The sequence below is a fragment of the Manis javanica genome, chromosome 3 (assembly GCF_040802235.1).
Source record: "Manis javanica isolate MJ-LG chromosome 3, MJ_LKY, whole genome shotgun sequence".
In the NCBI taxonomy this organism is placed as follows: Eukaryota; Metazoa; Chordata; class Mammalia; order Pholidota; family Manidae; genus Manis; species Manis javanica.
The window spans coordinates 97,935,035-98,079,213 of record NC_133158.1 but is presented as its reverse complement, the minus strand read 5'-3'; the positions used below and the strand labels follow the sequence as shown (position 1 = coordinate 98,079,213).

The window sequence follows — 144,179 nt, the reverse complement described above, 5'->3', positions numbered from 1 at the left end:
TATTCTGAAAACTGTAAGTAAATTATTATAGTTATTTAAACATTTTCTTATCAAATTTGTCAGTGTAGAGATACTATGTTAATGCCAACATTGTGGAAAGATGACTATAATACAAAGGAATTATAAAAGCAAAGCAAGTAATGCAACATTGTGTGACACATGTTCCAGTTTTTTAAAAATATTGATGCTTTACACATAAAACAGTTTGTAAAGCTAGACACAAAATCAGCAGTAGTAGTTTTAGCTAAGGCTAATGAAAAAATGGCTGAAGAGGAAGCAATTAGGTGCTATTCAGATAATATTTCAGGGGAAGAATGTGATAAACTGGGTTAGGTCATTTGTTGAAGATAAATCCAGTAATATGGGGATTTAGAAGATAATTGGATTTAATAGTGTAATTATCTTTGGTGGCATTGATAAAAGAACTTTCAATGGAACAGAAGGAATTAATGCAGACTTGAAATACGGGTTCCACAGAACCACAGCAAAAGAAACAGAGGTGTGTGTGGAGATAAAACTTTAAAGAAATGTAGATGTAGGAGAGCCCTGGGTAAGTAACTGGAGAAGAATAAAAGAATGAGTGAGATTTATTTTTTAAGTGTGTGAAGATTAGATAGAGAGATAGATAAAATAGATAATAGCTTTGCATATTCAGTTGTATGCTAACTCTCTTATCCATCAGAGAAGAAAAGAAAGGGAGAATGTTAGAACAATTTTCTTGAGCAGGTATAAGGGAACAGGATGCAAGAACCAAGTTAAGATAGGTATAGAGAGACTACGAATAAGGTTGAAATCCATGAGACTGGGTAAATTCATCCAGTAATTTCCTATAAATGGAGAATAGTTCTGAGAACAGGTTGAACAGTCTAATCTAATGGGAACATATTGAAATTCTCTTCTGAAATGTAATTTTTATAGTTATTAATGAAGACTGAGAATATAATATGTGTGAAAATGCTTTGCCTACTACATCCAAAATAATATGGGAATTTTCTGTGTCTCTTTTCTCCCTTTAACTTCCATAACCACTTCATCTTATGAGACCTAATATCCTAAATTCAAACTATGATCATTAGCACGTATCTTTTACTTTGTCTTAAGCTTTGGAGGCTATACATTATTTTTTGTTAAATTTCTAACTGCTTCTAATGTAGAAATTTTGTGAAGATTGATGATATCTTCAATCCAATATTCAGAATGTGTGACATTTACCTGTCTTGATTGAAAAGCTTTTTTTCTCACATTGTCGAGAAATTCTATTTTTTAAGTATTAAGGAGAAACTTAGAAAAGGCTAAAAATACGCCAATACAAAAATTAAAATTAATAAAAATCAATGTGATATATTTTTATAGGCTTTTGTAATATTTAGAGTAGATAGTTTTACATTACCAGTAGCCAGATGAAAAGTTGTATCTGTTGAAATCTTTTCTTTAAAAATCTCCAAATGACATAGGACAAAGGCCTTTGTCATCATGGACTTAAGATTTTATGAAGAAAGTACTTATATTTCTCTTTTAAAGTGAAATCTCAGAATCCTAAAATATATAAACTTTCAGGGTTCCCCTTCCCACTTCTGTCTTTAGAACAATGTTACTCCTTAAAAAAAGAAAGTACTTAAATATCTTCAGGGTGTCCAGATCCACTTATTGTTATTTATTACATTAACCACCGTTAAAAGGTTTGTTGAGAATTTTTAAATCTGATATTCAGTAGGAGCTAAATGTATATGACTTTAAATATTTTTCTTACTCAGTATGCGTTGTCATACTTGAACTTACAAACACAAATAAGAGTGGATTAAAGAAGTTTTATCTCGGATCTTCCTTAGGTGTATTTTTGATTATATTCCAAACATCAATACCGATGGCTGTAGAAGTGGTAGTGGTTTATTTTCACATGAAATATGGTGAGTTTCTCTATTCAAAGATATACAATGCTGGACTGTACCTTACTATTAAAATGGATTATATATGCATATTTATAATGATAAACTAGAAGCTGTTTACTAAAAGTCAAATTGAATCTGGGTGAACATATACATTGATGACTTAGAAAAAGTCCTAGTGTTCATATAGATATTTTTATTGACTCTCCTTTATTTCCTACCAATAACTGTTCCCCTCCTGCTTCTCTCACTATTTTAAGAAAGGTAACGTTTTATTTTATGTTTGTAAGGACAAACATTATTAAGAAGATAGGAAATTATAAACTTATGGGATATTCATTGATATGAAAATATGTTAAACTAATAATATTTTTCATTTTATGTGAAAATTTTACAACTATGTTCCCTATGTATTGAAATAAAATGTTACTTTGTGCAATAAAGTGTTTAATACTTTTGATATAATAACATTAAACCAGCTCAAATATTAACCAAACATTTCAAGCTGAATATCAAAAATTAATGAGTAGATTATATTTGCTGTAACGTAGCATTGTTTTCAGTAGAATGTAAAATCAGTGAACACATAGGCCCATATATTTCAGCACCATTTCTCAGAGGTTCAGCCTCTCAGAGTGGTGAAATACTTGGGCAAAGGAATCACACAATTGGATTTGGTATAAATTAATTAACTCCTCTGTTTCTCAGTTTTCCCATTTGTAAAGAGAGAACACCTACATACTAAATGCTATGTTTATATCATAGAGTTGTTGCAAAGATTAAAATATGATACTCATAAAGCATAAAAGACTGCTGGTTTCATATATTCAACAAATGTTATTTTGTTGTTATTAACAAAAAATAATTCATTAGACTCTATTGAAAGCCTAATAGGGTGTGAGAGGCTTGGGCTATGCTTTATAAAAATAATTTATTTTCATTATTAGATATTAATACCTATATTTATATAAACAAACACTATAATAATTATCATGTAAAATAAGTTTATTTTTTAAATATTTAAAATGCAAATCTTTCAGTGCTAGATTATAGGTCCCAGGATTTTACTATCTTACCTTTATAGTTTCAACCATACCTTGTATTATGCATAATAAATTGCTGGTATTGTTGTCTGCTTTCTAGGATAAATGCAAAAGTTTGATCTCACTTTTGACTCTTGACTGTAGAGTTTGCTGCTCACCACTTTTCAACCTTGCCAGCAAATCCAATCAGTTTAAGAGCATTTTAATGTACCTATGTAAGTACTCAGAATTTAAGATTGGTAGAGAAAAGCAGATCTTATGACCTTCATAAGTAGTATTCAGCAGTTACTCTGGAGATGATAGAATTAGTTTAATTTAAGCTGCAGTTTGATTGAAATGTTTTCCTGCTTCAAAACAGATACTGAACTAGCACCTACAATGTGAAAAAGGTTATATGCAGTGCACTTCTAATGTAACAGAAATGCCATCGAGTGAAACAAAATCATTTTGTCATCTGTAATCAGAAAGAGGTTGCCCTATATGTTTTAGATTCCGATTTTTAATTTAACAAGAAAGCTTAAGTGTATAGTAGTGTAGAGTATATACGACTCAGCTCTTTTTACTTAGATAAAAAGTGCAATATTTTACTTGACTTTGACCTCGAGTCAAAGCTTTGTGAAGAATTTGATCTGAGTGGATTGGGGTAAAATGAAATGAAAAAGTGGAAGAGCTGCTTTTAACATGACCAGATGGTAATTTTTACTGGTTGGCAGTGTACTGAAACACATTTTCTGAAAGGAAAGTATACATTATAGACTGGCACAACTAAATGTGTAAAAGCATCCCAAAAATAGATTAAAATATTCTTTAGCTTTGAAATAAAGTTATAATAAGCTTATATAAGTATATGGTTATCTGTAGGGTAAAGATAGCAATGAAGAGTAAGTTTATAATCAGACGTTCTAAAGGAATTTGGACTGAGTTGACAGTATCTAAACTCTGACATTCTATTCTCAAAACTTGAATTGCGTTCCCTATATAAAACCAGGTATAATAATTTAACATTACCTGCTTTTGCTGTACTGAAACCCTGAGCAGTCTCACTAATGCACACCTTATATTTCCCAACCAAATTTTTGAAATCAACTCAGTTCTAATTATCACAGGATTAGACATATTAAAGTCTATTAAATTATTCATTAAAAAGCTTATTTCAGTTCTTTATTCATATCAAGAGAGTTACAATGATATACCTGAGAACCATTAAAACTGATTTGCTAAAAGTCCAGGAAGCACAAATATTTAATTATTTATTACTAATTACCCTATAGTTTCATCTGTCTTATTTTTAGCATGAATTCTCTGATTAGCTATGATCATTGATATGGTTGATTTGGTAAATTCTTTAAACACATTACTACTTTTTTAATCTCTCTAGTAATGGAGCATCTAAATATTTCCCTGGAAATGACTAAAACACAATTTCAGCACACCATTGCAAGTGAAAATTAGAGCACTTCCCTCAAACAGCAAGCAGTATAGGCCTGGGCCCTGTCCTGCTGCCCTGCCAGGACAGGGGAGTCAAATCATAGGAGCCCCATCTACTGCTGACTATAGTACACAGTCCCAACCATCTAGTAAACCTGATTTGGAGAATCCAGGGAACTTTGGCGCCCATCCTCCAGCCTGTATAGGGAACCAAACCTGGAGTCCTATCCAACTGTTCTCAGCTAATGGCACCCCTTCATGCTGTCCCTGTCTTCAGAACTTGAACAGTTGCCTCACTCCAAAATAGACAATAACAGCACCTGCTCAAGAATACTACCAGGAGACACACCCAGAAGCCCAAATGAAGCTGCCTAGTGAAGAACTCTCTCTCAAAAAAAATCCTGTGAAGTCTAGAAGAGGAGCCCAATTACTCAAATGTTCAGATGCTAACATAAGGAAACAAGGATCAAGAAAACTCAGGTAAATGTTATATTACTAAAGGAAATGAATAAAGCTACAATAACTGACCCTAAAGAAATCTAGTTCTGTAAATTGTCAAAGAACTATGAATAATCCTCTCAAGAATATTTAATGAACTACAAAAAAAACACAGTCAACTAAATGAAATTAGGAAAATAATGCATGAACAAGATGAGAAGTTTGACAAAGAAATAGCCACCATGAAAAAAAAAACAAGCCGAAATCCTAGAGTATACAAATATAATCTTGAATGGAAGAATTCAATAAAAAATTTCAAAAATAAACTTGACCATGCAGAAGAATCAATGACTGGACATATAGGACCTTGGAAATTGTCTAGTCAGAAGAACAAAAAGAAAAAATAATGAGAAGGAGTGAATGAAGCCTGTGGGAATTGTGGGACACAATGAGAAGAAACAATATTCACATTATCGGAATTCCAAAAAGGGGAAAAAAAGAATAGAAATTATATTTAAAGCAGTGATGGCTGAAAATTTGCTGAATCTGGGGAGAGATATGGCCATTCAGATTCACAACACCCAAAGAATTCCAAATAGGTTCAATCTGAATAGGGCTACACCAAGACATAATTAAATTGTCAAAAGTCAAAGACAAAGAATCTTAAAAGAAGCAAAAGATAAAAGATATTTATGTATTTCCTACAAAGAAGGGAATTCCCATAAGACAATTGATGTATTTTTCAACAGAAACTTTTCAGGCCGGAGCAAAATGGGATCACATATTCAAAATGTTTAAGGAAAATAACTGTCAATCAAGAATTCTATACTTGTGGAGATGTCCTTCATAAACAAAGTAGGGATAAAGACTTTCCTAAGTAAAGAAAAGCTGACCAAGTTTATTACTACCAGACCTGCCTTACAAGGAATGCTAACAGGAATTCTTTGACTAGCAGTATAATATTGCTAATTAACAGCATCAAAACATTAAAAAGGTAGTATAGTCACTGGTAATAGTAAAAATATATACAAAGTTAGATTCTGAAAAATGGTAATGGTAGTGGTTAATTCATTTGCAAATCTATTTTAAAAGTTAGAAAAAGATAACATAGTGGAAATAACCACAACTACAATAATCTGTTATTAGTTACACAATGTAAAAAACATGTAAATTATAACAGCAGTAACCTAAAATACAAGGGGGAGGAAAAAATTCTATTGCAGATTTATTAAAGTCAAATCATCAGTTTGAATAAGTTATTATAAATTCAAGATATTTTATATTATTCTCATGGTAACCATAAGAAAAACTTTCAGTAATTATGCAAAAGAACACAATAAAGAAGTCAAAGCATACTGATACCAAAAGACATCAAAACACAAAAAAGGACATCAGAGTAAGAAACAAGGAACAACAGATCTACAAAACTATCAGAAAACAGGTAACAAAATGGCAAAAGTAAGCCCTTACCTACCAATAATTCTTTTAAATGTTTACTGACTAAATTCTCCAATTAGAAGATACAGAATGGCTGAATGGAGTACAAAACAAACCAAAAACCAAGATCCAGCAATATGCTGCCTACAAAGAATCGTTTTAGATACACCATAAATTGAGAGCAAAGGGATGGAAAAAGACATTTTAAGCAAATATTAAGCAAAAAAAGCCTGGGTTGCTATACTCTATCAGTCAAAATAGACTTTAAAAATGATAAGAAGGCCAAAGAAGGTCATCATGTATTGATAAAGGAGTCAAGACATCAAGAAGCTATAACAATTGTAAATATGTGTGGGTTCAACTCAGTATGTTAGCACCTAAATATATAAAGTCCAAACTAGCAGAGCTAAAGGAAGAAATGAACATTAATGGAATAATAATCTAGGGGTTTAATAACTCAGGTTCAGCAATTGATAGATATTACAGTCAGAAAATCAATAAGGAGACAATCAATAATCAATAATTAACACCAATGCTACTCAAACACTATAGACCCAAAACACTATAGACCAAATCTAACAGACATATACATAACATTCTATCCAACAGAATACACATTCTTCTCAAGTGCACATGGAACATTTTATAGGACAAATCATGTCCTATAAAACAAAGTCTTAGCACAAAAAAAAATTGCACAAAACAAGTCTTAGCAATTTTAAGAAGATTGAAATCGTATCAAGTATCTTCTCTGACCACAATAGCATTAAACTAAAAATCAGTAACAAGACAAAATGAAAAATGTATGAATACCTGGAAACTAAGCACAACACTCTTGAACAACCAATGGATGAAAGAAGAAATTAAAGGAAAGATAAAAAAGCTTCTTGAGACAAATGAAAATGGAAACACACATACCAGATTTGTGGGATGTGGCAAAAACAGTTCTAAGAGGGAAGTTCATAGCAATAAATACATGTAATAAAAAGCAAGAAAGATCCCAAATAAACTGCTTAACTCTATGCTCAAAGGAACTAGAAAAAAAAACTGCATCCAAAGTTAGCAGAAGAAAGGAAATAATAAAGATTAGATCAGAAATAAATGAAATACAGAACAGAAAAACATATAAAGTTTAACCAAACTAAGACTTGGTTCTTTGAAAAGATAAGCAAAATTGACAAACCCTTACCTAGAGTAACCTAGGGGAAAAAAAGGCCCAACGACAAAATTTTATACTGCAAAGGAGACATTATCACTGATATCACAGAAATTCAAAGGTTATAAGAAGGTACTCTGAACAACTATATGTCAACAAAGAGGAAAACCTAGGAGAGTTGGAAAAATTGTTAGAAACATACAATTACCAAAATTGAATTAGGAAGAAATAGAAAATCTGAATAGACTAATTACTAGTCAGGATATTCAATCAGTAATAAAAAATCTCCCAGCAAAGAAAATTATGGGAACAGATGGCTTCACTGGTGAATTTTACTAAACATTTAAAGAAGAATTGTCATCAATGCTACTCAAACTTTTTCAGAAAATCGAAGAGGAGAGAACTCCCAAATTCATTTTCTAAGGCCAGGATTATCCTGATATCAAAACTAAGAAAAGGATAGAAAACTACAGACCAATATCCCTGATTAACATAGATGTAAAAATTCTCATGCTAATCAAATTCAGCAGCACATTAAGAGGAACATACACCATGATCAACTGGGAATTATCTCTAGGATGCAAGGATGGTTCAACATATGGAAGTCAATCATTGTGAATCATCACATTAATAGAATGAAAGACCTAAGTTGTTTGATCATCTCAACAGATACAGAAAAAGCATTTGACAAAATGCAACATGCATTCATGATAAAAAATACAACTCTTAAATCAAGCATAGAAGGGACATATTTCAACATAATAAAGGCCATATGACAAGTCCATACCTAATATTATACTCAATGGTGAGAGGCTGAAAGCTTTCCCTCTAAGATCAACAAGACAAGGATGCCCAGTCATACCATTCCTATTCAATAGAGTACTAAAAGTCCTAACTAGAGCAATCAGACATGAAAAATAAAATGCATAAGAATTGGAAAATAAGAAGTAAAACATTGTTTGCAGATGACATGACTATTGATAGAAAATTCTGAAGACTAAGAGAAGAAACTGTCAGATTTAATCAATAAATTTAATAAAGTTGAAAGGTGTAATATTAATACAAAAATCAATAGCATTTCTATACGTTAACAACAAATTTTATGAAAGTGAAATAAATTGATGCCATTTACAATAGTATCAAAAAATTGAAAAAAGTTAAAGCACTGCCATCTTCATATGTCTTCCTGAGTCAGTAACATAAGTGCCTCCTGTGCCTGTGTTTGAAACTTTGGAATTTTCATTGGACTCCAACTTTTCCTTCTTGGCATGCATCCTGATCTGAATCTGAAGAGTTTATTTCTGTCTTTCTCTACTTGTATAAAGTGCCTGTTTTATTTCCTGTTGTTCTAGCATCCCAGATTTCAATACTCTTTAAAACTTATTTTCCTTACAGTCTTCACTAATTATTTTAGTTTATATCTTTAAACACACATCTTTAAACCTGTGTCACCTTTATAATAACTAATAGAATTTAGTATTTGACTTTTTTTCTTGTTTGTATGCATGGAGGAGGATATGGAAGCTGCATGGTGATAGAAATTAACATTACTTTAAAATACCTCCTTTAACTTTCCAAATATGTTATTTCAAATGTAATGTAATTAAGTATATAAATACTTAGGATATTTTCTCCCTCTTAAACATCATCTTTGCCTTGTAGGCCATCTGCTCAGAAATACATGTTCCTTATAAAAGCTATATTTTTGACTCTTATACTCCAACTGTTATCACAATAAGTGTACATTAAAAAGTAAGTAGATATAAAATAGTTGTTAGAAGGATTCTATTAAAACCCTGACCTATTAAAACTTTTGTAGATCACTACATTCTAAGGGGAGGGAAGAAAAAGTACATAAGTGATGGTGATGTAATTTGTGTTTGTTCTAATAAAAATAACACAGATATATTGCTTCATGGCAGTGGATTTCAAATTCAACAAAATATATTTAAAACAAAGTATAAAACATAAATGACATGAAATAAGAATTATAGCTGTTATTTTTCAGGTAATTAATATACACACATCATCTCATTACGAAAAATTGGCTGTTGTAGAAAATACAGTAGTATTTCTTACAAACATTTGTAGAAAAATAAAATCTTATGTAGATATAGAGGCATTAAAATTTGATTCCTGATAACTACAACCTAAAAATCTGTTTATAGGGTTTTCTCTTACCTTTGGTTAGATTATTATGAATTTGTAGAATTATTATCATTTCAATTCAAATGGAAGGACACCTTGGAAACACAAGGTACCAGGCATCAATATATATAATAGATAATTGACTTGAACAGGTAGTTTAATGCTTATACGTATTGGTCACTTGGGAGAGTTCAGTGACTGAAGTGAATACCAATAAGTATAATGTTCACCTCAGTCACTAAAGTATCTAAGTCAAAAGATACCACTGCTTAGAAAAATGAGCAAACAATACAAATAATATCTTTACTTCAGTTCATACTTCAGTCAGTCAGCACCAAATAAATCCAGCAATAAATTAAAGTTTGGAAGTAAAAAGATTAAGGCACAGCCTTTGTTCTTTAGTATATCCTACTTTTGAGACAAGAAATCATCAAACATATTAGCATCAGAGAAGACAGGGTCCTGGAATGACAAAAATGAAGTTTGATTCTAAGATTTATTATGGTGTTAACTAAGGCAAGTGACTTATTTTGTTTTAGCTTCTGTTTCTTCAATTTCTAAACTGTTAGATGTTTGTAAATTTTCTTCTGACTCACACTTTATTTGGGGTTGGTTTAGAGCAGTTTCTCTTTCAGCATTGACTAAATTTGTCTAGCTTTTTACTAGATCTTAGTTAAGAATATCAATATGCCATCAGATGTTATACAGACACAAGGCTCCTTGGAGGTGGTAAGATGGAGTGATCAGTCAAACAGGTTCTGAAAATGAATGACCTAAGTCGAAATCCCACATCCTCTACTTTTTAACATATATCAGGGCAAGCTAGTTGCCTCATTTTCCTCATCTGGGTTGCTTTGAAGACAAAAGGAGCTAAAATAAGAAATTAAGTTAGACATATGTAAAAATGTAAAGCTATATATTTCATTTATGTTTTGTAATATTTAAAAACTCTTGATTAACATTTAGACTTACAGAGATCCTAGCTTAAGATAACATTTGTTTTGAGAATCCATTTTGTAGTGACTTCACAGTAAATTGTCTTTAATTAAGTGAAATTAACTGTCCTCAACATTTATGTGAGGAATTTAAAGTGGAAAGTAGTCAAAGGATACCACTTCCAATATAGAATTCTGAATCAAAATTACCATGAATTAATCTTAACTTTTACAGCTCAAATTTCCCTTACATTATGGGAAGTGTTACAGGAAGTGATTTCCTATGATCTTTTTCCCATTCTCCATGAAGTACTCTATCTTGTCCTTCTTAGGGTCTTTGTGAGGTACTTCAAGCATTATGTGGCAGTTTGTAGACCATCACATAAGCCCAGCACTTTCCCAACTCTTTTGCTGCACTGGCCTTCCCCTGTCAGATACGTGCAATACTTACCAGTCAACAATTTTATTTCTGCTGACTACCACTCATGACACTTGACATTGTACTCTCTCTTTATCATGATAGTTCACAACTATCTAGGTAAATGAATACCAGTGGACAGACATAGCCACCAGTGTGCTGGAGTCAATATTTTATATTCTGTGCAAAAGTACAAAGAAGGGATCTCTCTATTCCATACTGTTGTAGTTTACATCAGACAGTAATCCAGGTAGTGCCATTGGTGCACCAGTGACTTGTAGAAATTTCAGTTTAATAAGATTACATTGTGAAGTCAGGCTCATAATCTTTGAGTTCCTGTCCTTTTTGGATTCATTTTTCTAAGAGATTCCTCAAAGACACAAAGAAAGCTTACCAGATATGTCAGTTACTTAGAAATGTCAATAATTGACAGAAATAGACTCAAAATATGACCTCCCTAAAATGTTACAGTGGCAAATAAGCATTGACTTTCATTAAAATCATTAGTCATTAGGAAAAATGCAAATTAAGCCACAATGAGATGCCACTATGTAGCTGCTAGAATAGTTAAAATGAAAAATACAAGATAGGGTGCTATTGAGGGCATGAAGAAATGTAAACCCTCAAGCATTGTTGATGGGAATGCAAAATGTTGTAGCTCTTTGTAAAACCACAGGGAAATATCTTCTTTTAATTTACTTATTTAGATATTTTTATTGAAGTATAGTTGATATATATTACATTGGTTTCAAGTATACAACATAGTGATTTGACAGTTACATACATTATTAAATGCTCACCCCAACTAGTGTAGTTACTGTCAACATAGAAACATGTTACAGAACTATTGACTATATTCTTTATGCTGTACTTTCATCCTTGTGGATAATTAATATTATGATTGAGATTTTGTGCCTCTTTATCCCCTTTACCTCTTTTACCCACTCACCCCAACCCCTTCCCCAAGGCAACCACCAGTCACTTCTCAGTGTCTATTATATTTTGCTATTTTGTTCATTTTGTTTGTTTTTGTTTTTAGATTCCACATAGAATTGAAATCATATGGTATTTGTCTTTCTCTACATAGCATATTTCACTTAGTGTAATACCCTCTAAGTCCATCCATGTTGTAACAAATGGAAGAATATCTTTACTTTTATGGCTGAACAATATTCTTTTGTATGTATGTGCCACATCTTATTTATCCATTCATCTATTGATACTTTGGTTGTTTCTGTATTTTGGCTGTTATAAATGATGCAGCTAACAGTAAACATAGGGGTGCATATATCTTTTTGAATCAGAGATTTTATTTTCTTCAGGTAAATTCCTGTAAGTGGAGTTACTGGGTTGTGTAGTATTTCTATTTTTAGTTTTTTGAGGAATTTCCATACTGTTTTCCATAGTGACTGCACCAATTTACATTCCCACCAACAGTGTATGAGGGTTCAATGGGTAGATCATCCAGACAGAAAGCAAATAGGGAAACAGAGGTGCTGAATGACACATTAGACCATATGGACTATATATATATATATATATATATATATATATAGAGAGAGAGAGAGAGAGAGAGAGAGAGAGAGAGAGAGAGAGAGAGAGAGAGAGAGAACATCCATCCCAAAAGCAGCAAGGTACACATTTTCTCAAGTGTGCCTAGAATGTTCTCCAGAATAGATCACATATTAGGATACAAAAGGAGCCTCAATAAATTCAGAAAGATTGACACTGTATCAAGCATCTTTTCAGACTACTGTGGTATGAAACTAGGAAAGAATTACATGAAGAAAACCAAAAACACCACAAACACGTGAAGGCTAACCAAAATGTTTCTAAGTAATCAATGGATCAGTGAACAAATCAAAGAGGAAATCTATACATGGAGACAAACGAACACAGAAACACAACCATTCAAAATATGTGGGATGCCACAAAAACAGTCCTTAGAGTATAATACATAGCAATATAGGCCTACCTTGAGAAACAAGAACAATCCCAAACAGTCTAAACTCACAACTGAAGGAACTATAAAATGAAGAACAAAGCCAGAAGTTAGCAGAGAGACATAATAAAAATCAGAGTAGAAATAAATTAGAGAATAAGAAAACAACAGGAAAAATCAATGAAACCAAGAACTGTTTCTTCCAGAAAATAAACAAAATAGACAAAGCACACTTATCAATAAAAAAGGAGAGGATACAAATAAATAAAATCAAAACAAAAAGAGCGGTAACCAACTAACACCACAGATATTCAAAGAATTATAAAAGAATTCTATAAAAAATTATGTCAATAAATTGGACAACCTAGAAGATATGGACAAATTCCTGGAAACATACAATCTTCTAAGACTGTCCCAGGAAGAAACAGAAAATATGAACTAACAGTAACAATTTAATTGGTAATCAAAAAACTCCAACAAAATCCAGAACCAGATGGTTTCACAGGTGAATTCTACCAAATATTTAAGATGAGCTCATATCCGTTCTTTGTAAAGTATTCCAAAAAATGGAAGAGGAGGAAATACTTCTAACCTCATTCCATGAGGGAAGTTTCTTTTAAAATTAAATATACACTTACTGTATGACTCAACTATTCCATTCCTAAGAATTTACCCAAGAGAAATGTAAATGTAAATATGTCATACAAAGACCTGTTTGCAAATGTTTATAACATCTTTTTTCATATAACCAAAACCTGGGAATAAGCCAGATGTCCATCCATTGGATTTTTGCAGAGTAAATAAATGGAACACTATTCATTAATAAAAAGGAATAACTGTAAATATATGCAACAACATATATGAATCTCCAAAGTATTACGTTAAGTCCTAATAAACACAACTATAGGAACAAATTGGATCAGAATTGGCCAGGGACTTGGGGGTGGTGTGGGGATGAGGATTGATTACCAGGGACACAAGGGAACTTTTTATAGTGATGCCAACTCTTAATCTCCATTGAGTGAATTTTTACACTTGTAAAACATACATCAAAGGTCATCAAACTGAATATTTAAAAGAAGAAAATTTTGTTATGTATATTTTACTTAAAAAAATAGAAATAAAAATTGAGCTTTCACCACAGTAAAATGATCTTTTAATATATCCTGAATCCCTCTGATCAAGGAGATGGACTGATCTTATGATGACAGGTAGAACCGGATTAGTGCCTTAAAAGCAGAATGTATCAGATATTCAAAGCTTAATGCTCCTATGATGGTAGCAGTAGGAACTGAAAATTCCTATGCTTTTGTTGTTTTAGCCAGGGCATGGGACTTTTCTAATGGAGGCAGTTAAAACAAGAGCAATAATTTATTTTGTACAGGTAATTATATAAACAATATACCAATTTATCTAGAAAAAAATAAATTGGAGAGAGCCTAAAATCCGATCCATCTTTTAAGAAATGTATCATGGATAGAATGACCTGGAGGATTTTTGCAGAGTTTTGAGAAGCCGTTAATTTCCTCTCTATACAGATACCCCTAATTCAGGATTTAGGGATTAGCAGGTGTTTCTAAATCTGCAACAAAATGATCCATAATTGAATGCTGAAGAAATTAAGACAAGTGTGTGGTGTCATATGTAAATAAGGATATCCTATGAGTAAAAATGAAAATGTTTACTTCAAATATGAACTGTATTTCATATCTTGAAAAATTTGAAGTAATTTATCTCATAAGAAAAAGTAATGTTAAAAATAAATAAGGATAATCTCTAAAGGAAAATGTCTCTTAAAAAAATCTGTGCAAATGGCCTTCTTGATCTTCCTTTTGCTTAGAAGAATGCTTTAAAAGTCACAATAATACAATTAATTAGGAAATTAGAGGCAATTAAAAAGATAATACAATGTGTCAACAACTTTTAAAATTCTGCTAATTGCATTTCTGGTTATTACTAAATTCTTTTCATGTTTATCTAACCCATGCTTTTCTTTTTAATAGAGAATGGTACTTTTACAGGAAAGCACAGCTATATGGATGAGATGATTTGACATGGTATAATACACCTGGGATAAACTCCAAAGGCTTAGTACTTATAACGCCAATGCCACCTACTCATAGAGACCACAGTGTGACAGTGTGAAAAAAAAAAGACTTTTGTGCAGTGTCTTACAAATTCCTATTCTTTCTAGGAAAAGGCATTTGGAGCATGAACCCTCCTCTCCCTCAGTAGTCTTAATACAAAATTTTCAAGCATTTAGATTGTAAATTTCTAATTTTATACCAAAGATGACATCTCAAATCATACTGGATGCCTATGATAAGAAATCAGAATTTTCTCTCTGTATACTTACTTGTTAGCATATAAAATAATATATTTTCAGATACATTTAGTTCAGAAAGCTAATTTGTCTTCTTCCATATCAAGCTTCAGTTGTTTTCAATACTTTTAGGTATGCTTATTTTGTCTCTCACCTTTGATTTTTGGGAATAGGGCACAGTATGAAATTTCTTTTAGCTTGGAATGAGAAAGAGCAATTTAATTCAGGAAGTTTAATACTTGGTTTCCATTCCCTAGAATGTTATAGTTTACTCTTTTCATTTAACAGAAGGCATTTTACTTCTAACCCAGATGCTAATCATAGATTTATTACTGCCTACTGCCCTGAAAACATCCCTTTATTTATGTCTACTATAAAGTTGTCTTACATATTTCTAAATTTCCTGAATAGCAAAGAAAATTTCTGGATCAAAAGAATAGTGGTTTCTGTTTCTTTCAGAAAATAAGGTCTGGAAATCCTATACATAAAACATACGACCCTAATTTCATATGGTTTTCTGATTTTTTTTTATGGATAGTATTAAAAGAAATTCTCTCATATGTATATTATTTTGGAAAATGAAAGTGTGTAACAATGCCTGTTGCTGAAGCTTTTGTATTCCAGTAAAGCTCATGAATATTTTCTTAAAAGTCAAGTTCTTTATTGAAAATCGATGTGCTTATTTGCTGAAAAGAAGCTTTAATTTTTGTATTTTTCTTTTGCTTCTCAGTGATTACTAATTTCTCGTATATGTGTTGTAATTTTTCATTGAAATTCAAGAAACTATGAAAAATTCATTGAAAGTTGAATTATTTGAGCTGGACATCTGTAGACACATGTATGCTTGAAAAAAATTTCTACAAAAATGTCTTTTCAAATAATGAAATATCAACTTAGCTATCATGGCTGGAACCAAGTGAGTCCAGAGGAGAGAGGTTCCAGGTGAAGTCAAACAGGGAGACAATGGTAAGAGATTGGGAGTTTATAATTATGGTAAGGACCAGTGGGTTATTTAAGGAAGAATTTAACAGGACTTGAACATACAGTACTGCCTGCTCTTTAAATATAGCCATGGTAGCTCTGCCTGTCCCCTTGTCCGCAAATCAAAGCACAGGCTCAAAATGAGCAATTCCTTCTCTACTAATGAGGAGGTCTCACTCACTCATCTGAGGTATGGCTTCTCTTGACATTACTGCCAACTTCTTCTCGCTGTCCCAGAGGCATCGAGTTAATATTCATGACCTCCAAACAGCCTGATTTCCCTAGGGTCACTGAACAAAGTGAGTTGGCCCTACTAGGCTGAAAGCCAGATGATATAAATTGCAAATGTTTTGCTATTGTTCCTAAACATAGTATCTACCTAAATGACTTACTGTGTTGACTGGATACTCACCTTGAGTGTGACTATGTTCATAAAAAATATTAAAAACAGTTTAAAAAAAGCACAGTTTTATATTTATGATCAACTTTATCCTATCGAGATACTAAAAGAAGATGCTAAAGTCACTTCCCATTGTCCATTCATATCAATGTATAAAATCACTTTTTGGAGAAAAGTGTTGTAGTGAACTTAACTACACTGGCCATCTTATAGGTATGGACCTGTAGATTGTTGAAATTATTGTTTTGAAAATTTGCAGTGTAAAAATTTGATATAAATATCATCCAGGAAGTAACAGACATGGCACATCTTGAACTTTAAAGCTCATGCACTTTTTTTTAAGTATTAATGTAGTCCAAAATATTTCCCAAAATATATCCTAGAGCTTGGGTATGTTTGGAAGAGGAAGACCCCTAGAGCCCCAAATTATTATGTGGACTTTGTAAATGGACAAAGAAAATATAGGTTTGGAGGAAACACAGGGAGAGAACAAGAGGGAAATTACAACTGGGGAGAAATGAACATAGGATAACTAAAAAAAAAAGGTTGAGAAAATTCTGTCAGGAATCTCAAAAGTGACACAGGTGTGGGCATTGTATTCCTCAACCGAAACGCTACAAATGCAGTAGTTTCCAGTGATCTCCCTTTCAGCACTATGCCCAGTGACTTGGTATTATGACATCACCAGTTCTCTTTTGAGGAAATAGTTTTAGACTATTTGAAGTTCAGTTCAATTAGAAAGCAGTTTCTACCTAGGATTCTACAATTTCTATCTTAATTAATTAGTAGCAATACAGAATTATATTGACAAACAAGGAATCTGAATTCATCAAGATTGAATTTTATTTTATAACTACCTGTAGGTAGTGAAACACCCTTAGGGAAGTCATAAGTTAGGATGAGAGCCAACATCCATTCACTCTAAAGTAAATCATTTGTGTGTAGTGAATTATTTTTCATAATTCTAGCAAGTGGAATGTTTTAACAATTGTAAATACAAACTATGTCAAACTTGCAGAATAAAATATTAATCTATATCATTAAGGACAAACTATTTAAAGAAAAGCTATAACTATAGTCTCTAGTACATTAAAATGTGACTTATTACATAATATTTTATATACCAATCCCTGCAAGAGAAACAGTTTTTTAATACACAAGTATTCTTTGGCTCATGTACAATAAAACTTGATAAAATATATGATAATTTGATAGGATCAGTTTCCTTCAAATTAATTTTTAATTAGTAAACATTTATTGATGACCTACTACATACAATGCACTTTGCTGATACCAGATATATTTGATTTTGTTCTGAGTTCATGGATCATGATATCTTTGCCTGAGGAGGTGACTAGTAAATGTTTGAGTTATTTTATAAAAGCAAAATAAATAAGTGAATAAATGGATGTCTAAACTCCTAAAATAATATCCAAGTAGTATTTTGAGAATTATGTAACTTCTCCAATCACCAGTGTCTTCCATTGGAAAGAGTAACTAGCTCCCATTTAAATTAAATAATGAATATAAGGGCAACTGGTACATAGTAAATATTTAATTTGAGCTGATATCAGTGTCCTCATGCATTGCATTATTCTATATAGCTTTATAATTAAAAATTATAGTCTTGGGCTCCCTTTTCGGTGGCCTTGCACATTTCCTTTAGTTTAGAATAAAAATCGCACTATATGATTTTTTTTGCTTAACTGTTTCATCTTTATTTTCAGATTTACTTTCTGTGTTGACCAAATTATTTATAAATGACTACATATAAAAATGTACTTCTCTGGAATGTAGCTTTTAAAGGTTTAGAGGAACTTACATGCATTTGTGTAATTATGATTTAAGTGTGCGTATGTTCACATACCATATTTATTTAAAAGATATCTAATGACATTTAGAGTCTGCAGTTAGTTGTGTTGCACTCTCTCTCCTGAGGGTTTCAGCCTCTGGCAAGTTCACTCCGGATCAGCCTCAGACTTTGTCCACCCCCACCCCACCAGGCTCTGCAGTCCCCTACAGCCTCTGCTCTCCTCTAGGCTCTTTTGCTCTCCTCTACTTCTAGCACTGAATAGAACTGTTTATATAGCAACACTGGCAATACAAGTATGCACCTGAGTAGTAGGCTAAGTATTATGTCATTGCACATATACAATGGATACATTAGATTAGGATCAGGTGGGCATCCTGTCCATGGAACTTCCATATTTTCCCTACATACACAGATAGTTGAAGTTACAGATAGAAAAAGACAGACAACCAAAAATCAGGTTGAATTTCAACCTCAGAAATATTTGCAATCTCTCATTACTAGAATGACTGATTTCGTGATTTTTAAATTAGATTCTAATTTATGTTGTAACTACATTTTACACTATTCTAGTCATATGTAAGGCTAAATGAAGTCATACATCAGACCAAGAAGGATAGCAAATATCTTGTGTTCTGATGTGGGAAAAAAAAGTCATTTTTAGTATAAAATTTACTATGCAACACAAAATGGACAGATGGTGCACACAGTCCATTTGCTGAAAGCCTCCTTGTTCTGTGCATTGGAAGGAAACCAGGTGACAAGTTAGGCAGCAGTCTCTGTGTAAGACATTTTCAAATTGCACACAACCTGAGAATAAAGATCTAGAAGATGACTCCAAATTAAAACAAGCTGTTCTTTCTACATGAGAAAGAAAAAAAACAAGAAAGTCGTTCTTAAAATCACAAGATTTCACTGTTAATAATCACAAATATTTTGTCTTTTCAAGCTTAAAAATCTATTTTCTTCTCATACTTTCAGTTTTCAGGGAATTTCACACTCATAATCTTATTTTTTCCTCTTAAAATCAATGGATTGGCAACAAAGATGAGAGAATAACTCTTTGCAGTTGGTGATTTTCCCATGATCACAGAGCTGGTAAATACACTATGTGGTTAAAATAAAACATGAGAAAAGCCATTACTGGCTTCCTAAAAATTAGCAGCATTGCAACTATTAATAAAATTTTCCTCCATAATATTAGTTTGGCTGATTACTACAGTAAACATAGACTCATGCACTATACTAAAAGAGAATTAAAAGAAGAAAATTCTTTTTTTTTTATGGCATGCATCTGCTTGGGACAGACTGCTTTTTTAAATGAACAACTTTATCCTTCAGTAACTCCAGAGAAGTGTGATATCAGAACCCAGTTGATATTTAAAAATCTTTGTACTAAAATAGTGAATGTATTCATGAACAATATATGAATGTGGTTTGGCATAAAAACTGTAATCAGTGTATTTCAACATATTGATGCCTAGCTGTAGTAGTAAGTCACAAGAAAAATATTTGGTATTTTCCAAATATCAGACATTTAGTTAAAGTCTGTCTTTTTCATGAAACTACTTTAAATATGAAACCTGGTGAGTTTTGGTCCTATATTGGCTGAAAGAGGAAGACTACTATGAACATTCTTAAATGGATTATTTTGATTAGTATTGGTATTATCTCAATTTTATAGAAAAACAATAAAGTGGAATATGCAAACTCTTCATGTTGTGGGCCATAATGAAAGATAGTAAAAAATTGAAATGCCTTAATATTGATGGGACCCATCTGTGACTACCAGGATCTCAAGTTCACCTGAGTGCCCTTAGGCACTTGAATATGTTCCAGAAGGCAGTGATTTCCAGTACATGCTCACTTTTTCTATTACTAAAAATAATTTACCAGGGAAAGGGGGAAAATAAAGGCTGAATGTGTTTGAGAACCGGAATAGTGGATTAAATCAGGTAGGGAGTGGCAGTGCGTTAAAGCTCACTTAAAATACTGTAATTGTATATTAATGGTACCAAAAAAAAAATACTGTGAATGACATGAGGTTTCAGAACAAAAGAAAACAGCTTGAGTTCTGCATAAGCAACTGCTAGCCAGTAATAAATGTGTTGTAAAATGTGATGAGGAGTTAAGGAAAGAATATTCCTTTCTCTGATCCTCATCTTCCCTCTGGTTCTTAGCCAACTGCAACAATTTGTTTCATATTCTTGCTTAGGGCTCTCTCTATGGCAGCAGATCCTTGCTCATTTTGACAAATTTCACTTTCTTAACAATCATGATGTATAAAAAGGGGGCCAACGATGCTTCTAGCTGTGCAAAAAACAGGCAGTGACTGCTGGGAATTACCAACTTCATGGTAACTTATTATATTTTTTCACTATTAAAGCCAGCAGAGTATATATCTGACACATATTTTGCTTAAGGATAGGACCTGGTTTATTCCTACGGTCCATTATACTCCCCCAAATATCTTCATTTGTCAAACAGATTTTATGGTCTTCTTACCTAAGGCTCACCTGTCCCATACAAGGAATGTCAACATTATAATTTTTTTCGGCAAAGTAGGAAAAAACTTTGTAATGTAGACAAGTATGAAATATCTAAACACTACCTGTCACCTTGCACTTATGATACTGTTTGCTATGGCATTGGGTCCACATACTTTATCATATTTGTATGACCTGCGTGTAGTAGACTATTCATAGATATACCAGTCACATATACACACTCACACAATGTCATAACAACCCAATTAGGTATACAAGTTTCTAAAAGTCAAGCAAAGTGGAGAAAAACTATGATATCATCTCATTTAGGCTTTTAAGTCTTTTAAAGAGGTATGATTCAAAGTATTATGGAAATTATCCCAATTGAATAAAACATAAAACTCTGAATACTTCTCAACTCTTCATATTGTAGGGACACTAAAAAGCAATCCAGGGATGTTTTAAATGTGTGTGAAGAAAGATACTCTATCAGGTTTTCTTGAAGGGTGCCACTTACATAATTAATTTGTTATCATTTAGGGAAATTGGTATGTTTCTTCTCTATCAAGCTTGTAATTTCACTTCAGAATACCTCTAATGCAGAAGTACAGGAAAATCCTGGGATGGGCACTGAAATATTATTAGTAGATGGCAAACTGGGGATAGATTAATAAAATTTGGTCTGTAGACTACTGTGTGATATTTGAAAGGAATAAACTAGGCCTCTATATACATCAATCAATAGGTCTCAAAAATAATATTGACTATAAAAATTTAAAACAAGGTGAATGTCACAAAATATTGTGTGTAGATTTAAAAATGGAAAATATTTTATAAACATTTATAAACATTCTTCAAACAGAAAAAGGATTACATTTATTAGATTAAACACAATATAGTAAATATATGTGAATTAGCTTTTGAATTTGTTAACCTTTTGTATCTTTCTTTACTATTTTACTTATGTTTTATAAGTACTTGTGTTTTATAATTTTCCTTTCTTCTATATAGGTTTCTTCTTTCTTCAATACCTTAACTCTCTAGTTCATCCATTTTTTATATCTAATATTTTAAAATTCATCTATCAGTGTACTAATTTCTGGTGTGTTTCAAGTATGCTCCTGTATTTCCAAATCTGTAATTCTTTTAAATTTGTGATTTTTTTTCTGATTTTTTTACTTAATTGCAGTATCATTGGATAAAAGGGCTGCTTTATGGGCTCTCCACTTAGTTTTGCTTGAAGTTTCATGTGTATCTGATAACAATGTATATTCCTTAAATTTATGAATTTGTTGACATCTTATGTATCTATCATTTTGCTTTATGTATTTAAATGCAAGTAATCAAAGGAATCAAAGTTAAGAATCATTTCTATAAATTGAGTCATTTTTTATTTTGTGGTCTTTTCTATTCTACATAGTGCTTTATGGCTTAGAGAATATTCTGTCTGATATAGATGCATCGACTTTCTGTGGATATTTACCTTACCTATTTTTCTATCTTTTGTCTGTCAATTATCCCATGTCCTTGTTTTTAAGTGAGACTTTTATAAACAGCATAGTCCTGGATTTTATTTTTTAATATAGTTTTACCTTTAACTAGAGCATTAATACATTTGTATTTATTAGGATTGCTGTTATATTTCGATTAATTAACATATTGTTTCTTGTTTTGTTTATTTCTCCTCTGCTTCATTACTTCACCTTTTCTGCATCCTTTACATTAAGTTGCTTTTATTTTTAAACTGTATTTCTCCTCTCTAATATTTTAGTAGTTACTGTAAAACTTTAACAGGTGTATTTACCTTAAAATCTATGTAAATCACTCTTTACTCTCTTTTGTGTAACACATGGACTTTAGAATTTTAAAAATCAAATCACCATCTGTCTCATCTTACTGTTGTCCCACATTTTAATTCCATTCTTTCTCCCCAAGTTAGATATTTTTGTTGTTTCACATAGACTGTGTGTATTTGGATTTATCCACATGCTTACTACATTCTTTGCTCAACATTTCTTGTATTGTCAACTTTCCTTTTGCAGTTATTTTCTATCTTGTAAAAATAGATTCACTTACTTTTAGGTTACCTAAAAGGTGTTTTAGTTTTTCCTGTATTTTTATTTATATTTCACATGGAGTAATTTCAAATACAGAAAATTTGTAATAATACAAATAATTCCTATATTCTCTACACTTATATTCCCCACTTGTTTATATTTTATTAAATATACCTTATCATTCTCTCTCCCTCTCTCTCTTCATTTTTAGCATTCAGTTTATTACCATGTTGTTGCTATTATGTGAGCACTTTAAATAAGTCTTCTTATTACCAGTGCAGGTTCAAAGGAGAGGAAGAAGGGTGGTTATGTGAACCTCTTTATGGCTTCTTAGATAAATGGAGATACAGGTGTGGAAGATTACTTGATTGGAGGAAGCTCACAGAGAAAAAAGTGTGATCGTGTTACTATCCTAGCACCACTATGTTTCTTTTGTTTCCTTAGTTGTTTACATTTTTAAAAATCTTAAATTCAATGAACTTTTATAAAAGTTTTCTATGTCTTTTACCAATTAATGACAAGATAGAATAAATAATTCTCCCCAAGTGAGTAACTCATTTTAATGACAGTCAACTTCATGTCTAAGTGCTCAATATAAAATACACCATTAAATTTCTCCAATACCCACATTAGTAGTATAATTTTCCTCTTCTTATGTACATGAAGACATAATTGCCCCAAGTTACAGAACAAAAAAGTGGCTGAGATTAGATTCAAATCCAATCTCCTTGATGACAAAACCCATACTGACACTGCCTCCAGTACATTTTAGGTAATATATAATCTAGAGAGATCTTGCAGGTTTAATATTTTAAAAATCTATCATTAACATTGTCTCAATAATAATATGAATTGTTTTCACACAAAGTGGGAAACTTTACATATAGTCATAAAGGTTTGGTTAATTAAATACTAAATGTTGAGCAAAATCGGTTGTTAAAATGAACTACCTCTTGTATGAAACAAATCAATCTGTAATATGTATTTAGAAGTAGTATTGATAGCCTTAAAATAAGCCATGACTTTTTCTGGTACAGAGATAAGGACCTGTGGTACTATAAATACACTATAATTTGTAAAGAGAGATGCTCATTTGCTCTGTCTTTATAAGGGAGATGCAACTTGGCAAAATACTAGGAAAAACCAAGTTGAGGATATTAAAGGGAGCAAGTTAACTGAAGCTTATGCTTTATAACTGATTTTATTCTTTAAAAAGCTCTGAGTTAAGTTTCGTTTGTATATAAGGTATAATTTGTAAATGTTTTGGTTCATTTGCTTGTGGGTGGTTTCTGAATTTCAGCAGGAGTAATGTTGAAGAACTAATGAACTAATCCAGTATTAATTTAGTAATATTACTAGTTTAGTAATCTGTGGTATAACTGTTAAATAACGTAAACAAATGACTATTATATTTAATTATTTTTTAATTAAACAATATATTGTTTAATGTGGTGCCATATTTTGGGAGTTCAGTTGAAATGTGCATCTGAACTAGATTTCAGAGACATTGTTTTCCTATTTGCATTGGTGAAATGTTAACTGCCATGTCTTATTATGGCCACTTGATGGAACTCTTTGCTTTCAAAGTGACTACCTTAAATTCCTGGCAAGGCATGAAGAAATATCTCTTTTAAAAAAGAAGCCAGAGGAACTCATTATTTAATATGCTATAGAATTATGTTTCTTTATAGAATGTTAGCAAATCAGTATGTAGACAAAAAGAATAAAATTCTTTCTCTCAAATGAATTCTTGCTCCTTTGCTCCTAAGAAAACAAACAAAAAAGGAATTTTTACAGAAAATTAATTTTAAATTACCCTAAATATTTTAATATAATATTATTGAAAGTATTGTGCCTTATAATCAAAACGGAAACTTCTGAAATATCTTCAAATTAATATTCTATGTGATATCATGAGGAAGTTTTGCTAGAAGCACTCCCAAGGTCTGTCTGCTCAGAGAGTATTAGGTAGTTATGGGCAGTTCCTAGCAATTATCTCAGTTGTGGAAGATGGTTTGGGAAGGAGAGAGATTGATTATGAAGTAGTTTCCAATAAAGTCATGCAGAACAATTATAAATTACTAAAACTAATTTCTAGAAATTAGCAATAACTAGAAGTGAAGTGTGGAGAGAAAATTACATTATTTCATTTGAAAGTATTCACTATACATCATCCGAAAGGTGATGGATCGGGCATTAGTGACTTATCTGTGACTTTGTCACTTAAACTTGCTGAAGTTTTACATAAAGTAGAAATAATGATAAAGTCTCTTGAGAGGTGCTAATACAAAAATTTTACCACAATAATATATAAAATCTAAAAACATCATATAAATAATAGTTGTGGAGTATTACTCTGCTGTAGAGAAGGTCCACAGTAAGTGCATCAAGCTTATTTCAGAAGGAAGGTCATTTTCACTGAGTCTACACTGCACAATCTTTTCCATCTGGAGTACTCTGTAAAGCCAGCCTCCTGGTTGCAAGAATCTTAGTAAGTGTGGACTCTTTTCATTTTATCATTTAAGTTATCTCTGCCACTTTGTTTCATCTACTTTTAAGCTAATGATTGCCAAATGTATTTTGCTAATCCTGAGTCTCCACCCTAATTCTCCTATTCTATTGTATATTTTCCAGTTGTTCCAGTCACTTTAATTACATCGTGTCTCAAATTGAACTCACTGTGTTTATTCTGCAGAACTATTGTATCCATATGGCTAATATGCTTTTTGTTTTTCAAACTGGTAACTATAATTGTCCTTTTCTCCCTGGTACCTAGCCCATGGTGGTAGTAAGCAATTAAATAACCACTGAATGAATAAAGTATTTTAAAGCTCAAGACATAGCCTAGAACTAATGTTGATAATATCAAGCATTAACTTGTTTTATTGTTATTTTATTATATATTGTTTTTCATGATATTACTTTCCTTTTGGTAATTGTATTTATTTATTTCTGATCTACACAAGGTGTTGAAAATATAAGGCACTGAGTGTGCCTTTATTTTCAGGCTGCGTAGGAGAGATTCCATTGCTGTACTAATGACAAAAAAATAAAATTATTTTTCTTTTAGGGATATGTTATCAAATACTAGTAAGTCTTTTCTTGTATATATTCTCTTCTTGAATTATTGGAGAGAAAGAATTCATTAAGAGAAATATCTTTCATTGGGAGAAGCTGTAAAAATAAAGTCTGTGTTATCACCTCAAAGTGATGGTATAAGATCAAATACATTCACTGTACAAAAAATTACAAGTGATTAATGTAGGCCTGAAATGTGCCATGTGATTTTGAAGGCTTGGGGATAAAGTAATGAACAAAAATGCACACGTCCTTACCCTTGTGTAGCTTTAGAGGGAGGCCCAATATAAACAAATACTTACATTATATTGTATTTTATTTGAGGTCATGATGGCACTACAAAGAAATGTGAAAGAGAAGTAGGAATGGCTGCTTTACGTATTGTGTTGTCAGAGAAGATCTTTCCAAAGAAAAACTTCAGGTAGACACCTGAGTGAAATAAAGAGGCAGATCATTTAGGGAAGAGTCTCAGGCAGTAGGATTTGTACAGACCTTGCGATGAGGCTATTGTTGACATATTTGATGAAGAGCTTCAATGGACAGTGTCATCAGGCAGGAGGAGTGAGAAGTGATAGATGCAAAGCTAGAGACTGAGGCAAAGGCCAGGTCTCCTATAACATGGTAGGTCACTAAAAGGAATTTAGATTTTACTATTTTATGTGTAGAAAAGCCATTGAAAGGTTTTGATATAGAAAGTAGCTACACTTGAATTAAATAAATAAATTTTGATGTCACAACTATAAGGAGGATAGAGTTTAAAACTGTGTGATTAGAATCACTGGTTCTCATACTTTTTGGTCTCAGGACCCCTTTATACTCTTGAAAAACTATTCAAGATCCTGAAGAGCTTTTGCTTATGTGGCTCTTATCTGTTATATATATACATACTGATTCAAAATTAAAACAAATTCTCAAAACATTTGTGTATTAATTCATTTAAAAAGAAGAGTAATGAGCTCTTTAACATGAATAAGACTTTTATAAGCAGTAATTCTATTTTCCAAAACAAAACAAGAGAAAAAAAAGGGTTGCTTAGATTTGCACATATTTTTTTATTAGCTTCCTTAGTAAAAGACAGCTGAATTCCCATATCTGCTTCTAGTTCAATCTATTGAGCTATCATTCTCCATGTTACCTTTGGAAAACCCAAGTGTGTAACTGTGAGAGAATGAAATGGTTAAAAGGATATAACATCTTACTAATATTATAAAAGTTGTTTAGACCTTTTGGATACCCTCAAAGGGTCTCAGGGATCCCCAGGGCCCTCCAGGCCACAGTTAAGGATCTCTAACTAAGAGAATGATTATAGAGAAAAGACATCTGAGGACTGAGCTAGGACAGTGCAACATTTGGAATACTGAAGCAAAGAAAGTTCCAGAAAATGATATTTAGATCATTTCTATAGTTGCATTGAAATATATTTTGTGAAACTCAGTTTTTATTTCTTTGGCATATTTTTCTTCCTATGGTCACACTTACCTTTATGTTAACTGTAAAGAAATCTATATAAATATGTCCTAATTTTGTTATAGCATAAGTTGTATTTAATAATGAGAACATAATTTATAGATAAGAATGGTTCAATGAAAGGACACAGGTACAGGTACTAAAATCAATAAAAGGACACATTACTTCTGGAGATGAAACTAACTGTGTTTTCAGAAGATGCCTAATCAAGGTTTGGGACAAAAACTAAAAAGAGTTATCCCATTAGGATAGGGCTGCATGATAAATTATAGGATATCATTTAAATTAGAACATTAGGTAAACCACAAATAATTTGGGACATACATATACTAAAAAGTTATGTGCTGTTTATGTGAAATTTAAATTTAAGTGCACATCTTCTACTTTTATTTGCTAAATGCAGTAATCGTTTGTTAGGATTAATTTGGGCATGAGAGTAAGATGCATTTTGTACGAAACCTCCAGTGACCTACTTTTGTTAGTCCATCAATCACAGCAAAGGAACCAAGAGATAGATTAGTAAAGCTAAATGTTTTAGGCTGTTAACTAAAGAGTTTGGGTGGAATATTTTTTAAGAAAATGAAAGAAGGTAGTTTTAGAGTGATGGAATTTTCTGTTCCTAGTTATGATTTTATTAAAAATAGACTAGAAAAGTCTATCTTTTCTCATATGAGAAAAAAGCTAAGAATTAGCACAATAGATTATGTGAGAGAAAACACGTCTGTAGAATTAAACTGTTTTCAAATATACTCCTACAAAGCAAATATGAGAGAGGATAATAACACAGGAAACTAAAGTAGGTCCTCTTCTCTGAAAAAGGGTAGGCTCATATGTGGTAGGCTCTGAGATACTTGTAATGAGAAAAGATGCAGATGCAAATAAGAGTTACATGGTACTTTCAGCAGTCACATATGCAAGGAAAATCATTAAGCTTCTAAGTGAAGTAAAAAGTAACAGGATTATTCCCAAATATGTGATGAAGACATTAAAAAGTACCATGACTGACAGAACTTCAGGGTCATAAGAGACTCGTTAGGAGATTCTAAAGGAAGTTGTTAATGATAAGAAAAGCTGTTAAACAGACATTGCAACAGACTTTTAAAATCTCCAAAGAACTAGAACATACATTAAGGAAATGTTCAAATAGTGCAATATAGTAGAATTCAGACAAAACAGTTTAACTATTACAAGGTATAAAATCGCAGTGATATTTTATTATAGGGTATAAAATTTCAAGTAGATTAGGATTTTGAATATTTTTAAAAGAGATCAAAAAAACCTTTTCCACCAAAAGTTGCTGCTGTATCAAAACCTTAGTGTCTCTTGATAACATTAGCAGCTGACTGAATTCAAACTTGCATGAGAAAAATGCAATGATTATAAAATATGTTTTACATCAGAAAGGGGCCTGGGTTATTTGAATTTGGTATGTAACTGGATGTACACTTGGAATTAAAATCATATTGTGACATCTCTACTCTTATATGGTCATATTATCAGGGCTACTTCCTGGCAATGGCTGTGATGTTTACTTGCCAAATCATGTAACAACCACCTTTCTGGTTTTTCAAAATATCAGGTTATTAAAAAATGAATCATCCAGCTAGTACAGAAAATTCAGAGCAAGAGCATACAAAAGGAACTTATCATTCTGATGGTAGCTCAGCTGAAATAAGAGAAGGGGATTTTCTTTAGAGGACAAGGACGCTAATAAGTATTTTTTGCTAAAAATGAAGTTCTATTATTTTGAAACCAGAAAACAAAAATAGAAGTGACCATGGAAAATTAATAAAACTTTATCATTTCTGTTTGTTTTGGTTAACTGGATTTGGTACATGTTCAGAAGAACCATGACATTTTATTAGCATCTCATAAGTATTTGAAAATCTAATTTAGCACTTTAAAAATTTCCAATGTACAAACTTTTTTGAATGCCAAGGTATGCTGGATTAAATAATTGCATGTTGGGTGCTCCATAGACCATATGGTTTTCAAAAAGCAACATTCTTATCACACAGGTGAGTTCAGTGTGACACTACATGAAATTACTTGTTTAGGGAAGTTAGTGTTTTCTTTTATTATGACAATGTGTGATAAATTAAAAAACGTTTTTGCTGAAGCTTTAAAAAGGTGGAAAGAAGAGAAACTCAAACCCATTCTGATGGGTTTTCAAAATAAGAATAAACAATTCTTCCAAACATCATAAAATGTATAACAGCAAATAAATAAAATTGGGAAATTTTATTTATCTAGTTTTTATTTGCTTCCTCAAGGGAAAGAAAAAAACACAGCATTTTTATCATAGTTAGGACATAAAACACAAGTTTAGTGTTTTCAATGAATTTTTCTAATATCTTTCTCTAGCTAATATTCCTGCTTGGTCTGATGTGATTCGTCTTTGACATACATACATCACTGCCCAGGGAATGATGTGCTATAGTTTCTGCTTCTTGGTGTGAGTGTTGAAAAGGCCATGAGGTCATCCTGCTTTATTTGTACGTTGACTTCCTGTGTATCCTGCTGTGTACAGGGCCTGCTACTGTGGTTCTGCTTCTGTGTCCCACATGTGGTGACGTTTTTGTCCTAACTAATCTTCAGCCTGCAGACAGACTTCTGCATGGCAGCCTGGTTTGCCCCTGGGATTTTTCTCTGAAAAAGTAGCAGTAAGCACATTAACACTTGTGTTGTTTATCTGTCCCTACATAATGAACTACCTCAAATCTTAATGGTTTAAAGCCATAGCCATCTTATCGCTCATGATCCCACGGGATTGCAGTTTGGGTAGGACAAAGCAGGGCTCGCTCATCTGGGCTTGATGTAGTTTTGGATGGATTTCTGAACTGGGGCTGGTGAATCCAAAGTGGCCTCATTTACACATCTGGGATTTGGTGGCTTGCTGTCAGCGGGAGTGACATGGTTCTACTCCCCATGGACTCTATCTTTGGTCTCTTCTTGTTTCTTCATGTCCATTGTCACTTAGCAGGAGTCATGTCACTAATGACATGTCCATGTCCATTAGCAGGAGAACCTGAGTTTCTTTATGTGGAAATTGGATTTTCAAAACAGCAAGTAGAAGCTAGAGGACCTGAGCTCAAAAGTCCCCAAACATCATTTCTATCACATTCCATTGGCCAACACAAGCCAACTGGGCAACCTAGATGTAAGAGGTGAAAGAACAGACTTCACCTCTCGATGGGAGAAGTGGCAGGTACTTTAAAAGAGGTGTAGGCATGATCATTACTAGGTGGCTTTTGCAACTCTACTGCACAGCTTTTACAAATAACTTGCAACTATGAAAAAGGGCAATGCCTGATAGCATTTTCCTTTGCGGCAGCAGAAGCATGAACTTCATTTTTCTCTATGTGATTTCCTGGAAAAGAAGAATACCTGCTTGTTTGTGATTGCAATATTAAGTAAAAAGTAGTTTGAAATTCAATCTAATATACTTCTCAAATAGCTCAGCTGGTTAAAAACTAAATGCTTCTGTCTTTATTATTATATTTCTCTTGTGGATATAAGCGAGTCACTTGTACTGATTCTATATAATAACATGTAGAAATTTGGGTTATATTCCCTTGGAAATAGGCACAATTAGAACCGAAAGAGCAAAATTGAAAGTCTATTGTTGTAGTAAGGAACAGTATCTGATACTTAATAACTGAGACCATTTCTGTTTGCTTGATATTTTATTTTTTTGGTGGGGAGAGTACTTATTTTGTAGGTAAATTATGCAGTTCTACTTCCTAACTCATCTAATAAAGTAACTTCTTTTGTCTCACCAACTTGAATCTGTGTTTATGTGATGTGTCACTGTGGTGCTTAATGCCTTCTATTTCTTTCTGAGGCATGTAGAAAAAAAGTGAAAGCTCCTTGGTGTGACAACTGAGTGCCATGACCTGTTTCCAGATTTGATTAATCATGCCCCATCTCTCAACCTATGCCCCAGCCTATCATACTGCCTGTAAGTCTCCCAAATTACAAACATGGTCAAAACTGCTAGATTGTTGCTATTTCAACTCTCCTGATCTGTCCAGCATATTTCTTTGGTCCCTGTAGAATTCTTTTACATCCCTTCCTCACAAAATTTATGCCCCAAGGACATGGCCTCTCTTTCTAGCCTTAGCTCAAGTGTTGACTTAAGTGTATCTTCCTTAGAATGACTTCTTATGTTGAAGTGACTGTTGCATCTAATGTGTGCCAATTTCCAGACTTCCATTCATTTCTATCTTTGCAGCTATAGCATTTTACTTCATTTAATTATTTACTTTTCTTCCTCTTCTGGACAACATGCAATATACCTTCTTTTCAGAATGCTATCTTCTAAAGGCAATGCCTGGCATATATTTAATATTTAAAAAATGATGTTTCTTGAATTAATGAACCTATACGAAAATCCTTTCTGATATTAGCCTTTCCCTAGACAAGTCCCAAGGCAGATGCATATGTATTATCTCAGCATGGATTATCCCAACATGATTCAGAACAGATTATTCACATATGATGCTCTGTATTTTAATTGAAACTTGAAGCATGATTAGAAGCTGAATATGTTCAGCCTGAAGATGTGCTTGGCTACATTTTTTCTTCTATGCAATAAACTAATCAGCAGACTGTTTAAGAGCAACAAGAAAATCCCTTTTATCTTTCAGAAGTCTGTTAAGAAGCAGTGTTTGATGTACTTTCCAAGGCATACATTAGTTGAGTGCAATTAAATAAAGGAATGTTGACTCCACAAGCCATATTGCACAGAGTATGTTTCACAGAACTGTACCTTGATATGTCACATAATTCCCATATGCATTTGGAGGTCTGTGCTCATTATCCGTTGGAACTGATCTCATCCAAAAGTGACAGTCCTGAATTGAAATTTTCATTTGATCTTACAAGTTGTATCTTAGTGTTTCCTCCACCCTCACACAGATTTAGCTTCCCCTTTTCACAGAAAAATATGAAACCCCAAAATCAATTGTCTTTCATAGGATTGCTTTCTTCAAAGGTACTTTCCTATTCCTTTCCCTTCTGTTTAAATTTCTAAAGCTAGGAGTAGAATAGTTAATCCTGGTGCTGAAAAATAAATCAGTTGATTTTGATTATTACAAACTGCTAAACATTTCTTTGAGGTGGAATTGGTGTAGTAGAAATTATGCATTTGAGGATCAGAAACATATTAGTTCAAATTTTAACTATGTTACATTTTAGCCAACTGTTTTGGGGTAAATTCCTTCCCTTTTTATCTGCTTTCTTTTCTACAAAATATTCTTTATCCTTGCATACCTCCATTCATCCAGAAGATCAAGGTAGATCTTGATTCCATTTGCTTCACAGTATTTAGAAATTTTACCATGACAAATTTAGTCATGCTTGTTTTGTATCTTAGTTTTCTAAACCAATGCAGAGAAGCAAATTATTTTGCTATCCTCTGTTATCTGTTGATTTCTATTTCCTATTTTTCATTGAGATTTTCTTCTTTCAGGTGATTGGCATTCATTGTTCTCTGTTGTATCCCAATAGGCCTTTGAAACTAATCCTAGTTGTAAATTCTGCCATGACTCATTCTTTGGGTCATGCTGCTTTATTCAGAATATATTTAGCTTTTCCTGTGTGTCAAGTCTTATGTTCAGCACTGTGAAATAGACTGGAAAAAACACTACAAACTTTTTCCCTGTCCTCATGGAACTTACAGTCAGGCAGGAAAAAAGAAAACAAGTAGTTATATAAATTATTTTAATTACAATTTAAATAAACATAAAGGTTGAATCAGATTATACATAGACAAACATCCCTGGACTACTCTGGAAGTGAGAATTAAGTTTTACTTTTAAAAATGTCATATAACTGAGACTTTAAGAATAAAGAAAGATTAGTCTTGTGGAAGGGTTTAGGGAGAAAGCTTTAGTATATAAAATTAAATTGGATATGAAGTCAGGGAAGAAAAGTGGATCAAAATGTGAAGAGTTTTAGAAAAGTCATTTTAAGGACTTTTACTTTTTTCTAAAGGGAAGTGGGAAACCACAAAAAGGTTACAACAGGAGAGTAACAGTATCTTATTTTGTAAAGATATCATTATGGTTTCTGTATGTGAAACAAGTTGAAAAATATATATTGCTTGGGAAAAAGGAGGTAGAAGGAATTATGCATATTACAATATTTACAAGTAGATTTTGTAAATATATGTCTAGAGCTAGAAGACATATCAGGAATATATATAAATTTGAGTTATTAGAGCTTGTAATTATTAAAAGTAAGCATGGGAGTAGATGAGTTTGCCTTGAGAGAATGTGTTGTAAAAATGAGGGATGAAAAAGGAATCATGAAGTATGCTGACATTTAAAAGTTGGATAGAGAGTTAGGATCTGGTAAAAATCAATCTGGAAGCAGGGTCATGGAGATATGAAAAGCAGCCTGAGAATGGGGTTTCATTGTATGAAGGATGCTATGATAACAGCCCTCTTTGGGGGTTGCCTCAGCTGAAAACACCTGCCTTGTATAGGGTTTCATATTCTCTAGAGATGGCCTTCAACAGATGATGGGTTAATGTGGGGGTACTGAGGTCCAGTACTTGCCCCAATTTGGACTGGGCATTTATATAACTCTGACTGTTATCCCAACTCCAGATATCTCCTTTGGTTGAAATTGGATACAACCCAATTTCTTCCCTTTCCCTGTTATGCTCTCCTCTTCCTTTCCTGAATATGATCCCAAGAGAATTGCATGATAAGTATCCTTCTTGCTAATATCTATCTGGAATCTCCCAGGGAATCTTGGAATCCAGCCTGTAGCACATAGGAAACAGTATATATTTTAAGAAGAATGCTAAATTGTGTCTACTAATCTTACACAGTCAAGAAATGATGACTGGGATAGGAAGAAATTGGATGAGATCTTTGGTTCAGTAATGAATACAGCTATTTAAGTTGAGTCATGAAAGCAGGAAAGAGATCAGACTGTGTGGAGAAATAAATAAGCGATGAAGACTTCAGATCAGGAATATTGACAGTTCCTATAGAAAAGTCTAGCAGGAAAATATCAGGAAGGATAATGTGGGGATATGGATAATTTAAGATGGGGGAAACTAGATAATTGATTCTATAATATTCCTGAGAAGAAGGAGGAAGTGGTCATAGTACAGATTGGCTTAAGGTTGATTTAGAGAAGGATGCAACATAGTTTCCTGTTCATGGATCTGTTTGTCTCAAGGAAGAAAGAAGAGAAGAATAAGGGAAATAGTGGCAGGTCAGAGCATTGTGTATACGGGAAATATTGGAGTAGCTTTTTGATAATGATGGATTGAATTGAGAGAAATACAGTAATTTTTCTAGGCAACATTGGGAGTCTAGTTGAAAGCAATGGTAGTGAATATATACTCGTATAAATATAGGCAATCAGATATTGTTCTGTCTACTTTCTTGTCTAATACAGATGCCATTCATTTTGGGTTGCTTGGTAGATGGTGCTTGTGATGAAAACATCTGTTTGTTTTTTTATAGTTCCTTAAGAAAAGTCACTCAAAGAAACTTTCAATTACCTTTCATTAGAAGAGAGCATACTAATAGCTTACATAAACGTTTCTCTGTTGGAGAATCCTTCCTAATGAGTCTCATCCTCACTCCACAGCATCTATAGGGCAAAAGGAAGAAACATACTTGACTAGTAAGTGAAAAGGAGTTCTTGTGAATTTCTAATAGTATGCAATGTATATTTGTCACTCTAAATGTACCCTATTGAGACTCTAGTTAGAATGTGACTGAGGAGGAGAAGGAATATAATATACATGGCTTCAAGGAATTTATTTCTATAGAGAATGTAGGTAGATGGATGGCTCAGATTAATCAGTGTCACATGCACAGCTGATCAAAATCTGCCTCAGAGAATAAGCTATACAACATCTTGAAATTCCTTTGAAATCTACAAATTGCATGAAAGGTAATATATTAGTCCTCTGTTAAATAGTATTTTTAATTAAAATGAATGCAGCCTTACATGATTTTTTGCTGTCTCTTTTTTTGTGTGAATTTTTAATGTAACTTTTTATTTCTATTTTTTACATTGCTTTTTCCTCCCATATCTAAAAGTTTTTTCTTCTTCTATATATTTTTTTTGAGAGGGCATCTCTCATATTTATTGATCAAGTGGTTGTTAACAACAATAAAATTCTGTATAGGGTACTCAATGCACAGTCACTAATCAACCCCAAGCCTATTTCTCAACAGTCTCCAATCTTCTGAAGCATAACGAACATGTTCTTACATGGGGAACAAGTTCTTGCATGGTGAATAAGTTCTTACATGCTGAACAGTGCAAGGGCAGTCATATCACAGAAATTTTCGGTTTTGATCACGCATCATGAACTATAAACAGTCAAGTCAGATATGATTATTTGTTTGATTTTTATACTTGATTTATATGTGAATCCCACATTTCTCCCTTATTAATATAATAATTATTATTATTTTTTTAATAAAATGCTGAAGTGTTAGGTAGATGCAAGATAAAGGTAGAAAACAATTTAGTGCTGTAAGAGGGCAAATGTAGATGATCAGTGCTGTCTCTTTTTATGCAGAGAAAACTTTGGGAGCTTATTTTTGACACTTGCTATTCAGTATATTAAATTCATAGATTAGGAAACTACCCTTCCTTAGGATTTCATTACTAATCTTATTTATAAATCTATAAATAATTAGCACTTAGTTGAAAGGTTTTGAATAATATCTAATTTTTAACAAATGTAAACCACTTTTAATTATTTCAAAATTTATTAGTAAGTTTATATAACATTTTATTTTTAAATACTTCAGTTTTCTGACAGTAAAATTCCTTCTGAGCATCTCAAATAACTTTTATAAATCTAACAAATATAGTGAATCAAAATTTCTTCTAGTTATTCAAAAACAATATATAAACTGTAAGTATCAACTTACAACAATATGCCTAAATCAAGCAATTAATTGCATATTTTAAATTTAAAATCATTCTAATTCATAGCATTTCAAAATGTAATGTATTTTATTAAGTCCTTCAATCTTCTATATCAACAAACAAAATTTCCCTGATAATTTTATTTTTATAAGAATAACAGATATGCTAAACCTAAAAGTTTGCAAATATTCCAGTACTATTCATTATAATGGTAATAAATTTAAAATCAAATATCTTTGTCAAGGACTCAATCGCACATTTGATATTTTACTTTTAAACTATTACTCTCATAGCTAGTTTCTTTTAAACATCACAAGTAAATACATTTCCAAATACACAACAATTATTCCTTCTGAATGCAAAACCATCCTGCATGATTTTAAATCTTTTAACTATTTCTGTATTTAATTGTAACTACTCTTGAGTGGAGAAAAAACATATACCCATTAAGATGTGATCACCATCCTGTTAATTAAAGCTATTCAAAATATTCTGTATTTAATTTGAAATCTTTCTGCTGAGGAAGATAATGTCATGCTATATAATTGTGATTTATTATGACTAATGACTTTGGCCAGGATATTAACTCCCACCCCCCCAAAAAAAATTAGAGTTGATGTCAGAAACTCCTGGCCTTAAGGAGAGAGTGACATAGCCCACAGCCTCTGGTGACTCAATGGGCACAGATTTCCTGATTCTCCCATCTAATCACAGAGCTCTGCCCTCCCACCCACATTGTTCCTTATTCTGTGTATTGAATGCATTCGTTTAGCTCTTAATAATGTATACATATATTTTCCAACTAAAATTTGTTGGAATCTCAAAAAATGTCCTTTCCATCTTAAAGAACTTTGAATTAGACAGAATTTTGTATTCTTTCATATTCTCACAACAAAACACAGATGTTAAGACCATATGAATCAAAATGTGTATATATCTTACATTTTTGTCTGACTTAGGCTTAAAAATTACAGGGTCATTCTGTTGATATTTATTTATTTATTGCTTCTGACATTTTTCTATGGATTGATCTCTACATTATTGGTATTTGGAAGTAGAGAGTACTGTAATTTTGCATGTAATGACAAAACCTACTGCCATTCACTGACATATGAGCATACTGCAACTTTAAAAGATGTTTAGGTAATGGTGTTGTTTTTCTTGATCATCTGAAACCTTGGAGGTGTCAGCGCTAAGTGTGGTATGTATGTATTTGAAAGAAAGAGACAGAGAAAGAACAAGAACAAACCTGGATTATTCTGAAACTTTAAAACCCTAAGAAAACCAGAAAATCTTTGGCAGGCAACAATTGATGAATGTCTTCCAAAGTTAATTAGCCTTGAAGAAACACACACACACACACGCACACACACAGTGAAAAACCATCCCAGAATATACTAAAGTGCCAATAACAAATTAAAGATGAGTTAATTTCATCTAAACTAAATACTGTCATTTTGCATTTTTAAGAAAGTTGGGTAAAGATATCTAAAAAATCAGGTTGCAGAAAAGGTAGAATACCTTAGTATAGTTAACATGATTTTAAGGAAATGAAATGAGCAAAAGACTTGTTTTTTAATGTGTGATACGCAGGTGTGTATAAGAACTTTGATAAAAGTTTTCTTCTTTCCAGCAGTAGCAGATGTCTCCAGGTGTGTATGAATAGCAGATTAAAATAGAAACTGAACAGAAAAGCAGTGCTGCTATGGAAAACTTCTTTGTTTAAAGACTATGTTCTACCTAGGAAGCATTTTAATGCTGCATTGTATGTATACAGTTACTCACATCTACCTAAGTATTTTTACTTGACTTTCACAAAATTTAGATTTGATGCCATCCTATTTTTACCCTCTGAACCATAAGGTTTCTGAATCTTGAAAATGAAGAAGGATGAATATTCAAATATCTAAAATAACGTTTTTGACTTGTAAGAAATTATTTAACTCTTACACATGAAAGTATGTGAAGCACACAGATAATCCTAGTGTGCTAGGTCTGCCCAAACAGAATATACTCCCATAGATCTGTCCATTAATGTATAGCCCTTACATGTAAGGAAATGATGCTTTTGTGATTTTAGGGACCTTTTCCCCTTTTTTCCTATTGTTCCCTGGAATATTCCTTTCCTTTCCCCTAGTAAGTGTGTCAACCTGGCCCCTAGAGTCTTCTTTGTTCTCTTTCATTACTTCATGGTTCTTTACTTGGTGCTGGGCCATGGGGGTGGAGAGTCTGCTACAGGTAGGAAAGGAGAGAAGACACAGCTCTAAACTACTGGCATATGGGAGCTGAAAATTATCCTTCAGGTAATAGAATTTCTCTTAGTCCTTGTGAGATCGATCATCTACTCTCCAAAGACCATGGCTAGGGAAGCTGATATGCACTGCAGACTGCCTGAGTGGTTTAGCCTTTGATAATGGAAACCCTTGGATGCAGACCTTTTATCCTGGCCAGCTCTCCAATGGTAGAAAATACAATGCCTATTTCCAATCAGCTTTGGCTTCTACTCAGGCTTTCAAGAAGCAATTTACTTAATCAAAAATTCATACTGTGGTATCCTACTAAGCCTGGAGTAACTATCAGTGGGCAAATGTTCTCTCCCCTTTTGGAATCCATATTATGGTGGAACTGTGGGAAAACTGCCTTTAGATCCCTTGGCCCTACTGTGGTTCCCCTCCACCCTGTGCATTTTGTCTTTTCTATCTCCCTCCCAGTTGTTTCATAAAGATGCATCGTGTTGTGGAGTGCTGGTGCTTACAACATAATGCCCGTGTTGTGGAGTGGGCACTTACAACATAATGCCCTTAAGTAAATATTTTAATGTACCTCTACAGGTGAAGGTAGAAATGGCCATTTTATATGTGGTTATAAATGCCTGTGAAGCTGGGACAAAAAGGAACATTACTTTGTGTTCATCTAGGGTGGGAATGGACAGCATTAAACTCCTCTAACTCCTTGACTGCATTTCTGCCTGAACTAGGGTAAATGCAAGGCAAGGCAGCAAAAGTTGTTGGGTCTGAGAGCAAGAACTAAAAGCTGTAGCAAAGGTGTGATGAAGTGGACAAATACACCATTCTCCCTTCAGTGAGCTGCGTTCTTCCTAAGCCTGTGTCCCACCCCGTCTATAAAAGGACAGGTGTCTAAATAGAAGTAGTGTTTAATCACGAGTGTATCAGAACTATCGTTAACTGCTATCACTTCCAGATAAGTTCTTAGGTTTATTGGTTAGAAAATAATTGGTGACATCTACTACTGTTATTATTATTGTAAAGATTTATTTACCTGTATGTGTGGGGCTCCACTGAACTTGTGGGTGGGGGGAAAACAAGCCACAGTCTTAGAGATTCATTCATTCAAGAAAAAATTTTCGCTTCTGTTTTTGACCCTACTATACTAGGCTTTGGGGATTAAAGCGTGACCTAGAGAGATAGGGTTTTAGACTCATGGAGCTCAGAGCTTAATGGAGGAAAAAGACAAACTCAAATAAGAAAGGGCATACATAAAATACTTATAATTGAGAGAAGTTCCATAACTGAAATACATAGAAAAAAAAAGCTACATAAAAAGTTGCCTATTTTATTAGAGAAACTTGCTTTAGAAAAAGTGTCTAGGCAAGCTGTCCCTGAGGAAATTGTATTTAAACTGGAATTTCAAAGAATAGAGTGGGGCCAGGGGAGTGTCCTAGGCAGAGATAAACAGGATATGCAAAGTCCTTCTTTAAACTGGAAAATCGCTATGCTATTTGAAAAATTGATGAGGACTAGGTTAGAGGTGGAATAGATGTGAAAGAAAGTCAAACAAGCCTTTTCAGTTTTATTACAAACCACATATAGGGTCTGGAAATATTTAAGAAGTTAGATCCTTTGTCATTGAGATAACATAATACATCAAAATCTTGTTTTCATAAGCTCCTTTTACATTTTGTTTTCATGTAAGAAAGCTGGCCATCTACTGCCCCCGTGTGGTGTACTGCTGTATTACACACGTCGTGCTTTTATGGTGTGAAGTCTCTGAAGCAGGACTTTAGTAAAACTCTTGCACTCCTGTTTTGGTTAATCTGAGCACCTCTAGCTGCTATTAGTCAGACTCTAATACACTAAATACCTTCCGTCACTGGGTTTATGTTTCCTCACTTGCCCGTGTGCCACTGTGGAACAGACATGCTCAGGGAGAGAGCTTCAGGAGCCAGGCAGATTAAGAAGAATGAACAAAATCAGACTGGGTCTCATACCATAAAGTGAAGTAAGGACTCTGGAAAATTTGAAGACACAAGCTATAGGGAAAAATTCAATTTTATATTTATTTTATAAACAGGGAGTGATACAATAAATAGGCCTACAGGCCACTTATATTTTTCAGTCTCTGTCTGGAAAAAAAAAAACTCTTCTTTAAACCAGTGGACATGATTACTTTCTCAGTCAAAACAACAAATGCTTTGTATGGTTCACCTGACTCTTTCATAACTCTCCCCTTCAGATTATTTCATACATTAAATTGTCTAATTCTATTTCCATGTTCAACATTTTGTCACAAATTTATTTTGGAGAGTAGTTCAGGACGTTTTGTTGCTCAAAATTAGGTACTTTGTAGATGATCCTTTATTCCCTCCTCCCTCCCTCCTTTTCTCCTGTCCTTTTCCTTCAGGAAGGCATTTTTGCTGCAAGTGTTTTTTAGAAATTATTGCCTCCATGCTTTATGGAGTACAGCTGTTTATCTACCATTTCTCTGTGTATTGGAATAGGTCCAAAATTGTTTCCTGAGGAGACTCTAAGCTCTGACTGTAAGTATTGCCTGTGCACATTTTTAGTCAGAAATTGAGGGGTCCTCCATTGAGGCTCATCCTTATCCAGTTCCTTCTTTCCATATGAGGAGTTTTATTCCATACAATTTAGTTCACTTTTAGAGCGTACAGTTTTGTTTGTAAATGAAACAAAGAAGTATAGTTTTCCTGGTTTTGTCAGGGACCACAATCTCAAATTCACTATAGCTTGATACCTGTTAGACAATTGGCTGAGAGAAGTAATATTTGTGGAAGATGGTCTGAAGGAAATGCAGCCATCTGTTTTGCCAAATAATCTAAAATCTATTTCAGGATTAAGGAAGACCATCAGAGAGATGCCTAACTGGACCCCACGCTCAGTCCAGCACAATTGCTTCTGAGCTGTGTTTTGCTATCATGATGAAAGATTCTGTGAAGGCCCATAGTATAATGTTTTCTCTTATTTCATATTGGTGTTTCTCCCAAATAACATTATTTATTTTATGTATATCCATATTACTAGTTATATTTTCTGCTTTCTATGTATCAGTTACAAAGGTCAACATCAAATTTGTGTTCTACTTTGATTAATGCATGATTTTTCAAGGAATGCATTTGTTCATTAACCACATTCCTGGCACCATATTCCTTCCCTATTTTTATTTATATCCTTCAAAGAGTTTAAATATTTTATCTTGCCTTATGGTATGCATCTACAAAAGCATTTGGGACCAAAGTGATATGTAAATAACAATAGGTTCTTTATGATGCTATACTTATAAAAATTACATCCTGCCCAAACAGTCTTAACTTAAATAAGTAAAAATTAAAACAGTATACATTGTAAACCTCCCCGCAAATAACATGGATTTTAAAAACTATACTCATCCTATTTCTCAATGTAGTCTCACTTGTAGACTATTAGTACATTGATTTTGACCATGAAAAGGTTGGTAAATAGGCAGATAGAAGGTGAAGAGTAAATTGAAATGGGCCCAAAATACTATTTTAGGATAACGTATGAGCAGCACACTGAGTAGTTAAAGCTGATACCCCTCCTCTCCCTCTCTCTTTCATAGTGAAAGGATCCAGACTGCACTCAGTATATGTCTGTGACATCAGTACATGCTTGTGACATAGAACTTTCCATTAGTGAAGATTGGCACCCATGCCATGTATGTGGATGAAAATGAGTCTTGCCATGTAGAATATGGAACTATGGGCTTGTTCATTGTTGTACAACATTTGAGAATTTTGAGTGATGATGAGCTTCAGGAATAATTATATTAAATTGCTCGACTTTCATGTAACTGTGATTTAATAAGATATAGATATTTGTAATGTCCAACAATATGCCTATACATATAACATCTGGGAAGTATGTGCATTATTAGACCTCAGTTTATTACTACTAAGAGGTGTTTTTTTTTTCTTGTCCATGACCTAATAATCAAATCTGAAGATTTCTATACTCTTTTTACAGCAAAGAATTTCTGGTTTTTTCAATACCATTAAGGTTATCTTAACTAAAATACTATGACAAAATTTATGATTGGCACTAAGATTTATGTTGCCAAGTAGGCAACAAAAAAGTAGGTAAAAAAATTGAATTTGTACATAAATTACAAAAATTTCGCTTAATGTAGTTAACAGGGAATTAATGTTTTCAAGCATGAAAAAACCTGCAGCAGTTATGCTGGTAAAATTGTCAATTGTTATGTCTGGCTTGGAAAACAATTTAGAATTATAAAATAAGTTTGAAGAGGTTCATTCTCTGTGATCCAACAACTTCACTTCTGGATAGGTAGTGAGAAGACTCATACACATGTGCATCCGGACACACGTACATTGGGACACATGTATAAGAGTGATTGCAGCAGCTGTGGGACTCCAACTATGGACATGAGAATAAGTAAACAAATCAGTATATTTACAAAATGGAATACTACTCAGCAGTGTGAATGAGTGAACAAAACTACAAATGCCAGCAGGATGAATCTTAAGAATGTAATATTAAATGAAAATAACACATAAGAGAATATAAATTCCTTGAGTTTATTTGAATGATGTTCAAAAAAACAATACTAAATAACATATTAATTAGGGGTAGATATTATGGTAAAACTATTAGTAAGAAGAAGGAAATAAAAAAAGAGAAGATGCAGAATAATGGCAGCCTCTATGGGGGCAGGTGGCGTGCACATGGAGTCCCCTTAGGAAGCTTCATGGACTCTGGCCATTTCTTATCTTGAGTTAGATGATGTTTATATGGAAATTATTTTTCATTTTAATCTTAATATCTCACAATTTTATTGTAAGTGTCTATGTATTCAATACTCCAAAAGGAAAAAAAACGGGAAATATTTTGACCTTAAATATTTGAAAATCCCTTCCAGGGTTATTCTTTCTATATTTTTCTCTCTGACCTTAATTCATAGAAGTTACTGTCCAGCATCCTCTAATTTCTGTCACTTTTTCATCAAACGAGGAAGATATATGTGTCTCTCTGCATCCTGTCTGGCATCCTGTAAACATTTCCCTTCTGGAAGCACACAGTCCTTCCCTGGCCAACTGGCAGTGTCCTTTACCTTTGCTTCCAACCTTAGTCTATTAAAAGCTGTTGAAAAGATGTACCCCTTCTTCTTAGCTCTATAATACAACCAGGCATAGCAGATCACTGATGAAGTGGACACAGAATGGTGTCCTGACAGCAGTCTGTAGCTGATGCTTGCCGGTCCCTAGGTGGGAGGGACAGTCAGGGCTATAAATTTGTAAACAACCACAGACTGGTTCCTGTGGCTGCCGCAGATCTTGCAGTGTTTGTTTCTCCACCAGCTCCTGCAAAAGCTGTATCCAAGCTGTGCTCTCCCTAATCTCTACAGATGTTGGTGGCTCCAGTTTCTAGATCTTCTCTACCTTCATAGGTTCTTCCTTTTCTCCCAAAGCTGACATCTTCCACAGGGTTCATTAGGTGAAAGGGAATTTACGAAAGCCTTCCTAAGGATTGTGGCTATTATTTCTAATAAACTCTCTAGCATTCTTATAATTTTCATTTAACAGTGGAGACAGAACAAAGTCAACCATTCCTACAACAGAGCTCTTCCTTATAACACAATCATACTTTAAATGTGCGAACTTGGTAAGACTTATAACCTGTCAGCAGCTTACCCTACATCATGGGCTCGGTTTCCCTCTTCCCTTCTTTTTTTTTTTATTGTAGATAATTATTTTTTAGTGAAGGGTAGTTGACACACAGTATTACATTAGTTTCAGGTGTACAACACAGTGATTCAACATTTACATACATGATAATTCTAGGTACCAGCTATCACCATACCAAGTTGTTAAAATATTTTGACTATATTCCTTATGCTATACATTACATCCCGGTTACTTATTTATTTTACAATTGGAAGTGTGTACTTTTTTTTTTTTGTGAGGGCATCTCTCCTATTTATTGATCAAATGGTTGTTAACAACAATAAAATTCTGTATAGGGGACTCAATGCTTAATGCACAATCATTAATCCACCCCAAGCCTAATTTTCGTCAGTCTCCAATCTTCTGAAGCATAATGAACAAGTTCTTACATGGAGAACAAATTCTTACATAGTGAATAAGTTACATGGTGAACAGTACCGCTCTTTTTTCCTGCTTTATAATATGTATAACTTTTTTCTCCCTGGATGAATCTTGTACTATTTGTTATATTTACTTCTTCTTACAATTTTAGAAAGTAACTGAACAAACACAAGGTAAAAAATCATTCACTTGTTCAGTACCGAGTCTGAACAGTTTAAGTTCTTTGAAACTCTAACATATATTTTCCTGATACCTGTTTTCTTCATTTCACAATGGAATACTTTTCTATGTAGTTGGGGACATACCACTACAGTTATAAGAGGTTCCAATTCACAGTCATTCTAAAAGACCAACCTGCCTCACATATCCCAAGGAATTCAGCTGATGAAATACTTTCAACTAGTCAAGGAATGAAGTCCTACCCTCTGAATGCTTTATTTTCACATATTTGTTAAACAAAATTTGTTAATAAATATTTCAGGACAGACCTGGTTCACTTAACACTGTGTGTATTTTAGTATCCTTTTATACTATTAGGTGTATTGCACTTTAAATCTGTGACAAATCCCAACAAATTTGTAAAGGGGAAGTATTATTGTAAGATGGATTATGTATTTTAAAGGTGATATTGCTGTATATTTAATTGATAAAGCTCTGCTTAATTTAGAGCTTTGAAGAAATATTCTTTCTTCAATAAAGAAACTTTCATAATGGAATTATTTAAATTGAAATGATAAAGAGTATTAAAATGTTTAAAAATGTTTATATAAAAAAAGGCTACCTATAGGAAATCTCAGATCTGAAATATGATTTAGTTTTTGTTAGAAATAGGGATGTGAAAAATGACACATACACATACACACACACTTTCCTGTCTTAATCATTACCATAGACTGGATGGCTTAAAACAAATAGTTATTTCTCACAGCTCTGGAAGCTGGGACTTAGAAGATGAAGTTGTCTAATGAGGGGCCTCTGGTTTGCAGATGGCTAACTTCTTGCTGTATTCTCACATAGCTGAGAGCGAGGGAGGGCTCTGGTCTCTTCCTCTTCTTATAAGGACAATCATCCTGGCATGGAGGCCCCAAGGAGGCATGATCATGTTTCATTCCATCTATACCTAATTACCTCCTAAAGTTTTCATCTGCAAGTACCATCATATTTGAGATTATGACTTCAATGTGTGAATTTTTGGTTGAGAGGGTACAAACATTCAGTCTTTAACAGTTCCTAAACTTTAGAAGTTCTTATTTTATTTTAAAAACATATATAATAACAGCTCTCTCATCTGATATAGTAAGTGTTATAACATAAAAAAATAATTGACCTTACCCTTGAAAAGAAAAGGTAGGCTTTCAGGAACAGTTGACAGTTCTGTTCAAAGAGGTAGTGGAGTAATTTAAATCCTAATTTCACCCTTGAAATTGCAACATTTATTATCCTTCCAATTTCCAAATGTGTAAGCTGGGTCTGACTCATGCACATATTAATGAAGATGATTTTTACTCCATATTAATAATAAAGTTAATAGGTGAAATAAAATAATGGCAGGTCCAGGACTTAATCTCTACTGAACAAATGCTAAATTAATCTAGAGTAGTAAAGTCTGATTCTGCTGCATCATATTCCAAGTATTCTATATTGCTGTGCTGGAGATTTCTGAGTTAAACTGTCAGTATAAAATACATACTGTATTCAGTATTTTCAAAATTTAGGTTATCTCATTTTTGATATATCTCAGGGGTACTGTAGGGCCCATATTCATGCTGCATTTATTAAACAAAGCATTGGAACAAGAAGCCTGTTTAATTTTTCACAATCTTGACTTCTTTTTCATAAAATAATCTACTCTTATAATTGTTTTTGATTTTGAAACTGAAATCTGCCCTTGCCAAATCTGGCATTATATCTTCAAATCTGTTATGATGAACAGAGCTATCTCTTTGCAAGTGGTATTTTAGAAAGCTCATTCTATATTTGGTGACAAGTGAACAAAAAGTAATCACCTTCAAAGCAACTGATGGTCATATTTCATATTAAACTGATGGATATTTTAAGTATTGGAGGTGTTAATGTCTGGATTCTACTTCAAGAAAGAATCAAAATTAATTTTGTCTTAAATTAAAATTGAATTTTGGGATAATTATAGATTGATATGCATGCAAATTGTAAGAAATAATACAGAAAAATATCATTTACCCTTTACCTGTTTTCCCCAATGGTAGCATTTTCTAAAATTATAGTATAATATCACAAGCAGAATTTCGGGCAATACAATCCACCCAACTTATTTAGATTCAGTTTTATATTTTACACTGGAGTCAAGAATCCATTTAGTTTTTGTTTTTCTAAAAGAAAATATCAGGGAGCTAAATCTACCGACTTATTTTTTTAAATTAAATTTTACCTCTAATGCAAAGTTAAACTAGACTTACATAGCTTGAGCATAAGTTGTTGCTAAAGTGAAGTTGAAATAAAACTTTTAAAGGATAATCTAAAGGTGTTTTCTAGCTATTAAAAGGTGTAAAATTGAATTGTAGATATCCTCTTTCCTTTAATTTCAGGACCTAAATTATTTTCTATATTTGAAAGTGTATTAATTAATAAGCAAAAAGTTGACACAACTGTGATTAGAATAATGACATGCATATTATAGCATTTGGACACATTTCACATGAAACTTTTTATAATTAAATTATTTCATGGAAATAGAAGTTATAAAGATGTTATAGGATATTATGAAAACAATTTATCTTTTATAATGAAGGGTACATTAGAGTAATAGTAAATATACTATATTTGGCAGTGGACTTACTATACATTTAGATGAATGGTTTTGTTAAGCTTTCCCACTCATCTCCCCTATTTTGGAAATTTACTTTACATTTTACTAATAAGGGCAGATTGGAATCCTGGTTCACTGATGTTGTCTTTGTGTTTGTGTTCTTGTTGATTTAGATTGAATAGGCTAGCAGATACAGTACAACTTGTGAAATAGTTCTTTTTTAGAATTTCTTATAATTTAATAAACATTTGCCTATGTCCCCAAAACATATTGCAAGCATTCTAAATACAAAGTGGATAGCACGTATCTGACAAACCTATGTCATTTGTGTAACAATTTAATCTGTTCAAAACAAAACTAAGGATCTTAAAATACATCATGATGTCTTGCCAATGGTTTTCAGCACCGGGCGAGTTCGCTATGGATTCAGTGTGACCAAAAAAATTGACAGAAAAACGTTCATTGGGGTGAAAGGGTTTATTACTGGTCTTGTTCTCTGGTAGGTCGCTCACTAGCGTCTCTGCCTCCGCCCAGAGCACTGGGTCGAGCTCTCTATATAGCACAATAATAGCTTATTGCCTATGGGTATGGAAGCGGCAGTCCAGCAACAGGCTAGTTACATCATCAGGTGGTTTAACTTCAGTGAGGATCCTGGCCATAGGAACCCCAACTTCCCCACACATGATATGGAATTTTAAGTTTTATATCTTTATGAAAATGTGTTTTCAGCCATAACTTTCAGGAATTAACTGATATATTTCACTAGAATATTTGAACACTATACTTAATTAAAATAATGGGGCAACCCTCATAGTAAATGCATCCTGATTTGGGGAGGGTGAAATGTATTAGTTTAATTTAATTGATGTAAAGTACTTTGTTTGAAATAACTGAATAAGTTTTTATTGAAATATAGTTAAAATACAATATATTGGTTTCATATTCACAGCATTGTGATTAGGCAATTATATATATTAGTAAATACCATGATAATTATAGTTACCATCTGTCAGCATACAAAGAAATTACAGTGTTACTGGCTGTATCTGAATTTAGTTCTATAGGTCAGATAGAGAAAACATGGAAATAACTCTAGGTGATTCTTAACATTTGTGGGTAATTCCCAGATGTAGGTGACACTCAATGCAGATATATTCAGTCCAATTTACAGTCTGAGGTTATCTCTGCAGTGTAGACAGTGTGGCCCAGAAAACCCTAGCATTGACAGTGAGATCCACTGGGACTGACAGACTGGTATACTGACTTAATATATCAGTGTTACTGTAATCATATCCTCAAAATCAAATCCTTATTGCTGAACCAGAGGAGCAGTTAGTGGCTAAGACATGTCTGAAAGGAGGTTGTAAGGCAAGCTCTGATTTTTAAAGCATTTATTTTCCCTGAAACATTTCTAGAACTTTTTCCTAAAGGAAACATTGATTAAGGTGAGAGTCACCACAGTGGAAATAATGAGAAACATATTACAACAAATAGTTTACTATCAGCAATAGTTAGTTTCCAAATTGACACATAAGAGGTTGTCTTGAATCTTCAATTTGTAAAGTTGCATTTTTAAAATTTAACACAAAATTCCTCTGACTGCAACCACTGATAAAATTGCAATGAAATAGAATGTCATATTCACCATTATTAGAAGTAATCTTTTTTTTTTCAAAGACAGGATTTCTTCCAGGAAACGTATGCATAAGTGCTTTCCCAAAGCTATGAAACTTTCACCTCAGACATTCCAGTAAGTGTCCTATGTCTACCCCACCTCCAGTACTTGAAAAATCTTCATACCAACAAGTTGAGTCACTTCTCTTGAGGAATAAACTCCTGCAAGTAGTAGACACAAGAGTGATTTTAGATAGAAATTCAGAAATGGTTATCCCTGTCATTCACTGTTATCATTATAGCTTTCATTTTTCTATCAAAATTAGCATACTTCTAGTTGTTTTCTCTGTGAGATTAACGTCTTCTTATTTTTAGTTTACATCCTTAGGGGTCTGTGAGTTTAGATCCATAGTAATTATTTAGAAAATAATTTCAAACATTGACTCTTGAACTGCTTTTTTTTTTTGGTGCAAATTTCATGACAGAAAGTTGGGGACAGGAGCTTCAATTTCATCTGCAGGTGTTTTGGTATGCTTCCTTATGCATGAGCTTGCTACTTCTCATGTCCTGTGTCCTCAGTTTCTTGAGGTGAAGGTTAGGGAAGCAAAGAACCTAAGCATATGGCATATTCTTTAATCGATTATCAGTTTCAAAGGGCAGTTCTCATTTATTGTTACCACCAACTTTTTAAAGCAAACCTGACTGACTGCTTTCACTAGTGAGTTTCAGTTTTGGTGACTGATTCAACATTTTGTGATTAAAAATATGTATTTTGACAGTCTGAAGCAAAAAATATTGTTGGCAAATATCATCAGTCCATATAAATTAGTTCTAATACTAACCCTATATAATATAAAACCTATATTCTTTAAGTTATATGGTATTTTCTTTTAAAAATGGTGACAAGGGAGAATCATTTAGGTGTCTTATTTAATTTTAACTATATGTTATAAAAGAGTCTCTAAGAAAATTGAAAACGCATACACATTTTTAAAATAGTGGAGCTTTGTTACCACTTTATAGGTATGGTTAGAAAGAAAAAAGGAAGGTTAAAGAAAAGGAAAAGTCTTAAATGCATGTCTGGCATTGAAGCAATTCTCTTTAAAATATTTGGCATAGACTTAAGTTTGCTTTTCGTAGGATTCTGAAGGGCAGCTATTATGGTAGAGTTGGAGATACACATGATGACTTAGGAGGTAAAAATCCTAAACATATATAAACTAAATTATGAGTTAAGAGGCAGTAACTGGTTAACAGTTTAAATTCTGCAAATTGATTTATTAAAGACTAGCTTATAGTAGAATGTATAATGTCAAATGCAGAAAATAGCAATTCTTAGACATATAGTATAAGTGTAGAGTTTCTAACCCTCATTAGAACAAAACAGAAAAGATAAAAATTATGTCTTCGTGATTGTGTGTGCGCACATGTGTGTATGTTACTGACTTGAATATTCTGTCTATTTGTTTCTAGGTTTCCCCTAATGTTCTAAAGACCAATTAGAACTAAGATATGATCTTAAAATATTCCATCATGAGAACCTGGATTTCCTTTTATTATATTAAGGCTTTATTGTATATAAGGTTTTAAGTTATCATAATCTCTCTGCTTCTATAATCTTCTTTTCATCACATTTGCTTCCATCTGTTACTAGACCTATGCCGGCTTACTCATTTGTGTTTCCCCCAACACACTGTGCGGTGCCTGGGCATGACCCGAGTTCCTTAACTGCATGGGGATCCCCCACCCTCAGGTTTATGGCTACGTGTTTTTTGCTTCAGTAGCCCAATATATGTGATCTTCGAGCCCTCAGGAGGAACAAAGACTTGTCCTTAGAGACGTTAGCATTTGGAAGCTTTGGAAGTTAAAAACTTTTTGAAGCAGACAGATTTTATCCTTAAAATGCTTAAATATTTCTAATATTCACTTTATAAACATAATCTAGGTTAATATTAAGTCAGTGTTGGGTCACTGGAAAATGTCATGCTGCACTCCTCTGCCCTGGGAATAATCCTCCACCTACTTAGCTTTCAGGGTGACATTTAGATGGAACTTTTTGGAAATATATCACTTTCTTGGGAAAGGACTGCAGAGAACAGATTTATAGAGCTGGAAGCATATTATGCAGAGCTGTAGATCACTTCTGTCAGCCAATGAGATAGCTTTTTTTTTCTTTGCAAATATTCAACAAATGTCCTTTGTCTTGTCTTTTCTTGTTGAAGTAACAATTCAGTTTGATATTTTTATCTGAAAATTCAGATTGTTTCTTATTCTAAATCATTTTTCTTGATTTTTGTTCTCAATCTCATGTGTTGAACAAATGTTTTTGTTTAGTTGTATTTGTTAGGAATGATAGATTTAACAGCAATGCATACATGTAGACAGGTAGTTAAAAATCCAGTACAATAAATCACTTCATTCACCATGTGTTTGTGAAGGGATATGATTAAAAGGAAATATGTGTGAGGTAGAAAAATAAATCCAATAAGGTTATTGTAAGAGGGCAGCATTAGAAAGTTCAGAATTGTAATCATACAGAACATCTATTTTTAAAAAGAGAATAGATACTGAAGTTTTTGTTACTCAGTATACTTAAAGCTTCTAGTAGTTTATACTATAAATAATATTACCTTTTTTGCATAAAGTACATAGTTCTTAATTATAAAACTTACTACAACCTACTTCCTGAAGTAGAGTGACAATTCCCATTTGTTGGAGAGCATTATACATAAAATATCACAGATCAAAAAGCAGCAACTCTTTACTATTATATTGTATGTGATTAAAACATTACTTTACCAGATCAAAGTACCTTGGTCTGTTTCTAAAAGGAGAAGCTAGAAAACCAGTTTTTCTTGGAATACCATGTGATTTAAATAGTTGAATATTATTACTTGACCTTAAACTATAAATCATTTCCATGATCTTGCAATCTGAAAACTATCTGTGGGATGGTTATTAGTGACCACATCCATACTAAGTGTTTATTTATATATAAATTGAATAGTTTTTTCCATTTATAGTTGGTTACAGAGTCAAATGTATATTTTGTGTATATCAGAAATAGGAAAATGAAGCAATGTGGATGTTATATTAATGTACACACAGAGTCACAGGACAAATAAACATATTGATAGCTATAATCTTTTAATAAATATCTTTCTTTGTGGTAAATGATAAAACTCTTGTTACAGTTGTGTAAGGTTTATACAATCACAGTAAAGTGAGTTATTTTAATCAATACTGGACGTTCTGTTGTCTTCTGGAAAAAAATGCACTTTCTCAGAAGGTGGTCATTTTGAAGGCTGGCAGCTGTTTCTGGCTGCTGACTTCTGCTAAGGATTTTCATTTATAATAAGAGGAAGTGTACATAAAATGTAACTGCTACTGGCTAATTTGGGTCCCTTTACAACTGTAAATAACAACTCCAAGATTTTTCCTTGAAGTGTCACACTAACGGTATGACTATTTCAAATTTTTTTTCAAGTCAGATATAGGTATCTTTCTCTTGTTGTTGCTGTATGAAAAATAATTAAGAGATCTTGTCTGTGATTCCTAGCTTGGGAAATTGATTTATTATGGACAGAGAAATAACAGAGGATAAGAAATCTTGAACTTGGCTGTCTCATGGCCATTGCTCTCCCTACCACAGAATGTGATTTAATGCTTTTCCATCTTGGTTATCATTTAATGTTTCAATACTATAAGTTCTAGAAATCTGTTCTTGCTACAGTTTCACGCCAAGGACAGGATTATTGCAAAACTTTACTATATTTGAGAGTTTTATTTTCCTTAGTATGTTGTGTAGCCACTTAGAAAAGACCATTGTTATTTGCTGTGCTATTCTTTTTTACAAAGATTAGGAAAAAGTAAATGTCAAAGTGAATATACATGTGTAAACCCTCATCAACAAGTTAGTTTAATGTCAAACTTTTAAAATTTTGCAGTTACCAATTACTACTAAGACTAGTTTTAAACAAGGGATTATTTTATTTAATAAATCACATAAAGCATGTGTTTCCTTTTAACACCTGCATTCTGTCTCTTAGGGTCATCAACCAAGTTAATAATTAAGGAATATATTACATTTCAACTCAGTTGTTTGAATTTTCCATATTTCTTTAAATATAGCCTCATTCCTCATATTCTAATTTTTCTATAAAATGTATTATTTACTTTTTAAATGAATCTTTAATCATTGCTTGTTTGACTCTCATAGAAATAAAATGTGATATTGCTTGCCTGTAGTTTTCATGTTTAAGTTACAGATATTGTTTAGCAGAATCACTTAATAGGAGAGCTATATTCTTGTAAAATTTGTACAACTTACTTATGTATATGACATAACTGCATGGGCAATTACCTTCAATATATAATTTCAAGCACCAGAAAGTTTTTTCCTAGACAAAATAAAATCACAGTCAAGAATTCTATTAGTTCTCTATAGCTGCTTTAACAAATTACCGTTGATGGCTTGGTAGCTAAAAGACTCCAAAGATGTATGCTTTTACAGTTCTATAGGTTAGAAGTCCAACATGGGTTTTATGGGCTTCAGTAAAGGAATCAACAAGGCTGCATTCCTTTCTGGAGGTTCTAGGGGAGAGTCCAGTACCTTTCCTTTTCTAGTTACTAAACATCACTTAACATACCTTGGCCTGTTGCACAACACTTGACCTTACCAGGCACTCTTTTAAACTATGATTAGCAACATGAGTTTATACTGGCTGGCTCTGTGGCCTTCAGTTAGAGCCATAGGTTTGTGAACCTGGAATGGACTTTAGGTAATTTTTAGGCCATGCATTATACTGTAGACATGAAGAAAATGAAATAGACAAAGGTGAAGAGATTTGCCCATAAATGCTCATGTCGGTATAATAACTGGGGCTTAAATTAATTTCTAAATCCTTCAAATTCTTCCCCACCTATCATCTCATATACAGATTTGGCCCTAAAGAGAACACATTAATTGATATGCTGTTTTGAGCATGTTTTTTTTTGTTGTTGTTGTTTAAAAACGTGATTTTGACCATCTCACTGGGAGCTTATATTATTTGGGGTTCTCAGTTATCCTACCTAACTTCAGTTAGGTTAACTCTAGCTAATTTAGGCCCCCAAAAAGAAAAAGTATTAAAGGACATTAGGGGCTCCCATAAACTGTGTTTGGGGAAAAGAAGTGGGAGTGGAGCTTGTGCACCTAGAAACAGTGCCAGACCTCACTACGAGGCCACTTTCTTAGAGGAGCTACTACTGCTAATGCATAGGCCAAGGCACTCCTGCTTAGCTCTCACCTCCACGGTTTCTAACTGTTTCTTCTAGATGTTTACCCTCTGTGCTCTAATATGATCACCAAAATGGAGACTAAATACTACTACATTCTTCAAGAGTCTCTTCTCTAAATTGAAATCTCAAGCAAATTCATCTGTGTTCTAGAGGCATGGGAAAATGGGTTTGTGCTTTAAACTAACAGAATTTCTAAGCTGAAGCTTTTCCAAGACCCAGGTACAGCATTCAAGAAGTACAGATCAAAAAGCATGAATAATGTTAGCTTTTAAGTTGTCAAATCATCATTTCATGAACTGGCAAATCATAGTTTTTTTTTTCCCCAGATAGTGATTTTTCGCCCACAAGTTAATATTACTTTAGATGGTGAAAGAGTAGAGAAAATAATAGTAGAGATGCAAAATTATAAAAAGCATATATGTTGGAATTGGGGAAGGAAGGAGAAATTGATGCTAGATGTAATACTAATATGTATCTATGGCTTTTTAAATAATAGTCAGAATTCAATTAAGTGATTTTCCTGTCCTTAAGTTAGAAATCAACTGCCTTCAGCTTTTTAATTAGCATTAGATTTAATCATTCTAGAAGACTGGTTACATTTTGTCACATACCAGTTCACTTAAACAATTGAAAATCTAATCTCTGTTTATGCAAGTTCTAACTGTATTCTTCAGACAGAAAATGAATCACCTAATTTTGTTAACTATATAAAAATATTCAACTGTCAACCGTGAGCCTGAAGTAATCTTGTAGAGGGCTTGAGGCCTTTTGAGTTACTTTGGCAAAGTCTAAAAGTAACTACCACTCCCTGAGCCCTTAGCATTAGGCATTATTCTAAGAACTTTATATATGCTAACCTTTCTTCCTACCAAACTTTTGAGAGAGGCACAATGGTTATCCATATGTGGAAACTGAGGTATAACTTGACAAAGGTCTCTCAGTGTACTTGTGGCAGAGTAAGGAATTATATGCCAGCAATCTTGATTGTTGTATACATGTCCTGTATAATATCCTATCCTTGGTTGGGGTGTGTGTGAATATGATTAAGTCAGGTTATAAAGCAAGGGAAATGGGACATTTACTCCTGTGACAAATATATGTTATTCAAGACTGCTTTGTAGCAGGCTGAAGATTCCCCTGCTGGCTTTAGAGAAGCTAAGCTGCCACTTTTTGAGAGGGCCATATGCCTAGGAATCAGGGTGGCCTCTAAGAGTTGAGAGCAGCCTCTGCTGACAGCCCTCAAGGAAATGGAGACTTGTATTTCTCCAGCTTCAAGGATCTGAATTTTGTCAACAACCTGCATGAGCCTGGAAGAGCACCCCAAGCTCCAGCTGAGAACTGCATACTGGCCAGCACCTTAATTTCAGTCTTCTAAGCCTCTGAACAGAGGACCCAGTGGAGCCACACCTACATTCCTGACCCACAGAAATGGAGATAATACATTTGGGTTGTTTGAAACCTCTAATGTTGTGGGCATAATGTTCCACAGCAAGAGAAAACTAACACACATAATGAAGGTCACACAGCTGAGGGGTGACTGAGGAGAGAATTTTACCTCTGAAGTCTGACTGCAAAGCCTCTTGTCCTTCCCATTTAAATCATTGCCTCTAAGTTAGAGGAACCAGGAATAAAAAAGCCCAGGAGAACTGTCACTGGCTCCTCATATTCCGGGTCAGGCTATTGGGTGGTACCACTATCAACGAAGAACTGTAGCTTTGTTCTCTGATGACCAAATTTAAAGGTGAATTACTGATGATTGAGACTTTAACTGAATACTGAAGTGTGATTGTCATTATAACCTTTTAGAATAATAATAAAAGTAATAAAATTTCTATTACTTTAATTCTGTTAGCAAAAAAAGGCACATTTGAATCAAGTACTTGAATTTTAAGCAGATTTTCTTTTTATGCAAAATACAGTTTTCTGGCGTGAAATAATAATGCCAAAATTTCCCAAATTTTATGTCAAACATACCATTGCCATTTTCAGGTAAATATGTGTTTTTTGCTTTTCCTTGTCCCATGTTTTTATCACAAATGTACATATATATTTATATATACACACACCCTTATAAGATATATAGTCATTAATAAATTTGTATTCCAAATTAGTCTAATTACTTATATATAAATAAATTGAAATGGCAAGAAAGAAATGAAGGAAAATTAGTTACTGAGTATGATATGATGGGAAATTAGTACTAGAAACCAAAAAATATATAGCCTAGTGAAAATTTCATTAGTATGCTGACAGCCACAGACAATGTATCCCTTCTTGTCAATGTTAATTAAATTTCAAAAAGTGCTCTGAATGGATCATCTTAGAATTTCATCTTTACTCATCTTAGAAATATAAAATATATTCATTTTTTTCTAATTGTAAAATAGTCATTAAAGTTTATTCTTAGGATATTATAAATAATTTGAGACCAATTGACACTTTTGGGAATGACTACAGGACTAGTTTTTAAAATCTGTGTAGTAATGTATCATTTTTATTATTGTTTTTAAAGGTCTAAATTTTGTTGAATAATAGCATTCTTATTTCCAAATGTGTACAAAGATCATTAACCACTAACTTTGCCATATTCTTCACTGTAAAAAACAATATCTTTAGCTAATTCTTTGTATAAAAACTATCGGAAACCTAACAAGCATCCATTTAGGGAATAAAATTTCCCTAAATAATAAGCTTTTCTTCAAAATGATGTATTTCCCATAGTATGAAGGTATGAATAGAAATTGACAAAGTAACATTTTGAAACACATACAAATATGACCTGATGCTAATTTTCCTATGCATACTAACGTTTTAATTTAGTCCTATGTATATCTACATGTATAATGCACATTTGAAATTTTAGACATGTTGATTCATTTAAGGTGTTATTCCAAATGTTGTCTGTAAATATTATAGATTAGTATTCAAGGAATAGGCTTTACAATGTAAAACAGTCCATCATATGAGAACCCAGATGGTAATCATTCTAAATTCCTGTACTAGTCTGTTCTCTCAATAAGTGTTCTTAATAAGTCTTAGTTGAACCCTAAGTTGGACTCAGTTGTTTTTCTGCTTTGTACTCTGAGAATTCTCACTTTAGATTCTTCTAAGGTTATTGTAACAGCATCTATAGATGACACAATTTATCATACTGCTTTATACAAATGTGACATGATCTCATTATATTTCTGCCAAAAGATTTTATTGCTTTAATAATCCATTGCAATATTTATAGAATGGCATAATGAATCATGTAATATTTATCATATCATATAACAAATAGTATGACATACCAATGAATCACTCCATTTTACAGACTGTTGAAATTAGTTCTTCTAAACTTGCATCAAATAGTCTCTTAACTAAATATAGTGTTACACACATTTATACCTATGGTTAATGAATATGGAAACTCAAAATTATTTATTCTCTAATATTTTAATGAGTAGATTTAATTATTTAACAAAATATTAAATTCCAATATTTATTTCTTATGTGTTATTGTCTTAATACAGCTGAAATAAGACTAATATAACTTTGTACAAACTGATATGTTTGATGAACACTTTTCCTATTGGCAAGAATGGATTGAGGAGAAACGCTATTTTAATAATTAAAATATACAGAATATAAAGAATATAAAAATATGGTTTAACCTACCAATTATATAGACAAGAAAACAGGTTCACATATATTAAGGAATGTAGTCAGTTAGACTAAGAAGTGATATCAGAAATTGTGTTTTCAAACACTAATTTCAGTGTTAGTTTATCCTAAATTCTTTTTTCTCCTTTAAATTTATTTATTGAGTTTTAAGGATTTAACACTTTATGAAAGTATCAAATATAATCAGGCTGATACATACTGTCAATCAAGTTAGCCTAGATGGTGGCAGAATCTTTTAGAGTCCAACTCCTCTTATATTTGCTGTATATTTGAAGGCAACAACTTCTTTTCAAGTCTGTTTTTGCCCTAAAATGTATTATTTATAAGCTCTTTTTAAAATTGAAGTACAGTTGATATAGAATACTATATTGGTTTCAGTATAAAACATAGTGATTTGATAATTATATGCATTATAAAATGCTTATCATGATAAATGTAGTTATCACCTGTCAACTATACAATACTGTTACAATATTATTGACTATTTTCCCCATGTTGTACTTTTCATCCCCATAACATAAGTTTATAATTGGAAATTTGTATCTCTTTACCTATTCACCATTTTGCTTGTCCCTCCATCCCTTCCCCTATGGCAATCATTGATTCGTTCTTTGTATTTATGAGTCTATTTCTGTTTTGTTTGTTTTATTTTGTTTTGCTTGTTTCCACATATTAGTGAAATCATATGGCATTTGTTTTTCTCTGTCTGCCTTACTTTACTTAACATAATACCCTCTATGTCCATCCATGTTGTTGCAAATGGCAAGATTTCATTCTTTTTTGTGTCTGTGTATTATTCCATTTTTTGTATGAGCTATGTCTTTATCCACTACTCTGTTAATGAACACTTAGGTTGCTTCCACATTTTAGCTATAGCAAATAATGGTTCACTAAACAGGGGTACGTCTATCTTTTCAAATTATTGAATTTGTTTTCTTTGAGTAAATCCCAAGATGTGGAATTACTGAGTTATGTGGTATTTGTATTTTTAAGAATTTTTGTGAAACCTCCATACTGTTTTCTATAGTGGCTACAGCAGTTTACATTCCCTCTAACAGTGCACAGGAGTTTCCTTTTTTCCACATTCTCATGAACACATTTCTTGTCTTTTTGATACTAGCCATTTTGACTGGTGCAAGGTACCTCACTGTGGCTTTGATTTACATTTCCCTGATAATTAGTGATGTTGAGTATCTTTTCATGTTCCTGTTGGCCATATGCATGTCTTCTCTGGAAAAATGTCTTATAGGTTGTTTGTCCATTTTCTAATAGGGTTTTTTGTTTTTTAGTGTTAAGTTGTAGGAGCTCATCATGAGCTCTTTTGAAATAAAGGTAATTCCTGTATGGATGAATGTGTCCCCCCAAAATTCATATGTTGAAATCCTACTCACTAATTTGATAGCATTAGGAAGTGGAGCCTTTGTGAAGTAAAAAAAGAGTAATTAGGGCATGAGGTTGAATTCTCATGATTAGCGCCCTTATAAAGAGACCCCTGAGAGTTCTTTTTCCATATTTCTGCCGTGTGAGGAAACAGTGAGAAGTCAGCAGGCTGCAGCCCAGACAAGGGCTCTCACCAGACCCTGATTATACTGGTGTCCTGAACTTGCATACTCTAGAATTGTGAGAAATAAAACTTCTGTTGTTTATAAGCTTCTCAGTCCATGGTAATTTGTTAATTTGTTAAAGCAGCCCAAACTAAGACACTTCCCATGGGTATCTCCAACTTAAAATATCACTGATTCTAGGATACCCAAGGTGTGTGGCTGAACCAAGAGGCCCAAGGCAGTATCTGAATACAGCGGTTAAGGGCATGAATCTTGGAGTTAGCCTTGGTTTGAATCCCAGGTCTGCCATAAATCAGAATTGTGGTCACAGGCAAGTTACCTGAGTTACATAGTCCCATAATCAATTCCTTTCTATTAAAAATAAAGGTAATGGATAGTATAACACAGCTCATAGATCTGTTGGGAGATTAAATTAATTATTAGACATTAAGAACAGAGGGGAATGCTTGCGTAATAAGTATCAATAAATAACTGCTATTGTCCATAATAGCAATAGAGAATGAAAGGAATTTGTTTTGATCAAATGTTTGGAAAACATGGTAGAGTCTGACAACCAAATTTAAGCAGTTTAGGGAATGCCTTAGTTTCTTTGCTTTTCCTAGCAGTAGAGCAAAACAGAACCTTGGAAACTATGGTTTACCTTAAAAATCCATAAATATTTTGGCTACAAACAATTTACAAAAAAGATTTTTTCTTTACATTTTTCTTTATTTATAGTTTCTTCCAGTAATAAAGTATGAAATGTGTCTTTCTTTTGTAAAGCCTCACAAATGCTCTATGTACCAAGATTTATTTTAACTTTCTTTTCTTATCATATGAGAAATCTAACTGAAAAAAAAGTCTTCTAAAATACACACAATTTTATATTGTTTATTTTGTATACTGTTATTAGACATATAGTGTTTTTGGATTTTTATACTTAACTAAGTTCAGGATTTTCAAAGGAGGGAAAAGTCAGTGTTTGGGGTTGAGCCCTACCATTTCCTTTATTTAACAAACTTAATGAGCATCTAATATGTGACAGACAGTGATTTAACTACTGGAGACACAGCAGTGAACAAAATGCAAAAATCCTTGTCTTCTTAGAACCTACCTTCTAGCATGGTGAGACAATCACAATGAAAATAAAACACATAATATGACATATGGTGGTTAAGTGCTAAGGGGAAAAATTATATATATATATATATATGGGGGTAGGGAGATATATATACATTGCATTTTTAAATAGCATGGTCAGGGAAAGCCTCACTAAGCAGGTGACATTGAAGCTAAAACCCAAAGCAAAACACAGACCAAGCCAAGCAGTGTGCCATAGTGTTTATAAGCATAGCTTCTACAAGCAGAAAATTTGCCAGTGTCTGGTGTGAGAGGAAGGGCAAGGAGTTCTCTGTGACTGTGGTGTAGTGAGAAGAGGGGCAGTAGAGCCAAAGGAAGTGAGAGGCTGTGAGAGACCAAAGTGTGTGGTTCATTGGAAACAGCAAGGCCTGTACTTGTGGGCTAGACACTATCGCCCCTCACCCACCTCAGGGACATTATTCTACCAACTTTCCCCTTCCTTCTACATCATCAATTCTCTCCTTTCTAATTCATAATTTTCTTCATATACAAACATACTAGGTTATTCTTTTCTTAAAACAGAACACCTTTCCAGATCATACAACCCTTTCAAAGTATTGCTTCCTTTCTCTGATCCCAGAGAGAAACTGCAGTAGTAGCCTGCACCTATTGTTGCCACATCCTTTTTTTCATGGTTTTTGTAGAGTCCACCCAGTCTGTCCTTTCCTTTGCTACTTCACAAAATCTGTTTTTGCCAAGGATGACACTGACCTTCATGTCTTCAACTTTCAGTTAGTTTCCCAGCATCTGACATGGCTATCATTCACTCCTTGAAACATTTTCTTTGCTTGGTGTCCACAACACTGTACTTGGTTCTACCTTCCTAATGAACTGCTGCTTCATAGGTTGTTTTGTTCGTCCCCCATCTTCCTGATTTCTGAATTGTAGCACGACAGGGCTGAATTCTGGCACTTATTTCCTCTATGCAGATTCATTCCCTTGTTGAGCTCATGCTTGGACTCTCTGAAGGGAAGGGACCCAGATAGTTTGGACCATGTATATACCTCTACCTTCCAAGGTTTTAGCTCTAGCCTCCATTGCTCTGCTGAACTTCAGAATTGTATGCTCAAACCCCTGGTTGATATTTCCATTTGAAATCTAATAAGTAACTCAACAATTTTATTTGTAAAATTAAGCCCCTGATCTTCTTCAGAAAGCAAATACTCCCACAGTCTTGCCCATCTCAGTAAATAAATTCCATTCTTCACTTATTTGAACTAAAACCTATGGAGCCATCCTTAACTGGTATTTTTTCTTTTATTGCATACTCAATCCATCAGGCAATCCTGCATCTAGGATTAGGCAGGATTATATAAAAATCCTACTTTTGAATTGCATATAAAACAGGTATTTTACACTGATACTATACTTGTCTAAGACACCATCAACTCTCAATGGGATATTTTCATAGTCTCCTATCATTTGAGACTTTTAATACAGAGCACATGAAGTTAGATAGCAGGTTTTTTGCTGGTTCTCTCTTTCTGAAATGATGATTATTATAATTTGATGGGTCTTATGTAATTGAATTACAAATTATGCTACCTCATTAAGAATATCTGTAATATGTCCTTTATGGTCATTAAAAACATCCTAAACATCCTTTCCTAAAATCTTGAAAGAAATTTCTACTTGTGTTTGATTTTCAATGGTGAGCTCTTGCTCAAGAACAAGGGAAATATTCGGAGGTGTTAGGTGTTAACTAAGAGAAAGTCTAAGTTGCATTCAGAAAGAAGAGGGTTGCTGCTCTATTGGGGCTTGCAATTCTTTGATAGTCAGTGTCATGAGAACAAGTGGATTCTGCATAAAGCAGACCTTGTAAGTATCTCATTAGCTATCCAGTTTTTGTAATCCATCTAAATAAGTGTTGCATTCCCTGGTTGGTCAAAGGTAGTATCTTATGGTTCATAATTTTTACCTTGTTGAAGTTTTTAATTTAGTCTTAACATTTCACTGGTTTTAATTCATAATTGCATTTTTTAGGACATAGTTTACCTGAGTGAGTAATTTAATCCATTTAAAATCTTCAGATAAATACCAGCTGGTTCTTGTAATTCACTATTATTGTTTATCTCAAATTGCTCCATCATGAATGCTCCCTTAAGATCTCATGTTTGTCAAAAATTGTTCTTTAGGTCCTCATAAACACTTTTGTAATTGTAATTCCCCCATCATTTTCAAAGATGAATGGAAGGACTTAGAAATTAATTTGACCTCTTTGCTGCTTTGGTATCCTACTAAATTACTACTGAGTTTCCTATAAAAGACATTATCTCATTAGTAACTACCTCATTTATGTTATATTATATTACATATAAAATATTATGAACTAGTTAAGTTATCTGGCTCCATGCTATGTAATTGCCTTTTATAATTTACATTTCAACTGGGTTTATATGTCTTTTGTGACACTGAGGATATATACACATTTTTCAAGTATTTCCTATTTTAGTCAAGATTGGATGTTCTTCAACTATAAGTTATTGCTTTGATTTATATCAATCTTGTGGGCAATTTGTTCATTTTGTAGTGGAATACTGGAATTTTTTGAGATCATAGATAAATTAAGGAATGATGTTGTCATTTAAATTCTCTCTGAGAATTGGAAGATACTGACATTGACACCAGTAATGATTTACAAGTTGAGGAAAGAAAACAAAATACTTCAATGAAAATGCAACACAATTCGTTTTTTAATGATTTTATATTTTATTATTAATGAAAAGCTTATTTTTAAAAATAGGAACAAATGTAGACTTGTAGATTCTTAATGTCAAACTGATACCATTTGTGGTAGTTTAGTTTTGTCCATTTTCTCTTTCATGCAGGAAAAAAATACTGTTTTGGGTAACATGCTTCATTGTCAAAGAAGGCCTGTTAATAGTTGTCTCGACAGTGTATATTCTTAAATCTGTGTTATACCACATCCTTTCATACTTTATAAGCCAGTGGTTTAGGACGTAAAAAACAACAACAACAAAAAAAAAAACCCAAAATTGATGTTTCTCAAAGCACTTGTGATTTGTTTATGCAACATTGTATTTTAGCACTCTAGGGGTGTTTCGGTGGATTTAAATAAAGATTGGTTTACTCTGTAACACTGCAATCTAAGGAAGTTTTTCTTGGCTTTTAAATCTAATCTCTGAGGCTGTATAATAGTCTTTCTTTTCCAAAAATATCTTTCTTGGATTTTATTTTCCTTGAGTAACATCAAATATTTAGTTCTTTTAGGATATATAGATAAAGAGATACAATAGATTACATAGAAACTTTGTTATCTTTCCCTTTCTTTTTGTAGAGCAATATTTCAAAGAGTAGTTAATACTGCATTTCTCAGTTGAATTATTTTGTGTTAGGATGGATATAAAACAAAACTTAGAGTTGCATTAACGAGTTCATTCAATAAAATATTTCCTTTATTTACACCCCAGATCATTTTTATTAATGAAGGCAGAAAGACAATTTAGAACCTTGGAAAATAATCTAGGAGTTTTATAGAATTCCTGTAAGGTATGTACATGTAGTTCTAGACTAAATGAAAATTTGTGTTTTTAAAGACCTTTTGTCCAACTCTCCTTGTATTAGAGTCCGGTTTAAGCTGTTATTCAGAAATAATGCTCTTTAATATCATACACTATTCTTAAAATGAAAACAATATAATTTAACTGAATATTTATTAAGACTCTTACTGGTAAATGCTGAGAAAATATAAAAGATGACTGATACATGGCCAGTGGTCTCAAGCAGTGTTGCATGGAACATTGAGTAGGAATGGACAAGGCCTCATAGGCAACTGGAACCTTGGCTGGAATATAGTCAGACCTCAGTGGCAAAAGAACTAAGAAGTAGAGAATTGACAATTGTGTCTTTACATAACTAGATCTTAGTTTCCTCATTAGTCATTTGAAATCAATTAATAGAATCTACATCTTAAGACTAGTGGTGTGATATATAGAAAGCATTCTTATGCTTTGATACAGGAATTTTCAATCTTTTACTCTAGACTATTATTTTGTATTTTGTTTCATTTTGTTTTCCCTGTAATTTCTCCAGTCACTTATATTCATTTTTGGGACCAGGATGATAGGACTGATCAGCTTATTGCCCCCATACCTTTGCTCAAATGTGGAGGAGGTTGCTCTCTCTAATTATGTCTAGCATCTTTATTTCATATTCATGCACTGCTTTTTCCAAACATTTGAGATATTTAAAAAATTAAACCGAATTGTTTGTGAAACTTTTAGTTTATCTTATTAAAATACTAAATTTAAAATGTAACACACTAGAATGAAGACAATTATGTAAAAACTGAACATTATTCAATTAAATTGGAGCAGAGTCAGACATCTGAGATATTAGTTGCTAGAAGGAGTCTTAAATTAGTTAATTCAAGGTAGTTAGAAAATTAAGAGTCCCTGTATATTATCTTATAAAAACAAATTATATAGATTCAACTAGAGAGAGAAGCAGTGTGCTGACAAAAGTGAATAAAATTACCCTTTTTAAAAACATTCCTATTCGGCACATTGCCTTGAATTTGCACTCTAACGTGAAGCCAAGTGGACATGCAAAGGTGACGTTTGAGATCCACTGATAGGATATTTCTACCCTTCTATTTCTTCAAATAGTATGTCAGGGATTGTTGGGAGAAATCAGGCGCTGGTTCAACATTTCAACTTTGCTGAATTGAGGAAGGAAATAAGCCAAGGACTTCTTACTTCACACAGGGACTAAGAGAGAAGAAGATTCCAACCGCTGCCCATGATTTTCTAATGTACATTTAGCCTGTCACTAGTTAATGGAGTCCACGTATTGGTAATGTATTAACAAATTACATTAGAATTTCCTAACCTTTTAAGAGTGACTAAAGAAGTGGGAAAAGAGGTAAACAGAGATAGAGGGCCGTATTTCTCCCTTAATTCCTCAGCAGAGAAAAAGAGATGATTATGAGTAAACATGAGAGTAAAATGAAGTGAGCTATACTAATTTGTTAGGTTAAATATTTGTTATTAATCTAGAGGTTTTAGTAGAAAACAAAATGTGAGACTGTTCCTAATAAAATAGTCAATGTAAATAATACACAAAAGCAAATAGCCTGATGTAGTCCCATTTGTTCATTTTTTATTTTGTTTCCCTTGCCTGAGGAGATGTGTTCAGGAAAAAGTTGCTCATGTTTATATTCAAGAGATTTTTGCCTATATTTTCGTCTAAGAGTTTTATGGTTTCATGACTTACATTCAGGTCTTTGATCCATTTTGAGTTTACTTTTGTATATGGGGTTAGACAGTAATCCAGTTTCATTTTCTTGCATGTAGCTGTCCAGTTTGCCAACACCAGTTGTTGAGGAGGCTGTCATTTCCACATTGTATATCCATGGCTCCTTTTTCTTATGTTAATTGACCATATATGCTTGAGTTTATATCTGGGCTCTCTAGTCTGTTCCATTGGTGTGTGGGTCTGTTCTTGTGCCAGTACCAAATTGTTGTGGTTACTGTGGCTTTGTAGTAGAGCTTGAAGTTGGGAGCATAATCCCCCCAACTTTATTCTTCCTCCTCAGGATTGCTTTGGTTATTCGGGGACTTTTGTGGTTCCATATGAATTTTAGAATGATTTGCTCTAGTTCATTGAAGAATGTCATAGGTATTTTGATAGGGATTGCATTGAATCTGTAGATTGCTTTAGGCAGGATGGCCATTTTGACAATATTAATTCTTCCTATCCTTGAGCACGGGATGTGTTTCCATTTATTGGTATCTTCTTTTATATATCTTATGAGTGTCTTGTAGTTTTCAGAGTATAGGTCTTTCACCTCCTTGGTTAGGTTTATTCCTAGGTATTTTATTCCTTTGATGAATTGTGAATGGAATTGTTTTCCTGCTTTCTTTTTCTGCTAGTTCATTGTTAGTGTATAGGTATGCAACAGATTTCTGTGTATTAATTTTGTATCCATCAGCTTTGCTGAATTCAGATATTAGATGTAATAATTTTGGAGTGGATTCTTTAGGGTTTATTATGTACGACATCATTTCATCTGCAAACAGTGACACTTTGACTTTTTAGTTGCTAATCTGGATGCCTTTTATTTCTTTGTGTTGTCTGATTGCCATGGCTAGGACCTCTAGAACTATGTTGAATAAAAGTGGGGACAGTGGGCATCCATGTCGTGTTCCTGATTTTAAAGGAAAAGCTTTCAGGTTCTCGCTGTTAAGCATGATGTTGGCTGTGGGTTTGTCATATATGGCCTTTATTATGTTAAGGCACTTGCTCTCTATGCCCATTTTGTTGAGAGTTTTATCATGAACGGATGTTGAATTTTGTTGAATGCTTTTTCAGCATCTATGGAGATGATCATGGGGTTTTTGCTTCTTTTTGTTGATGTGGTGGGTGATGATGATGGCTTTTCAAATGTTGTACCATGCTTGCATCCATGTAATAAATCCTACTTTATCATGATGGATGATCTTTTTGATTTTGGTTTGCTAATATTTTGTTGAGTATTTTTGTGTCTATGTTCATCAGGGATTTTGAAATGTAATTTTCTTTTTTTGTGGTGTCTTTGCCTGGTTTTGGTATTAGAGTGATGCTGACCTCGTAGAATGAGTTTTGGAGTATTCTCTGCTCTTCTAGTTTTTGAAAAACTTTAAGAAAGATGGAAAGCTCCGTACAGTAAAGGACACCATCAGCAGAACAAAAAGCACCATTAGCAGAACAAAAAGGCACCCTACAGTATGGGAGAATATATTTGTAAATGACATATCCTACAAGGGGTTAACATCCAAAATACATAAAGAACTCACACACCTCAACATCCAAAAAAGCAAATAACCCTATTAAAAACTGGGCAGAGGATATGAACAGATACTTCTCCAAAGAAGAAATTCACATGGCCAACAGGCAAATGAAAGATGCTCCACATCACTGATTATCAGGGAAATGCAAATTAAAACCACAATGAGATATCATCTCACACTGCTTAGGATGGCCAACATTGAAAAGACTCGTAACAACAAATGCTGGTGAGGATGCAGAGAAAGGGGAACCATCCTATACTGCTGGTGGGAATGTAAAGTAGTTGTCATTGTGGAAAGGTATATGGAGGTTCCTCAGAAACCTAAAAATAGAAATACCTTTTGACCCCAGAATTCCAATCCCAGGAGTTACATAAATAAGTTACATAAATAAGTTGAAGATCAACAAAATGGTAAAATAACATCTGTAGATTTCCTAAAATAAATTGCTCCTTCAAGCAGGTTAATGAAGTGATACTAATTTTATATAAGTAAAAATAATATGTAACAATAGGGATATAATTTCCACAATATGTAATAATTGTGGAAAGGTATATGGAGGTTCCTCAGAAACCTAAAAATAGAAATACCTTTTGACCCCAGAATTCCAATCCCAGGAATTTACCCAAAGAAAACAACTTCTCAGATTCAAAAAGACATATGCACCCCTATGTTTATTGCAATACTATTTATAATAGCCAGAATATGGGAGCAACCTAAGTGTCCATCAGTATATAAATGGATATAGAAAAGGTGGTACATATACACAATGGAATACTATTCAGCCATAAGAAAGAAAGAAATCCTACCATTTGCAACAACATGGATGGAGCTGGAGGACATTATGCTGAGTGAAATAATCCAGGCAGTGACTGATGCTGCACTGATGGACAGTGACTGCATTGGGGCATGGGTGGGGACATGATAATATGGGTAAATGTAGTAACCACATTGTTTTCCTGTGAAACCTTCATACGAGTCTATGTCAATGATAACTTAATAAAAAAAGAATTGACTTAAGAGAAAAGCAAACAGCCCAAATTTGCTAGTTTTTAAAGGAAAAAATATTCTATTTTAGAAATGATTTTTAAGACATATGTAAACAAGTTACATAAATAAGTTGAAGATCAACAAAATGGTAAAATAACATCTGTAGATTTCCTAAAATAAATTGCTCCTTCAAGCAGGTTAATGAAGTGATACTAATTTTATATAAGTAAAAATAATATGTAACAATAGGAACTTTTTTTATATTCATTAAAAATATATATTTGGGAGGAAGGACCTAAACCAGAGGCAGTGAATCTGAACAAAAATAGAAGATACTCAGACACAAGTGTTAATTTATGAGCTTGGCCATGTTCATTCTACTGTACTTTTCATTGAAACTGCCTATCTTCCCTCTGCATTAAATTGCCTGAAGTCTGCAGGAATTATGTTCTGCTGGTGTGGAACTGTGTCATGCACGCTTTCATGCCACCTCCTGGTAGCTCCTCCAGTGTCAAAGATGAACAGCTTCAGTGCCTGGAATAGCCAGGAGGAAAAAAAGGAATGTCCATTTCTTATCAGAGAAACAGGGGAATATGGTCATATCTGCAGAGTGGGCACAGCAAGATTAGGGTAGAGAATATTTGAGCATCATTTGCACATCTAGGAAAACATTGCTAATTGGAAAACAAATTTATGATTTCTTAGTAGTAATGAATTAAATATAACATTTGTGTAATGTGAGGACATGTTTTAGGCAGGTACCATTTCCCTCGCCTCAGTTACTCTCTACATTAGTCAATTAATGTTGACACACAAAAGAACATCTAAAAGCTGATCATCTCTCTATTCTCAAAAGCTCCCCATGAGTCCATGGAAAGGGCATAAAATCAGAAGGAAAATTAATATTTATCTCATAACTATAAAGGCCAAACTTAATGTCTGGAACTTGGTACTGTAATTATGTTTAAGCATGATAATAGCATTGTGAGGTGGCTGTTCATTTTCTTACTTAAAGATGATAAAACAGGATCAGAATGGTTAAATAACTTGCACTAGATATTACATAACTAGTTGGTGTAAGAGCTGTTGTTTCAATTTCACAGCTGTCCAATTTTAAATTCTGTGCCAATTATAAATCCTTTACCATGTAGAAAATTGTTTTAAGAAATACCTCATATTGAAAACCTTTTATGAAACATAAAGGTTATTGAACTAGTGTTAGGTACATTTTACTAATAATATGTTATTCTTTTTATATGAAAAATTTACCTACATTGAGATATTTTGCCAATATTGGGTATAGTTGTGGTTTGCATCTCTTTTACTCTCATTCAGCTTCCATTTGAGATCACATGTGTCCATTTGCTGGATGATTTACTTGGGTATAGATAAATTGATACCCATGTATCATTATTTTTCTTGGTCTCAATTGCTGTCCAAAACTAATTGACCTATGATGGAAATTGCAGAGGCCTTTTATTGGCATGGCTGTTTTTAGTCTTGACATCCCAGCAATTAAATCCTCTGTCTTTGTGACCAAAAAAGGTCATATTAGGCTACAGTTAACTGTGCCTGGCATTCTGGCATAACACAAAGAATTGAAATCATAAAGAATCCTACTGACATTTTACAGTATATGCATTCTTTTTATGGGGGTGGAGGTGCTTCATTTATGCATTCTTAGGAGCAGAATTTAGCTAGTAATTAAAAGTATTTAACCCACATAAAGTCTTTATGCAGGCTATAAAATTAATTTTATTATAGAAATTGCATTACACGTAACAGCTGATAACCTTATCTTACTTCAGTAATGTATTTTTCATTAAAATGAAACATTGTGTTTCAGAAGCAGGAGCCAAGAATCAGGCCTTGAATTGGAAAGGGCCACATATATTACATACAATCCCTGTCTTCCAAAAGAGCATACAACCTGGTGTTTTTCAGTTTATTACTACATCAAGTGGGCAGACTGAAACTAATTAAAGAGATGCCATACATTGTCGTCTAACAACTTGGGTGACTTTAATGTTGTACTGTCAAACCAGCCTCAGTAAATTGTAACTGTTGTTTTGTTCTTTTATGTAAGCTCTGACATCTAGGTTGAATTTATCATGAAGTTAGAGTATTGGCTATATTTCCACTAGCCAATAATTCTCTAATCTGGCCATACTTCGATGCCACAGTATTTTATTGGTTGGCAGTGCAAAGTGAATTTTCTTTGTTTTTATTTCAGTTAGTGCTGATCGTCCAAAAGACATCATTTTCCGTACTACATGACACAGTATGAATGACAAGTTAAGTAATTATTTACGTTCATGAATGGAGAGATTGTATTTCAAATATTTTCCATTAGATACAGAAAAGCAAAACATGGTACTAGGGATTAGGGGATTTTGAAGTCTTATGTAAGTTTATAACCTATTTTAAAACCTGAATGAATTTTCAGTATTAGGATTCTTCTTAAAAAACTTAATCACCTAACTTCATATGTTTGGGTAGTATTTTTCCTGAGTAATTATTATAAAATTTTTTCCCCAATTTTTAGAAGCATTGTATCAATGATTAACAAGGAAACACATATGGTTATGAAACACTAAAATTTAAAGGCACTTTTAGATATAAGGACAAATAATGGATAAATGTTAAAAAAAACCTTAGATTTTCAGTTATAATTAAAAAAAAGATAGAATAAGAAATAATCAAGAAAGTGGACTGGCAGGGGAGAAAGTGTATTTTAAAAAGACATTCTATTTGAAATCAGAGACAAATACTAGTTTCCAATTTTCACTTGTAACCATAACCCCTTCCTATCAAAATAAAACAAAAGACTATAATTTCTCCATTTCCTGCAGTGAATGGTCAGTGCATAGTTACTGCTAATAACCCTGCCTTTCATCTCCACTCTACTATCTTGGAGCACTACTTAATTTTTTCAAAGTTAAACAATACTGGAAAACATTTTTCCTTAACAAAAATTAGAAAAGAGTAGAAAGTTAATAAAATATTCATATGATAGAGTTTAATAGTTATAATGTCATAACAACCCATATTTTGTTATTGGTTGTGAGGTCATTTTCTTTTGTTAATGGGTCTGACTTGATATTTTAAAATCATCCCATTACTTAAACTAAAAGTTATCCTACAGAAATAAATTTGGATGGTTTTAGAGGAATCAAGACATCTTTTACATGAAGGAATCCTAATGTTTGATTCATTGGTAATATTATAGGTTTGTATAATACTTTAATATATAATATAATATTTAGCATTAGGAGAGCAAAGTTATTAGAATATATAATTGAAGTAGATGATATATTCTAAATTAACTTCTAAACTACTTTATCTTATTTCAGAGTCAAATTAGAGTCTTATTCATTCTATTTAAAACAATTTTATCCTATGCATGAATTTTTCCCTTAGATTTATTTAGTGAAGCTCTACTGTGATTAGAAATTTAATCTTAATAATCACATTCAGTAAAATGAAGCCATGAAGAGTTTATGGTAAAATATTAGTTGATTGAAGTTCAGTGTTAAAGATTTGACCAAGAGTGCTCAAATTATAAAGAAGGGACTAACCAAAAAATAAAATTCTACAGAAAGTCCTGAAAATTTATTTCAGTAAAAACATTGTCATGATGGAAAATGAGAGACTGGAAATAGAACCAATATATGCCTGATTGTTGCTTTAGATAATTCACATCAGGAATGTACTAGAATGGCATAAAATAACTTGATCTTCATATAGACATAATGTATAGATGCCTTTTTTTCTGCATAGAAACCCAACATAGTTTGATTTCTCATGTTGAGTGTGAAAAAAAATCTAGCTAGAGGAAAGTGAATGACCCAGCTGTCATCTGACAAGAGATGTCATGAGAACCAGCCATTCGCTTTGGGTCTGTAGGCCTCGGCCAGTATGCTGATGAAAATACCCCTTTCTAGCCATCAAAACCATGCCCACTGTATACTGAGCATCAGACTAAAGGAGTCTATTTTTGATATCAACACTATTCCTGGTTACTACCAAATATCCTAAGGCAGAAAGACCTCAAAGGCTTTTACCCCTTAAGTACTGATCTAAAATTCATGCATGGTTGTTTGTAGTGCTTTCTAAAATCAGCTTGTGCAAGGCTTTCCAGTGGAAAGAAGACTTGGAGACCGGGTTGTATCATGAGATCAGTATCTCAGCCTTTGTAGTAGGGCTTATTTTTCTTGAGATTATATCATATTCTCTCTCTCCTTTTTTTTCTGCAGAGGATGCTGATTGCTGCCATTGTTGGGTTTTATATCTACCCTGTTTGCTAATCAAATTACCATAACATTGCTTTTGAGTAGTTCCTTCCAGAGATTTTTGTCATATATGTCTACTCACTGTCAATTCAGATGTCATGTTTATAAGTTAAAGTGTTTTAAGATGGAGTGTCAATCTTTATTGTTTTTTCTCTATTTGAGGGGCAAGTCATCTGTTAAATTTCAATTTTAACCTTCTAGAATAGATCTAAATATACCAAGGACATGTCGGTAAGATATATAACTCATTATGCAAACAAAGCGGAGAAAATAGGTCAGTTTCTTTCCTTTGGAGTACCCTTAGAGAATATTTATAATCCCTTGATGTTGTCAAAGTCACATGTAAATACATGGTGCTATTTTGTGCTATTAATATTCCTTTTTAAAAATATTCTCTAGCGCTGAAAAGACTGGTTTGTTTATGGAAAAAGTAAAAATTATTTGAAATTTACAGTTTTTATCTTAAAAAATCCTTTTTGGGACTTTGTGGCAGGAAAACAAGGTACATTCATAATCCTTTTCAAACCACTTTAAGTGCAAATTGATGAGAATTATTAAAAAGGTATTTTATACTTTTTATGAAATAGAAAATATACGTATATATACACACACTGTATAACATCTCTGCTTATAAAAGGACATATCCTTTCTTTGTATAAAACTCAGATGCTTTCTTGATGCAAATTAACAATCTGTGTTTCCAAAAGATAACATAGACACTTAAGTTTTATCCCAACTCTGCTTCTTAATAGATTCATGAATGGTCATGTAACTGAACCTATCTGAGCCTGTTTTCTCTGTAAATGGGGTGAATTGTACTTCAATAAAAAGATATTGGACAGAGTAATATTTGATACCATGAGCTTAGTTCAGCATCACAAAGTTGTGATCAATAAATGGTAATAAATAATAATAACACATAACTCATTGTTTTGGTATTTCCCTATACCTGCCTACCTACTATAGAGTTGAATGAACATGAAAATTCATCTACATTGCAGAGCAGAAATGAATTGAATACTTCAGGTATGCCTCCTTCCACTCAGTCCCTACAGAGACATTGCTGTCAGGAAACAACCTAATATGAGGAGGCTGGAGCTTTAGGTTCTCTTTTTTATATGTCTTACTCTCATCTCTCCCAACTTTGTTACCACAGGACAGAAAATAGTACACACATGTACACACACACCAGAAAAACTACAAGTTAAAGGTAAAAGAAAACCTCAAGAACAGAAATCTCAAATGCAAAGGAATACAATTGCATTTAGAGCACACTTTCTCTTCCTAATAAAATTACAATCAAGCCACAGATTTTTGTGACTGGTAAAAATAACAGCCTACCACCACTGGCTTCCTTTCTTCACCCCAATGTAATTAAGTCAACAAATGCATAGTAACAAACACTCTATCAAACACTATGCCATATGCTCAAACCAGTAAAAGTCAGTCTCTAAAAGTAGACAGATGTAAAAGATAAAGAATTCCAATTCATTGTGTTACATACCATGTAAAATTAGGTATAGACATAGTGTGACCGCTGTTATAACAGTTAGGGATGTTTGACCAGAGGAGTTGAGATGAGTCCTTAAATATTAAGCAGAAATTAATAGGCAGAGGAGTGGAAAGTTCCCTTTAGATAACAACAAAAAGCAAGGTAGCTTGTGTGAAAGCATGAAAGGACATACTGTACTCAGAGAACAATGAGAAGGTTAGATTATGAGACTATTGGATGCCCAGTGGGGAGGAAGGAACAGGAACAAGCAGGTAAACAGTCATGGTAAAGGAGAATGAGTTCCATGCTACAGAGCTTCTTAAACAGAAGAACTACCTGACTGAATCTTAACCCTATAAAAGATAAGCCCTGTGTTACTGTGGAAGAGATTGTTCAGGAGGGAGTGACAGGTTAGTAGACAGCAATTAGAGTGGGAGGGAGGAAAAGGCTTTTGTCCTTGCCTCCTTCTCTACTCAGTGTTCTCTGTTCAAATACTGCCACATTCTATAGGTGTACCCTTATTTATAAAACAGCCCCTGCAGCCATTTATCCTCATTTACTACTTTGTCTTGCTTTTTTAAAAAATTATCATTAAATGAAGTATGATATTATGAGTTGAAATATGATATTCCCTCTAGAATATAGGTTTTATATTTGTTGTGTTCATTGTCATAGCCTCAGTGACCAGAATATTGACTAGGAAATAGTAGCTATTATTCTGTAAATGCTTTTTTTGAATAAATGATTTCTCTAAATTTGAGCATATGAGGACCTGAACTAAGGTGATCGTTTCAGTCATGGAATAGTCACAGTTGACTCAATGGCTCAAGAAGCCTTTCTAAACTAAAACCAAGATGATGTATTTGGTGAGATAGTAGGTAAGGGAGAAAGGATAAAAAGAGGGGCCTCCTTTATTGTAAGCATGAGATAAGATGAATTATTATGATGAATAATGGTCTCCAAGATAGAATGTAATAGGAGGAACAGTTTGAGGATGGAGATAATGGATTTAGTTTTAGTCATGTTAACAATATTTGTATGTGGGCCGAGAGAATTATAGGTCTGGAACTTAGAAGATAGAACTGAGATAAAGGGAGAGATTTATAAATGATCAAAAATTGATGGAAGAAGACATAAATGCAAATGTCTTATACTGAACACAGTAAGATAATATAATCTATAAAGTTTAAAGCATTTGGGAAGATACTAAGACCAGGAAAAAAAGGTAATTTTTAAGTGAGTATTAAGGATAAAATTCTATCATTTACAGGCAAGGTTTTTGTAGATTTGGAATTGAAGGAAGCATTGGGAGTCTTTGAGGTTGACCAGTTCATCATGGGGACTTAGCAGATGGTTTTAAAAGCAAAGCCCCAGGGGTAAACCTAGTACTTAAAAAAATTGATATACAGTCTTATATTAGTTTCAAGTATATAGCACAGTGGTCCAACAATTACCCAGTTACTATCTGTCAATGTAGGAAGATGTTACAGAATCACTGGCTCTATTCTCAATGCTGTACTACTGTCCCTGTGACCAACCTACATTATGATTGAGAATTTTTGTGCCCCTTTATTCCCCTCAACTTCCCCACCACCCATCCCAAACCTGCCCCCATGGTAACCACCAGTCCCTTCTTAATGTCTATGAGTCTATAGCTGTTTTGTTCATTCTGTTTTGCTTTGTATTTATATTCCAAATAAGTGAAATCATATGGTATTTGTCTTTTTCCTCCTGACTTATTTCACTGAGCACAATAGCTTCTAGATCCATCCATGCTGTGGCAAATGGCTGGATTTCATTTTTTTTGGCTTAATAAAATTCCATTATAGATATGTACCATATGTTCTTTATCCATTCATCTTCTAATGGACGCTTAGGTTGCTTCCATATTTTGGCTATTGCAAATAGTGTGGTGATAAACATAGGGGTGCATATATATTTTTGAATCAGGGATTTTATTATTTGGGTATATTCCTAGAAGTGGAATTACTGGGTCAGATGGCATTTCAATTTTTAGTTTTTTTAAAGGAATATCCATATACTGCCTTCCACAGTGGCTGCACCAATTTACATTCTCATCGACAGTGTAGGAGGGTTCCCATTTCTCCACATCCTTGCCAACACCTATTATTTCTTGTCTTTTGGATAATGACCATCCTGACTGGTGTGAGGTGATATCTCATTGTGGTTTTGATTTGCATTTCCCTGATGATTAGTGATGTGGAGCATCTTTTCATGTGCTTGTTGGCCATTTGCATTTCTTCTTTGGAGAAATGTCTGTTCAGGTCCTCTACCCATTTTTTAATAGGGTTATTAAGGTGTGTTGAGGTCTGTGAGTTCTTTATATAGTTTGGATGTTAACCTCTTAAAGGATAAATCATTTATGTACTTATTCTCCCATACCATAGGTTGCCTTTTTGTTCTGCTGATGGTGTCCTTTGCTATACAGAAGCTTTTTAAATTAACACATTTTTTTTTGCCAGCATATTTTGTGGGTTTTTTTTTTCATTTTCAAGTGAGGAAAATTATTAAGCTTTTAGATCCCAAAAATGTGCAGGCTAATAACTGAACTCAGTCTTTTTGGAGGCCAAAGGCAATGGTATTATCTATGTAATGCTTGTCTGTCTCTCACCAGTTGACTGATAGGGCTAGCATCTGAAGGGGGTCCCCTCTGTTTCTAAAGCCTACACTTTCCATGTTATATCTATATCTATATCTATATCTATATCTATATCTATATCTATATCTATATCTATATCTATATCTATATCTATATCTATATCCACACTATTTCCTGTTTAAGGACTGCCTTTGGGTTTATATGTTTCAGAAAAGAAATAACTGAACCTCTAATAATTGAATCTTTCTTTAACTCATGTTAGCATGTAGCCTTTCTTAGGTACATATCCTTTAACTCTATACTAAATAGGCCACAAAAACTCCATTAACAGCAATCTTAATATCAACTTGGTGGTTACTACTCCTGAATACTTATTAAAGGAAGATTTGGAAGCCGTCCATATATTGATTAGCTTATGCCAACCTGCACTTGAGAAACTGTCCTTTCCCCACTCTCAGTCTATGTTTAGGGTCTGAGGGTGATTGCTGTAGTGATGAGGAAGAAAACCAAACCAAGCATAGTATGAAGCTAAATATCAGATTATGAATCTGAGAATCAAAAAGATATAAAATAATTGTTTAATAGGACCTTCATAAAACTATATGTAGACTTTTCAACTATATGAACTAAAAAGTTCCTATGTTACTTAAGACAGATAGTTTGGTGTTTCTTTTTCTCCACTGTCAACTGAGTCCTAATTAATACACATATTACATGTCATAATTAGGCAACACATTTTATAAGCATTATATTACTTAATCTTCACCACAATTTTTTGAAGCAGTTATCACCATTTTATAGACGAGGACACTGAGGAATAGAGAGATTAAGGAATTTACCCCAAATTCATTGTTAATTGGGGAGCACATGCAGAATTTGAACCCGAACCCTATTCTAAATCCTATACTATTTCACCTCTCTTATCCAGAGTTTGGATACACATTAGCATTTCCATTATAATGTCTGCTTAAATTTCCCTCCAAGCTCTGTCTGATACTTACCTACCTCTCCTTCTTATGTCACAGAACAGTTCAGAAGTATAAAGTTTGTATCTTCATCTGAATAAGGTACAGTAACTGAAGGATTTCTATCTTATTGAAAATAATCTCATTAATAATAGTCCTTGCTGCTCAAGAGGCAATTAGAATATTCTCCATGGATTTATCCAATCCCCAGTCTACATCTTACTCTGTGAAATGTGAGAACCTAGTTTAATCAATTTAATCCAGTGAAATGAAGTACATAAGGATTCAGAATATGTTCAAGTTAATACCTATGTCTCCCTCCACATATTACCACTATATGGTTAAAGACATACTATTGCAGTATACCATGTTTGCTTTTAACAAAAAATTATCAGCCTTATTACAAGTAAAATACACAATTTGAAGAAACTGAATAAGCATCAGAATCAGAGTCAGATATGGCAGAAATGTTGCAGTTATCAGAATGGGAATTTTTTAAAAGTATGGTCAATACATTGAGGAATTTAGTGGAAAAACCACACAAAAGGCAAAAACAGATGAGAAATGTAACCATAGAGATGAAAATTCTGAGACGTATTAAAAAACAAATGCTACAGATAAAAAAATACCTTACCAGGAATGAAGAATAACTTTGGTAAGCTCATTCAGAGACTGAGCAGAGCTACAGAAAGTATCTCTCAGATAGAGGAGATAACAATAGGTACTTCAAAACTGAAAAGTAAAGGGTAAAAACACTGAAAAAAAAACTAATAAAATATCCAAGAACTTTGGGACAACTACAAAATATATATAACATACATGTACTTGGAATACCAGAAGAAATAAAGAAACAAAAGCAATATTTGAAGCAATAATAACTGATAATTTCCCCAAATTAATGTCAGAGAACACCAATCATCATAAATGCCAAAGCAAATATACAAACACACAAAAAATGTACTCTATACCTAAGTATATCATTCAAATTTCAGAAAATCAATGATTAACAAAAAAATCCTGAATGAAGCTGAGGGAGGTGGGGAAACACCTATAGAGGAGTGAAGATTAGAATTGCACTTGATTTTTCTTCAGAAACCATGCAAACAAGGAGGATGAAATGAAGTATACAGTTATGAGAGGAGAGAAAGCCTACCAATCTATTCTGTACCTGTGAAATCATGCTTCAAAATAAAGAAGAAATAAACATTTTTCCAGGCAAAAATATTGAAGAAATTTTTTGCCAGTAAACCCATAATTTAAGAAATATTAAAATAAGTTTTTTAGAATGAAAGAATATGATATAGGTAACAAGCTTGGATCAACATGTAAAAAGGAAGAGCATTTGAAAAAGAATAGGTGAAAGTAAAGTAAAAATATGTTTCTTATTCTTAATTGATCTACTGGATAACAGATTGTTCAAAATAATATAGTAACAATGCATTAAATTATGCATTATGTCCACAAATTTGATTTCCTATGTTAAATGGACAAGTTTCTTAAAGACACAAACTGCTAAAATTCACACATGAAAAAATAGGCAGTCTTAAAAGTCCTACATCTATTAAAGAAATTGAATCAACAATTAATAACTTTCCAAAATATTAAGCACCAGGCCCAGGTTGGTTCATTGGTGAATTCCACCATTTTAGGAGGAAATTATACCAATTGTCTAAGTCTCTTTAGGAAGATAGAAATGAAGGTAATACTTCCTTATTCTCATATGCCAGTTTTACCTATTACCAAATTAGACAAAGCATAATAAGAAAAGTACAGTCCAGTATATCTAAGGAATATAGATGTAGAAATCTTCAGCAAAATTTAACAAATGAATCCAAAAAAAGTATAAAAAGAATTATACACTATGAATAAATGTGATTTATCACAGGTTGTCAAGGTTCATTGAACATTTGAAAATCAATTAATAGAAGAAGTAATCAGCAGGGATTAAAGAGGGTGGCATGAGAGGTGAGAAAGAGAATTCCTCCTAAAGCCATATATAATATGAAAATATAATTGATACAACTAATCCCTAAAGAGCAACAAGAAAGAAGGCTGTGCCAGACTGCATACACCTGGAGAAAGAACAGACCTCATGGAACAGGGTAATATACCAAAGCTGTGAACCGGTGGGAGCCAAGGCTTTCCCCCACCCTAGCTCACCAGTGGGAGGAAGAGAAGCAAACAGGGAGGGAGTGGAGGCTTGGGACTAGTGAACACCTAACCCTGGAGATCTGCTCTGGGAGCATGAACCTACATTGCATGGTGCTCTGATGATTAGTGGGGTTGGAAAGCTAAGACAGGCAGAATATGTGGAGAGACTGAGATTCCAGCTGCCTGTGGAAAACAGGGATCCATATCTGGCTCCTCTGGGTGGGCAGTGTGAGAGACTTCCTAACAGCGAGAGGGCTGCTAAAGGGACAAGGATTGTACAGAACTTACTGCTCATGAGAAAGGACAGGTAGACAAAATTGTCTGGGTGCACTTTGCCCAGCAGATTGGGAACTTTCAGAATCTTTAGGCACTCCATCCCATGGGCTGGCTATGCAGCTCCAAATCTCCCCACTGTGATACACAGCCTTCTGTGCCTTCCTCCAAGCCAGCCCACAACTGGCTGGTGAACAGGCAACCTCTGCCCTGGCATCAGGCTAGCCAGAGAGAAGCCCCACCTACAGCAGGTACAAACACAAAGAATAGAGGCTTACACCTGTGTGTTTGGCCCACTGGTTCTGGCAGTAGAGACAGGCATAGCAGCCAGGATGCAGGAAATAGCTCTTTCCTGGCCCCAGGCATGAGCACCACTCACCTGTGATCCCCGACATTGCTCCAGGGGCTAAGCAGCTCCAGAGAGTAGAGCTTTTGGGCACTAGAGGGCACCACATAAAAATAAGAAACATCAAAGGAAACTGGTTCAAACAAAAATACCACAAATGCCAGAAAGAGTCAAATGAAGCTGATCTCATCAATCTTCCTGAAAGACATTTCAAAATAAAAATCATAAACATGTACCTGGAGGTACACAAAAATATTCAGGAACTCAGGAATGAATTTAGGCTGGAGATCAATTGTTAAGGCACACAATGGAGGGTTTTAAAAGCAAGTTAGATATGGTGGAGGAGACAATAAATGAAATAGAAATTAGAGAAGAGGAATACCAAGAAACTGAGACATATAGAGAAAAAAGGATCTATAGGAATGAAAAAATATTGAGAGAACTGTGTGACCAATCCAAATGGAGCAATATTCTTATTATAGGGGTACCAGAAGAAGAAGAAGAGAGAAAAAGGGATAGAAAATGTCTTTGATGAGATAATTGCTGAAAACTTCCCCAGTCTGGAGGAAGATATAGTCTCTCAGGCCATGGAGGTGCACAGATCTCCCAACACAAGGGACCCAAGGAAAACAACACCAACGCATTTAATAATTAAAGTGGCAAAGTTCAAGGATAAGGACAGAATATTTAAAGTAGCCAGAGAGAGAAAGAAGACCACATACAAAGGAAAACCCATCAGGCAATCATCAGACTTCTCAGTAGAAACCTTACAGGCCAGAAAAGTGTGACATGGTATATTTAATGCAATAAAGCAGAAAGGCCTTGAACCAAGAATACTCTAAGCAGCAATATTACCATTTAAATTTGAAGGTGGTATTAAATAATTTCCAGGTAAGCAAAATCTGAGAGACTTTACCTCCCACAAACCATATCTACAGTGTATTTTGGAGGGACTGCTATAGCTAGGAAAAGTTCCTAAGGCTAAATGGCTGTAACCAGAGGTAATAAAACCACAGTAAAGAAAGTAGAACAGTTACTAAGCAAGTGCAAAATTAAATCAACTACCCCAAAAGTTAGTCAAGGGATAGACTGTGAGTACAGAATATGATACATAATATGTAAAGAATGGAGGAGGAAGAAAAAGGAGAAAAAGAAAGAAACTTTAGATTGTGCTTGTAATAGCATACTAAGTGAGTTAAGGTAGACTCTTAGATAGTAAGGAGGTTACCCTTGAACCTTTGGTAACCACAAATCAAAACCCTGCAATGGCAATAAGTACATACCTATCAGTAATCACCCTAAATGTAAATGGTTTGAATATATGACTCAAAAGAGAGTCTCTGAATGGATAAAAAAAACAAGACCCAACTATATGCTGACTATAAGAGACTCACTTCAAACCCAAAGACATACACAGACAAAAAGTGAAGGGATGGAAAAAGATATTTCATGCAATTAATAAGGAGAAAAATCAGGAGCTTAAGTACTTGTATCAGACAAAATAGATTTCAAAACAAAGAAAGTTACAAGAGACAAAGAAGAACATTGCATAATGATAAAGTGGTCAATCCAACAAGAGGATGTAACCATTATAAATATCCATGCACCCAACACAGGAGCACCTAGATATGTGAGACAATTGCAAACAGTATTAAAGGGGAAAAAAGAAAAGGCAATTCATTCATTACAGGAGACTTCAGCACTCCACTCACTCCAAAGGACAGACGAAAGGGACAGAAAATAAATAAGGAGACAGCAGCATTAAATAACACATTAGAGTAGATGGACCTAACAGACATCTATAGAACTCTACACCCAAAAGCAGCAGGATAAACATTCTTCTCCAGTGCACGTGGAACATTTTCAAGAATAGATCATATACTAGGCCACAAAAAGAGCCTCAGTAAATTAAAAATGATTGAAATTGTACCAACCATATTCTCAGACCACAAAGGTATGAAACTAAAAATAAATTATGTAAAGAAAGCAAAAAAGCCCACAAACACATGGAGGCTTAACAACATGCTCCTAAATAACCAATGGATCAATGACCAAATAAAAACAGATACCAAGCAATATATGGAGACAAATGCCAACAATAATTCAACACCAAAAAATATGTGGGATGCAGTGAAAGTCATGCTAAGAGGGAACTATATTGCAATACAGACCTACCTCAGGAAAGAACAATCCCATATGAACAGTATAAACTCACAATTAATGAAACTAGAAAAAGAACAACAAATGAGGCCCAAAGTTAGTAGAAGGAGGGATTTAATAAAGATTGGAGCATAAATAAATAAAATTGAGAAGAATTAAACAATAGAAAGAATCAATGAAAGCAGGAGCTGGTTCTTAGAGAAAATAAACAAAATAGATAAACCCCTAGCCAGACTTATCAAGAAAAAAAGAGAGTCTATACACATAAACAAAATCAGAAATGAGTGAGGAAAAATCACTACAGACACCACAGAGATGCTAAGAATTATTATGATAATACTATGATAAATAATATTATGATAATTTCAAGATAATACTATGAAAAATTATATGCTAACAAACTGGATAACCTAGAAGAAATGGACAGCTTTTTAGAAAAATATGACCTTTCAAGGCTGACCCAGAAAGAAACAGAAAATCTGAACAGAACAATCACTAGCAATGAAATTGAACTGGTAATGAAAAAACTACCTAGAACAAAACACCTGGACCATATGGCTTCACCGCTGAATTTGTCAAACATTTAATGAAGACCTAATACCCATTCACCTTAAAGTTATCCAAAAAGTACAGGAGGAGGAAATACTTCCAAACTCATTCTATGAGGCCAGCATCAGATTAATACCAAAACCAGGCAAAGAAACCACAAAAGAAGAAAATTACAGACCAATATCCCTGTTGAACATAGATGCAAAAATACTCAACAAAATATTAGCAAACCATTTTCAAAAATACATAAGAAAAATCATCCATCATGATCAAATAGGATTTATTTCAGGAATGCAAAGATGTTACAACATTCAAAAATCCATCAACATCATCCACCACATCAACAAAAAGAAGGCAAAAACCACACGATCATCTCTTTAGGTGCTGAAAAACCATTCAACAAAATTCAACATTCATTCATGATAAAAACTGTCAACAAAATGGGTATAGAGAGCAAGTACCTTAACATAATACAGGCCATATATGGCAAACCCACAGCCAACATCATGCTTAACAGTGAGAAGCTGAAAGCTTTTCCTTTAAAATTGGGAACAAGACAAGGATGCCCATTCTTCCCACTTTTATTCAGCATAGTTCAGGAGGTCCTAGCCATGTCAGTCAGACAACACAAAGAAATAAAAGGCATCCAGATTGGCAAGGAAGAAGTTAAACTGTCCCTGCTTGCAGATGACATGATATTGTACATAAAAAGCCCTAAAGAATCCACTCCAATACTACTAGATCTAATACCTGAATTCAGCAAGGTTGTAGGATACAAAATTAATACACAGAAATCTGTTGAGTTCCTTTACACTAACAATGAATTAGCAGAAAGAGAAATCAGGAAAACAATTCCATTCATAATTGCATTAAAAGAAGAAAGAAAATACCTAGGAATATACCTAACCAAGGAAGTGAAGACCTGTACTTTGAAAACTACAAGACACTCATGAGAGAAACTAAAGAAGATATCAATAAATGGAAACACATCCCATGCTCACGGATAGGAAGAATTAATGTCAAAATGGCCATCCTGCCTAAAGCAGTCTACAGTTCCAAAGCAATGCCTATCAAAATACCAACAACATTCTTCAACAAACTAGGGCAAATAGTTCTAAAATTCATATGGAATCACAAAAGACCCCGAATATCCAAAGCAGTCCTCAGAAGGAAGAATAAAGCTGGGGGATTACACTCCCCGACTTCAAGCTGTACTATAATACCATGGTAATCAAGACAATTTGGTACTGGCACAAGAAGAAACCCATAGACCAAAGGAACAGACTAGAGAGTCCAGATATAAACCCAAGCATATATGGTCAATTAATATACTATAAAGTCACCATGGATATACAATGGGGAAATAACAGCCTCTTCAACAACTGGCATTGGCAAAACTGGACAGCTACATGCAAGAGAATGAAACTGGATTATTGTCTAACTCCATACACCAGAGTAAAGTCAAAATAGATCAAAGTCCTGGATGTAAGTCATGAAACCATAAAACTCCTAGAAGACAACATAGGCAAAAATCTCCTGAATATAAACATGAGAAACTTTTTCCTGAATGCCTCTCCTCGAGCAAAGGAAACAAAAGCAAAAATGAGCACATGGGACTACATCAAACTAAAAAGCTTCTCTACAGCAAAGGAAACCATCAACAGAGCAAAAAGGCATTCTACAGTATGGGAGAATATATTTGTAGCGACATATCTGACAATTGTTTAGCATCCAAAATATATAAAGAACTCACACTCCTCAATAACCAAAATACAAATAACCCAATTAAAAAATAGGCAGAGGATATAAACAGACACTTCTCCAAAGAAGAAATTCAGATGGCCAATAGGCACATGAAAAGATGCTCCACATCACTAATTATCAGGAAAATGCAAATTAAAACCACAATGAGATAACACTTCACACCAGTTAGGATGGCCTGTATCAAAAAGACTAAGAACAACAAATGTTGACAAGGATGCGGAGAAGGGGAACCCTCCTACTTTGCTGTTGGGAATGTAAGCTAGCTCAACCATTGTGGAAAGAAGTATGGAGGTTCCTCAGAAAACTAAAAATAGAAATATCATTTGTCTCAGGAATTCCACTCCTAGGAATTAACCCAAAGAATATAATTTCTCAGATTCAAAAAGACATATACATCCCTATGTTTATTGCAGCCCTATTACAGTAGGCAAGATATGGAAGCAACCTAAGTGTCCATCAGTAGATGAGTGGATAAAGAAGATTGGGTACATATGCACAATGGAGTACTATTCAGCCATAAGAAAGAAACAAATCCTACCATTTTCAACAACATGGAAGGAGCTGGAGGATACTATGCTCAGTGAAATATACCAGGTGGAGAAAGAGAAGTATTAAATGATTTCCCTCATTTGTGGAGTATAACAACAAAGCAAAACTGAAGGAACAAAACAGCAACTGACTCACAGACTCTAAGAAGGGACTAGTGATTACCAAAGGAGAGGTATGGGGAAGTGTAGGTGGGGAGGGAGGAAGAAGGGCATTGAGAGGTAATATGATTGGTACATATGTTTTGAGGGGGGATCATGGGGACAACAGTGTGGCACAGAGAAGGCAAATGGTGAATCAGCGTCATCTTACTACAGGGATGGGCAGTTACTGCAATGGGGTAGGGGAGTTTACGATAATATGAGTGAATGTAATAACCACATTTTTTCATGTGAAACCTTCATAAGAATGTATATCAATAACACCTTAATAAAAATAATTAAAATCAATTAGTATACTCCATTATGTCAATAGGCTAAAAAAGAAATAAATGATTCCATGATTGTATCAATATATGCCAGAAAAATGTCTGAAAAAATCCAACACCATTCATCATACAACTCTCAGTAAACTAGAAATGGAGTGGACTTATCTTAATTGGATAAATCATATCTACATAAAACCTATAGCTAACATATTTAATGGTGAAAATTTCAAAGCCTAAGATTAGGAAGAAAGCAAGTATGTCCATTTTCACCATTGCTATTCAACACTGTACTGGAATCCCAAACTAACTGAATAAGACAAGAAAAGGAAATAAGAGATTTACATATTGGGAATGAAAAGGTAACCCTGTCTTTGTTTGTTTTGAAGACACCATTACTATGTAGAGAAAGTGAAAAAATCAACAACAGAAACCTTCCTGGAACTATTAGTGATTATAGCAAAGTTGCAGGATACAAAGTTAACATACAAAATACAAAACAGAAGTCAATTTCTTTTCTATATACTAGCAATGAACAAGTGGGATTTGAAATTAAAAACACATTAGCATTTATATTAGTACCCCCCAAAATACCCAGAATAGGCAACAGTATGTTCAAAAATAACAAAGAGAACTAACAGTGCCTGACTTCAAGATTTGCTATGATACTACATTAATCAAGAGCATTACTGAAAGAGTATATCAATGGAACAGAATAGAGAGCCCATACATAGACCCCTACGATTATAGTCTACCGGTCTTTGTCACAGAAGTCAGTGCAATACAATGGAGCATAGATAATCTTTTTAGCAAATGATGCTGGAATAATTAGACATCTACATGTAAAAAAAATAAAACTATACACAGGCCTTCTATCCTTCCCCCAAATTGACTCAAGTGAATAGACCTAAGTGTGAAATGTAAAACTCCTAGAAAGATAGCATAGGAGAAAACCTAGGTGACCTTGATTATGGTGATGACTTTTTAGATAACATGCCGAAGACATGAGACATGAAAGCAATAATTGATATGCTGGACTTCATTAGAATTAAAAATTTCTGCAAAAGATAATGTCAGGAGAATGAAAAGACAAACGACAGGCTGGAAGAAAATATTTTCAAAGGACAGATATGATAAAGGACTAAAATATAGTTGTCTAAAATACACAAACTCTTAAAATTTAGCAATAAGAAAATGAACAGTATGATTTAAAAATAATCAAAAGATGCCTCACAAACTATACAAATGGCAAATAAGTATATGTGAAGATGTTCAACATCATGTATTGTTAGGGAATTAAAAATAAAAAAAACAGTAAAACACCACTACATACATATTAGAATGGCCAAAATCTGGAATACTGACAACACCAAAAGATGATGGTGATATGGAGCAACAGGAACTCTCATTCATTGTGGGTGATGAAGCAAAATAATATAGCAACGTTGGAAGCCTGTTTGGCATTTTCTTAACAAAACTAACCATTTTCTTACTTCCTCCCTACCTTACCTATAATCCAGTAATCATGTTCCTTAGAATTTACCCAAAGGAGTTGAAAATTTACATACATTCAAACACTTTCACATGGATGTTTATTATAGCTTTATTTATAATTGCCATAACTTGGAAGCAACTAAGATATCCTTCAGTAGGTGAATGGATTAATAAACTGTGGTATATCCAGGCAATGGGATATTTTTCATCAGTCAAAAGAAATTAGCTATCAAGCTGTGAAAAGACATGGAGGAAACTTAACTCAATATTACTAAGTAAAAACGTCAATCTGAAAAGGCTGCATACTGAATAATTCTAACTATATTAATTCTGGAAAGGACAAAACAGTGGAAATTGTAAAAAGATCAGTAGTTGTCAAGGGTCAACATAGAAGAGATGAATAGATGGAGCACAGGATTTTTAGCTCAATGAAATTAGTCTGTATATACTGCAATAGTAGATATATGTCACTATGCATCTGTCAAAACTCAAAGAATGCACACCACCTAGAGTGAATCCTAATATAAATATGGTCTTTGGGTGATAATAAGGTGTCAGTATAGGTTCATCAACTTTAACAAGTATACCATGCTCATTGGGGATGTTGATATTGGGAGAGTTTATGTGTGTGTGTGGTATATGAGGGGGGGAGTGCATATATGTGAAGTGTATTTTCTATGCAATTTTACTGTGAACCTCAAATTTCTCTAAGAGATAAAGTTTATTAAATAGGAATAATATATATACTTTAAATTGTTAGAATTTACTTTGAGTTATCTAAACTCAATCACTGCTAGCTTGACTATAGAAATGAGATACGTAAAAAAATTCAACTACTACTTTGTAATTCTATCATTGATTCTAAGTATCTAGCCAATTATTATGGAGTCTCATAAACTTTTTTCTCTTGAATAGCTGTGTGATTTGATGTTTCAGATCAAAAGTAATGGCTAATGTCATAGCTTCTACCCACTAAATTAAAGAATGAGGTAACATGTGATTTGTACCCCAACAATGTATTCATCTTCTGTCCACTAGGATCTACCAGGTGTGCTATCTGTATATGTGTCCTTTGAACTTGTTTCTGTTGGGACCATTCTTTTCACCCATAACAGATACAAGCTCTTCAGCTACCTACTTTATAAAATTTCATCTTAGTGGTACATCGTTTGCTTAGCAATGGCTATCAGGTCATATTTAATCTGTGAGAACATTTCCTAAAGAATTGATAAAAGTTCTTTGCCAATTTTGAAAATCAGTAGAAAAATGCAAACATATTCAGTGACTCAAGCAACCTTAACAAAAGAGCAATTTAAAGTATTTTCTTGGTAGAAATCACTGTAGACTTTCATTTTTTTGCATTCAGAAAAACGTCTTCCTCAAATCATTTTTTATTTATCATGCTACTTATGAAGGTATTTTGCATTACAGCCCAAATGTGAAAAACTTATTCCCCCTTTTCTGTTGAGTAAAACATGGTTGATTATGTCTGTTTTGGGATACTTTTGAAATGTAAATTTGATTTGAACAAAGCAAGTTGATTTGAGTTTTCTAGCCTTTATATTTGTCTCCTTGTGTAATTAATCATTATTGTGTTTCTATTGCCTTTATGTAAATGATGTAGATTCTGTCCATCACAAAATTTAGTACATGGAAAGTCCCTGAAGTCATCAGTTTGAATCCTCAATTGTTCTCAAATTCAGTCAATTTTATATTTACCACCTTGTGTTCTGGGTGCCCTTTCTTCTGTATAACAAGTGGACATTAAAATAGCATTTTGAAATAAGTTATCTTTGCCCCACAAGAAGAGATTTTTGACTTTGGTTATTTATAACATTTACTTCCTGTTAGATATGCATATGGCAAATATTTTTTTAGCATTTACACAAGCCAGCTTGAAAAATAATTTATAATGTATTATGCACAATATATATCGTTATATGTGTTATATAATATATATTATATATAATATGATATAGATCATCAATATATAGTTATGTATGTATATATAAGTTTCTTGTAAAATTTTTTTAATGATAAAGATCCTCAAACCTCACTCTTACCATAAATTCAGATGGGGATTTTTTCAACAATTAATCTTCTAAAATGCCCAGTTGAGGCTTTATGTCATGATAGTTTTCTCTATATAATATACAGAGGAAAGGCCATATTATAAATTTTCATTTGTATAAATGTTTACATTAGAGATATAAGTGACCATATAGAAGAGGAACAGTGAAAAAAGTGATTGTGATAATTTTGTAGAACAATTTCCGGCATTTTACATTATTTTGTTCTGTCAACTTCTAAGATGAATGTCTCTTTCTCAAACTATCCTGGTCAGCTTCATGAGTCTAAGTATTTTATTTATATATGTATGTATGTATGTATGTGTTTATATTAAGGTATCATTGATATACACTCTTATGAAGGTGTCACATGAGAAACAATGTGTTTACCACATTCACCCATATTATCGAGTCCTCCCAGACCCCATTGAAGTCATTGTCTATCAGTGTAGTAAGATGCCAGAGTCACTATGTCTTCTTTGTGCTACACTGATGAGTATAAGAACTTAGTGTTGCATAGTTAGAAATATCAACAGGACTTTCTGATTAAGACATCAGAAATCTAAGGTCTCTGCTTTTACTTTTCAGATTTGTGAAAAAGTTAAAAGTTATTGGTTAAATATGTGCCACATCCCAAAAATAATTACCAATAACCACAGGCATGTGAATCCTTCAGGAAGAATGGTAGAAATCCATTAGAAAAGGTAAAACACCAACAAAAAAATCTAACAAAAGGAAACAAACAAATGGACCCCTCAAAAAAATCTGAAGGAAGTTCCCTTAATATTGTTAATTCTGTGCACGGACGTTGCAAGTATGAGTCTTTCAATGACTATGTGGATTGAGCAAAACCCTCATAATCCTGAATAGCAACAGTCCTCATTAATACTTTTCTGGAAAATTTCCCAGCAACACAATGCCACTAAGTTAGAAGTGTGTTGGGGACTTAGTTTTATTTCTAAAGATTCAAAGTCAGTAGTGAAAAAAAAACTGGGCTTAAAAAATAAATGGGAGAAGGATGTCCCAAGTTTATCTAGCAAGAGAATTAAGTCTTCTCTAGACTATCCCATCTAGAGAAAGATATGCACAGGAAGATAATACATTGGTCAGGGAAGAATGAGCCGAACATGTGACTTTGTTTCTTAAATGGACATCTAAATACATGGAATATAAGCAATAATTAAAGGCAAAATAGAAGAAAATTTAATGCGCTTAGACAATCCATGAATTATGAATTGGGGAAGTCCCATTGTGTAACAGGAAATATTAATGAAGTGCTGGAGAGAAACAATTTTTATTTCTAATGATAAATAAAAGTTGTCATTACTAAAACAAATAAAAGAATAATTACAAAATAAAAAAATTTAAACATCTCTGCAACACTGAAGAATTAAGTGTATATTGAGATGACCACTGATATTTGTATCTAAATTTAACCCAAATAAGAAATCAAAATTCAGTGATTGTTATACACGAAGGAAGCAATAATCTATTCTTAGCTACATAGGATCTCAGATAATGGGTTCAGCTATCAAAATTTATGAGATTAAATACAGGATTCCACCCAGAGTATAATGTATGCTATCTCTGCCATTGTCTATGTATATGTGTGTAACACTTATGCTATGAATGATATATACAAGACAGACAGATGGATAGACACACACACACACACACACACACACACACACACACACACACACACACAGAGACAAAATAATCATCCAGTAAATTTTATGAGGAAAACTACAAAAGGAAGTAAATTTAGGAATGCAAACTGCCAATAGAAAAAAGACTTTCATGTATAATACTAAGCTAATAAATTGGAAGATACTGATGGCATTAATGATTTTCTAGAACAATAATTTATCAAACATTGCACTATACAAATACCAAATTATAATACATAAATGAAGTTTTAAAAGGTGTTAAAGAGTATCCTCATTTCATATAAGAAAATTGCCTTTGTCCCCAAGGAGCTAAAATGTCTTCCAGAAGTAATTATCTCCCCATATGTGCAACACACATGGTTGGGATATTCATAGGTAGTCCTAAGGTTCTGAGAATCCTGTGATTCTGAGCAAACTTCCATTACCTCAGGTTTACTTAGGCTACTTTTATGATCAATTATACTTTAAGAAGATCCTCCTGACTCACTTTTTCAGGCTGAAAAATGACTCATGAATAACTTTGGGATCATAAATTGCCAACACAACTTGGGTGAGCAGCATATCCAGCAGAAAAGCACTTTAAAGATGAAATACATCAGGATAATCTTATTTTAAAAATCTACCCCAAAGGGGTGTATTTTATGGGGAAATTGTGTTATTCCAGAAGGAGGTCATATTATTTTGTTTAAATTACCCCCAACAAAAAGGTTAATAACATATATGAGAATTTTCAGCATGACTCAGCAACAGAAACTAATGTATTTGGGCATATGTATTTTGGTTTTGGTTTTAGTTTATTTGTTGACTTGTTTTAGATTTTTGTCTATTTGCTTTTTGTAGATTACTGATAATGATAGTAAAATCATAACATTTAGCACTTGTCTAGCATTGATGATATTCCAGGCACTGTGCTAAGTGTTTCTCAAGTACTGTCTGATTTTTTCCATATAATAACCATGCTAGATATGCATTAACTATCATCCTCATTTTATAGAAGAGAAACTAAGACTTATTCATTTATAACAATTATGTCTCAGGTATCATTATAGAGACTAGTTGATCAGCATTCACCATTGACAAACATACAAACACATCTGCCTTTGTGATACATGCCATCTAGTGAAAAACACATTAGAAAAAAATAGTTTAGGGAACACATTTAATAAAACTCTCTTTCTCTGCTACATGAGAATCTGACCTTTGGTTAACACTCTATGCTACTCTTGCACTGTCATAGAACTTTAGTTCTGTTTCCCTGGGAACTTAGTAAGTATAGATTATCTACTATATAATTCAATAATATTATTCATAGTAAAACAAATGACCCCAGGTTGGGCAGTTGTCTTTGGACTATAGTAAATACAAATGCCTCATGGAGATGCCATATTTGTGCTTTCCTGAGTGTGATGATTCTTGTGGTTTATGAGAATGCTGTGTGCTGCAGTCATAGAGTTGTTGAAAGAAATACTGGCTTTGCAGTATGAGGCTGTCAGTGGAAGCCCTTGCACCTTTTCTCCTGTATCTGAATGGTCCCTGGAATGTGTGACTGTTGTAGGAACTGCATCAAGGACTCCTAGGGAGAAAAACTCTTCATGCTGCCCTCTGGTCAGCTATGGTTCTTTAATATCCTTTTACATAGTGGGTTCTTAGTATGTCATGTGGTAGTCTGAATATTTTTAAACCTAAGGAGATACATTAGCGAGTATTGTAATAAACAAGGTATTCCTATGGCAGATGGTGATAAGTATTCTGATTAGAAAAGAAAGAGAGGAAATGTCAAAGACTGGAGGTCTAACAGTATAAATTAATAAAATAATAATAATAGGGTATGTCTCATGAAAAAGTTGAGATTTTATGAAATACCTGAAAAGAGTAGATCATATACAGTACACAGGTAATAGTGAGTACAAAGTCCAGACAACTGTGAACTCTGTGAGGGTAGAACTCTGTTTCGTTTTGCCACTTTTTCTCCAGAATATATTCCAGTACTTGATAAAATATTAGTTGAAAAATAAATGAAATTTTCCAAAGTCATATAGCAAATAAGGGCTGAACTGGGTTTAGGAATCTGGAAGATGTGACTTAAACATGTCTTTGTCTCCACAAGGACATCTGGGAAATCTGAATAATTAAAAAATTCTCCGAAGTTCAATAAGAACAGGCATCTCTTGATACAGAGAACATAGCCCTATTTGGCAAGCTGAAAGTCATCCATTTGTTTTCCAGGGCAAAGTCATGGTTCAGTTCACCATTTTTTTATATTCAGGAGTATAGTTTACTATCTTCATAATACATGTGCCTGGTATAGTCTCATCACATACATATGTGTGTGTGATTAATATCATCAAAATATCAAAAATTAAAAAGAAACAGCCTCCAATTTACATCACTTGTTTTGGTGATTTGAAATTGAATCTTTGCAGCAAGGAATTTTAATTGAATTTCAAATTCTGTTTTAAAAAATGGAATGTCCACTTATATGGAAAATGTAATTGATAATCCAGTAAAAACTACAAATTCGCCAGTATGCAAAAATATCTCTGTTTCTAGATTTTTACATGTTATGGTTGTAATTTTTTGGTATTTAGAACTTGCAATTTTTTTGTCATTATGCAATTCTTTTATTTTTAGTTAAATCCTGTTTTATAGTAACTACTGATGACAGAATAAATAGAATCACTATGCTAGCCAGTTTGTATAGAACCATATATATTTAAAGATCTGTGCTGGGCCAAACATAGGTGTCCTACAAAGACTGGTAAGGTCAGTCCTTTTGGTAAACTGAAGTCAAATAAAATATAAACAAATAACAGTTCCTGTTATGACCAATTCATAGTTTTTACACTGTTCGATTGATATGTCTGTACAAGAAGTTGTATTTAAGACGTAATCTAGATGAAACAAGGGCATAGTTTTAATTTGAGAAAACCACTTTTAGCAAAGTTAACCTTATAATCTAAGAGGTAATAACTACAAATGGCTGATTTAAATGCACATCAGTGGGTTCATTATTTTTTTGTGCATTAAATAATGATTTTAATAAAAGCCTCAAGTTCATGTTCTGAAAGCCATTACCTTTCAGCTCTTGCATATACCTCTTTGTCTAGAGGGCAAAGTGAACAGCATCTCATATTTTTCTTAGGCATGATATGAAAGCATTAATTTCCTTCTGCTGCTTTGATGGAACAAAGTGCTTTGGGGCAAGTCAATGCAAAATGATCGCATTTTCACTCGTAATCAATATAGCTGGCTGACATTGGACATTTATTTTTCATTTCAACATCCAGTAAAGTAAAATGATATGGGGATTTTCCTCAAAAGAGGTACTTTTAGGAAAAACAGATGAAAATAACATTTTTAGCTAAGGCTTGAGAAAGTTGGCTATTACTGCAAATTCTTGGCTGGAGAGACAGATGTGAGTCTGGCGTTTTCTTTTGTCCTCTTCTATCTCTCTCAATGGGATAATTTGAAAATCTGTAACTTAAGTTAAGGAGTTGGCTATGAATCATATGTGACAGAGTTTTTAAGAATAATATATTCAGTCCTTGCAGTGTCTCTGTGGACTGCTTGCCTTCTAAACACCCATTATGTTTTATGTGAAGAGCATAGATCTACATTTTGTGCTGAAAAAATGTAATTATCAAATTGCTGCAGGTCCATTTTTTCCTAAGACATATCTTTTCTACTCATGAGATTCTCTAAAATATGAATAAGTTAAATTGTAGAAAATGTCTCATGCAGTTAGCTGATTTTTACTAAAAAGCAATAGATATTTGATGTTGAAGTTGAAATGTTAGAACACTTGCAGAGATGACTAACAATAAGAAAATTAACTTTCATAAACCCTGCATAACAGGCTCTTGTGAATTTCATACCGATACCAAAAAGGTCTATTTTATTTGTTGAAATTCTACAAAATTTGATTATTTTTCTATAAACAATAGAAAAGCAGGATTTTGCATTTACTCAAATGGTTAGGAAAATTACTCACCAAAAACAGAAGGGAAACGGGGAAGGGGGGGAAGAAAAGTGGGAGGAAGGGCAAGAGAGAGGAGGGAAGTAGGGAATGAGAGGGAGAATGGGACTTGTAAGCTTGCTGATTCAAAGTGCAATGCTTTGCTTCTGTCTCCTTTGACTCATGCTGCCATGGAATCTGTCACCAATACATCAGCCAGATTTTCAGCAATCTTGTCATGGTAGTTTTTGTTTGTAGGTAAGAGAGAGAATTAAAGGTGATGGCTTTTATTTTGTTTCATAATCCAGATTGTGTAGGTTCATAAACAACACTGGGCTCCTGGGGACATGCGGGTCTTTTAACCACCAGAAAAAGTGTTGAGAAGATCAAGTGAAATAGATTTATGTGATTATTTATTATTCAGTTACTTGGACCCAATGAATCCCTGGGCAATTCCTTCATCTTGATTTGTTTTAATGTCTAGGTACTGATGATGATACTGTGCATCTTGATTGATTTTTAGAATATCATTTTGCAAGAGAAACATCATGACTGATCTCTAGTTCAATGGAATCACATTTTAAAATGTTAGTTTTTGTTCTTTATAAATAACATAGAAATGCCTTATGCCTATTAGAAGTCAACCAATAAATGCCTATATAGAATTAAATATGAAAAACAGCTATTTATCTGCTCTCTCAACCACAAGACTCTCTAAAGTTGAGTATTTTTTCAATATTGTATTTACCTTTCAAGTCCTATTTCAGTGTATTCACAGTAACAGTTTACTGAAAAAAATAGGATCACATTGCATATTTTATTAATTTTCTATTGCTGTATAACAAATTACCATGAACATAATGGTTTATAATAGTACAACTGCATTAGCTTGCACATAAGATCTGAGTGATAGCAAGGCTCAACTGGGCTCCATCGTTTATAATGTCTCACTATGCTGGAATCAAAATGTTTGCCAGGCTTAGCTCCTACATGGAGGCTTGGAGGAAGAATCTGCTTCTAAGTTCACTAGATTTTTGGCAGAATCCAGTTCCTTGCAGCTGTAGGTTTGTGATTCTTGTTCACTTGTTGGCTCTGAGCCGAGGGCCAACTTGGGAGTTGAGCTTCTCAGCTACCGGAGACCAATCATGTCTTTTGACATGGCTCTCGCTAACTTCAGAGCAGCGTGGGGCTACTGATTACTTGAAATATGGCTAGTGTGAAGCTAAAATTATGCCAGATTTCAAAAACTTAGTGAACACAAGTATGTAAAATACCACATTGGTAATTTTTTATACTGATTGCATTTTTGAAGTTATAATAATTTGAATATATAGAGTTATTAAAATTAGTCTCCTCTGTTTCTTTTAACATTTTTTGATGTACTTACTAGAACATTTAAAACCATAAATGTGCATGTGTGACTTACATGATACCACTGTTGGATAGTGGTGTTATAGTGACAATAAAGAGTGCCTCTACTTGAGCTTTGAGAAAATCAAATACTTAATGTTTTTGTAGAGAATGCTTAGCTATAAAAGATACTGTGAAAGAGCAATCAGAGTAGAAGGAAAAAATAGCAGTTAAAAGCAAATAATATGTTTAGAAAGAAAGTAGTATTTTTTATTGAGTATTGCTCAGAGGTCAGGAAATACACAGATTGAAAAGTGTGCATTGGATTTAGTGACGGATTTTTGTGAAGGCAGTGACATTTCTGTCGGTGTAGGGGGATGAGTGGAAGCCAGCTTTTTAAATGTTGATGAACAAACTGAATGTAAAGATTTGGAGACTGGGGAAGTGGAGAAATATTAGGAATATGGTTATAAGGGGGAAGCAGGATGAAGGGATGTGTTTTAATATGATACTTGAACATATTTAAAAGACAAAAGAGTTATCCTGAAAAGAAAGTAAAAGTTACAGATGCAGGAGAAAGTAGAAATAATGCATATTATATAGATTCTGTCAAGTAGGAAAACAGAAACACCTACCAGAGTACTCATCATACTTCAAATTACTATGTGTTTGTCTGTATCTATTATTACGCTGTACCTCCAAGAATACAGGAACTATCTCTTCTTCCTTGTCTAATTTGCAACACTTACTATGAAGTGTTCTATATTTAATATAGCTTCATAGAATATTTATTAATTGAAGAAAATATGAATGCTGAATGTATGCAAGTTTGCTATGTAGATTATGATTTCAAGGGACAGCTCTTAAATGTGAGATTGTTATTTAGGAGAAGAAAATCCCTGGCACTCATAATGCAAAATGGGGAGAAAGAAGAGAAAGATGTTAGCATCATTATGTTTGTATACCACTTACGTTTCATATGCATGTTCTGTACTCTAAACCCTGCGGAGACCTAGAACCACTGGAAGCTAGGAACCTTATTGGAAATACGTTAACACTAGGATGAGACCTGCCACAGGGCCAGTGAATAAGAAATGAACAAAACCTAAGCTGCCTTCCCCCTGCACTCCTTCAAGTCTAGGAGGTAGATAGTACTGCCTTTTTGATATCCATTATGACTCTATTCTAGCCTCTAACTAGGTTAAATCATTTTGTAACTTTCCATTTTAATGAGGCCTCCTAGTTAAGCTGCTGTTGAAACCATGCATATGCCACAGTTGTCTGCCAGGACCAAGCTACTTATAAGCCTGAATGAATATGAGAAAAGCCTAATGTTTGGGTATGGCTTAATGGTTGGACTTTTAGTGCGTATTCCACTTCTCTTGATAATATATCTAATATATCTTCTCTGTTGGTCTTAGATAGACATGGTGGGAACATACAAAATCCATGAATTGTGTTGTCTGAGCAATATTCTCATTCTGTTTTAGGTCACTGTACTCATTGCTTTCTAGAAGATGAATTTGAAGGAAATACAAGAAAGTTCAGAGATTCAATGTTTTGAGTATATAACATCTAATGAGCACTTAAATGCTGATATAAGCATTTTAGAGTATTAATTCACTTAATCCTGAAACCATCTTTTGGGCTAGGTACTATTATCACTGTCATTATCAGAATTATCATAATCTTCATTTCATGAATGAGAAAGGGAGGACATAGAGAATTTACATAACTGACCTAATGTAAGTGCCAAAACTGGGATTTGAGCCCACGGTACTCTGACTCTAACTTCCTATCTTATATCTGTTAAATTATTCAGGTTTGCTAAAGCCAGATGGAAATAAGCTTTTAGTGGTTATACTCACATATGAAGTAGGTTAAAGGCATTAAAATGCTCTTTTAAAGCTATAAAGGAAAGGAAGGTGGGTAGATGGAACAATGCCCTGAGATCTAGCCTTACCTATGCGACTGTGGCTTTGTCATGAAGATAAACTCCCCTCAGTCTCAGTGTCCTCCTCTATAAAGTCAAGTGGTTTGGCTACTTGTCAATAAATTCATTTGGAGCCATAAAATGGTGGAATTCTTGAATATTGTTGGAATAGTCCAACTGAGAGATTTTTTGGTTAAAATGATCATCTTAGCAAGTAGGCTACTAGATAGTATACAATGAATATTTAAGTAGAAAGACATTACCCCACTATTTCAGTGAAATCTTTATGCTAGAAATCTCCTTAATTTTCCTTTTAAAACATTTTTAGCAAGGATGATGGATGACTAATTAGATGTTAATTGTTCATGTCTACTGATTAGGAAACTTAGGAAGGGTTTTTAGAGCACTGATTTAATAAGGAATGACACTTGAATCTTACCCATAATTAGCTTATTACATTTGGCTGCTGTTTGAATCTAAGCTATGGGAATGATCTAAAGAGATTAATCTTTTTCAAGGACCAAGTAAAGGTTGCTATATTACTTTAGAACACCTTCCAAACTTACTGACACAGTGATGACCCTGATTCTATATGATATATTGATATGTTTGTTAGGTTAAGGGGAAACGCAAGAGATCTGGCTTTTACGCAGATCACAAGCTCTCATTATCGGTTATGAAAAGGTTACACAGTTAACAGCCTTATGCCTCTTATAATGGGGGAACTTTCATGGTGCCAAACAATGAGAAATTCATTTTTCAGTGGGTCCATCAAAAAAGAAGCTCTTCTGTTCTTTGCCAAAACTTGCTGGGCATAAACCCTCCTTTCATCATGGACTGACAGAGAATTGCCAGCAGCAGGGGAAAGAGAATAAAGAGTGTTCATCTTAGATAAACTGCAGAAACATTTTAAAGAATAATTCAACAAATATTTGTGTGCCTAATATCCAGCTTAAGAAATGGAACATCATGAACAGAACTGAGGTCTTAGTATTACCCAAAGTTGGGATGTATTGTTCTGGGCATATCTTTTTATTTCTACTGCATATTTACATATTCCTAAACAATATATTTGCTTTTTTTCCCATTGTTGGAAATGTATGGAGCTTAGTAAGTGGCAGCCTCTTTCTAGGCTTGCATTCAGAACCAACTGAGAAATAGATCAAAAAGTTAAGTAGGGATTTCTTCATAGCTACATAACAGGGTGAGTCTTAATTTTACACCAACAATGAACTCCTGAGTTTTTAACTACAAAATTACAGTAATCTGATCATTGCTTAGGACAGAACAATTATAGGCCTTTCTATGTGGAGCTAAAGGTAATCACCCACAAGAGCAGATGAGCATGCACCTCTGAGCTCAACTAACTCTAAGAAGGAAGAGTATAGAGTATCTGCAGGAATCAAGGAATCACCAGGGAATTTTTTGTACGTAACTAACAAGGGTTATCACCACCTACTTTCAGTAAGGAGGAAGGGAAAGTTGGTTTTGTAGTGCACTCTATAATAATTTTAGTTGTACATAAATTTATGTAAAACTTCAATTTCTAGTGAAGTAGACAGAATTTCATTTCCAGTGATAGGCTTAATTTTTATTCTCTCCCATCTTCAGAAAATCCTAAATTAAAAGATCTCTTGTGATGGTGTTTTATTCCTGGATTAGTTAACTGAGTAGACCTGTTACTGGAAGGGAGAAGATTCTCAGTCTGGAGTTGGAAAAAACAAATGTACAGGACGGCTTACAAAATTCAGTCCTCTGTGTTTTATTTTTTCCTTACTGTGACATTTTCTGGTTGGATAAGTTAGAGTCAAGTGTATTTATTCCTAAAGCAAGTCCATAAACCTAAAGACTGAATAATCTTAATCTGCTTGAAATATATATTCATACATCAATTCAAAATAAGAACATATGTATTTGGATAGACAGATGGATGGGACATATTCAAAATAAGAAAATATATGCATATATAAATATATGTCTCAAATTTACCATTACACACATAGCTTTTGAATATTTGGTTAGAATTTAATAAAAACCTTTCTCTTTCCCATTGTATCCATGCCACTCAATATTTTAGAATGCTGAAGGGTTTTGAGTCATCTCTTATTTACCTTCACATAGACTAAGTTAATTTACTCTCTTCCATGTCCTCAAATAATACTTTAAATTTGAGAAGCCTCTTCAAAACATAAATCGGATGAAAATGCAAGATGATCCAAACAAAGCCATAAGTATTTTAAGAAAACATAACATCATTCGCATTTTAGAAAAGGGATATTAGGGCAGTAATAGAATTTTGAACTCTTCATAATGATTTTTGACTTAGTTATGGTAGAAGGATATAAGGACAATCTCTTGTTATGCGAGGAATGGGGAAAATGCCAAGGGATTTGCTGTGGTTCATATCCAGTTAGTTTGCTATCACAAGGGAAATTTCTTATGCTATTTGAAGGCTATTCTTAGATGTGGTATCAGAGAATCTTCCGGTTGGATGTTTCCTTTGTGTGGATGCAAATATGCCTGCAGAAGTATACATTGTAAGAAAAAATAGTTAATGGAATTAATGAGAAATCAAGTTGAAATATTAGACAATGGAAAGCCACCACATTATATCTACATTACTTTTGATAACATTCTCTCATTGGAAGCTCACAAAAAATGATTAGATGTTACCTCCATTTTACAGAGGAAGGAACTGACAGGGATTTGTTCAAATTGAGGTAGTCACTGTTATTACCCCCATTGTACAGATGAACAAGTGAGGCCCCAGGTCTTACGTGATTTACCCAAGGTCATGTAACTGGAAGGTGAGTATGAACCCAGGTGCTCTGACTTTGGAGCCAGGGTGCATAACCACTACACCATAATATAAGAGCAATGAAGGGCAAACTGCTTCATCAAGGTAAGAATACATTTCCATTTTATTCACGATATAACAACTAGTAACTGGAAAGGCACCAAATCTAGTTAGTGGCTTTGTCTCTTCAGGCTTTATTTTCTTTAATTCTGTTGAGGGATTTAATGTTTTTGAACAAGTTCTCCTCTTAAATTCCTGTCTTTGTCTTTCATGTTGAGGAAATTAATCTTATATTTGCATGGTGTTTTACAGTTACTCTTATATACATGATTTTATTTTGCGTACGTAGAGTTTGGGCTGTGGAGAAAGTTTTGTGATTGCCATTATACAGATGAGGAAATTAATGCACAGAGATGGTCAATGACTGGCTCACAATCACTCAGTTCTAAGTGGAGAAACCACATATAAAACTCCTGACTTAAGGAACCTGGTTATGTGCAGTTTCCATTGCAAAATATTGCCTCTTTCAATGTTTTTTCTACCTGAATGAGCTAGTTACTCTTTAAGTTAACAACTGTTTTACTCATATTGAACCATCTCTAAATTTGTTAATTATGATTGGATTTTCTGAGATTGAGTTTAGAGTCATTTTGTCATCTTATATGGGTAAAGTATTATGTGTTTGTAGTGTTCAAGAATATATGAATTACTACCACAAAATCAGGGTATAGTAAAATGCAGTTAGGGATGTGGTATACACAGAAAATAATACCTGTATTATGTTAGATTAGCATGATTTATTCATTAAATTCTCTATGTACATATGTAATATTGGTAATGTATATTTTATTACTTAGTTTTCCTGACAACTTTATAACAGCCTACTGCCACCTACTGGGTTTTGTTCAGAACTGTCATGATACTCACCAAATTAGAACTATAAAATTTTCGAGTTTAGAAACTGAGAGCTTGATATTGAGACATCATTGACTTTGAATTTTTTCTTCATATTATACATTCTGAAATTATTTAATGAAAAACTGGTTTAGTTGTTCTTTTTTAGTATAATATATTATTTCATCTCATCGGAAAATTGGAATTCAAATCTCACCAGGGGATTACCTTGAATTTTATTGCTATGATTCGTGTGTTCATATCAACTGTCTTTTTGTTTTACTTAGACCTTAGATTTCATCCTATAAAGTTTTTGTCAAAATTTTCTTATCTGTATTTTGAATTGCATACACCATGGTTACATCACTTATTTAAAGTGGCAAATAAGGTCTGAAAATAGCCCAAATCTCCAATAATTTTTCCACTTGTTGGCTAATGAAGTAGTGATAATGATATATGATATTACTTCATTCAAATATAAGTACAATTGTAAATATAATTAAAATTGCTTATTTGTATTAAAACATAAGTAATTCATTGGATACACATTACTATGTGTTTTAATCAAATTCTGCTGATAGAATTTAATTTTAAGATTAGAATTTTGTTTTTTATTTCTATTTTGTAAGTATTTTGTTTTTAAAATAGAATTAGAAGTTTGATCAGATTATATATAGGTATGCAGTTTATTCATTGATTGCAGTTACAGTAAATAATACAGTAACAATTATTACTACTTGTATGTGTTACTGTTTTCAAAGAACTTCCCTGTACCTTGTTTCATAAGTAATAACTAACATGCAGACATGCTCTTCAAAATCATTAATAATTCTGGTACTGATTTTTAAATAACTGGCAATATCAAAATTATTGCCAGAGGGTTTTCCGATACTACTCATAGTCAAACTCATAAGCACAATAGAGACCACAGTATAATAAACTATGATACTGGCAAGTGTTTCATAAATGCATTTCACAATAATGTCATCCTGAATTAAAATGCTTTTTTTATAGTTAGAGTGGAATGCTTCTTTTGAGTTGCAGAGAAACCATGACTGCTTGGTAAGAACACAATCGGGAGCAGTCACGGAATAAAAATAAAGAAAAAAATTAAAATTACAGCTGTATGGGTTTAAGATTTAGAAGTGTAGAGAAATGCAATATTTCAGGTACTAATAATAATGCCACATTTGGCTTGTGTGATAAATATGCGTAACAAAGGGGTACTACCCTAAAGGACTCCTTTTTGCAGAAGCCTTTGAATCATCGCTCATTCCTCCATTTCTCATTAACTTCACATGTAATCATTTACCAAAAATGCCTTGACTGTGCCTCCTACTTTCTATTTTTCCTTGCTATGGGCTTTTTATATATATGGCTTTCTTCTTATGTTACTACTGATATACTAGTAACTTTTAAATTGGTCTCCAATGCTCCAGTTAATTTTCCCCACTGTCTGAAGTTGAAAAAAGAAAGGGGGAGGATGTTAGGATTGAAAGTTTGTAGTTTGCCAACTACTTCTCTGAGCACTTAACCTAAATTTCTTAACCGTTGTGAGATGTACAAGTCCCCGTTTACATGAAATTGAGTATTATGGGATTTTCATAACTAATCTAACTTCACATAGCTAGTGTCAGAAACAGGATCCATCCCAGTTTCCAGTTCCATCAATCCTACACTAGATAATAAAAAAGCTTCCTAAAGGTAAGAATATTGTCAAATTTCAATATCAGTTTTTAGATTAGTAATAATAATAGTTTATACTTATACAACACTTGTTTTACCAAGTATTTTTCTTAATGTTTTAAGTATATTAACGTATTTAATCTTAATGATAACTCTACCAGGTAGGTACTATTATTATCCTGTTTTTACTGATGAGAAAAATAGGGCAGAGAGTTAAATAGTATGACCAGTATTACAAAACAAGGATACGGTAGACCAGGGATTTGAAACAGGGTCATTGCAGATGCAATAGATAAGATAAGGTCATACTAGAGTAGAGCGGACCCTTAATTCAATATGCTTATGCCATTACAAGAAGAGGGTAAGTCAGGGGACAGCCATGTGAAGTAATAGAGACACACTGGAAGAACACTCTGTGACAACCAAGGCAGAGACTGGAGTGATGCAGCGAGCTGCAAGCCAAGGACACTAAGCTTTGACAGCCACTACCAGAAGCTAGGAAGAGGCAAGGAAGGATTCCCCCCAGGCTCTCAGAGGGATCATGGTCTTGCTGAGACCTTGGTTTTGCACTTACAGCCTTCAGTATTGAGAGTGTAAGCTTTTGTTATATTAAGGGACCCAACATGTAGCACTCTGTTAAGGCAGCCTAACAAAACAAACATACCTAGCATCATCTCACGCTCAGAGAGAGAGGCTCTTGCTCCCATGCTAGCCAGCCAACCCTAGAATCTCCTCCATCTGTGGGTTTTCTATTGCTATCCATTACAAGTTTGTGTCATTGCCCAGAATGGTTATATTCAGAAAGGAAAAGCTCCTTTTGAAAGCATGTGGCAATAGAAACGGTTTATTAAGTCATCCTCTGCCCTGAAAAGACCCCCAGTGTAATTCTACTTTGCTGCTGTCTTTCCTTCCTCCACCAAGCATGGCAAAGAGATACACCTACTTCCATTGGAATGTCAGCTACAAAACTCCAGGAGGGCAGCAGCTCTCTCTTCTTCTCTCCTTGGTTCAAAGATAAACAGTCTTTCAAAAAGGAAGGTGCTCACTGAATACACAGCTTCTCAACCACTCTGATAATTGTATACTTCTGAAAACTGGTACAGATACTTGTCTTATTACCCACCACAAACATGTCTGTATCCTGAGTCACTTTGAAATACCAGATTCCCACTCAACTCTTAAACTGTTATGATGAACTGAGAACTCATAATGGGCCTCCCATTCTATTCAACCTTTACAGGTATTCATAGCTCTCTTTACCTTTTCTTTCTTCAACAGAGCTATATATCCAGAAATATAATTTAATTTCTTCTTATTTCCAGATATTTTCCTGTCCCTTGAGAGTTCTTTTCCAAAGATTGGTTTTAGGAATTTGGTAAAATATTATCATGGACAAATTTCCAAATTTCAGAATTCATTGTGATTTTTATACTGAAATGCAAATAATCTAGGGATATTGTTTTTATTTCTCTCATCCTATCAAATCTTCTAGAACCTCAAAAAGTCTTATGTATTGCCAAGTACTCCTGCATTTTGGGCTTATTCATCTGTTTTCTTCTTGGAAAAATTGCCTTCCATGTCACTTTTCATCTGTAACTAATGTTTCTCTTGAATCATAGTGAAACTAGGGATATGAAATTTAGTGCAATACTCATAAAAGCATAATTTGTCTTTCAGAGGAGCTCCTTGCTCTAGACAATATTTTGGGTGTTCAATACATTCAGTGTTAGAAAAATTCAAATTAAATTATTCTTGGTTCAGAAGCAAAATAAATCTTTTTTTCAAATCACTTTTTAAATATAATAGTCATGATCCAGATTTTATAATTTATTTTTACACATCTATTTTTTCTAATTTTATAATGAAATAGTGCTAAATTATAATAAAATAGTATTTTGTGGTTCTGTTATATACTTAGTAGGCAAAATTATATCATTGAAAGCTCTAAAATGTATATGGATTTTTTTCCCTAAATGCTAGAGTATTTTAAAAATAAATTTTCAGTAGACTATCATTGATTGACTTAGTAAATTCCCTGTTGAACAAATGTATGTTCAGCATGAATCTGTCAACACAATTGTATTAATCTTTGGTGGAATTACATTCACAAATAAATTCAGTGCCATATGTTTCCTGGGTTGCTGTATTTATAGACTAAAAAATAAGAGATAAAAAGATGAGAAATAATAAGTTTATTTACTCTGGATGGAAAAACAGCATTAATTATTAAAGATGTATGCAGTTATCCTTCATTATGTCTAATAAATGGATATAAGGGAAAGATTAACAGAGGCCCAAAGAAGCAGAATTTTAAACAGCAGTCTGGAAATTATTTTTAAGATAGTGGTGAATGTTGAGTTCAATTTATATAAAAATATTAGTTTAGGATTTAGGATTTAATCAAGAACATCTGTTAAGATGATCATGTTCAGAGTTCACTCAAGGCAGTCATTTGTGTTTAGGTCTTTGACACTTTCATTAAAAGGACTTGGCAACTTTTGTAGAAAGAACTTAGCAGTAAATGTGTGAGCAGACTTTTAATAGGCCCTTATGTTTATCTCATCTTCAATATTATGGCAAATAATGGGAAATAGAAAAGAATGTAGAGCTTGAGTCATAGAAGTGTACAGCGTATTTGAAGTTTATAATTGTCTTTTCCACCTTTTCTTTTTTTTACTTGTGTCAATTAAATTTTTTATTTTCATTTCTATTTTTATTTTGGCATCATTAATATACAATTACATGAGCAACATTATGGTTACTAGATTCCCCACATTATCAAGTCCCCACCACATACCCCATTACAGTCACTGTCCATCAGCATAGTAAGATACTATACAGTCACTACTTGTCTTCTCTGTGCTATACTGCCTTCACCATGCTCCCCACTACATTATGTGTGTTAATCATAATGCCCCATTTTCCCCCTTATTCCTCTCTTTCCCCCCATCCTCACCAGTCTCTTTCCCTTTGGTAACTGTCCATTCTTGGGTTCTGTGAGTCTGTGCAGTTTTGCTCCTTCAGTTTTTTGCTTTGTTCTTACACTCCACAGATGAGTGAAATCATTTGGTACTTGTCTTTCTTTGCCTGGCTTATTTCACTGAGCATAATACCCTCTAGCTTCATCCATGTTGTTGCAAATGGTAGGATTTGTTTTCTTCTTATAGCTGAATAATATTCCATTGTGTATATGTACCACCTCTTCTTTATCCATTCATCTACTGATGGACACTTAGGTTGCTTCCATTTCTTGGCTATTGTAAATAGTGCTGTGATAAACATAGGGGTACATATGTCTTTTTGAAACTGGGCTCCTGCATTCTTCGGGTAAATTCCTAGGAGTGAGATTCCTGGATCAAATGGTATTTTTATTTTTAGTTTTTTGAGAAACCTCCATACTGCATTCCACAATGGTTGAACTAATTTACATACCCACTAGCAGTGTAGGAGGGTTCCCCTTTCTCCACACCCTTGCCAACATTTGTTGTTGTTTGTCTTTCAGATAGTGGCCATCCGGCCTGGTGTGAGACGATATCTCATTGTGGTTTTAATTTGCATTTCCCTGATGATTAGTGATGTGGAGCATCTTTTCATGTGTCTGTTGGCCATCTGAATTTATTCTTTGGAGAATTGTCTGTTCATATCCACTGCCCATTTTTTAATTGGATTATTTGCTTTTTGTTTGTTGAGGTGCATGAGCTCTTTGTATATTTTGGATGTCAACCCCTTATCGGATATGTCATTTATGAATATATTCTCCCATACTGTAGGATGCCTTTTTGTCCTACTGATGGTGTCCTTTGCTGTACAGAAGCTTTTTATTTTGATATAGTCCCACTTGTTCATTTTTACTTTTGTTTCCTTTGCCTGTGGAGATATGTTCATGAAGTTGTTCATGTTTATATTCAAGAGAGTTTTGCCTAGGTTTTCTTCTAAAAGTTTTATGGTTTTTCTTTCCACATTTTTAACATTACTGTATGCTTAGAAAAGTTTAAAAAAAAGAAAAAAATTATGTTATAGGCAAGTCACACAAAGGATTTTAATGTTTTTAAAATTTTGTACTAAGCTTTTTCCTTAGTAAATCATCTTTGTTGATATTTTTGTTAACCAAGAAAGACTTTTTGCTTTAAATTCTTGTTATACTCAACCAGTATAACACTTCTGCAGTTACGGTAACCAGAGAAGAACCAATGCTTCCTTTTGTTTTTATTATTGGTGAGTCCTTCGAAGGTATGTAATCACTCCTGCCCCTGCACACTCTCATTCCCAGAATTCATCCCCATGATACAGTAAGAAAGCTCTGTTACTATTACTTGCAAACCCGAGATACAGTACTTCAAAGCTGTTCAGTACATGTATCTCCCTCTCTCCCTCTGTATCTCTCTCTTTCTCTCTCACTCTCACTCACTCTCATGCACACACATATGCACACACATCACTTGAATAATGAAGACCTTTCTTTAGGAGAAGTAGGTAGATTACTAATAATGTACATCCAGTGTCTTCTACTTTCCTCTATAATCCCCAGTCTAATCGGAGGGAAGGGTTGATATAAATGTTTATGAATTATTTGCCTTAATTGTGAAGTAACAGCAACACATTACAAAAATGAATAATAGATAAGATGATAAACAAGAAGATAAAAAAGAATATCCTAATGAAACTCTTTTGATTGTATTCCCTTATAGTCATTAATTCTAGGCATCTTTTAAAGTTAATTATAATAAGTTCTGAACAGTTTTTTATCCTGAAATTTCTAAGTTGCTTCTTGATTTTCATTATTTTTTCATTTGTTATAATAAATTGAGTAAATGTTTCATAATTTATTTGACCATTCCTCTACCATGGATTTTTTCATAAATTCTAGAATAATCCTCTATATATTTAGGCTTTAAAGATATTTTCTTTGGGTCAATTTGTCTACGTTTAATTGTTAGATCTAGAACATGCAAAAGTATTTAAGTCTGTTAATACATATTGTCAAAAATTGCTGATTTTCTTGCTTCTTTGGTGCTGGTGCTATTTTTTTTATTGAAGTATTGTTGGTACACAATCTTACATTTGTTTCAGGGATATGCCACAGTGGTTCAACAGTTACCCATATTTTTAAATCCTCACCCCACTCTAGTGCAGTTACTATCTGTCAGCACAGGAAGATGTTACAGAATCATTGGCTATCTTCTCAATGCTCTACTACCATCTGCATGACCAACTTGTATTATGATTGAGAACTCTTTTTATTAAGGTATCATAGATATACATTCTAATGAAGGTTTCACATGAAAAACAATATGGTTACTACATTCACCTGTATTATCATGTCCCGCCCCATATCCCACTGCAGTCACTGTCCATCAGTGTAGTAACGTGCCACAGATTCACTGTTTGCCTTCTCTGTGCTACACTGTCTTACCCATGATCCCCCCTCCACACCGTGTGTACTAATCATAATACCCCTCAATCCCCTTCTCCCTCCCTCCCCATCCACCCTTTCCCTCCCCTCCCCTTTGTAACAGCTAGTCCCTTGTTGGAGTTAATGAGTCTACTGCTATTTTGTTCCTTCAGTTTTGCTTCATTGTTATACTCCACAAATGAGGGAAATCATGGTACTTGTCTTTCTTTGCCTGGCTTATTTCACTGAGCATAATACCCTCCAGCTCCATTCATGTTGTTGCAAATGGTAGGATTTGTTTCTTTCTTATGGCCAAATAGTATTCCATTGTATATATGTACCATGTCTTCTTTATCCATTCATCTACTGATGGACACATAGGTTGCTTCCATTTTTTGGCTATTGTAAATAGTGCTGCAATAAACATAGGGGTGAATATGTCTTTTTGAATCTGTGATCTTGTTTTCTTTGGATAGATTCCAAGGAGTGGGATTACCAGGTCAAACGATATTTCTATTTTGACTGTTTTGAGGAACCTCCTTATTGCTTTCCACAATGGTTGAACTAGCTTACATTCCCACCAGCAGTGTAGGAGGGTTCCCCTTTCTCAAGATCCTTGCCAGCATTTGTTGTTCTTAGTCTTTTTGATCCTGAACATGCTTATTGGTGTGAGGTAATATCTCATTGTGGTTTTAATTTGCATTTCTCTGATGATTGGTGATGTGGAGCATCTTTTTATGTGTCTGTTGGCCATCCGAATTTCTTCTCTGGAGAATTGTCTCTTCATATCCTCTGCACATTTTTTAATAAGGTTATTTGCTTTTGGGGTGTTGAGGCGTGTGAGTTCTTTATATATTTTGGAGGTTAACTCTTTGTCGGATATGTCATTTACAAATATATTCTCCCATACGGTAGGATGCCTTCTTGTTCTGTTGATGGTGTCCTTTACTGTATAGAAACTTTTTAGTTTGATGTAGTCCCATGAATTCATTTTTGCTTTTGTTTCCCTTGCTCGAAGAGATGCGTTCAGGAAGTTACTCATGCTTATTATATTCAGGAGAATTTTGCCTATGTTGTCTTCTAAGAGTTTTATGGTTTCATGACTTACATTCAGGTCTTTGATCCATTTTGAGTTTACTTTTGTGTATGGGGTTAAACAATAATCCAGTTTCATTCTCTTGCATGTAGCTGTCCAGTTTTGCCAACACCAGTTGTTGAAGAGGCTGTCATTCCCCATTGTATGTCCATGGCTCCTTTATTATATATTAATTGACCATATCTGGTTGGGTTTATATCTGGGCTCTCAAGTCTTTTCCATTGGTCTATGGGTCTGTTATTGTACCAGAATGAAATTGTCTTGATTACTGTGCTTTGTAGTGGAGCTTGAAGTTGGGGGGCATAATCCCCCCAGCTTTACTCTTCCTTCTCAGGATTGCTTTGGCTATTTGGGGTCTTTTGTGGTTCCATATGTATTTGAAAACTATTTGCTCTAGTTCGTTGAACAATGCTATTGGTATTTTGATAGGAATTGCATTGAATCTGTAGATTGCTCTAAGCATGCTGGCATTTTGACAATATTAATTCTGCCTATCCATGAGCACAGGATGTGTTTCCATTTATTGGTATCTTTAATTTCTCTCATGAGTGTCTTGTAGTTTTCAGAGTATAGGTCTTTCACTTCATTGGTTAGGTTTATTCCTAGGTATTTTATTCTTTTTGATGCAAATGTGAATGGAATTGTTTTCCTGATTTCTCTTTCTGCTAGTTCATCATTAGTGTATAGGAATGCAACAGATTTCTGTGTATTAATTTTGTATCCCACAACTTTGCTGAATTCAGATATTAGATCTAGTAGTTTTGGAATGTATTCATTAGGGTTTTTTTATGTACAATATCATGTCATCTGCAAACAATGACTGTTTAAGTTCATCTTTGCCAACCGGGATGCCTTTTATTTCTTTGTGTTGTCTGATTGCCATAGCAAGGACCTCCAGAACTATGTTGAATAAAAGTGGGGAGAGTGGGTATCCTTGTCTTTTTTCCAACCTTAAAGGAAAATCCTTTAGCTTCTTGCTGTTAACTATGATGTTGGCTGTGGGTTAGCCATGTATGGCCTCTATTATGTTAAGGTACTTGCCCTCTATACCAATTTTGTTGACAGGATGTTGAACTTTGTCTAATCCTTTTTCTATGATTGAGAATTTCTGTGCCCTTTTATCACCTTCGCCCTCCCCCTCCCCAACTAACCCCAACTAACCTACCCCTTCCCCATAGGAACTACAATTTATTTCTCAGCATTTATGAGTCTACTGCAATTTTGTTCATTTTGCTTTGTTTTGTTTTTATATTCAACAAATAAGTGAAATCATATGGTATATGTCTTTTTCTTCATGGCTTATTTTACTTAACATAATACCCATTAGATCCATCCATGTTGTTGCAAATAACAGGCTCTTTTTCTCTTTCATGAACAAATAATATACCATTGTATATATGTACTGCATCTTCTTTATCCATTTATCTATTGAATGGCACTTTGGTTGCTTCTGTATTTTGGCTCCTGTAAATAATACAATAATAAACATAGGGATGCATATATCTTTTTGAATCAGGGATTTTGTTTTCTTCATATAAATTCCTAGAAGTGGAATTACTTGGCCAAATGGTATTTTTATTTTTACTTTTTGAGGAACTTCCATAATGCTTTCTATGGTGTCTGAGCCAATTTATATTCCCATTATTTTCTCCACATCCTTGCCAACAGTTGTTTCTTATCTTTTGGATAGCGGACATTCTAATTGGTGTGAGGTGATATCTCATTATGGTTTTGATCTGCACTTTCCTAGTGAATAGGGATGTGGAGCACCTTTTCATGTCCCTGTGGGCTATCTGTAATTCTTATTTGAAAAAATGTTCAGGTCTTCTGCCCATTTTTTAATTGGGGTATTGTTTTATTTAGTATTGATTTTTTTTTGTGTGTGTGTTTTTATGTATTTCGGATTTTAACCCCTTTTAGGATATATCACTCATAGATGTGTTCTCCTATACTGTAGGTTGCCTTTTTGTTTCACTGATGGTGTCATTTGCTGTACAGAAGCTTTAAAGTTTGGTGTTGTCCCACTTGTTCATTTCTTATTTTGTTTCCTTTGCCTGAGGAGATGTGCCTGGGAAAAAATTGCTCATGCTTATGTTCAAGAGATTTTTTTTTTAATGTTTTTGAATTTTTTTTTGAGAGGGCATCTCTCATATTTATTGATCAAATGGTTGTTAATAACAATAAAATTCTGTATAGGGGACTTAATGCACAAACATTAATCAACCCCAAGCCTAATTCTCAACAGTCTCCAATCTTCTGAAGCATAATGAACAAGTTCTTACATGGTGAATAAATTTTTACATAGTGAATAAGTTCTTACATGGTGAACAGTACAAGGGCAGTCATCACAGAAACTTTCGGTTTTGATCACGCATTATGAACTATAAACAATCAGATCAAATATGAATATTCATTTGAATTTATACTTGATTTATATGTGAATCCCACATTTCTCCCTTATTATTATTATTATTATTATTTTTAATAAAATGCTGAAGTGGTAGGTAGATGCAAGATAAAGGTAGAAAACATAGTTTAGTGCTGTAAGGGGGCAAATGTAGATGATCAGGTGTGTGCCTATACACTAAGTATTAATCCAAGCTAGACAAGGGCAACAAAACATCCACGGATGCAGAAGATCTCTCTCAATATGGGGGGGGAGGTGAGGTTCTAAGCCTCACCTCTGTTGATCCCCAATTTCTCACCTGATGGCCCCCCTGCGACTGTGCCTGTCTTAGGTTGATCCTCCCTTGAGGAATCTTACCTGTCTCTGGCTAACCAGTCATCTTCCGGGGCCATAAAGGGAAATGTAAAGTTGGTAAGTGAGAGAGAAGCAATATTGTTTGAAAAGGTTAGCTTTTTACTTCTTTGCAGATTTATGCCCTGTGGCTTCTATGCCCAGCATTTGTCTTGAGGTATCTTTACCACTTGGAAGAATTATGATACTTGGTAATTTCGATGTGAGGCACGAATTCTACTTAAGGGTTGTAATTAGGAAGGAAGAAGAAAAGCTATAAAAGTAGCAGATGGAAGAAAACATAAGAAGATTGATTATTTCTTTGACATATCTTCTTATAGAGTAACATAAGCATGTATAGGTTTTAAACTACTACTTAAATTGTGTACACACATTAACATAATAGGAATACAGCTACATAACCAAAGCAGACCTACAATTACCAGCCATCTCCAGTGAAACCAAGAAAACCAGTTAGGTGCCCTAGGCATTTGTGAAAACTTATCAATGATATGTTGGATATTGTCTAACTGAATTTGAATAGTTTGAGAAAAATCAGACAAATTAAGACAACACATTCCTGGGAACTGCTCACATACCATGTGTTCTTTTAATAGTAGAGAGTCTATAGTTGCAAGATTTTGGAGCGCTGCAACTTGCACTTCTCCTAATTCTTGGTTGAGTTCCCACAGTATAGATTCAGTCAAATTTGTTGCTTTACTGTATGCACAGGCCAGCATAGATATCTCCTTCTTCTTTCCAATGGCAAGTCCAGGAACTGGTGGAATGAATGCAGCTACAACTGCAACAGCGCCAGGATCATTTTTGAAGTTTTTTGATGATCATCTTTTGGAATGACTCTTCCAGAGAATGTTGATGTTGGAAGTTCTTCTTCATATCGTATCTTAATTCATTTTCTGGGTAGCCAAATATGGCTTTGATCCTCTCTATAAACACAAACAAACTCTTTGCCCACACTTTGATATGCCCTTTATACCATTGTGAAGAACTTATTGGGAGATCACCACACAGGAACTGCTTTTTTTTTTTAAGAGAAAAGAGTATTATCAGAAAAATGTATTTCCATAGCTGATCTTCTGACATCATTTAAATGATGAAAATTAAGGATATTTAAGCATGCATTAATCATTGATTTACAGTTAGTTTTATCCTATCAGGGAGTAATCCCCCTTTTCTTTCTTTTTTTTTGTTATCATTAATCTACAATTACATGAAGAATATTATGTGTACTAGGCTCTCCCCTCTACCAGGTCCCCCCCACAAAACCCATTACAGTCACTGTCCATCAGTATAGCAAAATGTTTTAGAATCACTACTTGTCTTCTCTGTGTTGTACAGTCCTCCCCTTTCTCCCACCACCCCATTATGCATGCTAATCATAATACTCCCTTTCTTCTTCAACCCACTTATCCCTCCCTACCCACCCATCCTCCCCAGTCCCTTTCCCTTTGGTACCTGTTAGTCCATTCTTGGGTTCTGTGATTCTGCTGCTGTTTATTTCCTTCAGTTTTTCCTTTGTTCTTATACTCCACAGATGAGTGAAATTATTTGGTATTTCTCTTTCTCCGCTTGGCTTATTTCACTGAGCATAATACCCTCTAGCTCCATCCATGTTGTTGCAAATGGTAGGATTTGTTTTCTTCTTATGGCTGAGTAATATTCCATTGTGTATATTTACCACCTCTTCTTTATCCATTCATCTACTGATGGACACTTAGGTTGCTTCCAATTCTTGGTCATTGTAAATAGTGCTGTGATAAACATAGGGGTGCATCTGTATTTTTCAAACTTGAGTGCTGCATTGTTAGGGTAAATTCCTAGGAGTGGAATTCCTGGGTCAAATGGTAAGTCTATTTTGAGCAATGTGACGAACCTCCATACTGCTTTCCACAATGGTTGAACTAATTTACATTCCCACCAGCAGTGTAGGAGGGTTCCCCTTTCTCCACAACCTCGCCAACATTTGTTGTTGTTTGTCTTTTGGATGATAGCCATCCTTACTGTTGTGAGGTGATACCTCATTGTGGTTTTAATTTGCATTTCTCTGATAATTAGCGATGTGGAGCATCTTTTCATGTGTCTGTTGGCCATCTGAATTTCCTTTTTGGAGAACTGTCTGTTCAGTTCCTCTACCCATTTTTAAATTGGATTATTTGTTTTTTGTTTGTTGAGGTGGGTGAGCTCCTTACATATTTTGGACGTCAAGCCTTTCTTGGATGTGTCATTTACAAATATATTCTCCCATACTGTAGGGTAACTTTTTGTTCTATTGATGGTGTCTATTGCTGTACAGAAGCTTTTCAGCTTAATATAGTTCCACTTGTTCATTTTTGCTGTTGTTTTCCTTGCCCAGGGAGATATGTTCAAGAAGAGGTCACTCATGTTTATGTCTAAGAGGTTTTTGCCTATGTTTTTTTCAAAGAGTTTATGGTTTCATGACTTACATTCAGGTCTTTGATCCATTTTGAATTTACTTTTGTGTATGGGGTTAGACAGTGATCCAGTTTCATTCTCCTACATGTAGCTGTCCAGTTTTGCCAGCACCATTTGTTGAAGAGACTGTCATTTCACCATTGTATGTCTATGGCTTCTTTATCAAATATTAATTGTCCATATATGTTTGGGTTAATGTCTGGAGTCTCTAATCTGTTCCACTGGTCTGTGGCTCTGTTCTTGTGCCATGACGAAATTGTCTTAATTACTATGGTTCTGTAGTAGAGCTTGAAGTTGGGGAGTGAGATCCTCCCTACTTTATTCTTCTTTCTCAGGATTGCTTTGACTATTCAGGGTCTTTGATGTTTCCATATGAATTTTTGAACTATTTGTTCCAGTTCGTTGAAGAATGTTGCTGGTAATTTGATAGGCATTGCATCAAATATGTATATTGCTTTGGGCAGGATGGCCATTTTGATGATATTAATTCTTCCTAGCCATGAGCATGGGATGAGTTTCCATTTGTTAGTGGCCCCTTTAATTTCTCCTAAGAGTGACTTGTAGTTTTCAGGGTATAGGTCTTTCACTTCTTTAGTTAGGTTTATTCCTAGGTATTTTATTCTTTTTGATGCAATTGTTAATGGAGTTGTTTTCCTGATTTCTCTTTCTATTGGTTCAATGTTAGTATATAGGAAAGCCACAGATTTCTATGTGTTAATTTTGTATCCTGCAACTTTGTTGTATTCCGATATCAGTTCTAGTAGTTTTGGAGTGGATTCTTTAGGGTTTTTTATGTACAATATCTTGTCATCTGCAAATAGTGACAGTTTACTTCTTTACCAATCTGGATTCCTTGTATTTCTTTGTTTTGTCTGATTGCTGTGGCTAGGACCTCCAGTACTATGTTAAATAACAGTGGGGAGAGTGCGCATCCCTGTCTTGTTCCTAATCTCAGAGGAAAAGCTTTCAGCTTCTCGCTGTTCAGTATGATGTTGGCTGGGGGTTTATCATATATGTCCTTTATTATGTTGAGGTACTTGCCCTCTATACCCATTTTGCTGAGTGTTTTTATCATGAATGGATGTTGAATTTTGTCAAATGCTTTTTCAGCATCTATGGAGATGATCATGTGGTTTTTGTCTTTCTTTTTGTTGATGTGGTGGATGATGTTGATGGATTTTTGAATGTTTTACCATTCTTGCATCCCTGGGATGAATCCCAGTTGGCCATGGTGTATGATCCTTTTGATATATTTTTGAATTCGGTTTGCTAATATTTTATTGAGTATTTTTGCATCTACATTCATCAGGGATATTTGTCTGTAATTTTCTTTTTTGGTGGGGTCTTTGTCTGGTTTTGGTATTAGAGTGATGTTGGCTTCATAGAATGAGTTTGGGAGTATTCCCTCCTCTTCTATTTTTTGGAAATCTTTAAGGAGAATGGCTATTATATATTCTCTGTGTGTGTGATAAAATTCCGAGGTAAATCCGTCTGGCCCGGGGTTTTTTTTCTTGGGTAATTTTTTGATTACCATTTCAGTTTCTTTGCTGGTAATTGGTTTGTTTAGATTTTATGTTTCTTCCTTGGTTAGTCTTGGAAGGCTGTATTTTTCTAGGAAGTTGTCCATTTCTTCTAGGTTTTCCAGCTTGTTGTCATATAGGTTTTCATAGTAGTCTTTGATAATTCTTTGTATTTCTGTGGAGTCTGTCATGATTTTTCCATTCTGATTTCTGATTCTGTTGATTTGTTTTGATTCTCTTTTTCTCTTAATAAGTTTGGCTAGAGGCTTATCTATTTTGTTTATTTTCTCAAAGAACCAGCTCTTGGTTTCGTTGATTTTTGTTACTGTTTTATTCTTCTCAATTTTGTTTATTTCTTCTCTGATCTTTATTAAGTCCCTCCTTCTGGTGACATTAGGCCTCATTTGTTCTTCTTTTTCCAGTTTCGATAATTGTGATGTTAGACTATTCATTTGGGATTGTTCTTACTTCTTCAAGTGTGCCTGGATCGCTATTTACTTCCTTCTTAAGACTGCTTTCACTGTGTCCCACAGAAGTTGGGGCTTTGTGTTGTTTTCATTTGTTTCCATATATTCCTTGATCTTTATGTTTAATTTGTTCATTGATCCATTGATTATTTAGGAGCATGTTGTTAAGCCTCCATCTGTTTGTGAGCCTTTTTGTTTTCTTTATAGGATTTATTTCTAGTTTTATACCTTTGTGGTCTGAAAGATTGGTTGGTAGAATTTCAATATTTTGGAATTTACTGAGGCTCTTTTTGTGGGCTAGTATGTGTTCTATTCTGGAGTATATAGGAAAGCCACAGATTTCTGTGTGTTAATTTTGAATCCTGTAAAGTTTCTGTTGATAAGTCTGATGATAGCCTGATGGGTTTTCCTTTATAGGTGACCTTTTTCTCTCTAGCTGCCTTTAAAACTCTTTCCTTGTCCATGTGCACTTGAGAAGAAAGTATATCCTGTTGCTTTTGGATGTAGAGTTCTATAGATGTCTATTAGGTCCATCTGTTCTACTGTGTTGTTCAGTGCCTCCGTGTCCTTACTCATTTTCTGCCCAGTGGATCTATCCTTTGGGGTGAGTGGTGTGTTGAAGTCTCCTAAAATGAATGCATTGCAGTCTATTTGCCCCTTTAGTCTGTTAGTATTTGTTTCACATATGCTGGTGCTCCTGTGTTGGGTGCATATATATTTAGAATAGTTATATCCTCTTGTTGGACTAAGCCCTTTATCATTATGTAGTGTCCTTCTTTATCTCTTGTTACTTTCTTTGTTTTGAAGTCTTTTATCTGATATTAGTACTGCAACCCCTGCTTTCTTCTCTCTGTTGTTTGCCTGAAATATGTTTTTCCATCCCTTGACTTTTAGTCTGTGCATGTGTTTGGGTTTGAGGTGAGTTTCTTGTAAGCAGCATATAGATGGGTCTTACTTTTTTATCCATTCTATTACTCTGTGTCTTTTGATTGGTGCATTCAGTCCATTTACATTTAGGGTGACTATTGAAAGATATGTACTTATTGCCATTGCAGGCTTTAAATTCGTGGTTACCAAAGGTTCAAGGTTAGCCTGTTTAGTATCTTACTTCCTAACTTAGCTTGCTTATTGAGCTGTCATATGCACTGTCTGGAGATTCTTTTCTTCTCTCCCTTCTTATTCCTCCTCCTCCATTCTTCATATTTTGGGTGTTTTGTTCTGTGCTCTTTTTAGGAGTGCTCCCATCTAGAGCAGTCCCTCTAAGATACCCTGTAGAGGTGGTTTGTGGGAGGCAAATTCCCTCAACTCTTGCTTGTCTGGGCATTGTTTAATCCCTCCATCATAGTTAAATGATATTCGTCCTGGATACAGTATCCTTGGTTCAAGGCCCTTCTGTTTCATTGCATTAAATATATCACGCCATTCTCTTCTGGCCTGTAAAGTTTCTGTCGATAAGTCTGATGATAGCCTGATGGGTTTTTCTTTATAGGTGACCTTTTTCTCTCTAGCTGCCTTTAAAACTCTTTCCTTGTCCTTGATCTTTGCCATTTTAATTATTATGTGTTTTGGTGTTGTCCTCCTTGGGTCCTTTCTGTTGGGAGTTCTGTGTATTTCCGTGGTCTGTTCAATTATTTCCTCCCCCAGTTTGGGGAAGTTTTCAGCAATTATTTCTTCAAAGACACTTTCTATCCCTTTTCCTCTCTCTTCTTCTTCTGGTACCCCTATAATACAGATATTGTTCCTTTTGGATTAGTCACACAGTTCTCTTAATATTGTTTCATTCCTGGAGATCCTTTTATCTCTCTCTGTGTCAGCTTCTATGTGTTCCTGTTCTCTGGTTTCTATTCCATCAATGGCCTCTTGCCTCTTATCCATTCTGCTTATAAATCCTTCCAGAGTTTGTTTCACTTCTGTGATCTCCTTCCTGACATCTGTGATGTCCCTCTGGACTTAGCTCTCTTAGCTCTTGCATATTTCTCTGCATCTCTGTCAGCATGTTTATGATTTTTATTTTGAATTCTTTTTCAGGAAGACTGGTTTGGTCTGTCTCCCTCTCTGGTATTGTCTCTGTGATCTTGGTTTGCCTGTAATTTTGCCTTTTCATGGTGATAGAAATAGTTTGCAGAGCTGAGACGAGTGACGGCTGGAAGAACTTCCCTTCTTGTTGGTTTGTGGCCTTCCTCTCCTGGGAGAACAGCGACCTCTAGTGTCTTGTGCTGGGTAGCTACGTGCAGACAGCACTTCTGATTCCTGACCTGCTGCTATGGAGTTTATCTCTGCTGTTGCTGTGGGCATGGCTGTTGTCCTAGGGTGCTGGCCTCAGGGACCTGCTCACTGGTCTTGCTGCCCTGTTTCCCTAGTATCCAGGACCCACCGCATGCACTGTGTCTGCGCTCTGGTGTGGATGACTGGGGCTGGGTGTTCAGCAGTCCTGGGCTCCCTCTCCTTACCTGCTCCAACTCCTCTCCTCCCACCTGGAGCTGGGGGAGGGGTGCTCGGTTCCCGCCAGCCTGGGGCTTGTATCTTACCCCCTTCGTGAAGCACTGGGTTCTCTCAGGTGTGGATGTGGTCTGGATGTTGTCCTGTGTCCTCTGGTCTCTATTCTAGGAAGAGTTGTCTTTGTTATATTTTCATAAGTATATGTAGTTTTGGGTGGAGATTTCCACTGCTCTGCTCATGCCGCCATCTTGGCTCCACCCCTCTCAAGAGATTTTTGCCCATGTTTTCTAAGACTTTTCTGGTTTCATGGCTTACATTTAGGTCTCTAATCAATTTCAAGTTTAGTTTTGTGTGTGGAATTAGTAACCTTGTTTCATTCTTTTGAGTATAGCTGTCCAGTTTTACCAACACCAGTTATTGAAGATACTGTGTTTTCCCCATTGTGTATTTATGGCTCCTTTATCATATATTAATTGAACATATATGTGTGGGTTTATAACAAGATTCTCTATTATGTTCCATTGATCTGTGAGTCTGTTCTTGCACCAGTACCATATACTGTTTTGATTACTGTAGCTTTGTAGTATGGCTTGAAGTTGGGGGCCATAACTTGTTGTTAATGGCAAGTTTATTATCTTCTTATTCACAACTCAGTAAGTCAAATCCTTTGGCTGAACATGAAAGGCTCTGAATAATGAGCTAAGGAAATTTTATTTGGTTAATTGCTTAAAATTTTCCTCCTTTCAAAAAAAATGGCAAAGCACTAATTTACAGTGAATTTTAAAGAAACTTTATATCCTGATAAAATTATCTTGGAGTGCAATTACTTTATGAACATCCAAACTTTAAGTGTTTGATGGCTTTTTGTAAAATTAATACCTTGGGTCTTACTGGCAGAATGAATAAATTCTATCCAAGGAAAACTAGTGTCTCATTTTTGTAATCACTAGTTACAACTTTTCAATTAAATAGTAATATTAATAATAATATTATTCTTAATTGCAACCATATCAACATCAGTTAATATTTAATAACTGCTAAGAATAAGTCTGAATCTTTATTAAATTCATTATATGAATTATTTCATATGCTTACATCAGCTCCTGAGATAGAGATTATTATTATTTTTAAGGATGAGTACATTGATTGTTAAAGTGGTTAAGTGATATAGACAAAGTCACCATGCTAATAAGAGATCAAGTTGGAATTAAGACCAAGATAAATTGTATTCCAAAGCCCATATTTATTTTCATGTTATTACACTTAAAGTTCACAATTTAGCTGCTAACAATGAAAGGACATGATTAGTGCAATCTTGGAAATATAATTGCATCTGCAGTATCAGTTTTTACATAATTGTACCATGATCATTTGTGAGTGCTTTCACTGGTACTGAAGTACCTAAAGGCAAATTTCTTGGGCATTCATAGTGTGATACTCCAAGGAGAGTTTTGCTGTCATGTGACTAATCAAGATGGCATTCAGTTTAGTGCATTTATGACTTATGATAGTTCCTAGTTTTTATTCAAATGGTTTTAAGTGACTTATTTTCTCAATGTGATGCATGCTTTTGTGGAACCTACCAGTACTTCATGCCAAAGACCAGTGTATGTCTTTGGAAACTGCTATTCCTGACCTGATAAGCAAATCTTCTGGATGACCTGTGTGCACTAACCCATTTGAACATTCTCTGCCCATATTATGAACAGCCATCATATTAATAGCTGGTTATTGGAATTGTCTGCTGTATAGTGATGGGCTTCTACAAACAATAATATTGGAAGTCTTAAGGTGATCTCTATACAGCTAACATGTTATTTTTGTTAGCCTGTAGTCCTTAAAAGTAGATTTATAGTTCAAAAAGTTTTAAGAATCCTATTTGGAAAGAAAAGATTTCCCTGCAATATCAGTGAACTAAATCTTTAATGAAAATTCGTATTAAAAACCTCAACTTTGAAAGGGACTGGGGAGAATGGGAGAGTAGGGACGGATAAGGGTGGGGAAGAAGAAAGGGGGTATTATGATTAGCATGTACAATGTGGGGAGTGGGGGAAAGGGGAGGGCTGTGCAACACAGAGAAGGCAAGTAGTGATTCTACAACATCTTACTACATTGATGAACAGTGACTGTAATGGGGCTTGTGGGGGGGACTTGGTGAAGGGGGGAACCTAGTAAACATAATGTTATTCATGTAACTGTAGATTAATGATAACAAAATTTAAAAAAACCTCAACTTTGAATAAACTGCTAGAGTATGTTAAGCAGTAAGTCTGAATTTTTCCTTTTTCAGAAATGCCATTAGTGGGGCAGTTAGTCTGTTTTATTCCAAGTCCCTCACATCAGCCTTTCTATTTCTAATAAATCCTCTTCACTTGCACAATTATAGACACTAATCAGAAGGAATAAAGTGAGTGTGACAACAGCAGATGAGAACAATTCAAATCTACTCTGTGTAGTACAAAAACTAGCGCTGCCTTCTTTATTTCTTGCATTTTAGTTACCTCAGATTTTTCATATTCATCACCATAGGAGGAATCTCAAATAAATGCCATGGGTAAAGATCTGGATTCAAATTCGTCTAGTGTCAGAACCAGGTCTAGGTTTTGGAGAAGTAGAATCCCATAGGCTGCAGAGCTTTCAGCTTTTGTCCAAATCCTGGACCTGCTCTGCCCTTATTAGGTGACCTTGGATAAGTTACTTAACCTCTTTGTGCCTGTATTCCCTTATATAATGCCTCAGAATAGTGTTGCTAGTATTAAATGTTTAGATTTTGTATTAAATGTGTAGAAGAAGAGTGCCAGGTGCATGCAAGCTCTCTGTGTGTTTGCTGTTATGTATGACCCTCCGTAAGTTTTCCTTCTAGGTCCTCTCCGGGCTCTAATAGAATCCTTGGTCGGAGAGGGAGAATGTATTTACTTGTATAACTATTCTAGTCACTCTGATATACCCTTTGTACATATTCCACTGAATATTTCCAAACTACTTCAGAGCTATTCCTGCTGTGTCCACATGTTCTGATGCAGACTTGGATGGTTAGAGCCAGGAGGTAAATCTGGATCTTTTCAGTTCCTAAGAATATTCTATTTTCATGACTTTATCTGAGTCTTGCCATGCAGGAGCTTTGGGATATCACTGATTTTATAAATTTTTCAGTTTCCCAGATTTAATTGTTGTGTTACCAGAGTTGAACAATCATAAATAATATGCTAGCATTGATTTAACCTTTAATTTCTTTGATACCACAGACATTGGTGCAATATCCATGAACTCTTTAATATACTTTTGCAGATTTCACACTGTTACCAGCCAGAAGTTTACACTAAGATTCTTGTGTGTATGTGTATGTGTGTGCATGCACATGTGAGCACAGCACTTTTTTTATTGAAGTATCATTGATATAAAATCTTATATTGGTTTCAAATGTATAATAAAGTGGTTCAGCAGTTATCCGCATTATCAAACCCTTACCCCACTAGTGCAGCCAGTATCTGTCAATGTAGAAAGATGTTACAGAATTACTGACCACATTCTGCTGCACTATCATCCCCATGAACAATTCATATTGTGATTGCAAATTATTGGAGCACAGCTCTTTTTTCACCCTTAATTTGGTTGACACTTATTTTTTCTTTGACTTGAGTAACATGTGAGTTTAGTGAAAATTTTAAAAGCAAAAGAGTCTATTGTATTATAGTTTTGCCCTTAAGAAACCATCCAAGCTAGTAGATTTCTTCTTGAGGTGTATACCAGTACTCAAAAAGAAAGAAATCTGTTATGAAAAATTATGGGTAAATGAACTACTTTAAAATCCTGCTTTAGAACCTACTTATTTGGCATGTTTAATAAAAATTGACACTAAACAAAACTTGTAAAAATATCTGTGTGAAGTAGAAATATATGTAGGTGTCTGATGCTAAGATGAATTCTTAAAATGTATGGAGAAGCTCCACAAGTAAGATCTAATGTCACAGCACATTTCATGTATAGTGAAAGCCATTCTGGACAGTATCTATATATTCATAATTGTATCTGTCATGAGGATAATACCATGCAAATTTCTAGTGCATTATTTTGGCTATTTTAACAAACAATAAAGTCGAAGGAACTGCCTAAAAGAATTAGCCTCTTTCAAGTCTGACCTTAACCCATTGGACAATATGTAAAATCTATCTATTCAACTTAACTAGGGTGAAACTGACACAGTAATTACAGATTACTCATCTTTGTTGTTTCCAGAAGAAAATTATGAGATACCAAGTTCAGAAAGAATACCTCCATGGGTGCTATTGAAAAATCAGTCAGTAATGATGAACACATTGTACTTATGTAAATTAGGCTAATAGCCATGCAGTTTGTTTCAGTAACATGAAAAATTTTGAGTTCTGTGATTAAGGTATTTTGTTTCCCTGTTTTACTGCTTTATAACAGTCATCATTTAACAAGTATAGATGTTGTAGGTTTTGTGAATCAATAGTAAGCAAATTCTATGTTCCCTGCTCTCTGAAGCTTACATTCTAGTGGGGGAGACAGATGTCAAAGAGAAATTTTAAATGAAAACTGATTAACATTTTATGAATTTCCTAAATATATTTGATAAATAAATTTCATTCTAAAAAAATAGAAGTGACAGTCTCTGTAGCCATGGAAACTTTCCCCTGGCATCAAGAAAGAGTTAAATTTCTGATTTACATAAAAATAAAGAGAAACATGGATGGCGTTATCCTTTACATCTACTGACTATGCAGGGTGGGTGAGAGACAGAGCTTTTCTTCACCTGTAGATAAAATGGAATGCTGCTTGGAGAATCCTCCATACACTTTATCAGGTATTCGTAACAGTGGTTCCCACCTGTTAATCTGTCATGTACCCCTATGTAAATTATGGCAAAGATTCACTACAACGTTACACTCGATTTGGGGCTTTCGGAAAATGTGTATCAAAATCTTGGTTTGTTTGTTAGTATGGAGGGAGAATTCTGTTGCTTGAAAGAGCCCCTTCAGATATTTAATATGGAAAGATCATATATGTTTCCTCAACTGAGAGAGACAGACTAAAATTTGATGGAAATGAGATTCTCAGTCTCTTTGCAGTCAAAGATTTTGAGATGAGGAAGCATGGTAGAATTTGAAAACAGATTGTGATAGAACCTCTCTCCTTACTGAATCACACTGACACAGTTATGTGATACATGGTAAAATTATAGCAAAGAAGGAAACATTTCATTTATTTATCTCTAGGAAGTTTTTTGTTCCTCATAACTCTTCCCACATAAAACTATATGAGTTTCTGAAATATGTAGCTCTTTTCTATTCTTAGGAAGAATTTATGATATATTTAAAGAGATGTAAAAAAAATACTGTTATATGATCATTACTACTTTGAGTACTGCTATCACTAACAGCAGCATTACCAAAAGTGGACATCATTTGACTCAAAAATTTGTGCTAGTTTCTGTGCATTTAGAGAATGTCAGGTTTCTTTGTTCTTTCAAAATATAGGGCTAAAAACTGTTTATGTTAGCAAAATTTTTGCATGGAAAATCATTTTTCTATAGGGAAAATTAAGGAGAATTTCCTTCAGATGCTTTTTTAAAGCACCTGCTCTTGGGAAATAAATGCAATATGGGGATGTTGTGGCTAGAGAGAGAAAAAATAGTGTATATAAATTGTTTCTCACCATGTACAGCTGAACAAAATGAATTGTGTTAAATTTCTTAAATAAAATAGGAGGTCTCTTTTTATTTGTGAATAAGTAACAGTTATAACATTGCTGCTCTAAAGTAATAAATGAATTCACTGTTGGTTCATGTGTCAAATCAATTTTCAATGGGTCAAATGAACTAGATATTACACTATTAGAGTGGCTTGTTCACTTTTCAATTCAAACAGAAACAATAGATAAAACATTTTGCACTGTGAATAATTTTCATAATTTTTCACTGTAGCTCACTTAATAAAAATTTCTTGATCTTTATGGCCAGAATGCTAATAAGATTACAAATACTTCTAAATCTTTTTCACCAACTCATCCAAATTACTAAAAATTAAGATAATCTTTTCAGAATTACAGGTTAATTAATGTATATAGAGAGACCAAGTAGAAGCTTTCATATATCATTGAGTTAAGATCATTCATAAGAATTCACAGGCTAGTTTAGTTTAATGTTCTAACAAGCATTTGCAAAATGCCATATTATCATGAAGAAAAAAAAGACATTCAAAATAGGAGCCAACTTTATTTTACACCACTATGCTCTCTAAGAAATCTGAGTAGATATCATCAGTCGGAGTCTTAGAACAGAGGAGGATTTTAATGACCATGTTTGTCTCACCTTTTTTTTCCTCCTTCCTTTTTTTCCTTTATTGCTGATGTTTATCACTGTCAGATCTCATCACTAGTGCTTCTTTGTCAGATATTTGAGTGGCAGGATAGGAATCAAGCTTATGTTTGTAGAATTCCATAGTCCTCTTTATTCTGCTATATAATCTCCTCCTGATACTAAACACACTACTGTTACCTTCATAAATGTGATTTTATAATCTTTATAGGTATTTTTATATGGGTTTAAATGTTACGTTTATATAAGACTTTTACATACTTGTTCATTTTCATTTTGAAGTACGTAGTTTAATTGATAGTTCAGTGTCTCTTTACTGTCTATGATTCTAACATGGCAGAGACGACTTTACCCTAAGGACTTAACCACGTATTTGTTAAAAAGGAAACTTTCTTTATACACTTGGAAGCTGACAAATTATACCTGCTTTTCATCTCCCAAAGTTTCTTGTTCATTTGACCCTCTGAGAAACGTGTATAATTGTTCTCCTAAGCTGTTGTGCGAAAGTTCCTTCTGTAGATGTACACTCCGTCCCCTCCTGTTTTTCTTATTCCCTATCCAAAACAGAGCAATATTTATGTGCAATGTAAACACTTAACTCTCTTGTTCTATGTCTTATTTATTGTTCCCTACAGCACCATATATTATTTCCCCAGTAGTAGAAATTCAGGTGATTACTGTCTTTAATATATAGACTTACATTTACCTTTCCTTGTTCAGGTTTTAGGTTCAACATACTAAAGAAATATTATTGGATAGCAAGGAAGGAGGAGGAAAATGATTGTTTAACTGTAAATAGCAAAGCATCTATATGATTCACTTCCAAATTCTTTGTAATCAGGGAAAATAATTACATTACTCTGTTCTAAAAATGGTACAGGAAGGATTATTAAGCAGATGTATGGCTATTTGTCATTGAAGTTGGACAATTTCATTTATAAACTAACATGTTTATATAACAGCTCTGGATCAAACCTACACCATCTGTGTTGGTTAAAAAAGCTTATTTGGGACATGTGCTGTTTTATGGTACTGAAACAATTCTTTTGTTTCACTAACAATTGGGGATGTTGTGCTGTGTGATTGGACCCTGGCATTTTACTTTTCATTTACCCTGGGAAAAAACTCATCTGAATAGTTCTCCTTGTTATCCATGTGTAATTCACTGAGAGCTGTATAATTTTCCATCATAAATTATTTAAAATATTCATGTCTTGAATACTAAGGAATGTGTCTTACAGAATTCTAGAATTAGAAGGTAAGTTTGAAGCACACTACCTCTAAAACGTGGCTGTCTATAGCCAACCAGACTCTCTAGGCTCAGATTCTGGCTTGGCTACTTAGTAACTATGTAGCTGGCAAAGTTACTCAACTTTCAGAGCCCAATTTTCTTTAATTTAGGCATAATAGTGATATTTACCTCATAAAATTGATATGAGGATTAAACATTAATGCATGGAAAAAACCTGTAACACTGAATGCTCTATTGTAAGCAATACAGAAAAACTAGCTATTGTTTTCTAATTCAACTCCCTCATTTTAAAGGTAAAAGAAAAATGGCTCTGATGCTTTTTTAAAAGTCATTGATAACTAATGTAAAAAGAATGAATTTGAAGTCAGTCAACTGAGTTTAAATTCAACTCCTATCCTTATTAGCTGTGTGGCTATGTGGCTTTTGTACCTCAATTGTTACCAAATGGAAAATAATTGAAACAATACCATGTACTTAGGAGGTGATTTATGCTTTGTGTCTTAGAAGATATTTAGGGTGTCCTTATTTTAATTTTTCAGGAAATATTTCAGTCTTGTTTGTATGTGGTTTTCTCTATGATCCCAAAATAGGGATTTCTGTTTTTTATTTTCAGATGGTTTTATTTTTTTATTATTACTTATAGACTGATAAGAGAATGTATCTTGTCTTTTCCTACCTCTTGGAGTTTACTGAATTTTCCTTTGTGGCCTAAAACATTGCTGTTTTTTTGTAAATAATCAATGGGCCATTGAATGCAGATTATGTTCTGTTCTGGTTTTCAAGATACAGAGCTTGGTATACACCATTGGACGGTTATTAGTTATGTTTTTTAGATATGCTAGGTCTTACTCATTGTTTGTCCCTTTAATTTCCATGGATGGAAAGACAAAACTGATGTATTTGCCTTTGTCTTCCTACATGCTCTCTCTAGTTTGCTTTATACCTGTTCATGCTGTAGCATTATAGGCCTAGATATTCACTGTGAACTGCAACTTATAAGAGTAAAAAAAACCTTCAATTCATCTGATGTTTTGTGGCAGGACTGATAAGTTTTCAATCCTGTATTTCTTTGTGTGTGGTGTGCGTATGTGTGTAAGTGTTTTTTATACTTTGATATCTTAGCTTCTACTTTTCTAAATTGTATACATTGCATTTCTTCTAGAGTCTAGATTTGGGTTTTATAAACAAATATGGAAGTCTTCTATTTATTGTGTGATATTATGTTTGATATTAGTTCCAGCACATTATTTTAGTTTTATAGTGTTTGTATTTTGTAGGTGTTGTCTCATTGTCTTCTAACATCTGGATGTGCTGGATAACCTGATACCAATCAGATTTTTCCTTCTTAGATGAGAAAATAATTTTTCCTTTCTACATGAAGCATCTTTCATTTGAATTTATACACCTTTGCTAGAATTTGTCTCATTAGCCATTCTGAATTAATTGTATCTATAACAAAATGTCCTCTTTTGATTTTAGATAGCATGTCTTCTTTTATTTCTGAACAAAGGAAAATTTCTTTTTGTTGCTCAAATTTTTATTTTCCTTCTGTCCTGTTATTTTGATTTATTTCTTTACAGAGATGAAGTTTATAACAAATGTCCTTTGATTATCTTCTACACTTGTGGTTTTTCATTTTTTTCTCTTTTGAAAAATTTGTATTCATTTTAACTATTTCCATTTTCCTATTTTTTTTCAATGTTCTTTCTTCTTAATGCTGTTTTAGCCATATGTTCTTTCCTGTTCTTTCTTCAGATTAACCTAATTTTGGTCATGTTTTTATATTTCCTTTCATTTTTGTACTGAACCGCGCCCTACCCCACTTTTAAATTTCTCTTAATTGTTGTTTATTCCCTGAGTTCTTGGCTTTTTGCCGTGTGTTCTTGATTCATTGAAACAGTTACTCTTTTCAACTCACGATAAACACCCAATGTAGAGAAAAAGATGATGGTTTGAGAAGTGAGGCAGAAACCTTCTCCTAAGACCACATAAAACATGAAAATACAGAAAATACAACTAATCCTTAAAGAGTGTCCTGAAGACTACATCAGAATGCCTACATCTGGGAAAAAGATAAGACTTCACAGAAAAGGGTAAAGAAGCAAATATGTGATCTGGTGGGACCCAAGCCCTCCTCCCACCCCAGCTCATGGGTGAGAGGAAGAGAAATGGAGCAGGGAGGAGTAGAAGCCCAAGATTTCTGAACACCCACCCCTGGAGATCTCTGGGAACACAAACCAACATCACATAGTGTTCTGGAGATTAGAGGGTTTGGAAAACAAAGACAGGCAGAATACCCAGAGAGAATGAGATTCCAGCGACTTGTGGAGAACAGGCACCCAACACCAGCTGCTCTGAGACAAAAGAAAGGTGGTCAGTTTGAAAGACTTCCCAACAGTGAGAGGGGTGCTAAAACAGCAAGGATTACAGAAAGCTCACTCAGAAGAAAGGGAAGGTGGACAAAATCATCCCAGGACACTCAGCCCAGGAGGTTGGGAACTTTCAGGAGCTTCAAATGCTCCATCCCTCTGGCTGGCAATGAGGTACTGAGGCACCACACTGCAATATGAAGCCTGCCACTCCTTCCTCTTGGCAGGCACCTGCACCCCTGCCATCATGCCAGGCCAGCCAGAGGGCAGCCCCAATGATGGCACCTACAGGGGCATAAAGCAGAGGCTCCTCCCTGTGTACTCGGCCCACTGGAATAGGCAGAGGAGAAAGGCACTGTAGCTGGGAAGCAAGAAAGAGTTGTTTCCTCCCAGCAGGCACTGGTGGTATGTGCCTGCAAACCCCACCATCGCTCCAGGTGCTGAGCAGCTCCAGAGAGTAGAGCTTCTGGACACTAGGGGGTGAATCCTACACAAAGTTATTATTCCATATTAATCATTAGAAATATGAAAGGGCAAAGGAATTTAGTCCAAACAAAATTATAAGAAAAAACACCAGAAAGAGGGCTAAGTGAAACTGAAATTACCAATTCTCTTGATAAAGATTTCAAAATAAAAATCATAAACATGCTCATGGAGCTACAGAAAAATAGTCAAGATCTCAGGGAGGAGTTAAAGAAAGAAATAGAGACTTTGAAAAATACAGCATCTGAAATGAAACATACAATGGAGGTATTTAAAGCAGATTAGGTGAGGTAGAGGAGATGGTAAATGAAATAGAAATTAGAGAACAAGTAAACAAAGAAATTGAGGCATGGAGGGAAAAAATAATCTCTAGGACTGACAGAATAATAAGAGAACTATGTGACCATTCCAAACAGAACAATATTCACATTATAGAGGTAAAAAAGGAATGAGAAGAGAGACAAAGGGGTAGAAAGTCTCTTAGAGGAAGTAATTGTGAAAACTTCCCCAGATGGGGAAGTAAATCATTTCTCAGGTCATGCAGCTGTAGAGATCTCTGACTCATGAAAGGGATCCTATGAAGACAACACCAAGACATATAACAATTAAAAAGATTAAGGATAAGGAGAGAGGATTAAAAGCAGCCAGAAAGAGAAAAAAGGCCATGTATAAGGAAGGGAAAGCCCATCAGGCTGTTAGAAGATTTCTTAGCAGAAACCTTACAAGACAGAAGGGAGTGGCAGGATATATTTAATGCAATGAAACAGAAGGGCCTCCAACTACGATACTCTACCCAGCAAGATTACCATTGAAATTTGAAGCAGGGATTAAAGAATTTCTATATAAGCAAAAGTTGAGGAAATTTACCTCCCACAAATCATCTCTACCATGTATTTTCAAGGGATTACTTTAGATAGAATTGCTACTAAGGCCAAATAGCTGTCACCAGAGAAAATAAAACTACAGTAAAGGAAGTAGACCAATTCATTACTAAGTAAATGTAAAATTAAATCAACAGCCCACAAAGTCAGTCAGTGGATACACAAAGAGTACAGAATATAACACCTAATATATAAAGAGTGCAGGAGGAAGAAAAAGTAGGGAGAAAAAAAGAACCTTTAGATTATGTTTGAAATAGCATAATAAGTGAGTTAAATTAGACTGTTAGATAATAAAGAAGCAGCCCTTGAACATTTAGTAACCTCGAATCTAAACCCTGCAATGGCAGTAATTACATATCTATTGATAATCACACTAATTGTAAATGGACCAAATGATCCAATCAAAAGACATAGAGTTACAGACTAGATAAAGAAACAAAACCCATCTCTGTGCTGCCTACAAGAGACTTACTTCAAAGCCAAAAACATACACAGACTAAAAGTGAAGGGGTATAAAAAGATATTTTATGCAAATAATAGGAAGAAAAAAGCAGGAATTTCAATACTTATATCAGAAAAAATAGATTTCAAAACAAAGAAAGTAACAAGGACAAAGAAGTACATTACATAATGATAAAGGGGTCAGTCCAACAGAAGGATATAACCATTATAAATATCTATGTACCCAACATAGGAACACATAAATATGTGAAACAAATAGTACCAGAATTAAAGGGGGAAATAGAATGCAATACACAAATTTTAGAAGACTTCAACAAACCACTCACTTCAAAGGACAGATCAACCAGATAGAAAATAAGTAAGGATACAGAGGTGCTGATCAATGCTTAGAACAGATGGACCTAACAGACATCTATAGAACATTCCACCCAAAAGCAGCAGGATACACATTTTTCTCAAGTGCACATGGAACATTTTCAAGAATTGATCACATACTAGGCCACAAAAAAAGCCTCAGTAAATTCAGAAGGATTGAAATTGTGCCAAAAAGCTTCTCAGACCACAAAGATATGAAACTAGAAATAAATTATGCAAAGAAAACAAAAAAACCCCCAAACACATGGAGGCTTAACAACATGCTCCTAAATAATCAATAGATCAATGACCAAATAAAAACAGAGGTGAGGCAATATGTGGAGACAAATCATCTCAAAAGACACTGAATAATCTTTTAACAAAATTCAATATCCATTCATGATAAAAACTCTCAACAAAAAGGATATAGAGGGCATATACTTCAAGATAAAAAGGCTATATATGACAAAGCCATACCCAACATCATACATAACAGCAAAAAGCTTAAAGCTTTTCCTCTAATTTCAGTAACAATCAAGGAAGCCTACTCTCTCCACTTTGATTCAACATAGTGCCGGAGGTCCTAGCCACGGCACTCAGACAACACAAAGACATAAAAGGCATACAGATTGCTAAGGAAGAAGTTAAATTGTCATTGTTTGTAGATGACATGATATTGTACATAAAAACCCCTAATTATCCACCCTAAAACTAACATAACTAATAACTGAATTCAGCAAAGTTGCAGGATACAAAATTAATACACAGAAATGTTGCATTCCCATATACTAATGATGAACTAACAGAAGGAGAAGTCAGGAAAACAATTCCATTTACAATTGCATCAAAAAGTATATAGTGCCTAGGAATAAACCTAACCAGGGAGGTGAAAGACCTATACCTTAAAAACCACAAGACACTCATGAGAGAAATAAGACACTAATAAATGGAAATTCATCCTGTGCTCATGGATAAGAAGAATTAATATTGTCAAAATGGACATCCTGCCTCAAGCAATCTACAGATTCAATGCAATCCCTATCAAAATATGAACAGCATTCTCCAATGAACTAGAACAAATAGTTCTAAAATTCATATGAAACCACAAAAGACCCCGAATAGCCAAAGCAATCCTGAGAAGAAAGAATAAAGCTAGTGGGATTACACTCCCTAACTTCAAGCTCTAGTATGCACAGTAATCAAAACAATTTGATAGTGGCAAAAGAAAAGACCCATAGATCAGTGGAACCGAATTGGGAGGCCAGATATAAACCCACAAATTTAATATATGATAATATATTACTATATCTTATAATATACAATAAAGGAGCCATGGATATAGTGGGAAATGACAGCCTCTTCAACAACTGGTGTTAGCAAATCTGGGCAACTACATGTAAGAGAATGAAGCTGGATTATTGTCTAACTCCATACACAAAAGTAAACTCAAAATGGATAAAAGACCTGAATGTAAGTCATGAAACCATAAAACTCATAGGAGAAAACAGGCAAATGTGTCTTGAAACCATAAAACTCATAGGAGAAAACAGGCAAACTTTTTCCTGAACATATCTCCTCGGGCAAGGGAAACAAACAAACAAAAAAGAACAAATGGGACTACATCAAACTGAAAAGCTTCTGTACAGCAAAGGACACCATCAGCAGAACAAAAAGACATCCTATGGTAATGGAGAATATATTCATAAATGACATATCCAACAAGGGGCTAACATTTAAAATATATAAAGAGCTCACATTCCTCAACACCCAAAAAGCAAATAATCTGATTAAAAAAATGGGTGGAGAATCTGAACGGACACTTCTCCAAAGAAGAAATTCAGATGGCCAGTAGGCAAGGTAAAAGGTGCTCCATATAGCTAATTATCAGGGAAGTGTAGATTAAAACCACAAAGAGATATCACCTCACACCACTTAGGATGACCTACATCCAAAAGACAAGGATCAACAAATGCTGGCAAAGATGCGGAGAAAGGGGAACCCTCTTACACTGTTAGTGGGAATATAAATTAGTTCAGGCATTGTGGAAATCAATATGGAGGTTCCTCAAAAAACTAAAAATAGAAATACTGTTTGACTCAGTAATTCCACTGCTAGGAATATTCTCAAAGAAAAGTAGATTCCTGATTCAAAAAGACATGAACCCCTATGTTTATTGCAGCACTATTTACAATTGCCAAGATATGGAAGCAACCTAAGTGTCCATAAAGTAGAAGTGGTACTTACACACATTGGAATACTATTCAGCCATAAGAGGAAAACAAATCCTATCATTTGCAACAACATGGATAGAGCTAGAGGGTATTATGCTCAGTGAAATAAGTCAGGAGGAGAAAGACAAGTATGAAATAATTTCACTCATTTGTGGAATATAACAACCAAGCAAAACTGAAGGAACAAAGCAGCAGCAGACTCACTGACTCCAAGAGGGTACTAGCGGTTACCAAAGAGAAGAGGTGTGGAGGCTGGGTGGGGAAGGAAACAGAAGGTTATATTATGATTATCACACATAATGTAGGTGGGTCATGGGAAGGCAGTACAGCAGAGAAGACAAGTAGTGACCCTATAGCAACTTAGTATGCTTATGGGCAGTGACTGTAATGTGGTGTGTGTGTATGGGAACTTGATAATATGGAAAAATGTAACCACAGTGTTGCTCATGTGAAACCTTCATAACATTATATATCAGTTATGCCTCAATAAAAATGTGTGTATATATATATATATATATGGTCACCATTTTTGTCACTTCAACTTGCAAATATTTTTTCTGTTGGGAATTTTTCATTTCTGTATTTGTTTTTCCTATTCTTTTACTCCTCTAAAAGATATCTTTGTACGTATCTTTTCAAGGATATTTTATTTTTATTTATTTTTTGGTAAGGAAAGATTTTCGTGGACCAACTATTATTCATGTAAGGAGTTAAGGCTTGGTTCAAGACTAATTGGAATTTTCTTACATTACTGAGTTTCTGTTTAAGTTCAGTTTTCCTTTGCTTTTCCCAATCAGTGAGTTAGGAAACCTCATGAGAATATTTTGTTTGATTTTTTTATTTGTTTTATTGCTTTTTTGTTCTTTTGTATTTTATATATGGCAAGATTCCCTTTTGCAGTCACTATGACAAACTGGTTAATTGGTTTTTGTACAGATGGCTTATCTATTAATTCATTACCTCCTCTGTTTCTCAGACTTACACTAAATTGAGTACTATCCTGCTACCAGATAGTACAATCCTCTTCCCACTGTTAAAAAGAGAATTCTGTGTCTATATCTCCAGGAGTGGCCCTCATCTTGAAAAAGTTCATTTTCTCTTCCTCTTGCTGAGGTGCTGTGTGCTTTAGCTTATACTCCCTAATATGTTAGCTTTTTCCTACACCTTCTCCTACTGGATTCCTGTAGCTTTTGGCCACATATCTATCTACTGGGGTGAGGGAGTTGGTTTATTAAGTTTCCCAGTTTTTCCAAAATATGAAGTGACCTTTACTGGGTATGTTTGTTGTTGTTGTTCCATGCTGATTTTTGGATGACTTCTTAGAAATTCTTATTTTATGCTGAATGTCTACACCTACATTGATTGTTGTACCTATTAGCAAAAAATTTGTTGAATGAAGAAAATGAATCACTTTGAGTTATTCAATGAGATTTGTCTTAAAATAATGAGGTATTTTTTCCTTATTTAAGAAATAAAATGTCAAGAAAGATACACAAGAAAATCAGTATGTTTAAAGTTGAAAGTTATTTTTCTTGAATAAAAAAAACAGAATATCTAATTCAAAAACGTGTAAACTATCCAGGCAAGCCAAGTAAACATTGTTCAGATTTTGAAGTGCTTCTCTGTATCCAATTAGTGTTTCTGCATATTTGTTCCTATTTCAAGGAAATATTGTTAGCTTGAGTAGCATTTACAATTGACTACGGATGTCCACTGAGATTACTTATCTCATGGTAACTCTTATTACTTATCTCATAATAAGTCCATCTAGTACTCTGTATTCCTAGTATATCTGAAGATTGGCTTTTAGGAATTATTTCTGTGCTAAGGTTGCTTGGCATAAAAACATGGCAAATTTACAGCCTAGTCTACAAATTAAATTAAGGAACAGAATCACACTTACCATAAATTCTCACACTCATTAGTTGACATAACATTCAGGGGGCACCAGAGTCAATGAAAAAATTTTTTTTATTTATTGTTTTATCAGCTCATACAAGTCCTTTGATGAGTGGTATTAATGTTCACGAGTGTCAAACATCTATGCAATGAGATTGTAATAAGATGTATAAGCTCAGTAAAGTGGAGTCAGAGTGAAGTCTTTTCTCAAATGAGTCTAGAAAAATATTTCACAATTAAAACCAAGTGTCTAAAATTACACACGTCTTTCTGATCTGAAAAGAATCTGTAATGTAAGCATTCATAATAAAATCTACCAATATAAACACAGAAAACATTTTAAAATTAGGATTGTTATTTCTGACTGGACCTTACAATCTGTTCCATCACCAATTTTACCATTTTTTCCCACATACGTTTAGGTATTCAGTTAAACTAAATTGTCTTTTTATTGCCAAGTACATTGTCTTATACCATCAACATAATTTTAAAGGATAAAATAGTATTGTCAGCATTTAGTACCAAGGAGAAAAGAAGTAAAACAGGCCAAATTCTTTGTTTTTAAGCTTAAATAATGCAATTATCTGTCAAAGAAGCATTAATTTGAAAGGAGTATCAAAATAGACTAGTCTGCTAATTTGTAATTGTTGCTAAAGTTTGGCTTCAAAGGAGGAAAATATTTAAAATTTATCATTAGCATATTTATTGAAAAGTCAGAGCCTTCGTAGCTCCTGTTGAACCAAGTTTAATTGAGGAATATAGAAATAGGAATATAATTCCTATGCTCAGTGGGTTTATGAACCACAATCTCCTGACTTTTGAGGGTACACAGCATGACGAGCAAATTACCCCTAAAATTTAGATCTACTATTGGATATTCATTATCATTAAGCATTATTACTTGCCTTCTATTTATAGATAAAAAATAAAAGGTATTCAGGTTAAGCACCTGGAATGGTTGATGCATATTAATCTCTACTTCACTTAATAAATTTGAGAAAACTAAAGATTTGTCTGGGGATGGAGAATCCTCTTCAACATATTGTTGTGAGATGGTCAACCACATGCTCTTTTCATATGTAAGCCAAGATAACGGTTAACATATGATTCACGGTGAATAGAGGAGGGACTCCGTTGTGGTCGAGTTCTATAATCAAAGATTCTTAGTCATAATGAAGGACTTTATAATCGGTCTTCCTATTTTTTAAAACATAATCCACTGCTCGCTTCAGCAGCACATATACTAAAAAAAATGGGAACGATACAGAGAAGATTAGCATGGCCTCTGCGCAAGGATGACACGCAAATTCGTGAAGCGCTCCATATTTAAAAAACAAAAAAGATAATCCACCACTATGATTTCATATTTACTTGTGGAAGGGGTCACAGAACTGTGAAGAATTTTGGATTTATCCACTTATATCAACCAGATATAACTTTCCAGCAGTGACTTCAGAGGCCACTTTTGGAAACTGGAAAATCTGCCTGCTGACCTTTTCACAAAACTATGTCCCATTTTATTCATTGAGAGCCATTAAATTAATAATCATAGCTTGTTTTGTAGAAGAACCATTTCTTGAGATAAGTTAAGATTTTTAAAAATTTAGCAGTTTATTAATACAATGAAAGGACTCAGCTAAAATGTCCCCAAATTATATTATTTCAAACAAGTAGACTATCAAGTAGGACAAAAATATTATCTAACATATAGTTTTATAAAATAAATAATTGGACAGTTGGTGTACTGTGATACAGTTGGACAAGTAGTTTATATGGAGAACAAATGAGTATTTCTTATTCTACAACCAAATAGCTATAGGCTGGCTTAGATATGATTTAAGGTAAAAACAAACAAGCAAGCTAAACTCACAAAAAATATATTGCTAAGACAGTAAATTGAAATAAACAGAAAAAAAATCAATCAGTGAATACAGTCCTTTACCAAAGAGTGAGTTCTACACAGTTTTTAGGATTGTGAGTTCATTTTATAGACTATAATACAAATTGCCATGTTATGTAAATAGAAAATCTTTTTTTACAAACTTCCCTGAAACAAAAAGCCTGGATACTTTCAAAAGCACAGAGAGTAAAATGATGATTTTAATGAGCTGTTTGTCCTTGAAGCATTTTTTACTAGAGTGAAAGTAGCAACACTGAAGTGAGTCCCATTTATACAGCTATATACATGTATTTGATTAGTTATGCTTAATAGAAAAATGTGGCCTTCATAGCAAAGAGCTCTTCGGGTTTCAATAGGAAGAAAAGGAGACAAGAAGTAGATGATATTAAACAAAGGACTGCTCAGTTTGTAGCCTTCAGAGGAAGAGCACATAAATCTTACCCCTCAGACCAGTGTCATCATATTAATTTACAATAACTATTTTCAATTCAAAGTCTCTTTTTGAGAAACCGTTTAGGAAATTATCTCACCTAGCCGAAAAATGAGATTAACTAGCCATTGTGTCTGAAAGTTCACTTACAGACCCATTCTTTCCCTTTAGGAAAAGTTATCCAGAAGGATATGCGAGTGGTGTGTGTGTCTGAATATGTTTGTATTTTTATGGGTTCCCTGGAAATGAATTTTACTCATATTGGAAATTTACATCCCATTTTGGATGGGTGATACCAACCAAAACTTCTTTACCCACTGACATTTGGTCAAGTTATAAACTACTGCTTCATTTAATAGTCACTATTGCATTGTGAATTTATTTTAAACAAATAAAATTTTAAAATACTCATTCAATTCTTTAAGTGTAAATGTATGTCACTCCTTAGAAATCATTTACGTGATCTTCTTCACATAAAATGAGAAGTGGTGATTGCAGTTGTGATTCAGAAATTTGCATGTATTAGCAGTAACCTGTGAATTGTCATTGTTTGTAAGCTACTAGTCTTCTGAACTTCAGGGAATTAAAAAATACCAACAGATTCATTGCTTTGAGGTTATACTCAATGAAAACAGAACAGAAGAAAATGAAAGATTTGTATTTCAAACAAACAAAAAATACCTGTCAAGTTCTGGGGACCTTTTTCTCTTTGCAACTTGAAATTGTGATTTACATAGTTGTATTTTCTGTGACTTTGGCAAGGATAATATAGTTCACATTTCCATCTACTGAGGACCAAAGCCTCTGTTCAAAGGATATGAAGAATATTTTCTGGCATTTATAGCACCAACGTAAAAAGCAAACAATTTGCTTCTACACACTAAGGTATGAGATGGTATACACTTCAAGGAAATTAAACTTTCATTTTACATAGGGGAATTGTAAGATGGATTTTGCTTCAGTATTCATATTCTTCTCATATTCAGATGTGTCTTTGTGATTGGAGGCCACTGAAGCACACTACTCAATTTTCTAGGCTTTAACTCCAGTAACACTAGGTAATGAAGACAGTGCCTTACAGTTGTATAGTGCTTTAGAATACACATGGGTGCTTTCACATTTATAACTTTGTATTTAGGACTGAATTGAATTTGGGAAGGAAAGCTCTTCCTAATGGGCGTTTGGAAAGTGATTAAACATACCCAGTGAGGGACTATGACTGCTAAATCCAGTAGCTGGAGAGGTTTATACACTAAAAAGCATGGTTCTTATGTGAGAGCAAAGAATAAAATCCTAAAATATTAGGAGCTGTGCCTTTAAAGCCAGTAACTTTGATTAATGATGTCATTCCTCAAATGCTTGGAAATTTTCTAGAATGGAAATTTAATTATTCTTGATATCAACTAACAGACTTATTTCTTGATCCATGTTCTAGCATGAGGATATTTCCATATCTTCTACTTTACCTCTAAATCATTTTCATATATTTTAATTGAAAGCCTCTCATGCAAAAATACCTGATCCATCTGAAGTGTAAAAATAAAATAAAAGAAAATTTAAAAGAAACAAGAACATTCTCAGTTGCTAGTTATTGGGGAATATATTAAAGTGACAATGAAATACCATCTTCACTATCCCTACTGAAATAAAGTCTGAGTGTCATTTAGGAAAGGGTGTAGGGAAATGAGTACCTTCATATATGCTTGGAGGGAGTATATGTTAGCACAACTCTGTAGAGCCAATTGTCAGTATCTAGGAAAAAATGGACATGTATGTAGATTGTGTCCCAGATATACTACACTAGAAACCTTGCTTTGAGAACAAGACTTGGTGTTAGGTAATTATTGTGTGTTTGTAACAGTAAAATGACTAAGACATGTTTATGTTTATATTACTACAATTTCATCTGATGGTATGTTTCTTAGTTGAAATATATCTATATAAAAATTGAGAGATCACAAAACATTCTTGTTGAATGAAAAATGAAATATATTTTACATGGGATATAATGTAACTTATGTAAATTTAAAGAAACATACTTTTATACATACACATACATATATGTATATACACATACATGTATATAGACGTAGGTGTACACACACATGTTGCATGTATCATATCTGCACCCAGGAAAGGAAGACAAAGAGGTAGCAGTGTTAACCCTCCTGCTGATATCCTCTTACATCTTATTGGCCACAAATAGATAGTTTACAAGACCATCACTAATTAGAAAAGAGCCTGGAAAATCAACCATAAAAATAAGAGGAATAGGATTGTTATCACTGGCTGGGACTAATGCTTCATTCATGTTGTAAGCAAAATGGGCATTCTGTAGGCAAGAAAAGGAAAATCCAAGCAACCATTAATATTTGGCAGTTAATAAACCACACTGTCGAATACAGTTCTATTTTTTTAGTATTTAGTGATAACTGGACTTCTGAAAATCGTCCCGATTTTAAGCTTTTATGAAGAGATCCTATATTTAATGTTTCTCATGTGTCCCCAGAGCGTGCAGTGATGGGCATATGGAAAGTACTCAAAAAATACTTGTTGATTTAATAGCCCTGAGAAGAGGAGACTCATATGAGAGTCTCATAATTTGCAAATTAGAAATTTAAATTACTATTTGACAGAAATTTTCTGAACCACATTTGTCACATTTAAAAAAAATCAGTGTATTTACATACCATGTTACATTATTTGTGCTACAATTTAAAAAGTAATTTTACTATTTCTTTTGCATAATTGCTTGAGATTGAAAAGTCTACTTGTGATATGCTATTAGATTGCAGCGTAATGTCCACTCATTACAGTGGAATTTTTGAAAGTGTGGGACAGAAGGTCAAGTTCTAGCTTACCAATTCTTAAATTAGAATTTCTTTTGTAATTTGAAAGACATCTTGAAGACCTAGGTAAACTGTTTCCTTTAGAAATTTAACAGAGACTTTATATATATATTGGCTTTTCCTTAGGTTGGGTTTACTGAAAAAAATCTGAGGTAAGAGATTTGTTTGCAAGAAGTTATTGTTGATTTGAAATGAGAATAAAACCTACAGGGAAGTGAGGGCAGCAGGACCGGGCAGAGCAAGAAGTTGAGCCACCATATGTGGTGAGGGAGTGTCACCTCTGGCTGGGGCAGTTCCTAGGAAGGGACTCACCTGAGACCTTTCAGCAACTGACACTTCTGGAAGCTCGCTCTAAAACAGAATATGATCAGGGCACATTTTCTGCAAACATAGTTTCACTGGCCATTGTTACTAAATACCCAACAAAAATAGCAGATGAATACTGATAGTTGTCTGAATTTATAACTTCCGATAGCATCAGTGCTTTGCGATCTTTCAACCATGATTGGAGCAAAATCATATTATTCCCAATTTAGGGATTATAGCCACAAAGTTTTATAAATTGGACTAATTATTAATTGTTTATTTCAGTCTATCAAATGAAATGTCCTTATTGATTAGAGAATACAGTGATTCAAGAGAGGAAAATCTACAGTGACACAAAACTATATATCACTAGCAGACTTGAAAAATAACCAAATAATAGCAATTCTGACCATTATGGGCCTTTTGCCAACTCTGATAGCCTACTGTACAGAGTTCACATCTACCAGGTTCAGTAATTCTCTAGCAGGCATCACAGGTCAACAAATATGCATGTAACAGCTCAGATTTATTACAACAAAATCAGCAAAAGGAAAAGGCACAGGAACAAAGTCTGCATGAAACTACACTCAAATTTTCATGAATTCTCTCCCATTGGTGTAAACAGGAGGTGCTTAATTCCTCCAGCATCAAATTATGAAATGTTTGAAGTATTATTGACTACCAGGAAAAGTCATTAGAGATTCAGTGTCCAAGGTTTTTTTCATTTTGTTTTATTTTGTTCTAATTTTTCCCCCAACAAATTTACTTATTCTTTTCTTTTTTTATTAGATTTTATCCTTTTAGAGCAGTTTTAGGGTCACAGCAATAATGAGTGAAAGGTATAGAAATTTCACATACTTCCTGTCACCATATACCCATTATCAGCATCTATGCTAAGAATGGTAAATTTCATACAATTGATGAACTTACATTTACACATCATGATACCATAAAGTCCGTGGTTAATTTTATACATCACTCTTGGTGTTGTACCTTCTACAGACTTTGGATAATATAAAAGCATGAAAATGTATAATGAATTGTATCCATCATTATGGTGTCATATAGATAATTTTTACTACCATAAAAATTCTTTGTGCTCTGTCTATTCATCCCTCTTCTGAATCCAACCTCTAACAATGACTGATCATTTTAGTGTATCCATAGTATTGCCTTTTCCAGAATTCGTTAAGTTGGAATCATATAGTATATAGACTTTTCAGATTGGCTTCTTTCACTTAGTAAATGCATTTAGGATTCCTCCATGTCTTTCCAGGGCTTCATAGCTCATTTCTTTTTAATGTCAATGATATTCCTTTATCTTGATACACTACAGTTTATTATCCATCAGGTACTGAAGGATATCTTGGTTGCTTCCAATTTTATAATTTATGAATCTAACAGCCATATGCAGTTTTTTGTGTAGACATAAGTTTTCTATTTATTTGAGTAAATACCAAGGAACATGATTTCTGAATCATATGGTAAGAGTATGTTTAGTTTGTGAGAAACTGTCAAATTGTTTTCCAAAGTGACTGTAACATTTTGCACTGCTAGGAACGCATGAGAGTTCCTGTTGCTCCACATTCTTACCAGCATTTGGTGGTATCAGTATCCCAGATTTTGGCCACTCTAATAACTATAGAGTGGTGTATCAATGTAATTTTATATTTATACACCATGAAGGATTTATGATGACTTTAAAAAAATAGACGAAAATTTGTGGTTGAGGAATAAAAATAAGGCAAGGGCAAAAAGAAGATTGGGAAACAATAGATAAATCCAGGAGTAAGTTTAGTGCAGAGAATAACTGAAGAAAAGTCCTAACTCTACCAGAAGTAGGTTAAAATTATATTCCAACTTTCTAGCCACTAGAACAAAAATAATCAGTTATGAAAGTCAATGATCTAAAAGCTGTCCACCCTTATCTGTAATTTAGGGAATGAAGCAAGTCTATAGAAAAACATACTAAGTGGGTTCTAACAGAGAAGTTAGTGTAACTAACAATCTAGGTAGAATGCAAAAGCTCTCAGATTTTGTGTTAGTTTTCTATTGTTGCCAGAATATATTACCACAAATTCAGTGGCTTGTTTTATAAATTTATTAATAAATCAGTTCTGGAGTTCATAAGTCTAATATGGGTCTTACCAGTTGAAGACTACAGTGGTAGCAGGGCTGTACTTCTTTTTGGAAGCTCTAAGAGAAAGCATATATCCTGCCATTCTCAAGTTTTAAAAGATGCTTGCATTCTTTGGCTCATGACCCTCTTCTTCCATCTTTAAAGTCAATAACAGCAAGTCAAGTTATTTTCACATTTCATTTCTCTGATCCTTCTTCTGTCTTCATGCCTTTATTTCTGACCCAGGACAGTGGATTGTCCACTTTTAAGGATTTGTG

General features: G+C 33.9%; 1 non-coding gene across 1 annotated transcript; it reads left to right on the top strand.

Moving 5' to 3' along the window:
- Positions 1-137,516: 137,516 nt before the first annotated feature.
- LOC118971407 (U6 spliceosomal RNA) lies at positions 137,517-137,627 on the top strand. Its single transcript, XR_005059824.1, has one exon. It is a non-coding gene; the product is annotated as a U6 spliceosomal RNA (small nuclear RNA).
- Positions 137,628-144,179: the final 6,552 nt, after the last annotated feature.